Below are 101,334 nucleotides of genomic sequence, written 5' to 3' on the forward strand. Positions count from 1 at the left end.
CTGTCCTGCCTGTCCTCCTGAAGGGGCTTTGTGGAGGTGTGCTAAGGAAGGAAGGGAAGCTTTAGTTTCCTGTTTGCAGAGCCAGGAGTAGGTTTTTAACAGGAATTATGCTATACCTTTGCTATTGCTTACCTAGTGCTGCCTGGCCCTGGGCCACTTTAAACAGAAAGCCAGACCCCAGAAAAGGGAAAAGCATCACTATGGTCACTGGAAAAACTAATCTGTGACTTTCTCCATGCAGCTCAAACACTGCCCAGGCCTGGGTTTTCAGAGCTAGAGACACCTCCCCCGAGTTGGGAGGTGGAGGTTTGTTTTTGGGGTGTGGGCTTGTGTTTCCCCACAGGGGGATGTGGAGGGAAACTGCAGGGTGCCTGTGTCAGAATTTTAATTCTGCACTGGCTGCTGCATCCGCTTCCAGAGGGGAAAAATCAAAGGGCTGATGCCCCAGGGACTGAGGTGTGTGGCCAGACACTGTCCTGGGTCGTGCTGTCTGTGCAGCTCTGGCACACCTGACAGGAGGGGAAGGTGCTAAAGGATTTGGCACAGCAAATTCTGCACCACACTCGATCCCTCAAAGCACTGCTTGTTTAAAGGCATGAATGCAGTCTGGTAGTTCATGGCTAACCAGAAAATGAGGTTTAGTTAGCAAGGTATGCATTAGGACACCAGTGAGATTAAATCACTTGATTTTTAATGACAGCAATAAAATACTTCAGCCCCATGGCACAAAAGCCTCAGCAGCAGCTGGTGTTAGCCTTGGTTTCTCTCCATGGGTTTAAGACCATGCTGTCAGGGACAAAGCAACCAGCACACAACTTCATGGCAGAGCCTTATCCAGGGGGAAGAAAGGGGAAAGGAATGGAGCCCCTTTTTAGGGATGCTGGGCTCAGGAGGCAGAGCTGTGCAGGGCTCTGGCATGGACTTGCTGTATCAGACTGTTTTCAAAGCAGCTATTCTGCTTCTCAGGGTTTGCAGAAGAATTCCAATTGCCATGAGGGCCACAGAAAAGGTTTTTAGGGGCTCAGAGATATAAGAAATGAAAGGGCACAGGTCAAAAGCTGACGTTTTCAAGGGCAGATGAAGCCCTGAGGCTGTAAACAACTCAGTGTGGGACAGCTGACTGTGTACAGGTGACAATGTACAACAGCTAGTGTGAAGTGCTCTCCAGGAGATGAAAATCAGCTGGCAAAAAGAGGTATTTAACTTGTTTGCTTTCTCTTTGTTCCTCCACCTCTGCTAACCAATCCCTTGGTGTGACTTGTATGAGAAGGGCAATGGTGATGTTGTTTCTTACTCTTTCTGCACTTAGGATTTGTATTTCCAGAGCCTGCAGCAAGGGCCACTGTCCTGTCAGCATGCCAGGAGCAAAGGGGAGGTTGTGTCAAGGTCTGGCTCACTCTGCCGCCCCTTCTTGCAGAATCCATACAGGAATTAGTTTCCAGTACAGTTTCTAGCAAAGTGCTGATATAATTCAATTCAGTTCATATAAAAGCACTTACTGATGGCTACTTGTGTCCTTCTGACACTGTTGGATATTCCACGTTTGTGTGCCTGAAAAACACTTTTCCTTGGGGTCATTCCATCTTGCAATGCCTGGCTGTCACTAAAGACCCCCAGGAAGGCAAAGCCTTTACCCAGGGCTGGATGGAACACTCCAGGTGGGGTCTCAGCAGAGTGGAGGGACAGAATCCACCTTTGTGACCTCCTGGCCACACTGCCTTGGATGCAGACTCTGCACTTGGCCTTGTAGAGCTTCCCAAGGTCTCACATTTCAGGTCTGTGGATGGCATCCCTTCCCTCCAGTGTGCCTGTTGCACCACACAGCTTGGTGGTGTCAGTGCCTGTCCAAGCTGTCCCCAAGCTGTCCCCAAGCTGCCCCTGAGGGACACCCCTCATCCCTGGACAATGAGTGGTGATTGTACCCTGGCACGCTGCCATCCAGCCACTTCTTTATCCACTGGGTGATCTATCCATCAAACCCACACCTCCCCAGTTTGGACACAAGGATGTTGTGCAGGACAGTGTCCAATGCTTTGGACAGCTCCAGGTAGATGATGTCAGTCACTCTTCCTTTATCCACCAGCACTGCAATCCTGTTGTGGAGCTCCACCAAATCTTTTGGGCGTGATTTGCCCTCAGTGAAGCCACGTTTGCTGTCACCAATCACCCTCCTTATTTTCCACATGCTTTAGCATAGTTTCCAGGAGGATGTGCTCCTGGATCTTTCCAGGCACCGTGGAGGGACTGACTGCTCTGCAGCTCCTCAGGGTTTTTTCCTCAGTTTTCCTGCTTTTCCCCAGTGATTTATTCAGCCAGGCCACTTGTGCTGCAGTGTCTTGTCTTATGGATGGAGGACAGAGTGTTCACTTGTATATTCCTGCAGTGAATAAAGAAGATAAGAAAGAAAGCAGCTCATGGTTTTTTAATGTTAAAGATTTATAAAAAGATTTATAGTAGTGAGTGTAGAGCCTAGATCCAAACAAGTTCAGTAAGCAAATGCCTACTTCTACCAGTGAGGGTTTGTGCTGATGGAATGTAATTTTTCATTTATGTTTAATGATTGACCTAGAGTGGAGAGCAGGGGAGAATAAACCACTTGTTATTTCAGCCCCCTGTTTCCTTCCTGGATTATATATTTTGCATGTGGGGACACGTTGCAGGGAATTGCCCATCTGGGCTGGGTGACCTCCAAGCAGGAGGTGACTCACAACTGCTTCCGCAGGCTGTCCCCCTGTGCCACCCTCCAGTGCTCTCAGCAGCTCCTGTCCCCCTGTGCCACACTCCAGTGCCCTCAGCAGCTCCTGTCCCCCTGTGCCACACTCCTGTCCCCCTGTGCCACACTCCAGTGCCCTCAGCAGCTCCTGTCCCCCTGTGCCACACTCCTGTCCCCCTGTGCCACACTCCAGTGCCCTCAGCAGCTCCTGTCCCCCTGTGCCACACTCCTGTCCCCCTGTGCCACACTCCAGTGCCCTCAGCAGCTCCTGTCCCCCTGTGCCACACTCCTGTCCCCCTGTGCCACACTCCAGTGCCCTCAGCAGCTCCTGTCCCCCTGTGCCACACTCCAGAGCTCTCAGCAGCTCCTGTCCCCCTGTGCCACACTCCAGTGCCCTCAGCAGCTCCTGTCCCCCTGTGCCACACTCTGGTGCCCTCAGCAGCTCCTGTCCCCCTGTGCCACACTCCAGAGCTCTCAGCAGCTCCTGTCCCCCTGTGCCACACTCCAGTGCCCTCAGCAGCTCCTGTCCCCCTGTGCCACACTCTGGTGCCCTCAGCAGCTCCTGTCCCCCTGTGCCACACTCCTGTCCCCCTGTGCCCTCAGCAGGTCCTGTCCCCCTGTGCCACACTCCAGTGCCCTCAGCAGCTCCTGGGGCTCAGCCCTGCACAGGTTTAGGTGCTTTGCCACCTGAAGAGCCAGTGCAAATACACAGTGAAATGTGAAGAGGATCCTGTGTTTGGTCAGGTTCGTAGGAAACGCTTAAAATCTGGCTCATTTCTTTGACTTTGGAAGAATGTTCCACACCCTTGGATCTGTGTGTGAGAAAGTATATAGGATCATAGAATCATAGAATCACAGAATCATAGAATCACAGAATCACAGAATCACAGAATCACAGAATCACAGAATCATAGAATCACAGAATCACAGAATCACAGAATCACAGAATCACAGAATCATAGAATCACAGAATCACAGAATCACAGAATCATAGAATAGTTTGGGTTGGAAGGCACCCTGAAGGCCCAATAATTTTAATCCTCCTACCATGGGGCAGGGACACCTTCCACTAGACCAGGTTGCTCAAAAGCCCCATCCAACCTGGCCCTAAAGACTTGCAGGAATGGGGCTTCCACAGCTTCTCTGGGCAGCCTGTGGCAGTGCCTCACCACCCTCACAGTAAAGAATTTCTTCCTAACACCCAGTTTAAATCTGCCCTCTGTCAGTTCAAAGCCATTCCCCCTTGTCCTGCCCCCTTGCACAGTCTCCAGGTTTCTTGTAGGCTCCCCTCAGGTACTGAAAGGCAGCAGGTTTGCCAGAGCTGAAGCATTTTAATGTAAGTTTTAACACAGCTTGAAATCAGACCAGGGTTTGCCATGTCACACGGGATCACAAAGCATGTGCATGTTCTGGCACACGTTCAGCCTTCAGAAAATTGCATTTATAGATTGGGGGAAACAAGTTTCTTTGGGTGAGCTGACCGTCATTATAGGTTACAGCGGCCCTTCCCAGACCACTGGCTTAAACAGGAAGGGAGAGAGACGTCTGCCCTGTCTTCAGTTGGACAAACCAAAGTGCTCACAGTATTTTTCTACACAAAACCATCCCCCAAAATAGCCCCATTCCCTTGTGTTGGTTTGTATTTGCAATTATGTTTCACGAGGGGAAGAAAACTATGTTAATTGCATTTCGCAGCAGAAACATTCCTCTTGTGCTTTCCTAGAGCGCCTGCAGGGAGATTGCTGTGTCGAAATAAAAACCCAAACAAATAAACCAATAGCTGTTTTCATTGGAGAGCCCAATTTCCTCCTTGCTGCTTATTAGAGCAGGGGCTGTGCTGCCAGTGAGATTTTCTGGAGAGTAAAGAGCTGGAAAACCTGCACAAGGATTGCTCCTGCAGGGCACAAGGTGCTTTTAGGAAGTCAGAAAATCCTTTTGTAGAGAAAAGAGCAAGGAGAGTTCATTGTGTTGCATGGAGAAAGGAGTGCACAAATATTGCCACTTTTAAACAGTTTTTAACACCCGTGTGTTTCTGATCTGTTTTGTGTCAGTGGTTCAGCTGCTTTGACATCTTGCTGTCTTTCAGAGTTGATCACTGGGAGGAGAAATATTATTTCTAGGAAGCCAGGGGTGTGCAGGCAGCCTAGTGGAGCTGGGGAAGCTGCTGTTTCCTAGAAGCCACAGATAAATTTGCCATACAGTGAAGCAGACTTGTTGGGCAGTAAAAACTGGAGCAGGGTGAGGAGCCAGCCTTTCCCAGCTGTGAGCATAAGGGTGCTGGCAAAACTTCCCCAGCACTGCCATCAGGCTTATCTCTGTCAAAATTAGAATATAACCTGTGAATACCAGGGGCTGGAATAGAACTGATAATTGTGAGCCAGGCTGCTCTGTTTATACACGGCTGAATTGTGTAAATGGCCAGAAAAATCTCTCCTCTGGCTGCAAAACACAGGGGGAAATCCAAAGGCCTGTGCATAATTTAATTCTTAGAGTTACAAGTGGGTGGTGCTCATCAATGTGACTGTATGGAAATCAGCTTTAACACAGAACAACCCCAGTGCAGGACAGTGAATATTTGTTGAAATAAGGCCTTCCTCTTTCTGCCTTTACTTAAGCCTGAATCAGAAATGAGGAATGATCTCACTGGGACTTGCTGTGATCCAGCACACTCCTTTGCTGTTGATTTTTTAAGTGGGGGGGTTGGTTTAGGGAGCCTGGAGAATGTAGCTGTGTAAAATGCCCTTGCCTGCACTTTTAGGGTAGGAAGTGTCAGGGATGTGTAAAACTCCTGTGGGATGCAGCTGCATCAGTGCCCATGAAGGTGCCAGAATTCCTACAGTGCTCCCTTCAGGGACTGGGTGCACAAAAAAAGCTTTTCAGCCCTGCAGAGGGCACAGAGTTATCTGCTGACAAGCTGAGATGTGATTTCTCCAGCCCCAACCAGCAGCTGAGCTTCCTCCTTTTGCCTGATCAATCGCTGAGACCCAGTCTGTGTTTCAGCAGCAGCTATTTTGGGCACAGCAGATCAAGTTTCTCCATACAGAACGGATGTTGCTTCCCAAAATTGCCTGTCATCCTCTGTGTTCAGATTTTCCATGGGTGAGGAGAAGTCATTTGACTTCTTTGTGATAAACAAGACTCAGTGAGCAAAATAGCAGTGCTGGATTGTTATTTATTGACTGCTAATATTCTTCCTAATGCAAAGAGCTCTGATGCTCCTCAAGAGTTTGTTGTCCTGTCAGCTGCCCCTTCTTATTGTTTGCTTCAGATCTTGCTGCTTAACTCAGTTTTTAGGCTTTGCTTTCCTCTAGTTAATGTATAGGTGCAGCTTGCATCCTGCCTTGCGTCCATATGCCAACCACAGTTTGCCATTTATTCTGCCAAATTTGTAGCTACACACTCAACCAATAATCTGTCTAGGTAGCCAGTATGAATTATGTGCAAAATGTTATTTCCTAAATCTGGATGTGATTATCTCTCACTCAGCTGTGTATTTCCAAAAGAGCAGCTCCCATCCAAAGAGAGCTGTAAGCAAGGAGGGAGAGCAGGGATTTGCCAAATGTGTTTGTGCTTCTGTGCTTAATGAAAAGAAACCTTTCTACTTTTCCCTGGACACTTGTATCTGAACTACTCAGTCTATCAATTTATCCTATTTTCTCTAAAAATTATACATTTAAGAAAACATCTCCTTTGATTTGGTGATGGCAATACCTGTCAGGTATGAGTTATTATTTCATATTTCATTTTAAAAAAACCTTTCAAATCTAAAAAATTTTAGTATGCAGAACACAAGGAGAAATTGCTGGTTCTGAGTGACATTTTCTATTGACACATCTATTGTTTGCTGTGCAAGAGGTGACAACCCCAATACTAATTAGAAGTGTACTGGCATGCAGGGGATGTTCTGGCTTTCCAAGGCAGAGCCAAAAGGATTCATTGGAATCTGGAATCTCCACTGGAATGCAGTGGAGGAGATGGCTCCTGCAGAGCTCCTGCCTGGATAGGCTTTGTGGGAAAAAAGCCTTATCAAGCTCCAGGAAATCTCTCCAGGATTCAGCCGAAACGGGAGAGGCCCTGACCCCGACCTGCTGATTTTTGCTTCTCCCACAAAATCAAATCAGCTTCTTGGCTGAACAACTTCCTCCCCAAGCCCTGTCCCCAACTCTCTAATTTCTCTTCCCCAGGCCCACAGATGGGTTTTTCCTCCCACTCCACCCCGGGGCGCAGTGCCTGGGACATGTTTGCTTTCACACTGACTCACCTCTGCACCCATCCCACCTCAGACCACAGCAGCCCTGAGCTGGGAGCTGAGAAAACTGCTCCCAGCAGGAGCTGAAGAGAAATCTGATGGGTTTCTGTGGCCAAGCCTGTGTCTGAGGTCAGGTTTATTGACAGGGTCACAACGTGCAGACAGACAAGATGCCTTGTGCACAGATAACCACAGACATGCAGGGCGGGATCCTGGTTTGCACAACGCCTGGCACATCTCCAAATGCTCTGGTTTGCACTGGTCTCTTCCAGGAGGCACTCAGAAAGTGTGTGCACCTCTCCAAATGCTCTGGTTTGCACTGGTCTCTTCCAGGAGGCACTCAGAAAGTGTGTGCACCTCTCAAATGCTCTGGTTTGCACTGGCTTCATTCAGGAGGCACTCAGAAAGTGTGTTTTGTGAAAGATTTGTCTCTGGGATGGGCAGCAAGCTTCCTTGGACTCTCTGCTCCTCGTGCTGTGATCCTTGTGTGGAAACACGATGTGAGGTGAATGTGGTGAATGTGGAGTGCAAAATCCAGGCTGCTGTGTGATAGGGATCCCTGGGATGCATCATCTCCCCATCTGCCTCTTCCCTGTCCTGCTGTGCTCCTCTCTGTTTCTTGCACCAAGGGCTGGTTCTCTGTGTTTAGCCAGCAGAGCTTCATGAAGATACAACCATAGAGGTGCAGAATCTTTCCCATTGTGCCCTGCCAAAACTCCCCGTGCATGGGAGAGCAGGCACCTTGTGACTTTCCAAGTTTCACAATGCAGAGTGAGAGGATGCTGTTCTTTCCATGCTCGTTCTGCATATTCGGATTTTTCCATTTGTGCCCTTCCTCAGTAGTAGGAGGAGATTTTGCAGTAGGATCGGAAACAGGGAACTGAGCAGGGGGGGATGAGGGAAACAGCTTGTCACAAAGTTTTTGCAATGCCTGTCTGAGAAGCAATCTTCTGTAAAGCTGTTTCCTACCCTGAAATTCCCCTCAGCACTCAGACTGTGAGCCCTGAGCAGGCAATCTGATGGTTGCTGTCTTTTGAGCATAATATGGGATTTAAGCACACACACCTTGCATGCTTTCCTTCATCCTGGAGTGTTATCTCTGTTCAGGCTTCAGACTGAGCTCAGCTCCCACTGAGGTGAGAAAGTCTCATCCTCCTGTTCTCAAAAAACTGATTTTTGAGGGTTATATACACTAAGAAATGGCACATTTATGAAAACATGGTGTACACCATATATTCTTTCACTGTTTGTGAAATGTTTCACTGTCATTCTTGTTTCTATGAGTATTTCAGACTATTATTGGGTTTGTTATTTTCCAGATAAAACAAATGCAGTTCTTCTCCTGTCAATTCAGAGCTGAAGCACAGCCACAAACCCACCACTGAAAAGCTGATATTTTGCTCTTCACACTGGTAGCCGATGACATGAAAATAACCTAATGTCTCTGTGATGGTTTAATTCTTGCTGCTACACAGACTTCAGTATTAAAATACATGAATTTCAACAGGAGAAAAAAAAATCTGGAATTTTTTTTTCTAATTGGCTGTAAATTCTTTAATTGCTCCCAGTGGTACAAGGGAAAAGATACACAGCTGTGCTGCAAAATGTGTTATCAGGGTGCCCTGCTCACACAATTAAGGAGCAAATCTCTGTTGTAATTTCTTTATCAAACAGATCTGACACTCATATCTCTTCTGCATACCAAATATTCTCCTAGGCCTGGACACAAACAAACACTGTGTAGTCTTGTTAAAAGGCAGAAGGTTTTGGGTTGAATCTATCACTGCTGTATGTAAAATTTCCTCACTTTTGAACTTTTAATTAGGAAAAGGTAATGGCTTTGGGAGGTCTATTGGTTGATACACTGAGTTTCCAAAGAGTATTTTATGACAGCAATATAAGAAAGTTTTGATTTTCATCTGTCCTTCACAGAAAACTTCTTCACTGACCACATGTTTCCAACACAGCCCAGGATGGAAGGGATTGTGGTCAAAAGCTTTGTCTGACAGGACAGACAAGTAGAAAATGTCACCTACGTGCAACAAATTACAAAGCTGCTTCTGCTGTGCCACCAGCAAAGGGTTCTCTCCAGAGCTGAGGATTTTAACGTGGGAAGTGAAAATGGTGAAAGTTCCCCGCTCTCTGCCCTGCTTGTTCCTTGTCTTTGAGACAACAAGAAGCACAAATCCTGCCAAGGCAATGGATTTCTCAGCTAGACAAAATGATTTACAGAAGGAATAACCACATAATGATAGGCAGGAGACAAGTGCTAAATTTACTACAGCTCTGTATGGGCTAATCCTGCATAAAATGAAGGCATTTAGTAATAGATGTCACTTCTCATCCTGCTCCTGGACTACTGCAAAACATCCCTGTTGTTCTTTAGTTCTTACAAAATCCATATAGCTTTGACAGCATACTCAAAAACACTGTCATCTCCCAGCACAGTGGAAAAATCAGGTGTTTGCCAGAAACACCTCCCCAGGGAGGGTCACACAGAGACTCTGCTGGGAGACAAGAGCTCCAGGTCCTTGCAAAACTTTTGCCTTGAGGTGCCACAGCAAAAATTGACCTGGAATGTCTGTAACACCCTGCAGGAAGGCTCTGTTTCTAATGGCTCCATCATCAGAACTGGTAATTGCTGCTGAACTTAGTAAAACAGGTTGTTTACATGATACACATTTTCCTGGTGGTCTGATACACAGTAATACACCATTATGCAGATTGCAAGTGTTGGTTTTGGCCAGCCAGCTCTAGAGGATCTTTGAGCATAATGTTGTTTTCCAGTTCTGTGTCTCTTGATGAATGGTTTGTAGGGAAAGTAGGTTTTTCAGGCTTAAAATTTAATCCAGGGTGTGGACAGGGGAGCAGGACACAGCACATCCAGTCCCACATCCAGTGTGAGCCACTGGCATCACTCTGTCTCTGTTTTTTGTTCTGCCAGATGGAAATAGTTTTTGCCTGATGGTCAGGACTGGTGTTTGGGATCACACGTACTTGGCTACCTCAGGGCCTGGCTTGGGGTTCCTCGGAGTCAACAGCAGTGGCCTTTTGAAGCCACCCTGGTAACTTAAGTAAGGATCAGCTACCGCGTGGTGCTCAAAGCAAGACTTTGGAAGAGCAGCTGGAGTCCTGTACCTGCATCCAGAGCCTTCAGCAAACTGGTTTGCAGCAGCACTGAGCTGTGGGTACAATGGGAGATGGTAAACCTGCCTAAATCTGTGTAAGATCTCAATGCTGAAATCCTTTTTTTGGTTGACAGGTCTTTCCTGAGTTACCACATAACAATGGTCACATTTTGAAAATAAAAGCGAGTGTAGTCCTTGCTCAGGTGCATCCTTACAATCAGAACTACTAATGACATACCGTCTACCATGATTTTATCCAGTTCTTGGGATGTTAGAACCCTCTCTTAAATACACTAAGTTGAATTCCCAGCTGTTGCTGATCTCAGCTCAAAAATATGATCAGCTCAGTCTGTGTGATGATGTGAGGGGCAGATGCTGAGTTCCTCCTGATGTCTCTAAACAGAAGTGTCAGTGAGCACAGGATAACTGGTAGCAGGAGCTGGTACAAACAGATCTCTCTTGTCTGCTTGACTCAGGACACAGCAAACATCAGCTGGGTGCCACAAATGGGAAGCAAGATAAGCACCTCGAAACAGTTATAAATATTCTGCCTTTCTGAGAGGGCTGCTTGGAATGTTCTCCTGTGTTTGAATGACACCTCATTGCTCTTTTAAAGACACAACACATGGAAGAGTGGCTCAAAGCCCTCCAGCACATCCCAGCTGATGCAGGATCAGCCCAAAGCCATGGACATCCAAGAGAGGCCACAACAGATCTGTCACCCATCAGCAGGGCTGATGCACTGCTCCACAGCAGGCATGGAATTCCATCCCATGATGTTCTTTGCTTCCAAAGCCAGTCAGGGCACTCATTATGCTGGAGCTTTATCTGCTTTTTTTTTCTGAACTTGAAAAATATCTGGCATCTGGTCCCTGAAAAGGATTCTGAAACAGATTTGGTGCATGAGACAGCTGTAGCAGATGACTTGACCAAACCACCTGAGAAAGGAGCCAGAAGAGATACAAATAAATAGAAAAGGAGTGAGAATTCTTCATAATTCCTCATTAGGATGCACCAGTCTTCTTTAATTAGACCACTGGCTCTTGTACACCTTTTCAAAAAAATTTCTGGATGCAGAATGCCTACTGAGACAACTAGTACCACTAATTCTTTTTTTTTTTTACCCAGGTCAGATCAAAAAATGCAAAAGGCCATATTCTGCAACATGTTTGCAATTCCTGTTGTGCCATGTGTGCCCTGGTGAACAAATCTACTACTTCATAGAAACATTAACACCTCTTTTGTGAATTTTGTGCTCAGATTTATTTCTTCCAGCACACATTGGATATTCTTACCCCCTGCAGAACAGGGCACAAAAGATTTCTGGGAAGCTGGGCTCTGGCTTTCCAATAAAGTAGAACAGACATGCCCTGAAGCCCTCCTACACTACACCAAACACTGTGTGTTCAACAGACCCTGCTGGTTAATGATCTCGCCCATAAGTAATGTTTTAACCTTCCATTGGTTTGTGTTTGCTTCAAAAGCCACAAAGCCAAGGAGGAAGTGTAGGAGAACGTGGGCAGGACAGTGGCCAGGAGCCTCATGACCTCATCTTTTTCCGCCTCACGGGGATTGGTGGCTGTGCTTGGGACAGGGTTTAAATCCCCAGAGCTCAGAGATGTCAGGAGCAGGGGACGAGGGGAGAAAGCCAGAGCTGCTGGGAGCCAGCTGGTTGGAGCTGCTGTTGTCGTGGCTGATTCCTTCTGCACCAGAAAAGGTAATTTTTATTTTTTTCTTTTTTACCTGACATATGCCAATCCATCTGCAGCTTTTTAGCCTAGGAAACATTGAGCAGATCTTTGAAAACTGCTTCACTGGGCAGGGATGTTTGATATTTTTGTGTGGAAAAAAAGGTGTGCTTGTATAGGAGCAAGGTTGCTTTGGCCATGCCAGGTATTACACATAATCACAATTTTAAATTTGTGCGCTGATGTTGGGAGGAGGTTACTGCAAACCCTGCCACTGAATCCTGCACCAGAAACTCAGAGCTGCTGCTTGAACACAGAAAGCTTTTCTTCCTCACGTAACCACTGCCTGGCAGTGTCCTTGTTTCTCCTGGCAGGCTCAGGGGTTTGTGCTGCACGATCCTGAGTGCATGGGACAGCCACACTTCTGTGTGAAACCTGAAATTGCAACACCTCTATCAGAGTGTCCTGTCTCAGGGCCAGCCTTACTAATGCATTTTAAATGTCCCAAGCAGCTTTCTTTCCTGCTGTGGCTTACCAGTTTTGAATGACTCCTGTTCATCAGTAAATTGGTTTAAAGTCTCAGGGATGTTCCTTATTCTGGGAACTGGTCAGCAAGCACTGAAATTTACTGCAGCTCTTCTAATTTCAGCAGGAATTAGTAATTTATTAAATTAATAAAGCTGCAATGTGAGCAGCTATGAGAGCAGCTATTTCACTTAATTTCTTGTTTGGAAACACAGGTTATTTTGTTCAAACTTCTGGAGGGGGAAATGCAGGTCTGTCAATAAGAGCAGTTTACGTTCACATAAACTGACTTTACTCAGCAACTCAAGTTAATAACCCTAAAAACTAGTTTTGAAATAGCTGACAAGTGAATACAAATTGTTTGCCTTTTCCTGTCTCTTTTTTAAAACTATTGTGTTAAATGAATGAAGATAAACCAAAGCTGATACTTATAACAGTTTTTTACAGAGCTTTTTCTTTGCCGATGAAAAGCCTACAGCATTTTCGTGGTATTTTACTTTATTGTCTTACTGTTCCAAAATATTTCCTAGGTAAAATATCACAATGAAGGTGGCAGTTCTGTGTTTATGCCTTATCAGCATCACCTCTGCATGGCCTGTGAGTAAATCACAAACACCATCCCCAGCACTTGCATTATTTCCTTTGCACATCAGTGTGAAATACTGATAATGTTTTTTCTCTTTTCTCCCTTCAAGGTGATTCAATCCAGGCAGCATACAACTTCTGCCAGCTCCGAAGAAAAATATGTGAGCTCATTTTGTCTTTCTGTTCATTTTCTTTGATAAGTACTTTTTGATATTTGTTTGTTTGGTTTCCTCCAAAACACATTTTCTGGCATTTGTTCTATGATTGTAGATGCATGTAGAATTTGTCCTTACCTGGCTGTTTTGAGCCAGTTTCAAAGCAGAGAGCCACTGATGTCCACAGACTTTTTCCTGGGTCATGTGTGCTGGTTGTGGACTTTCATTAGTTCTATCTCTGGACCAGCACTGGAAATCTTTTTTCTTAATGAAAAAAATGTTAGCTGTTCATTAAAAAGAGAAAGGAACTGCAGTATGGCAAAATTACTACAACCCTTATTTGTTAGTGTGGATCAGATGACAATATTTGGTATTGGAGGAGCACCTTAATCCAATATCCTATTTTTTTTTTTAAGTGATGTAAGTGAATTGCTTTCAGTCTCGTATACAGCTCTTTAATTTGTTCCCCACTGTCAGCTGTTACCTGTATAAAATCAATTCTTGGCTCTGAGAACCAGCCACTGCATTTAGTTTAGAGTCTTCATGATGTGGGAGATAAATCACCCTCCAGAAAGGGCCTAAGAATTAGCAGAAGCAAAGATTGTTAGCTCTAACTCCAAATTCCACTCAATAAATACAAGCTGGAGGAACTGATGTGAATTTTCCCAGGTTCTGCCAGTGAGAGACACACATCTATTTTTTGGGTACAGTGATTTTCTGGGATCATGGCTTGTTCTGAGTCCCCTTCCTACTGCAATGGACACATCCCATACAGAAGGACTGAGTACTGCAGGTCCCCCATCTGCCTGAGAGCACAGGCTGGGATGCAGCAGCTTTGCCTGCTCCTTTGAGGATTAACCTTTCCATTTATTTTCTCGTGCAGGACTCCAGGGGCCATCTCTTGGGCAGATATCACGATGACCACGTGAATTCTCACTCTCAGGAGAGCCAGCAGGACACACAGAGTGACCTGGCATCATCTCAGCAGGTACAGGCACCCAGCTGGAAGAGAAAGCAGAGCATCTTTCCATGCCAAAATTTGCAAGTTATGATTAAGTGCTTAAAGAATAGCCAACACACTGCTCAGCTCCACTGTACGTGTACTAACACTGAGCTTTGTGTTGTTTTCAGACCCTTTACTCTTCAGAAGAAAGCGTGGATGCCCCAGAAGAGCTGGTGAGTGTTTTGAAGGACAACATGTCAGCTGAGTGCTGCAGGGCAGTCAGTGTGTAGCACCTCTCATTTTTCCTCACCCCAGTGTGGTTCTTGCAGTGACATCTCCCCCAAAATAAAACAAAGCTCCAGGCAGGGTGAGGTGGACTCAGTGCAATGCCTGCAGCTCCTCAGCAGTGCCTAAGCCCTGGGTGAATGTACAGACACCAGTCTGCACCTCTCACACCCGTGTTCATTTGCCTGATGTGTAATAAATGTTTTCCAGCCCTCTCCTGATGTGTCAAGCAAGAGCCATGAAGATGTGGATGATGATGATGACGATGACAATGACTCCAATGACACGGATGAATCTGAGGAGGTTGCCACCAGTTTTCCTACAGACATTCCAGTCACTGAACCCTTCCCCACTTTCCCTTTCACCCGGGGAGACAATGCTGGCAGAGGTGACAGTGTGGCCTACAGGATGAGGGCAAAAGCCGCGCTCCTGAGGGCAAAAGCCGCCCTGGTGAAGTCCATCAAACTCCACAAAGCTAACAAAAAGGTAAACAGCCCTGAGCAGGGGTGCCCATGCTCTTGGAAATGGGGACTTGGAAATGGACATGGCGTTTTATGGGAGCTGGGTTTGAAAACTGGTATGGGGAAAGCAGGCATGAGGGGAGGGCTGCATTTCTTTCTGTGGGTGCCACGGATTGGGGGGTCTCGATGGCTGCCCATGCACCAGGGCAGGAGGGTTTGCAAACTGCAGTGAAATCCGAGACCAGGAGCAAACGAGAGTTTCCCATAATGTGAAAGGTTCATGTAACTCTCTAAAACACCAGAGTGTCCCCAGGCAGAGGCTCATCATGCAGGCTTTGAGTGTCCCCTTTGAGCTCAGGAGTGACAGCGGCTCTTGTTCTGCTCTCTAACACAGCTCATCTACGATGCCACGGAGGAAGACGACAGCTTCGCGGATGCAGACAGCCAGAGCTCCGTGTCCCGGGAGGATTCTGCTTCCCGCAGCTCCCTGAGGAAGCGCTCCAGGAGCGCGGGATGGTTCGGCCGGAGCCACGGGCGGGACAGCAGGGAGAGCCAGGACAGCATTTCGAGTGTGGAAAGCAAAGAAAGCCGGGACAGCCTGCCCAGTGTGGAAAGCAAAGAGAGCCGGGACAGCCTGCCCAGCGTGGAAAGCAAAGAAAGCCGGGACAGCATCTCGAGTGTGGAAAGCAAAGAGAGCCAGGACAGCCTGCCCAGTGTGGAAAGCAAAGAAAGCCGGGACAGCCTGCCCAGTGTGGAAAGCAAAGAAAGCCGGGACAGCCAGCCCAGTGTGGAAAGCAAGGAAAGCCGGGACCGCCTGTCAGCTGAGCTCTCTGACGATATCAGCAACCAAACCCTGGAAAGTGCCGAGGATTCTCAAGATCGTCACAGCATCGAGAGTAACGAAGTCACAGTTTAAAGGGAGACAAATATAATGTTTCCCTTCTTTTTCAATCCCAGCCTAAGGGAAGTGGGGAGTAGCTTCATTTCGGGGAACTGTTTGTTAATGTAGTTCGCGTGGTGACTTTCGGGGCTCGGGGCGGTCCATGGCCCCCGGGGCTGTGCCGGCGGAGGCTGCGGGACACGGCGGGCGAGCATCGCTGCTCCCTGCGCTGCCGGGCGGTGTTCGCTGTAACGGGAATTAAATAAAACCTCGACCCCCTGTACCTGCGTTATTGTTCACTGGGGCTTGGGCCGGGTGGGGGGGAGCTTTAAAACTTCTTCGAATGATGTGAAATCGCTGTTCCCCGCAAATTTAACCTCTTCAAGAGGCCCCCGCGGACGAGCGGCACTCCGAGCACCCAGTGCCGGCCCCTGCACCGCCACGGCCGGGGCGGTCCGGGCTCGCCTCGGAGAGGGGAGGGAGGCGTGGGAGGAGGAGAAGGAGGGCGGGAAGGAGGTCCCGGCCGCCGCTCCCGCCGGGAGCCAGGGCGACTACATCTCCCTCCTTACCCCGGGCTTTCCGCCGGAGGGCGGGGAAGGGGCGGCGGCGGCAGCAGGGCCGATGGCGGGCGGCGGCGGCAGCCGGCGCGGGCGGGAGCAGCTGGAGCTGGAGCGGCTGGGCCCGGCGGCTCGGGCCGCCTCCTCCTGCCCGCCGTCGCCGCCGCTCTCCGCCTGCTCGCGGCAGGCCTGGAGCCGGGACAACCCGGGCTTCGAGCCCGAGGAGGACGCGGCGGCGGCGGCAGCGGCGGGGCCGGTGCTGGAGATGGACGTGGAGTGGGGCAGCCGAGCCGCGTCCTCGGCGGGCAGCGGCGCGGCGGGCGCGGCGGGCGGCGGGCGGCGGGCGCGGCGGGGCCCCGCGGGGCGCGGCGGGGCCGAGGGGCCGGCCCGGCTGCCGGGGCCGCCCGACGGAGCCGCGCCCCGCAGGGCGGCCTGGGCCAAGCGCCTGGCGCGGAGACTGCGAGGTGAGAGAGCCCCGGGAGCGCAGCCCGCCCCCCGAGCCGGCTCCCCACGAGCGGGGGGCGCTTCCTGCGCGCTGTGGAGTTGTTTGGTCTCTCCTCTGTAGTTGGCTGTAATCCTCCTTTTGCTCTGCCGCTGTCCTTTCCCATCCATCCTTGCCTGTGTCTTTGTGTCCCCGTCTCTTCGCGCACATCCATCTTCCCGTTCCGATCCCGGTTTTCTCCCCCGGCACACGCAGCCACACCTCGCTCCTTTCCTCTGCCTCCCGGCTCCTGCTCCTGGCTGCTCTCCCTGCAAGGCGCTCCCGCCTGGGGGAGGTTTGTGTTGGATATTAGGAGGAATTTCTTCAAGAAGAGTTGGCATTGGAATGAACTGCCCAGGGAGGTGGTGGAGTCACCGCCTCTGGAGGTGTTTAAGGAAAGACTGGATGTGGCACTCCAGTCAAGTCGACACGGTGATGTTTGGTCATGGGTTGGACGTGATGATCTCCAGAGGTCTTTTCCAGCCTTGGCTTTCTGTCCCAGTGCCAGGTCTTTGGAGAATTGGAGCAGAATCTTTGTGCTTGTCTCTTTCTCAGCATCCCCATTGTATGGAAGAGGTGGTTAGGATGGCATGGGACACTTGGAGCAATCGCTGGGAGGGTGTTTGAATCACTTTTTCTTGTGCTGTGCCTTGATGCTGCCCTTGACAGTAAGAGCTGCCTGTTGTCTGGTGACCGGGGGCAGAGCTGGAAGAAAACTGGGCACACATCAAGTGAACATTTGGGGTGTCATTCAAAGCTTACTGCATTTAACTCCCTGCTGAGCTGGCCTTGCACAGGCTGGATTTGACAGCAGCAGAGAGAATGCTGGATGGAGAGTCCTTTGGATTTAAAGTTGTGGGAGCACATTGAAGAACCCTCCTTTCTTTTCAGAGAAGCTCAAAATGTCAGCTTCAAGCTGCGAGGATTTTAAACAGAGTATTTGTTTAAGTGTCAGGCAGTCTTTAGTTATTGTTAAAGGAAGGTACAAAATACCCTTCCCAGTCACTCATTAATTGGTACTTTCATGAACTCTGCTGCGTACAGAGTGAGTATGAGCACCTGTTAGTTGCAGATTTATTTGATAAAAGTACACAGATTCTGTCTGAAAGTTGAGGAATAGTAAACGTATATAAGGAAACAAAACAGCAGCAGATGTCAAATCCAGCACTGCTTACCTCTGCTATGTTTGATGCACCTAAATCAATATTCTAATAAGGGAAAAAGGGGGATAATATATGTATATTGCAAAAATGTAACAGCTAATGAAAGCTCTAAGCTAGCTGATGGGCAAATTCATTTTTCATTTAGCACAGAGACCATTGTGTGATCCCTGGTGCTGTTTGGTTGGGTTTTTCTTTGCTGTAACTTTCTGCTCTTTGCTGACTTGACTCCTAACAAGAGTCTAATATGACAGAGCTTGAGTTTGGAAGCTTTTTGCTTCTGCTCACCACATTTCTTATTGGTGAGTAATGTGCTGACAGCCAGGAATTGGCTTTCTTGCCAGCTTTCTTGCTGGCTTTTCCAGCCTTTTCTTCCTCTCTTCCATGATGTTTTCCTGCCTGTATTGTGAGGGTTGCTAGTGCAACGTAGGCTAGAGGCTGAATTTGTTGAGTTATTATTAGTAGTGGCTCTGTAAATGTTCTTGGATTTGTGTTTTTGTCTTCAAGGATGACCTAATGGGGAGGATTTGGCGTTCAGTGTAGTCAAGTTGCAGTTTTTATCTGCACATTTTCAAACTTGGCCGTAAAGAACAGCTTTGGAAAAGCTCTCTTATTTGGGAGCTGACAGTAGGAAAAGCCCTAAGTTACTAATTAAGCCATGTGTGAACAGAGATTAATGCTAAAACTGTGTTTGCCGTGCCTGTGAAAGAGAAGTTTCCAGGCTTATGTCACAACTTAAAAATGTGGTAGCTGCAAGGCTTCAAGAAACATCTAATACTTTATTTTTTGGCTTATTTATGCAGGTAGAGGGAAGAGCTTCCTTATTCCCATCTCTGTTAGCAAACAAAGGGCTGCAGCAGGCAGTTTTGTCTTTGTCTTACAGCAGAGGTTGCAGATTGACTGAACTCAAGCTTCATTGTCAGCTTTATAATTTTTGGCTGCCCCTTATTCCTGTTCCATTTCAAATTACTGTGGTATGCTTGATGGATCCAAGATTTTTCCTAGGGAGTTTGAGGTTACTACATTTCCATCTACTGAGAATGTGAAGGATGTTTTGAAAGGTTGGCTGTTTAAAACACCTGAAAAGGATGGACGTTTACTGCAGTTCTGTAGGAGTGAATTTTTAGTTTTAAATGCTTTTTCTCTCATCAGAAACTAAGGTCAGATTGCCTTGCTTTAGGTTTAAATGAGGAGAAGCTCCATGAAGGGAACAGTCTGAGCATCAGCTGCTATTCCCTGCTTCTTTTTCTATTTTGTACTAGGCATAGGAAATAAGGATGGTGGTTGCTAAGTGCATTTTATTTCAAGATAGTTGTTACTTTTAGAGACTCCATTTAGAAGATCCTTTTCTGTCACCTATTCAGAAGAGATCACCAAAATTCAGTAACTTCTGTCCCTGTCTTTTTGGGAATGTCAAGCATTATATGAAGTGAGGAACAGCTCAGCTGATGCAGTTGCTCAAGTTGACTCCTAGAGTGGACAGCAGTTGCTCATTTAGGCTGCTGCTGATGTTTAATTGATAACTCGTTGTTGTGCAGGGAAGGAAACCATGCAGAAATGCTCACCAACATCCCTGCTGTGCCTCTTGCCTATCTGGGAGGGGAAGGTTATGATTTGGTGTTTTTAAAAATATGTTTGACTCAGGTATCCTCCTTTCATGTAGAAAATTAAGAGTGCTCCTAAAGGCTCAACACTGAATGTGCATTTTCATTCATTGAGCAATGGTTTTCATGTTTAAAGGAAAAAATACCTAAGCCCTGCACTTCCATTTCTTGAAGGATGGCTGTGTGTGTATGTCTCTGTATCCTTGTATCTGTTTTTATTCCACGTGATTCTAAGTGACAACTCTTCTGCAAATCTTCCACAGATTCTGTTAGGGTGCTGCTGAGCTGTTCCTAAATTATTCTGGTATCTCATGGATGGTTGATTCTGCCTCAGGCCCCATCCTGTCTACCAACAAAGCTCCTCTTGCTTAACTCAGATCAGTTTAAAATCCACAGAAGAACCTGCAGCAGTGACAAAGGTTAAGCCTTCAACACCCCTTGCTGTGTCACTTGTGTGTCTGTACCAGACATCTGTGCACATCATTATATTTTATGTTTTATTTTCCTTTTAAGGTCTGTGGGGGACAAGGCTCATGGAAGAGAGCAACACCAGCAGAGAGAGGTACCTGAGGAGTGTTTTACGGGAGCTGATCACCTACCTGGTTTTCCTGGTGGTCCTGTGTGTCTGTAAGTGCTGTGCCTCCAGTTCTGTGCTTGTTGTGATTCCAGAGGGGAGGTTCTTGATGTGGAAGGAGAATTAAGGGACAGGTGTCCAGGCAAATGCTTGGAATCAAATATTTCTTTTTTTCCTGTGTGTGGAGTGTTGCTTGAGACTGAAAATGCTACAACTTTCTGTGCCTTAACAAGTTAAAAATCTTTAGGCAGCATGATACTATTCTTTGTTTTTAGAGAGCATTTTCTATTGTAGTACCACACTTCAGTGTGATACTTCTGCTACACTTTTTGAAATCATTGAGCAGAAATGGCAGAGAGGAGGAGGAATTAGTCCTCTAGGACAAATAATTGAACTAAATCACCACACTTGAAGTTCGTCAGCAAAGTAGAGATGTACAGATCACAGCTGGAGATTTCTGTGTTTTGTTCCATTTCTTGTCTTGATACCATGTGAAGCATCATAACACTAAAGAACACAGAACAGAGTAACGTTCAGTTTACAATACAAAAAAGAACTTCTCGTGGAGTTAAAAAATATCTGTTTTATTTGTTTGCTAGGGAGAAAACCAACTAAATGTGTACATAAAGTTAGTGTATCCTTAGAAAGCCAGTATGTTTCAAGTCTCCAGAGTGGGCAGTTCTGCCCCAAAGGGCTGAAATGTTGGTGACACTTGAGTTGCCATTTATGATCAGTCATAATACAACAAGGTGATGTTTTAAATTTTTGTGAGAGGGAATCTCAGAGTGAAAAAGCAAAGGCAAAACCTGGTAGGCTGTCTCTGGAAGCAAGTCTGCTCTGCTTGAATGTAGCAGAATTACTAAGAAGCCCCAAATTTATATACCATTGACACAACTCTTTTGATTTTGACATTTCTGTCAAAAATGACAGCTCCAAAAAGGAGCTTCTCTTAAAGGCACTGCACATCTGTGCTGGAGGTTCATTGCCTAATCCAAGTCATTCCCAGTGCCCTGCAGTATCCTGGTTTTCTGTCATTACCTGCTCAAGCAGAGCATAGTTGTCCTGAGGTCTTAGAGCCATCTGTGCCAGTTGTCCATGGATATCGTTATTATTATTATCCTTATTATATTATAAATTGTATAATATATATATTTAGAATTATAATATATATATTATAATATATATAATTTATAATATATATATTATTATAGTTATCCTTGGATAGCACAAGCCACTAAAAAGGGACTGCCTGCCTCTCTTCAGGCTGCTGAATTTGGTGCTTTTGTTTTCCTTGAGGTTAACTTTGGTAGAAGCATTAGTAACAGAGTGAGGTGTGGGAAGGAGAAGAGAGCATTTTAAATTGATTGGTCAGTCTATCTTCACTGTTTTTTGTATTTTAATCACAGTTGATAGATAAATGCTGCTTGGTTTGGATTTTGTTTTGGAGCTTAATAGTTCCACTACAGAATCTGTACAAATACAACTTGTTTAAAAACAAATAAAGTACTTTTTTTTTCCCTTTTTTTTCTTCTTTCCCTCATTCCTTTGTCTCTCACTCCTTGCCAAATCTTCTGCAGTGACTTACGGGACAGTGAGTTCCAGTATGTACTATTACACAAGGGTCATGTCACAGCTCTTCCTGGAAACACCCGTGTCAAAAACAGAGAGAACCGACTTCAAAACCTTGTCCACAATGGATGACTTCTGGAAGGTAACCCAAACCCAAGTTTTTATATCTCTGGTTCACCAGTTTTGTCATGAACCATAAATTTAACCTGCAGGATCTAATTTTCTGTCGTGGTCAGGCTTGTGCATGAAGATCTGTGTGCACAATGCCAAAAGAATGGAACAAAGTAGGCATTTAATATGTGAAAATTTAGAGCTCAAGGCCTTTAATATGTGAAAATTTAGAGCTCAAGGCCTTTAATATGTGAAAATTTAGAACTCAAACCATGTTGGTGAGGTAGGGTAGGGCAAGTTTGTGGCATGTCTTTGGAGGTAATAGTAAAGCCTTATGTCAAAAAAATTATTATCTGCAATTCTAAGACTTGTGTGGAATGAAGATCTACAAAAACAATGCTGGCAGCATGCAAACTAAAATTCTGTCATCCTCCCCAGTTCACAGAAGGCCCTTTGCTGGATGGTCTGTACTGGGAGATGTGGTACAACAACAAAACCGTGGCAGAAAACAAAAGCTTCATTTACTACGAGAACCTGCTGCTGGGGGTGCCCCGCATTCGGCAGCTTAAAGTCAGGAATGGCTCGTGCTCCATCCCTGAGGATTTAAGGGATGAAATCAAGGATTGCTATGATGTTTATTCTGTAGCTAATGAGGATACTGCTCCTTTTGGCCTCCGGAATGGAACTGCGTACGTAGCACTCCTGTAGATAGACACTTCTTTTTCCTGTGCTTGTGACCCAGCTCTCTAATTTTATTAAATTAATTTATTGATTAAATTCTCTTTAATTTTACAGTGTTAGTCAAGAGAACTTTGTAACTTCTTCCTCAGGGGTTACATCAAAGCTTTGTAGCATAAAACTTTGTTTTATGCCTTGAATTAAAGCATATTTAAGTATCTAATACGTGTGTTTTGGTCAGGGTTTTTTTTTGGTGTGTGTTTTGTTAACTTTAAGCTGAAGGTGGAAAGACCAATGTGCTCTCTTTCACTCCTGAACTAGCTGGACCTACACCAGTGAGAAGGATTTGAATGGGAGCAGCCACTGGGGCTTGATTGCCACCTACAGTGGGGCTGGTTATTACCAAGACCTCTCGAGGACCAGGGAGGTGACAGCTCTGCAGATTGCCAGCCTGAAGAGGAACCTGTGGCTGGACAGAGGGACCAGAGCAGCCTTCATTGATTTCTCTGTCTACAATGCCAACATCAACCTCTTCTGCGTGGTCAGGTGTGAACAGAGCCACGGCAGTGGTCACTTTGCACTCTGGGGGTTGTAGGCTCGGGGTTTTCTTGTGGTGGCTTTGCTTTGGGGACATGGTTAAATGTGTGTTTTGTGCAAAGGGGACAGACATAAGTGCCAGGCCTCCCTGTCAAAGAAGTGAGGCTCCTCACGGGGTCTGTCCTGGCTTTCCTGGTGCCACAACACCGTGGGTACAATTTACAGGAGACCTCTCTAGAGAGTTGGCTTATTCAGCTAAATGGATGTAGAGCATCAGCCTTTGGTTTAGACAGCATGAAACAGGCACAGATGAAAACAAATCTTTCTCTCTCTGTTGCCTCACTGTTCCTGAAAGGCTTTGAGTTTTAGTCAAAATTTACTGTGGTCACATTCACAACTTTGTGTGGTGCCTTCTCTGAATCATATGTGGATTTCTTTCTATTATTTAGATAATTATACAAACAAACCAAAGTGTCTTTTAGTAGTGCTTTTCATCAGTTCTGGTTAAATTAAATTCTTTTTTTCTTTGCCTTTTTTTAAAATACAGGTTGCTAGTGGAGTTTCCAGCCACTGGAGGCCTGATTACATCTTGGCAGTTTCAGCCTGTGAGGCTGATTCACTACATCTCCACTTTTGATTTTTTCCTGGCAGCCTGTGAAATGTCCTTCTGTCTTTTTGTTCTGTATTACATGGTGGAAGAAGTCTTAGAAATTCGCATTCATAGACTGCACTACTTCAGAAGTCTTTGGAATTGCCTTGATGTCCTTATCATTGTGGTAAGTAACCTTTGTAATCAGCCTAAAATTGCTTTCTAAAGTGCATTTTGTGGGAGACACAAATTACTTGGTGTTCCTTTTGTGGTTTTAGGCCCATCATTAGGAGAGATACCTACAGACAATTAGGCTATTCAGTCTGGAAACAACAATTTTAGTGTTGCAATGCTGTTACATTTTGCAGGGTTGTTCTGTCTTCAGAGGTTTCAACCTGGTGCAAAGTTAGAGCATCTGTCCATGATGCTTTTTCACAGTTTTTGTTTATGCAGACTTAACTTTTATTGGAGGTGACAAACTTGCCCTCTCTTCTGCATATCTAGCAGAAACAATTGCACTGGCTTTCAAGTAAGAAAATCATCTGCTTTTATAGAAGTGATTTGCATTTCAAGGAATGGGGCTGGGATTTGAATATGTTTGCAAAGAACCACAAGGAGATTTATCATGGTATTAAATACTCACCAGCTAATACCAAGTTTGAAGAAGTGCCTCAGAACTGTAGAGTGCTAGCAGCTGTCTAGGTTAAGTGGACAGTGTTTCACATCAGTAATCTTAGTGCAGCAGAAAATATGAGCTTTGGATATAAAGCTGCATAATATAATTCTCTCTGGCCTCAGATCGAGCTGTGCTTACCAAAAGTATACAAAGCCAGAAATGCTGAAACAGTTCCAGTCCCACACTCGTTTTGTATCTTCAGGCTTGGATGAATCAAAGGTTTTGAGTCTCGAAGCCAGTGTTTGTAATCCAGGGAAATCACATTTGCATCACAGTGCTTTGGAAATGAAGGGCTGCTTGGGAGGATGTTTACATGAGCTCTGTGCTGCTTTTCTCACTTAATGGTTTGGCAGGGATGAGATGCTTTGCTGTTACAGTCAGGGAAGACAGTATTCAAATGCGAGTGTAAAATTCAGATCACACAAGAGGTCAGAATTCTGTTGTTTAAATGTAGGATTATGTACTTATGACTATATGTAGTGAAGTGTTCACTTATAGCCATGAACTGCACATTTGCAGAAGTCAAGGCAGGAAACCTCTGTGGTAAAACTGCAGCTTCTCTGTTGTTTCTTGTTCTGGCCAATGCTGCTCAGTCTGTGCTCTGGAGAAACTGTAGTACCTTTTTTGGCTATTGCTGTCTTTCTGCTCTGTGTTCTTTTTCACCTTTGTCTGTTTGAGTTGTCATATTCCCTTCCTTATATTTTTTTCTCTGTGACAGCAAGACTTCTTTAACCCTGCAGGGTGTCACTCTCATCTTGTTCTTCATCTGTGGCAAGGAAATAACTTCTAAATCTTCTTACTCCCAGACTATTTGTCTGTAGTCCAGGACTATAATGGTTTTACTGTGAAATGAAGTTCCTCATATCTTAACTTTACCTGACATAAATGTCTCAAAGAAGCTGTTATAAAACCCTAATCACCTTCTGTAAATTTGTTTCTTTTGTCCTCAGCTGTCTGTGGTAGCTATAGGAATTAGCATCTACAGGACATCAACTGTTGATATGCTCCTGAAGAAGCTGCTGGAAGATCAGAACTCATTTCCCAATTTTGAACCCTTGGCATATTGGCAAATGCAGTTCAACAACATTGCTGCAGTCACTGTGTTTTTTGTCTGGATTAAGGTAATTCCAAGACACACCCTTATTCTAATATTAGAATGTAAGCAGTATTCTGAGTTTTTTGAGACACTTGATTTGAGTTTTACTCATGTTTCTCTCAAAGTCAATTGTGGGAATGTCAGAACAGTGATAGCTTCTTGCAGATGAAAAGCAAAGTTGTAATTTGCCACAGATTTAGTCAGCTCTTGTTTAGGCCTAGAAGATGTAGTCAGTGCTTGTGTTTTGTCAGCAGATGTGTTAAGAAACGTTTTTATTATTCCTCAATTGATAAGTCAGTAATTCTTACTGGGTACTGCTTTGCCTCCAGTCATGTTCAGTAATGCATCTCCTGTAAAAGAGTGGAGAGCACTTATGTTAAGAAATTATCTTCCTGGTCTTTTGAGCTTTTTTTCTTTTCTTTTCTTTTTTTAACAGCTTTTCAAATTTGTCAACTTCAACAGAACCATGAGCCAGTTATCCACCACGATGTCTCGCTGTGTCAAAGATGTCATTGGCTTTGCCATCATGTTCTTTATTATTTTCCTAGCATATGCTCAGTTGGCCTATCTTGTCTTTGGCACCCAAATCGATGACTTCAGCACTTTCCAGGACTGCATGTAAGTACAGGTATAAAAAATGCAAGGATTTTGGAGCATTGGTGAATCAGTTGCTTTATCTGAGGCAAATCCTGTGACATCCATCTAAGTGGATAAGCTGCAGGCTCACTGCTGTTGATATAAACTGGTAGCACATTTTTATAATATTTTTTATCTCAGTGTTATTGCTGTGAGATTAAATTGTCAGAGCAGTGAGCTAAAAATGACAGGGTTGTGTGATATGATTTTTACAGCAGTTGGTTACATTTCTAGACAAAGCAATGACTCCATGTTCAGTGATTAAATGTTTGCTGAAATGTTGGATGCATGATAAGGCTGTGTTTTTGATAGTGTTCGTAGTTGCTTGACTCTGAGTCCACAAAATTTATAAGTATCTGGAATCCAGGAGAGAGAGGACTTAATATAAGATTGCTAATCAGTTTTTTCTTGGTTGATTTGGTGCAATATAAGACCTCTCTGCAGCCCATCAGTCACACTGCTAGAATAAAACAGCTTGAGAATCCTTGCACAGCTCCAGTGATATTTTCTTCAACTCCTGGATGTGTTTTGTTTTTTAAGATTTACTCAATTCCGCATCATTTTGGGAGACTTCAACTTCACAGAGGTTGAAGAAGCTAATCGAATTTTGGGACCAATTTATTTCACTACATTTGTGTTCTTTATGTTCTTCATTCTTTTGGTATGTACGCTTTGTTTATTTGGGGTGGGTCAGTGGCTGTTTCTGCATCATTTGTCCTTTGATTCCCCCTGCTGCTTTTGGGGCTTTTTCTGATAATGGTGAGTGTATGGCCCCATGAGGGGGCCTGACTGCTACATGGTCACTACACTCTTTCCTTTTTCCCCCTCATTTAAAATTGATTTGCATTCTATGTTTGTTGTCATTCTTGTGTAATGCTCCACATTGTGGTTTTGATTATGATTATTATTATTATTATTGACAATAACTTGATTCCTCAGGCATTTTTCTTGCCAGCTGTGTTTCCTGTATTAATTCACAGCTGCTACCTGTGTAAATTTGGCCTTGCAGGGTTTAGTGCCACTTCTGTGTGTGGCTGTGAACCCTCTCTGGAAAGTAATTCTCCAGTTCTGTGGGTAACCAGTGATGTTGATTAAAATTTGTTATACTGCAGCACCTCATATTTCCATATCAAGCTCTGGATTTTAGTTTCTTTTTATGCAGACACCATTTTCTTCTGGCCTTTTAAAACAAAATTCATGTAAAGGTCTGCACAAGAAGGTCATAGGTGTAGTCTTGTTGAAATTTGAAATATCAACATTTTTGTTTTTTCTTATGAACAGAACATGTTTTTGGCCATTATCAATGATACCTACTCTGAAGTCAAATCAGATATGGCACAGCAGAAGGCAGAAATGGAATTGTCTGACCTTATCAGGAAGGTAAATGTAATGTGTTGTTTGTTTGGCATCTTATTCCTCACATCTGAATTTATTTTATAAAAGACTATATAAACTGTACAAAGTAAAGCTGGCAGGAGCTGGTGACAGTACACAGCTCAGTTAAAATAAATTAATCTGAGCTGAGTGTAAATTAAATGAGTGAAAACTTCCCATCACAGTTATTTCAGTCATCTGAGACTTCTCCTTGAATGATCACACTGAACACACTGAATGAGATTGTACAGTAGCTGATTTCTGTAATCAATAAAGTTATTAGAAATGTCATTTCATGAGAAACAACAAAATTTCACTTTCTCTTTTAGGGCTACAACAAAGCCATGATCAAACTTAAGCTGAAGAAAACGACTGTTGACGACATTTCAGAAAGTCTGAGACAAGGCGGAGGAAAACTCAATTTTGATGAACTCCGGCAGGATCTCAAAGGGTGAGGGAGTTGTTACTTCTCACCTTGAATAATATCCCCAGGGACATGTGAGGTTGACTTTTTGATGTGATTTTCCTCCAGCAGAAATACACTAATGTGGGTAAAGACACACCAGAGTATTTTTCTCTGTGCTATGGCTGGTGTTGGCATCCCACACCAGAGAAAGGTTTGGAGCTCTGGGGCCCAACCTCCTTGGATTTTTGTGTTTTGGGGAACAAAACACAGAAATCTCTGAAGAAGCAGAGACTTAAGGCCTTTGAGGAAATGGTAATATTGCTGTCTGACCACTGCAGGAGTTTGTGGACAGTCAGGAGTCCAAGGCAAGGGTACAAATCAAGGACATAGAGAAGGGAGTTGTGAACAGAAATATTCAATATAGGGAAGATTGATGCTTTAATAAATGGAGGGTAAGGACTGAGGGGTTTTCATCAGTGTTGTGAATTTATAAGCAGTGCTGGGATGTCTGTGTCTTGAGAATGAAAGTCTGTCTGAAGTGAAATGTTTTCTAATACACAGAGTTCTTTCAGCATCTGAATAATGAGAAGTAAAGGAGCTGCTTTTACTCTCTTTTCAGGAAGGGGCACACAGATGCAGAGATTGAAGCAATATTTACCAAATATGATCAGGATGGGGACCAGGAATTGACAGAGCACGAGCATCAGCAGATGAGGGATGACCTGGAGAAAGAGAGGGTGAGCTCAGCATCGGGACTGTCTGCCAGTCTGCTCCCTGTGCTGCTTTTCTGAGAAATCCTCTTGTCTCCCTTCCCTTTTGCTGTCATTCCTGGCTGTCTGAGCAGAACTGTAAAAAGGCACAGGGGAGCTGATAGAGGACTGGAGCTCTTTGACCTTGACACCACCATCCCCTGTGTACAGGGGGAGCTTTTTACATCTTCTCTGGCTTGTGTTTTCACACAGGAGGATCTGGACCTGGATAGGAGCTCTCTGCCACGTCCTCTGAGCAGCCGCAGCTTCCCCCGGAGCTTGGATGACTCCGAGGAGGATGAGGATGAGGACAGTGGACACAGCTCCAGGAGGAGGGGCAGCAGCTCTAGTGGGGTTTCCTATGAAGAGTTCCAAGTGTAAGTTTATCCTTCTGAGAGGGACAAATTTGCATGTTGGGCTTTGGTTGATTTTTTTTTTTTTGTGGGTTTTCTTCTTTGGGTTATATAGTATTCTCTCCTTGATATTAATCAAATTATTAATAAAAGCAAGTGTTATGATTTTGTTAAATCATAACAAATTAGGAGTTCTTAAGTCACTCCTTTTAGTAGTTTTCAAGTAATATCTGAACTGGAAGTGCCTTAGAGAGCCTCAGAGGAGTTGGTTAGAATATAGAAAATCAGAACAAATGAAAAAAAAACCAGCAACAAAACCTTGTCCTTAAAACCTCGTCATTGAAAAGTCAGAGAAAAGGGTCATGTTACAATAATGCCAGAAAAGACTTTTCTGGTTTTTTAAGTAGTAAACCCTTGACTTTACTTTAGGTTCAGTGAGAATTTGAACGGTTGCTTTTAATAAGATTAAATTACACGTGTTTATTTTGTCCGAATATTAATTAATTACAGCAATGCTAGCTGAATAAAGAATTAGAATAAATAACTGAATAAATAACCGGAAACAACAAATTTTCACGATGATACCCTAAGAGTAGTGAAAGCAGAGTGCAAGACTGTTTTTCCCCATGTGCTTTGCCCGTTTTACTTTCCTGCTCTATTCCTTGTCCCTCCTGGATGGTAGGACTGTTTGTGGGAAGTCAGGGGCGTGCTTGGGTGACAGTGGTGTCTCATCCTTGTCTGCTGTGTGTGCTGAAATGCCAGAACAGAGCACACTGGGCATTGTCCAGGTCTCTGAAGCTCTCCCTTGTTGCCCCCAGGCTCATGAGGCGGGTGGATCGCATGGAGCATTCCATCGGCAGCATCGTCTCCAAGATCGACGCCGTGATCGTGAAGCTGGAAGCCATGGAGAGGGCCAAGCTGAAAAGGAGAGATGTGCTGGGAAGGCTTTTAGATGGAGTGACAGAGGTAAGAAATTCAAAGAAATTCACTCTCTCTGTGCTCTGGTCACAACCTGCGTGTCTTCCTTTCTGTTGGCATTTCTGCCTGGCTTGGCGGGATTGAAGGGTGGTAAAGAGGAGGTGGGTGCTTTGGGAGTGTGCCAGTGATTTCAGTTAGGTTTTAGGAAAACATGAAATTTTAAACGTGAAATTTTGGGAAACATGATTCAAGACTCAGATATGGCAACATGTCTTACAGCAGGCCTGTGTCACCATTTAAGCCTGTGGTCTGGACAGCAGTTCAGTAGTTGCTGATGCAGCTCCTCCATCCGTTGGTTTTTGTTGGGATTAATACAATATTTTTTGTGGATTAGTCTGTTAGAGTCTATGGGATCCAGCCCAGTCTGCTCTTATTTTCCTTTGTTGCTTCTGGGGCTGTGTCTGGCAGGTGAGAGTAAGTCACTGCTGTCACCAGGGTTGACAGAGGAAGACCAGACCCATCTCACCATCACTAGAGCTTTTTACAGGATCTTCTCTACTCCACAGAACAACATCTGTTTCACCAGGAGGATTTATTTGGACTGCTCCCAACACCCTGACCAACAGGGTGTCAAGGCTGTAACTCTGACTCTGTCAGGGTTTTCTAGGACTTTTGTTTGTTTGTTTGCTTGTTTGTTTCTTGTACTACTGCATTTGTATTTTTGACATTCTCTACTCCACAGAACAACATCTGTTATTCCTGGAGGATTTATTTGGACTGCTCCCGACACCCTGACCAACAGGGTGTCAAGGCTGTAACTCTGACTCTGTCAGGGTTTTCTAGGACTTTTGTTTGCTTGTTTGTTTTTTGTATTACTGCATTTGTGTTTTTAATATTCCTAGTAAAGTTATTCCTATTCCCATATTTTAACCTGAAAACCCCTAATTTCAAAATTACAATAATTTAGAGGGAGGGGTTTTTTACATTCTCCATTCCAAGGGGAGAATGGATGGATACCTGATGGATACCCATCTTTCCAAACTGAACCAAAAGGCACACCTCCATCTGTTGTCTCTCCCTGCCTTTAGGACGAGAGGCTGGGCCGGGAGAGCGAGGCGCACCGGGAGCAGATGGAGCGGCTGGTGCGGGAGGAGCTGGAGCGCTGGGAGTCGGACGACGCCGCCTCGCAGCTCAGCCACCGCCCGGGGACACCCCTGGGGCTCCACGGACAGCCCCGGCCCAGGGGCTCCCGGCCGCCCTCCTCCCAGTCCGACGGCGTGGATGGAGCAGCAGGGAATGGAGGGAGCAACATCCATGTGTAGCTCGAGCTCCGTGGGCCACCCCAAAATGGTTCAGGTTGGTACTCGAGTCCCGGTGTCGCTCCCCAGCGTGAGCGGGTTGTTCTGATCAAGCCACTGATGACATTTTCACTGGTGGGGAAAAGTAAATGTTTGGTCCATAAATCGTTTTCAAGCCATGTGTGATGCCAGCAGTGAGAGCGTCACCCTCAGCATCACAAATGTAGGAAGCTGAGTGGGTGTCATGTGGGACAAAATCTGCCAGGACAGAAATCAAATTCCATAAAAAAAATTGTTGGGAACACTTGCAAGAGGGCAGCAAGCTTCAAACAAAGTGCAGTGGCTGGCACACTGAAAGGCTTTTGATTTTCTGCTTCCTCTTGGAAAGTACAATTTTTAAAAAATTTAAAAAAAATTTTTTAAAGGAAATTTTACAATAATGTGCGGTCAGTTTGTCTTATTCGTTATAACAGCTGACAGATAAAACAGCACTTTTTCCTAAATACAGGTTTCTCATCTTTCCGAGTTATTCTTGGTACACTAATATTTTACTTAATTTAAAATAGACTTTTTTTCCTGTTTTGAGAGGTACGTTTCTTTAAGCAGAAGAAAGTGCACTTAGTTTGTACAACTGTAAATCACATAATTCTGTGGTAGAAACTGAATGCATTATAGTTAGCACTTTGGAAAAAATGTTTGGGAACTGCCTCTTCATGCCCAACTAACAATAATTTTCAGGTATGTTGCAAAGTGCCCATTTTTTAATGCTATATTTTAATGGTTTAAGTGGGATAAACATTCCAGAGGGTCTTGGATAAATACAGCTACTTTGCACAAAATACATTATTTCAAAGCACACAGAATTGAAAAACACTAAGTTTTCCTTGGGTGTGACAGGGAAAGGGGCAGAGAAGTTTCTGCAAGTTGGGAAAATCTGATGTTGTGCCGTGTGAAATTGTAATCACAACTGTGTGGTCTGTATTTACATTTAACTGAACTGCTTGTAAAATTATTAGGTACATCTCTACATAGACATCTCTGCTGAGGTGCAACACAGGATTCCTTTGGGAAGGAGTTTGTTGTATAATCATGGATTTTTAGTGTTTAATTCCCTCTGCTTTGTGTCACAGAAGGTTTATTTTTGAAAGGACGTGCCACATTGAAGTTCTGTTGGTTTCCTGCAGAGAGCACTGAGGCAGTGGTTGGAATTTTGCCTAGCAATATTTTTTCCACATGAGAAATGCTGGTTTAGGAGGGAGGCTGTCAATTGTGCTTTTTTCCTGAAGGTGGCAGCTCTGGTGCTTAAAGACTGAGAGCTGATGAAAAAGAAAGTGGAAAGCTACATCATCCAAGCAGTTGTTATTTCTTCATTCTTCTGGGAGTGCTGCTTAGGCAAAGCTTCCATGTTCCAAATATTCTTGCAATGGCATTGCTTGGATGAGCAGTGGCTCAGGAGGCTTTTCCTCTAACCAGGGAACTTGCTAAAACTAAATAGAATTCACTCCTTTCCATTTCTAATTTTATGAGAGACCATACGCACAAGAAACCTAAATAATGGGAGGTGGAAGAGGAGGAAATTCAGTGTGGGAATAGTGGCTGTGTCTTGGGAAGAGAATCCTGTAGGAGAGCAGGCTGTGGTTCTTGTGTGGGTTATTTTGTCCTGTTTTGGAAAGAAATTCATACCTTTTCACAAGAGTCCTCCTGAACTTGCCAAAACAGAGCCCAGCACAGTGGGTAGGGCATTTGTGTGGGATGAGGGCATTCAGATTAAACTCTCTCTTGCCTTTATTGAAGGGTTTTACACCTCAGAAACCTTTCTGAGGAAAGCTTTTCAGTGTTAAACTGCATTTCTGACTGTAAACAAACAGACCAAAAAGAAACACCAGCTGTCCACGTGGCCAGCTGGCGTGCAAGGACAATAGAAAATACGATACCAAAGCAATTTAAATATACAGAGCCTCGTCTTTATATTCATATCCAAAATGTGTCTTTCAAAATGTAAATTCAGTCCCTCAGTTCACCTTTCATTTGTACATATATGTTTATTATGGCCATGTTTGCATTAACAGCTGTGTTTTTGGGGTGTATTTCTGTAACGTGTCGTTACTTGATAACAAACTTCATCTTGAAGTGCAATAAATTTCCATGGGGTAGCCCTATGTGCTGGCAGTGGGCCTTGCAGTAAGTGCATTGCCACTTGACAAATGTTACAAACATTTTACTGATGCATTTTTTTCAGTTTTAGGTTATAGTATCATTTGTCATTTATTACAAAGGTGCAGTGTTTTGCGTAGTAATGTACAGTGTTTGGTCTTATTAGGAAGCTGTTAATTATGCAAGTCTTCTACAATGATCAAGAATGTGTTGATCTGTAAAACTGAGCACTTTACTTCCTAATAAACATTTTATGTAATCTACAAAGCAAACTTTTGTGTCTACACTTGGTTTATTTGTAATAGAACACGAAGAATCCTACATTTTATTTGTGTTACTTTTATTTCATAATTTACTCTCAGATTACCTAATAAAGAGAGTAGAGGATTTAAATGAACACAGAGGACTGGGCTGATCCTATTTCTTCATTGCCCAAACAATCCTTTTTAAACACTTTATTTCAGATCTGTGTTTCTGCAAATGCACAGGTCTGCTGCTGCTATTACAGGTAGCAGCTCCCACTGCTAATATCTGTCTCTTCTTTACTTGCTGTGTAATTTAAGCCCTTTTTTTTTTCCTCTATTCCCCTTTATTTTTTCCTTTGTTTCAGGAGGGAATACTACAGTATCTGGAGGGTTTGAATAGAGCTTGGAAAGCCCAGGCTCCCATAATTTTCTCTGGACAGCTGTATTAATGAAACTGTATCAATGAAAACAGAATGATTAATTCAGCACATCTCAATCTTTAATGAAATGCATACATACTGAATTTATTAAGTGTATTAAGCATTTTGTGACAGTGTGAGAGCAGATTTCCTACAGCCAGGTGTTCAGGTGTTTTGGAGCAGTGGGGTGCCAGGAAAGGAGCCAGAAGGGTTTGGGGATGTGGGGAGTGTACTGGGTTTGTGTGGCTCTCAAAAATCATTAGTAATAAAAGCAGTAAGACTGCCAAAGGACCAGTCATGATAGTTTGGATCAGCCACAGTTCTGCTGGTGACATTTTGACAAAAGTTGAGCACAGTCATTTCATTCATTTGCAAAGTCGTGGAAAGAGTTAAAGATTAGCAGAGACTCACACAGGACAAAATGCGCATTAAGGAATTATTCATAAATAAATCAATAATATTCAACTCTTACAGAGCTAGAATTTACTTCTTGTTCAGTTTTTAAGATTTCTAGTTTTGATAAAAATAATTTCCAGTAAGAAGAGATAGGCTTTGTTTTCTGGGAAGTCACATTTTCAAAATAAAAGCTTACCATTGCCAGAAATGCCTGGGTGTGCTGCTCAGGCTGCTGTTTTTCACTGTTGCCTGGAAAGTGGTGTGATGTAAACTCCGAGAAACACTCAAAGGAAAGGAATTCCTTCAGGCTAAACCTGAGCTTGCCAGATCATTCCAAAGCCTGAGGTAAGCAGACTTCTGCACTGCCATCAGCTTTTCCTGGTGCTGTCAGACTGAGCTCCCCAGTTTGAGATGCCTGTGTGCAGAAAGATGCAGCCACGAGAAATCTTGTGCAGAAAGGCAGAGCTGGCAAGCACTGGAGAAAATTTCCATTTCTCAGTGTTCCTGTGATGTCACAGCTGTGTAATAAAGGCCAGCTGTGTTTCCTGGCTTAGCTTTTTGGAACAGTTAAGTGAAGAAACAGGTTTGACAAGGGCTTTAACTGTCTTAATTGTGGTAATTTCATGCCCAGCAAGAGGAGGAGGGAGATGTGGATGGGGAGAGGAAAAGCACTTATGGTCAGGAGACTTCTCCCTTCTTTTATGGCACAGGAAGATGAAAATAAGGTCTATCTCACAGGAGAACTAATTTTTAAAAAGGAGGGAAATATTTAGGCTGAAAGAAGTTATTCATGTCTGTAAGAACCATAATCACAGATTACTTAGCAAATAGAAGTGTGTCACGTGGAAGATCCGGGGGGAGCAACTCCAGGAGTCTCTGTTGGCTGTTATTTACATTATCAGATTATATTCTCTCCTCCTGCTGTGTATCTTTTGTATAAAAAGACACAGCTGAATACAGAGTGCCTGCCCTTCCCTGGGTGCTCAAGAGGCAGCAAGTTGATGCTTGTAAAAATGGCACTTGCCAGTTAGTATGAGAAAACTATTCACTTTTTTTTTTAATTTTCCAGATTATGATGTTGTCTTTTAGAAGCCCATTTGCATAAAGTGTGCAGAAAACCTGGCACTTTAGCAAGGAACATTGAAATTTTTTAGGAAACAAAAGTTTAAATACTTGTAGTGTTTACCAGCATCCCAGAGAAAATTTGCAAATTGAAAATATTTAACTACAAATCCATATCAGGGATTATTTGAGGATGTTTGATTCACCTGGGACTGATGCTGCATCCTCAGCCCTTGACTCTGTGCCCATGGGATCAGGGGAAAAGCAAGCAGAAGGCAGGTGGCTATTTCGAAATTCTGAGGAGTGAGGGAGAAATTGCAGTGCTGTGTTCTGAAGAAGCAGGGTGACGTAAGATTTTGGCAAGGCAGCTTTCCTGAGAATGAAGCAGAGGTGACTCAAAACCTTATGAAAGCAAAGATTGTTTCTCTGGAAATAGGAAGGAAATACTTGAAACTGGAGAAGCAGAGTTTACTAATTTTAGCAGGCTAGGTTAGGCTGCCCTTGAGTCTATCCATCTGTTTTCACATGTAAAGAAATTCTTGTTTTGAGCTCTTAATCTATAACTATTTAGTCTCTGAAGACAAGAGACAGACAGACATAATTTAAAAATTTCTCTGATGTTGCTACTTTGCTTTGCTTTCTTTCTTTTCTAGTGGATATATTCATTATCATTATTGTTTGTCAGCTCCCAGTGTCCACCTGACATAAATTTTATGGTATTTTTTTTCAATCCTTCCTCTGTTCTGGAACAAGACAGAACTGCAAACCTTTTTATTGATTTATTCTCTGCTTTAATGGGATGTTACTCTATGAGCACAATTCTCAATGCCTCCTGGAAAATCCAAATTAAATAAATGTCTTTCCTCACAGGTGGTTAGGATACAGCCTACTACAAGGGTCTTGTTTTATCTACCAACACACAAGTCAAGGAAGATGATGACATTTTTTATGTAGCCCAAAGCATCCAGCCAGTTGTAGTGGCTTAATCAGTAAAATATGAAGGCCCTTGGTGAGAACCAGAGGGTCAGCAAGCACTCAGGCACGTGTGAAATCTTTGCTTGAACAAATATAATTCATAAACCCTTGAAAAATAACTCACAGCTTAATTAATTAATTACATTTATTATAATAAATTAAATTAACAGAATTGATTAAACAACTCACTATCAGTTTTGAAAATAAGGCAGTAGTTCTGAAGGTGAAATTTGTTTTCCATCCTGTTCAGCCTTCTGCCTCCTCATCAAAGCCATTCATCCTGCTCTGCCACCAGGCTCACTAACCTGCTCCACTGAAATAATTCTTTATTCCAGAACAATTGCTCCAACAATTGATATTACTGATTATTAGATACTTTTATTCACAAAGAAGAAGGTAAAAAAATAAAAGTGACTACCAGTGATTTCAGTTTTGCCAGTGCCCTTCTGCATATTAAATCTCTCAATTAATACAGGCTGCTATTAGCAGCCTTGTTAGGTCACCTTTTACTTTTTGCTTCTTCTTAATAAATAAATATAGAGCTTTTTCAGGCTCCTCTGAATTATGGCATTCCAAACCTCTATAAGTTTTAAATATTCTTCCTAGGACATGACCACTTCAACTGGGTGATGTATTAGCTGTATCTAGCCAGTTTGCTATCTGTTCTTGTCTTCATGGACATTAACTACAAGGAAAAAGCAATTACTTTCAGTTACTGGCACAGAAAATACCAAAACCTTAGTTTCTCTACTGAAAGCAATAAAATTTAAAAGTGGTATCTTATAAGATTATTTTCATAATGTCTCTATCAAGCTAATATGAGTTTAACAAGTCTTTAGAAAGTAACAGCCCTCAGCTTGTGATTTATTTTAATTGAAGTTGTTCAGACTGAGGATGAAAGGGAAAATGTTCAACTAGATTGAATACTCTAAAACCTAACTAAAAGTAAGTCTTTTAAAGTTTCCAAGAGTCCAGATTAAATCACTTGCTGTCAAATGTAAGCAAACTAAAGAGGAATTTTCATACATGAAAACACGCTTTCAGTCGAGTCAGTGATATAATCAGAATCATTAAGTTCTGTACATCTCTCTTTTTAAATGCTAAATGCAAATGACAAAAAGCTCAGGAAAACAATGGTATCAGGCAGTTCTGTCATTTTTAAGCCTGAGCAATGCATGAGCCTTAACACCATAAACTACTTGATCCTGGTACCTCCTCCCTAAGATCCTGCTGAAAGGAGCAAATGTCAGGGATAATTCAGCTCCTAAGCCCCTTGCAGTGGAAAGCAGGGATCATTTCATGACCAATTGGGAGAAGATTAATAAAAAAAAAAAAAGGCTTAGTGAGCCATGCACGCCTAAAAGAATGCTGGACAAATCCAGCCCTAATGAGGGCGGGGAGATAAAAAAGATTGTGAGAAACAAGTCAGGACCATTCACCTTGGGCTGTGAAGGAGGTTCTTGAGAGCCTAATTCTTGTCACAAGGTCAAGCTTTTACAAAGCAATTATTGAGGATCTCCATAGTATCAACATACAGGCACACACACGTACTCAAAGCCTTTTAACCTCAGGGATTCTGGACTCGTTTCCCTTCTCCTAATAATCCTTTCCCCCCCTGCTTTCACTGCTTGTAAAAGTACATGTTAGTACATGCTTGTTAAAATACATTTATTGTAGGGATGATGTGTCTCCTGGCTTGTGCAAGCAATGTAGTTGGCACGGATGGGACAGTGAAGAAGACTTGCAGTTACGCAGAGGAAATACAAATTTCAAGACAAGGATTAAGGGAACTGGCACTGTAAGTAAGAACACCTTTATTTACAAAAACAGTGCTTCTATCACTTGAGTGAGGCAAGAAAGGCTTGATGTCATCAATAAGTACATTCAAGAGCAGTAATGATTCCCAAAGAGGAAAAGGCACTGGGATGGAAGGGATTTTGTCCCTGTCTCACATCCTGTGACCACAGAAGCAGCTGAGACTCTGTTGGTGTCCTGATAAGCATCACTTTGGCCTGAATTACTTCCTGGTGAAAGTAGGTGCTAATTAAAGTATGGAACCACTATTTTTTTTCAGGTTAAGCCCCTAAATATTAAATATAGTGCTTGACAGAGCTAGAACATGAAGAAAGACTGAATAATGTCTTGAAGAAATGAACAGCTGTACACTTCTTTGTGGCAAAGAGGAGTGAGCCATGCTAGACATTACGGCAGAGTACATTAACAAAGATGGAGTCCGTGTTGTTGACTTGGGTAATAATAAAAGAAAAGTCTCTTTAAAAATAATCAAGTCAGTTACACAACCAGTTCAGCAAGCTACTGAAGAGTGGGAATTGCATCTTTCCCTCCTGTTTTAAGAGAACTTCTTCATGAAATGCAGTTTGAGGTAGGCGATGGTGAGGAAGATGAGCGTCATGCAGGCCAAAGCCAGGTGGTTCTGCCACAGGCCCCAGGAGCTCACTTCGATGCCTTGACTGTCCAGATACTCCTCTCCAGTGCATGCCCTACAAACAAAACACACACTGACAATCTTTAGCCACCTCATGAACCACTCAGCAGGACCTAGGAAGATCTCTGGAAGTTGTAGTGTGGTTGCACGTGTGTGGTAGGCCGGGCAAACGCCAGCCGTATGTCAGTGGTTCATTTATTCCATTTGTAAATTTGCTTTTCTTGTAGCTCCAGTTTCACGTAGGAAGCTGAAATGGGTTTTGTGAGGCTGTACAATTTTGTGTGTATGTATGGCTCTCACTAAATGTAGTTTGAAGAAAAGTAAGAAGCAGAATGCCAGATATTTCTAGTGTTATAAATACGGCAACAAGCAGGTGTTCCATGCAGTCAGAATATAAAAACCTCTAATTACTCAGACTGATGTTCTAGGAGTTCTAAAGTTACTGAGGGGGGATTAATTTCAGTGTACTGAAACACTTACCGTCCCATCTGTCGAAATCTACTGTCACTGCTTAAAACTGTGTTGTTACTGCTGCCACAGAAGTCCAGACCAGTCAACTCATTGATCTGTAAAGCCTTTTAAAATAAAAGAAACAATGACAACAGAAATTAGTAGGTAAAGGAGTGATACATTAACAAGATAAGATATAATGCAATTAAAATTAATTCTAAAAATGGGCTGGTATCACTAGTATATTTGCCAAATCCCCATTTTTAGCAGAGTAGAAGAGTTCTTTTTTTCTTTTAAGAAAGGAATATACACAGCCTGTACACACCAGGTAAAGCATTCACCACAACAGGCTTTACCACCTCCCTCTGGCCAGACTATTTCTGCACAGGCACAGTAAAGCAAATTTCTCTGCAAAACATCACTCTGGCTTAAATTTTCACATATTAGGAGAAGAGCTTTAGCCTGACAAGTTGGGGTTTTTTATTTGTTTGTTTTGTGTTTTTTGTTTTTGGTTTGTTTTTTTTTTTTTGATTGATGGAAAAAACAAATAGAAGATTTTTACTTTTTTGTGGGGGGATAACATTTTTCTTTACTTTGAAACCTTTCTGTCCAGCTGAAGTCCAGAGGATGTAGTAGTTGTGTCTCTCATATGAGGTGTTTACAAATTACAACAATGAGCTCCTCTAAACAGCAGTGGGTGCTGGTTGATGAGAAGCCCTTCTTGTTTCAAGATACTGCACAACACTCTGAGGCTGTTGTACTTAATTAGCTTTCCTTTTGCTCATTAGGCCATCAAGTCTGAAGATTTCTTTATCGTGATTAAAGACATTGCTTTCTAGCAAACCATTTCTGGGTTTGTCCACAGGAAATCAGAGCACTTACTGTCATTCCATATCGAGGGATGCTAAAGTATTTGAGCCAGGAGAGCCAGGACATGACACTTGTGAGATTGACCAGCAACCCAGAGAAAATCTAGAGGCAATAATTACAAAAAAAGGCACAAAAACCAAAATCAGATCACAAATTACATGCTTTTATCCTGTGTCCTTCTCTAGCTCTTGACTTTGCTTCTTAGATAAAAAGGAATGGGAAAGCATTCCTAGAGGAGAAACTCTTCCAGCAGAGGAAAAAAAAGGGAAGGATTTATATATTACCAAGCTTTGGGCCATAACCTCAGGTCCTCCCCAAACCAAGGAATGCTTTCCCCATGCCATAAACCCACTTGCTCCCTGTCTGGGGACCCCACATGGGTTCACACAAACTCTCTGCTGCTCCTCAGAGTGGGACTGCTCTAGGTTTTGCCAGTGTGCCCTGAGTCTGCACAATGTGGATTCTGGCTGTGGGTTCAGCTCTGCCCCATCTAAGGTGGCTGTCCCCTGACTGTGGCTGTGTGTTGTCCAGTCTGACATGCCCAAGGTGGGCTCTGCAGCTGAGGAGGACACCTGGGTTAGTCTCAGAGAGCAGGGAGCTGCAGGTCATGTTCCCACCCAGACACATTTGCCTTTCACAAAGTAAAGGAGAGAGAATGAAATGTAGCCCTGAGTGGCTTCCTTACTTTCCAGGCAGTGCCAGAGCCACAGAGAAGTCAGAGGAACCACTCTCCTCCTCACACCCCACCCTCCAGCCCCCCACTTCTTGTTCATCTGAAGGACAAATCAGAATATTCCACCCCACAGCATCAGGATACTCAAATCAGGATATCTCAGCCCTAACAGAACTTTTGCAGGAGTCGGCTGAACTCCACGCCAGGAGGATTTCTGGATTTCAGCATCTCTGGGATTTCCTGACCCAGCCTGGAGAACAGAACAGTGCTACTCACAATCATAAAAACAAAGACCACAGTCACGAGTAGGTTTGCTACCGAGACCACGCTCTGTCCTGCTGCAATGGCAAGAGCCATGGAAGTGGCTGTGTAGGACACCATCATGAGGGTGAACATCATTATAAAGAAGGCGTCTACTGTTGGCTTCAAACCTTAAAGATCAGAACAAGAAGGGTGTCAGAATGATCCTGCTGAAAGCTCTGCCACAGCCTGAACACTATCCTGATTTTCCTAGTGTGTCCTGCTTACAGATTACACCTTACTGCCAGCACAGGCTGTGTCACAGATTTTCCTTAGGGGAAAATCTCAGACCAGAGCCAGCAAGCTGGTGTTAATTCACACAGCATTAAGAGCTTAAAACAAAACCTTTTCTTTTAGGTGTTCTTGCAAGGAGCAGAAAAATGTCTTGTAGAAGTCATCAGAAGCCAAGGAGGCCATAGATGAGAAGGAATAAATCAAGATTTTGTAATAATGGTTACAGCTTCCTTCTAGGGACAGTGGAGATGAGACATGTCACAGATTCTCTGATGAACACTTAAATCTTTGTGTCTTTTCTGTAGAAGACAACGAGGTGTGCTAAAAGTCAGCTCAGTAGCCACTGCCATGCCAGTGTAGGGCTTTATCCTATATAAATATCCATGTATTCATACACAGCTATATGCACATGATTTATTGAGGGGGTTGGAATGACACCATACTTGCCTAGCATGAAGTAAACAATGCAGGTGAAGATGATGCTGGGCAGAGTCCTTATGGGTATTAAATCAGCCATTAGCTTTGCTATGAAGTATGCAGATGTTCTGTAGTACCCACTGATGTATTCATGTCTGGAACACAGAGACAGGTTCAGCACATTTCAAATGTAACCACTAAAATTTGATTTTCACCACCTAACAAATGAATTCTAGCTCAAACTGGAAGAAAATCTTTCATACTTAGGCTATAATGCAACTTTCCAGTAAGCCTACTCACTACAGAACTGGTGACATTTTCATATGCAAATGAACATGGGTATTTGTGCACACAATTTTTAGTAAATTTATGTGTCATGTCACTGAGACAAAGAGGGCCAAGTTTGAATAATTTTCATATTTTATGCAGCATATTATGCATAGCTTTAAAGAATCCTGTTAGATGATGATTATTGCCCTCACTAGCAAGTCACAAACTTATTAATCAATGCCAAAACTAGGTATTCAAGGGTTTTTTTCCTGCTGTTTCAATAACTTTAAACTCTGAGCCATTTGTAACCACAGGTACCTTTTGAGGGGGTTGCAGACAACTCACTAGCAGACTAACAGAGTACATTTGCAATGAGCACTGTAATTGAAATAATTTGAAAATTCTGCACTAGCTGTACTTAAATGACATTTTCAGCACGTCAGACAAACTCACAGTCTAACACAGCAGAGCCTGGTAACCTTTTTGTGTTTCACTTACATAAATATCTTCTTTTCCACAACGAAGAGTTCAATAGCTGAGACGCTGCTGAAACACTGATTGGTGGTGAGAAAGAACATTGCACCCACTCTGCAAAATACCAAAACAGTGAGCTGTTATTCAAAATGGGATGTAAACCTGGTGTTTCCACAACAGAGTACATAAATCCACCTGCAGTGCCTGAAGTTTTGACCTCCCATCTCAAAATCCATGAGAAAAGTCTTGGTTGTGAGTCTGAGTCTGTAACAAGCCTGACATAGAGGAAGTACAGTCATTATTTTGTTTTGGCATGCAATGATAGCACATTCTCTGATGCAGTCAAAGATAGATCAACTGAGGGTTTTTTGAGCGGCTGTGGTTTGGGGTTTTTCCTTAACGTAATTTCCTGACACGTTAAAGTTTCTCAGTTATTGTGAGGCTTTCATCTGCTGCCAACTGTGAGGAACCAAATAAACAGTGTGAGAAGTAGTTTCTACCTTTGCCACAAAAATTTAAGGCACTTCCTACTCAATGTAAAACTGGGCTCTTTTTAAACAAACACTGTGAAGTGTTTCAGGATTAAGAACCCAGAGGTTTCATAGTGGCAAACTCGTGTGTCAGGTCAGGTACAGACAGCTGTCAAAATGATACACAGAGCAGCAAAATTTGAAAATCTCTTACTGCTGATAAATACAAGTGTGTGAATAGAAACAGTCTGTATATTTTAATACATCATCTGTATATTTTAATTCTCTCAGTTGTGCAGGGGCCTTGCTAGAGGCACAAAACCACATCCTCACTTCCAAGCCATGCAGGCTTGGCCTTACTGATGTGAAGGGAAGCATTTGTTTAAAGAGATATTAAACTCCTTTAAAGGGAGCTTTATTAAATTTTTGAAAATCCATTGCCTAGACTGACTGACCTGTTCTGTAGTCCAGCAGAATTCTGTTCAAGTCCAAAGAAAATGGCACCTACAATGAGTCCCAGAAGAGCTGTAACAAAAAGCTAAATGGGAAAAAGAAAAGAGGGGGGAAATTATCATTCTCATTGCTTCAAAGGCTTTCCTGACTGCCAGGAAAAGGATGACAGTTTCTTTTTCTGGCCCACAGTGTGAAATTACTGGGCTCTATCACACATCATACTCATGGGATTGTTTTTAATGAGATGCTACAACAGACCTACAGATACGCTGATATTTGCAGTCTGTAACTATTTAAATATTATATATATTATTTAAATTTATATATTATAATAGGTAACAGCTGCCTCAAGGATGTCACTTAAAAGACTGAAGTGTGTGCATCACACTTTTTAAATGCTAAATGCAAATGACAAAAAGCTCAGGAAAACTGATGGTATCAGGCAGTTCTGTCATTTTTAAGCCTGAGCAATGCATGAGCCTTAACACCATAAACTACTTGATCCTGGTACCTCCTCCCTAAGATCCTGCTGAAAGGAGCAAATGTCAGGGATAATTCAGCTCCTAAGCCCCTTGCAGTGGAAAGCAGGGATCATTTCATCACCAGTTGGGAGCAGATTAATGAAAAAAAGGCTTAGTGAGCCATGCACGCCTAAAAGAATGCTGGACAAATCCAGCCCTAATGAGGGCGGGGAGATAAAAAAGATTGTGAGAAACAAGTCAGGACCATTCACCTTGGGCTGTGAAGGAGGTTCTTGAGAGCCTAATTCTTGTCACAAGGTCAAGCTTTTACAAAGCAATTATTGAGGATCTCCATAGTATCAACATACAGGCACACACACGTACTCAAAGCCTTTTAACCTCAGGGATTCTGGACTCGTTTTACTTCCACACCAGCCATTTATTCACTCATTATATAAAACATGATGAAGTTAATTTATACCCCTGGCTACAGGCCAATTTTTCTATTGGCCTCTCCCGAATTTCTGAGAACTGCAGTGGGAGTTTTGGTGGTGTTGTGGCTGCAGAGTTTGGCGCATGAATTCGGGGATTCCTGAGGATTAGTCACTCTGCAAATGCCAGCTGGTCATTCATTATTTTTGAAAGCAATGTGCAGCTCTGAAGGAGTCAACACTTTTGGTGCTGGTCCTTCAGAAAAAGCAGCACCAGCAGAGCCAGTGATTATCTTCCATGGTGGGTGTTGGATGCCACTGTTGACTTCATGACATTTTATCCAGAAGACATCATCACCCACATGAACAGTCAAATGACCAAACAGCCCACACATTATGAGACTGCAAAAATATTTTTGCACTTGGGCCAACTGCCAGCACTTCATTTTGTGGTGAAGTTGAATTAAGTATGCAAATGCAGTCTGTCAACTTTTCCTGGAAGGGGAGAGGACTTGAGGCCAAACCCCACAGTGCCAAGCCTGGACAATTAGAGTCAAATCTAAAGAATGTTCTTGAGCAAATGTGTGAAACTAGTTGGGATATAATGTGCTCCTGGCTGGGAGCAGCAGAGTGCCCTGCTGGGACAGGTCTTGCCTCCCAAAATCTTTCAGTAGTCCAAAATTAATTGGTCCAAAATTAATTACTGAACAGTCCCACATTTGGGAGCACCCAGGACCCCTTTTATCCCCAGATTCCTAGACCGTGAGCACTCTTTCTTCAGATGCTTACAGCAGTCAAAACAACAAGAGGCAAAACCAACCCAGTGACTTATCTAATAACCCAGTAGCTGAATAAATTCAACATCTACCATAAAATTATAGATACAAATAGCCTCACCTGAGCTATGGAAGCCTGAGGGTTTCCTATCATGTTTTTAAATGTGCGCTTGGACACCCATTTCAGCTGGTGGAGGAAGGAATTGGCATATGTGATTTGCCGGAACAGTGCTTTGTTTTTCTTTCTATTTCCTGAAGAAATGCTCTCTAAATGCGCTTTTGTTTCTCGGTAGTAGGCAGAGTCGGAGTATTTTTCTGCTAATTGTTCAGCCAAGGTTTTATCATATTCAGAGTATTCTTCAGTGCTCTCTGCTGAAAAGATCAAAAAACCAGAAAAATTAAGATGCACATGTAATTCCAATGATTCACTGCACTCAGTCCCATAGCAGACAGTTCAAAAGGGTCAGTGTAAATAAGACCAAACCTCTGTGTTTGTGTCTGCAACCTGTCCCCCAGGCAGCAGCCTCTCTGCTCTCTGATCAGGCAAACCCTTGTTTGCCCAGGGAGTTGCAACCTGGCAGCAACATGGCTTTTAATCAAAAAGTGATTTTTACACCCCCTTTGCCCCCAAAGGTTTCTGTAAGTGATCTGTTTCACAGATCTGATTACATAATCCTGGACCTCCCAGACTTTCAGATCCAGGTAGTGTTGCATGTGTCTACTTTGGTCATAAATAAATTTCAGCTGAATCTCCTTTTTTTCTTAACTATAGAACAGTGTGAGCTTTTCAATGACAAATATCAAGTGTGTTGTCAGATCCTGATCAGAGCATTTTTGTAAAATGATGGCTGTCCTTTGGTAAAGGTATAGTGAAACTCTGTTTGAGCACTCAGTGTATTCATTACTTTATTTGCCTTTTCACCCTTGTGAAAAGAGAGTAAGCTATTAATGAGTGGCAGCAGAAAAGTATGAGAAAGCACACCCCAAAAAATAGGTGAGAGCTGATTCATCAATTTGGGGATAATTTCTGCCTTAGCACAACTTCAGGGAAACACCAGGTGAGCAGTGGTACCCTATCTCCACCCCTTCCCACCCTGCTCAGAGGACGGAAAACAGGAATTTCCCAACAGAAAAACTGTTCCATCAGGCAAAATAGTCAAGCCACAACTGCATCAAATTATGTCCTTAACAGGAAAAATTATCCTGGTTTATCATCTCTGCTTCTGCAGGGCTTCATTGGGTTTGCCTTGAAGATGAAAGAAGCTCTTTCTGTGTGCTGAGAGTTACCAAAACCGTTTCTTGAATTCCCATTCCCACACGAGCTAGGATAACTTGACTCAGCTCTGGGTTTCATACCTGTGTTATCTTCTTCAGCCTTGTTCATTGCCACGGCAGTGGAGTCTCCATTGATGACATCCAGGAAAAAGTCGGCGGGGTTGTTGTAGGGCTCGCACTGGTAGCCTGTGGTGACAGTGACACTGTGGTGACAGTGTTACGAGCCCTGGGTGGGGTTGTGTGACTGGCCAGGGGCTGTGCTGGGCTGTCAGGAGCACAGCCACACACCCTGCCCATGGAGCAGCCTGTGCCAAAGGCATGGCAGCCTTTGGAAGGTCCCTGCTTTCCCCAGGGATGAGTGGCACTGCAAAAGTGAGGTGACACCCGGCAGTGTGCTCTTCCCAGCCCCAGCCTGGGCTTTCTCTAATTAAGATGCACCCAGGAACAGCTCACCCAAATCTACATGTGGGTCAAGAGGAGAAACACCCAGAGAAATGCTCAGCCTGTTGAAATGCTGGGCTTGCTTGGACACGCCGTGTCCAGTTCTGGCCCAGAGCTGTTGGCATTTCACTCGAGCTGGCGCAAACCAAAGGTTGGCCCTGCTGGAAGCTGTGCTCACCAATGGACTGAAAGTGGTTGAGGGCCTCCTGGGCAGGGCCGTGGTACAGCACTCTCCCTGCAGCCAGCAGTGTCAGGCTGTCAAACAGTCTGAATATGGAGTACCGGGGCTGGTGGATGGAGAAGATGATTGTCTTTCCTTGTTTTGACATCCTGAATGTGAAGAACAACAGAGATGTCAGCTTTGCAAGTTGATTCAGTGTTTAGGTAAGAGCATTTGAAAGTTCAGTTAAGTCTTGTTGAAATCTGATTAATTTGATATGCCAGAGAAGGGAGAAGACAGGCAAAAAGAAAAAGAAAATATTTAGGTCATATTTACCTAAATATGTCTGTGTGAGAGAAGAATTCTCACTTTGGAGAGAGAGAATTCGTACAGATTTTTTCCTACCCCATTCCCATCCTTGGCTCACTGGTAAATAATTACACGTCTGAATTCCCTGTTTGCTCATTCAAACTCTAATTCAAGTCTGACACCACTGAGGTGTAGCAGAGTGGAGTGCTGAGAAGGGGAAGCTGTTTCCAAGGCCATCACCTTTTCAGTAGCAGCAGGACAGCGTTAGCAGTGCTGGCATCCAGCCCCGTGGTTGGCTCATCCAAAAACAGGACGGCAGGATCCGTGATGAGCTCCATCCCAATGTTGGTCCTTTTCCGCTCTCCTCCAGACACCCCGCGAGTGAACTGGGTACCAACCTGATAAAAACCAAGAAACTTTTCTGTGGGCCTGATTTTCTGAAGCCTGAGAATTGCTGGTTTCCTAGGAGAAACTTTTCAGCAGTTTCTCCTTTCCCAAGCAACTTTGTATAAATAACTTTTCTTCTCATAACATTTCTAAGTAAACAATATTCATTTCCCATAAGAACCTCCCTCCCAAGTGTTGTTTGTGTTACCTAAGCAATGGAGAGAGAGGTGTCCATCCTATGGAACAATAATGTGCCTTTTTAGCTCAGCAGGTTATAAAAAGGCATGAGGAATGTAAATAAAGCCTTCTGACTTTCTTCTGCCCCCTGAACTGCAGTCAAGTATCTTAATTTTGTGTCCAATTGCGACACTTTTCTTGTCTGGCCCAAAGAAAACTCTTTGAGCAAACAACACATACCCACGTGGTATCTGGGGAGAGTTCTAAGGAATCCTGGCCCTACTCTCAGATGTAAATGTTATCTCACACACAGCCTTGTTCTTAAGGTTAATATTACTTGAGGTCTTGCCTTTTTCTCCAGCCTCTAGCTTTCCCTTTCCCTTTTCCCTTTTCCCTTTCCCTGGAATGTGAAACCATACAGCAGCATCAGCACAGTCTGCACAGGTCTCCATACAGAAATGTCACTAATTATTCTATTACTGAAACAGCCTGTTGAAGTTTACTTTTTTTTTTTTTTATCTGTCATGATGAGCCACTTGGTTAATTAATAAACCACTTACTATGGTTTAAGTACCACGTTTACAGGCCTTACCTTGGAATCTGCCACTTTGCTCAAACCCAGCTCCTTGATGATCTGATTCACTCTTTCTTTTTTCTCCCGTTCCTTCACTGACTTTGGCAAGCGGAGTGCTGCTGAGAACTGCAGATTTTCTCTTACAGTCAGGGTTCCCATCACCACATCATCCTTCATTTAAAAAAAAAAAAGGTAGATACTTGGTGGTTGCTCAGAAGTTTCTATTTATTCCCCTGAGAACTACATCTACCTATGTTTTGAGCTGTCTTTGCATGCTGAGGGACAGTAGCAGCAGCCAGAACATGCAGTAAGGTGCCTCTGTCATAGCAGAGTGTGGATTTCATGCACATAATTATATTTGCCTTAATTCGTAAAGCAACGCTGTATAGGAGCAACCTCCATCATGCATGATGTCAAAATTTATAAATAACAAAGTATTAAAAACAGTCCCTTGTGTATTCTTACCTTATTCAGGTTTTTTTGGAGGTGTTGAGGGAGAGACTGAAGGGACCTGAGGGGCAGCTACAGCTCAGGTCATTACCACAGTGTGTTTGCCAGTGCAGCCTCAGCCCATTACAGGTGAGAGCAGGGAGAAAAGAGGGAAGGTAAAGAGAGGCTGGGTCCTTGTGGGTTGGGGTGAAGGAGTTCCCAACTTGTTTTGTCAAAGCAGGAAGGAGGGGAGGTTTTTAGATGCCATCTCCTTGTCTCTTGCAAAGGGAATCTGTCAGTTGTGGGAAGCAGAGGTTCACATGTGGTTTGAGAGGCCACCTTTGTGTAACATGCTGACTGTAATTTTAAGGAGTTTTCTTGGATTTTTGGATCAAGGCGAGGTATTTGCAACACAGCAGCAACTTCTTACAACAGAATCCACAGTGATAAAAATTCCTTACCTGTACTACGTACCCGGAGGTACATTTAAAGTTGGCAGGCTGAGGAGCTCCATTGATCAAAATGTCACCAGAGAGCCCACGGGGATCCTTCCTGGCAGCCAAAATGTCCAGCAGCCTACAGGAAAAGTTGGTTATTTTGTCAGATGAACATGCAGGAGGCAAAGCTCTCTGAATCACAAGCCCAGCTCGTGGAACCAACAGCTACATAAAAGCTCTTTTCTAGATTTGCAATCTAGAAAACCCCCAGCAGCTTTCATGGGCTGAGCTTCTTTTTTCTTGGTTTCCTAAGGAAATGAGATCTGTGCAGGTCCATGTCCATTTTTTCAATAATTTGACTTTAACCTCAAGTTGGTTACACATTGCCAGAAAGGTGTGTAAGGAGCACCTGTCAGCAAAGTGTGAGCTAAAACTGAATTTCACCTCTCTCATCTAAACTGATTGTCTTTTTGAATTCAAGTATTTTTCAGAAAACAGTGAGATTTGCACAGACCTAAATAAAAACTCAGTCTTTCTCTGTGGTGTAATTTCTGTGGAGGGTAAAGGGGGCACTTACGAAGATTTACCGCTGCCAGTGGGTCCCAAAATTGCATTCAGTCCTGGCTTCATGATGCCACTGTAAGATAAAACAGATAAGTTTTACGAAATAGTTAGGGTGGGGTTATTTCTTTGCCTGTTTCAACTGGTAGACCAGTGTAACTTATCTGTACAACTACTTTCTGCATCTCATTAATTTTGTAATTAATGAAGCTGTCTAATCACAAGCAATAAACAAAAGTTCACAGGAACTTTTATTTCTAATTCAAAAAAACCCCTAATCATCATATAATGAAGACAGAACATAAATATGGTTAAAAACCTGCACGTGGATTTTTACCACACGGATCTCTACAAGAGAAGCACACACTTGCTTTAATCATACTCAGCTCTAAGAGTGAACTACAGAGAGAATAACAGTCCCTGTAGGCAGAATAAACTAGGGATTTGTCTGTACTTAAAATAAATTTGGTAGTTTCTCTGTATCTGACATTAAAGCCCCATGAAACTCAAAAGCCAGATGGTTAATGTCACAAATGACCCATGTGAGCCAACTGAGGTACCACAACACCTGGCTTTTGAGGAAAGCAACAAAGCTTTTCAGAGCTCATGTTTAGCAGGTGTGGAAATTCCCTGGGCAAAGAGCAGGATAGACAGAGCCACACAAAAGGGTGAATATTTATGGTAGAAATTGGAGTTAGGGAGCTGAAAGTCATGGGTGACTTGGAATGGCATATTGTATGAGGCCTTGCCACTGAGTTTACCTACTGAACTGTGAATGGGCAAGTTTTATTCACTCATTATTGAACAAAGGCCATAACGACATGACTACTTTACTGCAGTAGTGCTCACTGTTGGGGGAAAAAAAACACAAACAAAAAAACCCGCTAAAACTCCAGAAACCTTTACATCTCTTCAGAGTTAACCTAACCCTCGCTTATATTAACGTGTTGAACATTTTAAGTTAAACCCCCTCCAAAAATTAACCTTTCCCAAGGCTGCCTGAGGGAAGGAGACAACCAGGGAGGACAGGCCATGGGTATCTCAGCTGAACAGCCTGGCTCAGTGGGAGCATTGCCAGGGGGTGCAGAGCCAGCAGAGCTGGCTGGTGTGCCCTGTGCTGATAGCAGCCAGGAGGGCTGCACCCCCAGGGATGAGGGAAGGGATGTACAGGCTCAGCACAGGGGCTGAAGACAGCAAACACAAAGCAACCACACGTACAAATGATTTTTCCAAATCTTGAGGCTGAAGACAGCAAACACAAAGCAACCACACATACAAATGATTTTTCCAAATCTTGATCTGCATGTTGTGCTGAATGGTTCAGTGACACGAGCGAAGTCAACTCTCCAGACTTTAAGAAATAAAACTCACACATGCTCCAAAGAGATGTTTAAAATACGTACTTGACGTCTCTCAGAACTTCTTTCTGGGTGGTTTTTCGGAAGCACAGGAGCCCAGTCTTTGTCTTGACACGGTAGCAGATGTTGTGGAAGGTGAGCACACTGCCTGCCCTGCCAGCCAAGCCTGGCGAGGGCTGCGCTCCGCTGGGAATGCCATTTGTACCAGGCTCTGACATCTGAATGCACAGGTGTGGCTGGTCCTCTGCCATCTTTCCTCTGGAAATGGAACACAGGAAAGGGAAGATTTGATTAGGTATGAGGAGGAAAGGTGTGCCCTTTGGGCCCGGTGTTTGGAAGAGGGACACCTGGAAGAGGCCCATCCAGGAGTTTGCCTTTTGGACAGGAATGTTTGGTCCTGTGGGACCAGGAGATGGGTTCTCAGACCTGGAGATGACACAAAGATGATGAGGAGCTGGGTTTGCCAGAGACAGGGAAATAGGAGAGTTTCCCTCCACCCTGATGGTCTGCTGGGGTGGGCTGACCTTGGGGGGCCACAGTTGCCCACCCAGCCACTGAGAGGGAATATCTGCTCTGGCACCTGGGGTCTGTTTCTCCCACATTTCCTCACTCCTCTCTCTCAGCTGCTGAACATCCTCTGCCCTTTCTGTCCAGGGAGGCTCTACCAGCATCACTGACACACTCAGCTTTGCCTCAGCAGCTGGCAGTGCTGCCACAGCACAACCCCAGGGTATTTCCCACAGAATCCTCCCTCCTCCAAATACCCCCAGCAGCAGCACCTGGCCACAGGCAGCCACTGCTCAATTAATCAAAACAATTTTGCCAAGGATATAGCAACATGGAAGCTGACACAGTAATTGGGTTTGATTTCCACGTGCAAACTAGAATGTAGTTGTGGAATAATTAAAGTTATCTCCCTCATCAGCCAGGCTTCTGCCTGTGAGCCACCCTGGAGCATCCCTGGCTGTCCCCCTGCACTTTGTCCCCTTTGTTCTTCCTTAGGGGTCATCTGAGTGAAAGGTGGGGTCTGGGCTCTCTGTATAACCTGTTGACTCATCAGAGTCTAATTACTTTAATTGTCACTAGAGGAAATGTTGGCATGCAGTAGTTGGTGGGAATCACGAGGGTGGATGAGCAGCTGGGAGCTCTGGGGTGAGCAGTCCCCCACCTCAGCATAGTTGCACTGCTTACAGCAAGAAAGGAGGCAAATTATGACACAGTTTCAGACATGCTGAATGAATTTGAGAGCCATTAGTAAAAAGGAACCTTGGGAAAAAAAATAAAAAAGCCGTTTAATCTAACAGGCTCATATGGTCACATAAAAACCCAACCCCAACCTCTTATCTTGCCAGTTTGCTAAGGTTGCTTGATCACGTTTTTTTTTTTCCCTCAGCTTAATATTTCAGTATCACTGATGAAACACTATGAGCAAATGAGAAAAAAAAATGAGGTAGACTTTGACCTCATAATCAACAGAATGGTTACATTTTCCTTTGTGTCATTTGATTTTGCTGGGTTTTTTTGGTCTTTTTTTCCAAAGATCAGCACAAAAACCTAGCTCAAAACTTGCAATGAAATTTCTGAGATGCTCTTCAGGAAATAAACTTTTTGTTCTTTTAGGAATTAAAGAAATTCATTCTTCCAGACTGAGCTAGACTGGTAGACAGTAAGCAGAGAACATGAAACTGTTTTCACAAGAAAAGGATGACACTGCTTTGACATTCCTAGGAACAGACAGTCTGTCATAGCCAAATTTAATCTATCAATCAAGTCATGATGAGATTATACACATCCTTGCAAGAATGTGTGTAGAAACTATAAAACAAATCAGGCATGGGAAGAATTACATATATCCATAGCAAACAGACCCTCAATGGCTGTTTAATACAGCTGGCAGCAGGAAACTTCCAGTTCAGGAAGGCTTAATAACCCAAATTTCCAGAGAAAAACAACATTCTTTCCTATTGTCCTTTGGGAAAGCATTAACTGCTGGCAGCTGTGAGCAGAGGCTGGCTCCAGGCCTCACTGGACCTCTGGTTTGAGTTGTCACAGCCCTTCCTGGGCTTGTGTCCCTTGCAGGGACAGGGAAAAGTGCAGCAGGTGGAATGCCTGGTACATGGATTTACCTGTGTTCTGTTCCTGCCTTCAGAAAGAAAAAAAAATAAGTGTATTGGTGGAGATGTGCCATTTATCAAAGTTAAAAAAAAAAAAAAAAAAACAACAAAAAAAATCTATTTCAAATGTCACATTAATACTGAAAACAGCATTCCACACTTTCAGAGCTACTAGAATTTATTGCAGAATGAGAGCTGGGGTGGTTATTTCTGCTGTGGGAAATCCCTGTTGGCTGCTCTCTTCTGGAAGGGGCATAACCACTGCAAGGTCTCCACCACAGCAGCTCCTTGGGCTGGCAGAATGACAGGGCTCTGCACATGCTGGTCCAAACCCAGCTTCTCCCTTTGCTTTTTTGGAATACTCTTTTTACTGCGGTGTAAAAAGTTGTAGTGGGATAATCAGTTTGGTGTTTCACAAATCAATCTTCCCATTTCTGATCTAAACTCCACCAGAGGAGCAGAGGGTCCTGCTCTTTCACAGCTGATGGAATTGTCAGCTGTTTGCAAGTGCTCCTCAGAAATGGAATTGTTAAAATATTGCAGATTTTATCTGTTTAAAAATAATTCACTAAATTTAATGTGACACACAACCGTGAAACATTTTAAGTCAGAGCTTGTGCAGGTCAAAGAAACGACCACAATGAGTGTTAATCAATTTCTATGTAAATTTTAAATGAAGTTTCTCAGATTTCATTGCCAATGGCTTACAAATATTTACTTTAGGTTGGAAATGAGCAGGAGATTCTATGACAACCTGTACTGCCTGTTGTATTCAGAAGCACTTTTAAATCTCAATAAAATGTGTCATATCCTTATCATATCAGCCTTGCATCAGCAGAGTAAAAAAATTATAAACTCTCTGGAAATTTTGCAAATTTTGTTTGTTTTGCCAAGTAGTCCTGAAATATTTTTATTGCCACTGATTTCAGCATGATTTCAGCTCAGGGCTAATAGAAAATGCTTTTCTTCAGAGGTATTTGGTCTCAGAAAATTTTGTCAGGAGACAAAGTACTGGATCTAGACACTTAACCTTTTATTAATGCCAAAATGAAACTACTTTCTGTAAAACAACAGAGAAATCTCTTTGCCCACTGTTTCAATGCACATAAAATGAAGGTCTCGGTACAGTCACTTCCCAGAAGAATCTGAGACTTACAAAACACAAAGTCTCATTTTTCCTACACACACAAAAGAAATAAAACCATCAAACCACAACAACATGTGCTACAAAGTCGAGTCGATTCAAACATACTTGAACCACAACAACACCAGACCTGGAGTCTTTCAAAGAGTTTCAGTAAATGCATTTGTGTGCTTTAAGGTACACTGTTGATATAAAAAAACTAAAGAACATTTGTTCCTGCAAAGCTTTTGGCACCAGAAGGGTTTGCAGTTCAAATAGAAAAAACGCATGATACTAAAGAACAATATTATAGGAGGGGTAGTAAAATTATAAACAGCAAAATTCAGACCTGCATTTTTGAAAATCCAGGCAGTTACATAATATATTTTATCTCTATAGAGAGCAAGAATTGAAGTTACTTAAGGAGGAAGAGTTTTAGAGACAGAAGTAGCTTTCAGCATAATTTTCTACAGGAAGATGCCCCTTTTTAAAAAGAGTCATTTCCTCTTTTTCTGGATACTTGAACATGTCAGAGAAACCACAATTAAATGTGCTATTATTTCTCTTACTTTTAGTGGGTAAAAAGCTAAATCTTGCAGCATGCAAGCTGAAACAGTACCGTATGTGCATTTTGGACTTTGGAGATATATATAAATTCAGAAGTTCTAAGTATAAATTTTTCTCCCCCCTTCTTTAGCCATTTCCAGAGACAAATGGGGATGCAAAGGGGCCAGGACCACACATCCCTCTTTCTCAGGAACACGTGCAGGATATTAACACCGTTTGAGTAAATAAGGATAATGCGATTCAGGCAATCTGTAAGTTAATTAAGTTAATTGCCGGCCGATTTCCCGGGGATTTGTAACCTGCCCTCCGTGAAAAGAGCCCTGTGTGTTAACTGGGGACCGAGCAAGTTTAAGCGTGTTAACCTCAGGAGGGAACACCGAGAAGGGCAGCTCCCGCAAAACTCTCTCATTTTTCACCTCTTTACTGGTCTTAATTTACCCCTTGACGTTTCCACCCCGCCTTTTATAACGCATTGATGTCTCGCCTTCGCAATAAATCCCCTTGAAAAGCCGGGAGAAGGCAGGCGAGCGTTTTGCTGTGGAGAATATCACTCCATAGCAATGGCAGCGCAAGAAATTCGCACAGGGGAAGCAAGAACCAAATGTGCCTCGGTAAAAGGGGCTGAGGGGCTGCTCCCCGCTCACTCACCAGCAGCAGGTCCGGGTCAGCGGGGAGGGATGCGGGATGAGGGATGCAGGATGAGGAGAAGGGAGGAGAGCGGCTCTCTCGGCTCTGCCGGTGCCGCCCGGATCATCACATCCGCGGGCTCCCCGCGCTCCGTCACCCCGGGCAGTCTCCACCCTCTCCCTTTGTGCGGAGGGCAGGGCCAGGGCGAACCGCGGCTTCCCGGCTTTTCTGACTAATGATTTCTCTCCTCCGAGCTGAACAAGTCACAGCCCAGCCGGCGGTGACACACAGCGTGGCATGACAAGGCTCAGCTGGCTGTGATGTCTCTGCCCCCTCAGTGTCCTGGAAATGAGCGCGTTTTCCTTCAGTTCCAAATTCCTGCAAAAATGCAAAGGTTTTTTTCTTTCTTTCTTTTTTTCTTTCTTTCTTTTTTTCTTTCTTTCTTTTTTTCTTTCTTTCTTTTTTTCTTTCTTTCTTTTTTTCTTTCTTTCTTTTTTTCTTTCTTTCTTTTTTTCTTTCTTTCTTTTTTTCTTTCTTTCTTTTTTTCTTTCTTTCTTTTCTTTCCCGTCAGAGCAGGGTTTTCACAGGACAGTATGTGGGTGTGATATTGGTGCTGTGGAAGGAACCGAAGGTGAGGCAGCTTTTGTTATACAAAGTGGGAGCACTGGCCCCAGCTGAGGTCACTGGGCAGCATCAGCCACAGCTGTCCAGGAGCAGGATCAGCAATGCCACTTCTCCAATGTGCTCCCTGATGATGTTCTGCTTTCCAGGACACATGTAGCTTCCAAACACCCCAAAGATGAGGCTGGGCAAACTCTGGGAGATGCTGAAGGAACTCCCTCAGTTCTGTAGGCACCGTCTCATGTGAAGGCTCTGCCAGAGCTTTGACAAATGCATGAGCCCATGGAGTCACAACCTTTCTCCTTGGCAGAAGAGCACATTATGGATGGTTTCCATTTAAAATCATGATTTTTTAATCATCTCTTTTTCCTAGAAAGACTTATCATTAATTATTAAACATCAAGGCTGCCTGTAAGAGCTCTCCTGGACCAAAGACCACAGGGCCACATTTTTTAGGTAGCTGTAACCTGGGATAGGTAGGTATATCATTGTTCATGAATCAAGCTCCTGAGACCTTGTTCTTTCCTTTATCAATGATTTTATAATAATTAACTCTCCACTGTATTTATATGAGACTTAGAAGCATGCCAGCAGCTAGTGAAAATCATTGCATAGTCCCAGTGGCATTTGAGAAGGTGCACACGTGACTGAATAGATGCAGAAATGCTGTTATCTCCTTCAGGGAGTGTATCTGCAGCCAGGGCTGGAAACTTCAGCAGGCAATTTGTAATATTAGATCTGGGCTATCCCCAGGCAGCCTGGATGCAGGACTCAGAGGTGCACCAAGTGAGTTACTACACTGGGATGAGCTGTTGGCTCCCTTGAAGGCAGAGGCCCTGCAGAGAGAGCTTGGCAAGTTGGAGGGCTGGGAAATCACCAAGCACATGAACTTTAAACAAAGACAATGCTGTATTTTTCACCTGCGATGGGCAGCCCTGGCTGCGGGGACAGAGGGCAATGAGAGGCTGCAGAGCAGCGCTGTGCCAGGGGCCCTGGGGCTCCATGGACAGCTCAGGGTGAGCCAGCAGTGCCCGGGCAGCCAGGAGGGCCAGCCCTGTCCTGGGGACACCAGCACAGCACGGCCAGCTGGGCAGGGAGGGGACTGTCCCCTCTGCTCTGAGCTGGGGCGGCCTCACCTGCAGTGCTGGGGGCAGCTTTGGGTGCCACAAGGTAAAAAAGACCTGAAACCATTAGAGAGGGACCAAAGGAGGGCACGAGGATGGGGAAGGGCCTTGAGGGGAAGCCACATGAGGAGTGGCTGAGGTCACTTGGTCTGTTCAGTCTGGAGGAGAGGAAACTGGGAGGAGACCTCATTGCAGTCACAGCTTTGTTGTGAGGGGAACAGGAGAGGCAGGCCCTGATCTCTTCTCTGTGCTGACAGGACTCCAGGGAATAGCATGAAGTTGTGTCATGGGAGGTTTAGCTTGGATATTAGAGAAGAGTTTTTTCCCCCAAAGGGTGTTTGGGCACTGGCTCCCCAGGGAAGTGGTCACAGCACCAAGCCTGACAGAGGTCAGGAAGATTTTGGACAATACTCTTGGGTACATGGTGTGGTTCTTGTGACTGTCCTATGCTGGGCCAGGAGTTATACTTTATGATCCTTCTTGGGCCCCTTCCAACTCAGGATATTCTTCTATGAGTTAGGATAAAACAGAGCACTTGCACAGGAGGCAGAGAGAGGTGGCTGTTGCTCTCAGGTGCTCAGGCTTAAACCATCCAAACAACAAAAAAAGGAGAAGAAAAACTCTGGTTGTTTTGTTGCACAGATATTTGCCCTACTTTTAAGAGCCAGTATGAATTGGGTTTGTTTTTTTTTTTTAATTGTGGGCACAGGTATCCTTGTGATTGTCTCTGAATGTGTCAATTCACATTGTTCCTGTCTTCAGGCATGGAGTGAACTGAAGGAAAGTCCCAGCTGATGCTTGCATTAGAGTCTGAAACTCTGAGTGAAAGGAATTCAGCCCATCTTTCTGCAGTTTTGGGAGCTGGCCAGGAGCAATTTAACTTCACTGGGAAGTTTTTTCTCTTAGACACATGTATGGGACACATGTACAGACAGTCTGAAGGGACTGTATTGTCAACTCTGATAGCTGCTGAGATGTTTAGTGCTTGCTCCTATATAAAGATAATACAGAGCCATTCACACTGAAATCAGTAATAAAAGAAATGCATTGTAGGAACATGATTCCTCAGAGATAAGATTACAGATTTCATTAGGGTGAGAGAGTGCACACTTTGGCATCTCATCAGCTTTGCTGCTGCGGGGCTCCCAAGGGGATCAAGGTTCATGTATGGCTCAAAACCCGTGTCCTCAGGAGTGCACAACTCAGTAATTAATTCCACTCTAACAAATTCTTTTCTATCTTACTGTCTCCAAGGCCATCCCTGTCCCAGGTGCTTATTTGTCACACAAGAATGCATGACAAGTGTTCACACACTTTTCCTCATCCATCTTTGGGCAAACCGGTGGAGTATGGCAGGATTACATAATGTTAGTAACTGATTAAACGTTGAGTTCAACCTTTCACGCTTCTGCTTTGTGTTTGGTCAGATATGAGGCACACCCATAGCATCCAGTGACCTTTGGTCAGTTCACAACACATAAACCCTGAGATGTTAAACACACCTTAAGTGAGGTACCACCTTATCAGACAACCCTTCCAAGTAGCTCCAAACAGCATGTGCTGTTTGAATATTAAATCTGGCAGAAGGTCACCACCAGCTGCCCATTTATCAAAACAAAAGGTGAAATCTGTACAGCAGCCACACCATGCAAGGTGAGGTCCTGGACTGTGCCCCTTCTTTGTTTGGAGTTGAATGAGGCTCTGCACTTTCACCTCAGCACTGGGACGCAATGTCTAAAAACACAATAAAAATTTATTACAAGGAGGAGAAGAAAACTCATCTTGTATGAGTAATTGCTATTGAAAGACTCAAGGTGATGAACCTCAAGGAAGGGATGTAGACACTGAATCTAATGTTGCTCAACATGATGCTCACCAAGAATTCTCCTGAGCTGCAGACCAGGCTGGCAGTACTGTGCAGTACTTCCAGCTTGGTGTCAGACCTCTCAGGAACCATCAGGTCTGTCTCATTGGAGAAAGAACATGATGGGCCTTTCCCTTGTAAGGCTTAACATTCCCATAACAAACGACTTCAGCTGTGCCCCAGAACAGTACCAGAGAAATCACACATTTTACTTGAGTGGGAGGTTTCCTAGTATGTTTTGTCTTAAAGGTGTTTTGACTCTACCTTGCTTTTCAGGCCAAAACCTGGCTTACTTGAGAATTAACACACCTAGGAAACACCTAAGAGCTCTGTTTCCTCTCAGTGAGCACAACAGTCCCTTGAACTGCTGACACCAGATCCTTCTAACACCTTTCCATGCCTGCTGTCGTGTTTTCCTTCCCATCTCTCTGATTTCTTTGAGACAGTAAGTCCCAGGGAGGGAGCTGAAGCACCCCAATGGCAAGCACTGCCCCCTCTGTGAAATCTCCTGAACACAAACAAAGAGCAAGGACAACTTGATAGATGTTTTTACATCCATCCATGGCTGTGCTAATTTGTACCAGCGAGTGAGGTGTTTATCCCTGGAGAGGACACAGAGCACCCACGACCTCCTCACTGCTTCCATCTCACTGTTTTCTTCTCCCTGCTAAATTGCTGTCATCTTGTGGCAGAGCAGAGTGGGGGAATTGCCTGTGGACAAACAGGGCGGTGCTGAAGAGCTGTTCCCCCTTTGTGTGCTGAGCTGAGCAGCACAGAGGCAAGCGGAGCTCTGAGCATCCTTCCCTTGTGCCCTCTAGTGACTGACACTCTACTCACGGCTCATGCTGCACAGGTTCCTGTCACCATGAAATTTTCCTAGTTTTCTAAGCGTTCATATTAAAGTAGAAGTGTGCACCTTCTCACACTCTTTCATGTAAACAGCAGATCAAGTTTTATAAACATTGATATTGTTTCACATTCCTTTCTGAAACAGACAGGGTTGTCTGTCAGTCCCTTTGACCAAAGTGGCTGAGAGGTGGAAATACCACCCTCCAATCCATGGTCACCTTTCAAAAAGTATAGAATAAGAAGTAATAAACAAAGGGGGAGATTTTTCTCTGCTTCTCCATGTGTTATTTGAGCGTGGCAAAAAGTGACAGGTTCCTGGGACACAAAGCTGCTGAGGGGCCAGCCCCGTGCAGGAAATAGTCTCGAGTTTGCCCATTAGTGATAGTGTGAGAAGTGAAGCTTGGTGGTCTGGTTTAATCCCCTGTACTTCGTGCAGGCAGCACCGCCACTGCTCTGGGCAAAGCCTCACCTTTTTCTGTTCAAAGCAGTAAACCCTAAACCAATCTGAGCCAGAGCAATCCTAGTCCCAGGTTTGCCTGTTTGTCAGCATGGCAGGCCCTGGATAAACCATTGCACACCCAAGTCCCAGCACAGCATGTTACACCCAGCACCCACAAGCTGCAGGGCTCCGACCCACAGAGAAGCCACTCCCATGGGAAGGTCTCTTGACAAGGTTTATGTGGGGAAAGCAGAATGACTGGGAACCCCACAGCATCACCATCACCCCCCACTTGTGTCTTGGTGCTGGGGACAGTCCAGGCATCAACAGGGTTCAGTGCTCTTGGGCCTCTCTGAGCAGTGGGCAATGCTGTCACCAGGTCTGCACATCGGTGGTGTCCACAGAGAAGTTGTTCCCATAGCAGATTTGGCTTTTATTTTATCTTCTGCTCACTAAATTTTGTGGTCTGGCCTCATTCCAATGTGGGTGTGCAAGAAAAAGCCTCCTTGACCTGACAACCTCCTTGTGCCTCTGTCCACACAGCCTAGAAAAGCACAGCACTGATTCTGGTGCTGCAGAAAGACACACAGAGACATAAATAACACCACACAGGAGGAAGACAATGCTTTTATTGCCGCCTTTATCCTGGGAAGAGGGGATGGAGCACAGCAAAGGCAAACTCCTCACGGTGCATGTTCCAACATCCAGGGCAGCAGCAGCTCCTGCCTGCAGTGGCTCCACAGGGAGCACTGAAGATGGCAGCATCTGCAAGGGGATGGGAGAGCAGTGTCACCCTTTCCTCAGCCATTGCTGCTCCGGCAGCAATGCCTGTGTCTGAGGTGCCAGAGGAAAGGGAGAGCCCGGGAAGGCACTGGGTGCTGTGCAGCAGTGAGACAGAACCCCCAGCTCACCAGAATGTGCCCATCTCCTTCCTGCGGTTGATGTCCCTCTTCAGCTGGCAGAGGGCGCACGGGCTGCACCACCAGGTGGCGCAGAAATCTCCCAGGATGGAGCCCTGTGGGGTAGGGGACATTGCATGAATAACCCCTTCCCACACCACAGGTTCAGCCTTTCAGCCTCTCTATTTATACTGTCAACACCCCATGGCAGCTCTCACACCTGCTGCTCACATCCTGCAAGGACTGGGATGAAGCTGTGTGTGCTGGGATCACCTCCAGCTCACAGTGGAGAGGCAGGAGCATCCCTCACTCCTGCCCATGCAATTCCCAGCCTCTGCCCTTCCCCTCGGGCACCCCTTTCTCCTTCCCCGAGCCCCCAGCGCAGCACCCATCCCGTGGCTGTTCTGCTGTTGGGACCCTGGGCTGGCCACTCACTGGGATGTTGTATCTGGTGCGGTACAGGGTCCTCATGGCCACGCTGCTGCCACACAGGCAGCACTCATCCATGTCCCCGGCCACCTGGCAGCTCAGGCAGAGGTGGCAGAACGTCCCACAGAGACCTGTGGGACAGCGAGACGTGGGCTCAGCTGAGGGGTGCAAAGACGGGGAAAAGGGGGAAAAGCCAGCCGGAGCAGCGGCTCTTGACATCAGGCAAGAGCTGCTCTGCCTCCAGTGCCCACAGGAGTGAGGGTTGCAGCAGGGGGGATGCTGCAGGAGAAGCACATCAGCAGAATGAGGGGATGTACTCACACACGCCGCAGTCGGAGCAGCAGTCCAGCAGCCCTGTCTGCCACTCCCCCGACTGCTGGACAGCTGAGAACTGGGGCTGGACTGTAATCACAGTTTGAGAGGACATTGTCAGCACGGGCTCAGGTCCCTGCAGGCAGTCTGTGGTCTGGAAGGAAAATCAAAGATGCTGCTGGTGTTTCTGAATGGGCGTCTTGCTCAGGCTGCTGCTTTCAAAGAAAGAACTCCCAGGGTAATGCCACCCTCTCCACAGCTCTGCCAGCAGCTGCCACCACCTGCTGATGCAAAGCCTCCCCCGACACCAGTCTCAGAGCAAAGGCAGCAGCACATCATCCCTTGCCTATGGGAGTAAAATGCCTCTGTGAGAACACAGGTCCCTCTGCTACAGAACTGCACCGCTTCAACACCTCAAACCTGTCTTCTCATCTCCAAGTCATCTTTCATCATTATCTGTGTAAAATTATGTAACACTGTGTACAATTTTCTGCATTTTGGGATGGGTTTTGGTTTGGGTTTTCTGTTTGATTGTTTTTTGGGGAGGTTGTTTGTTTTGTTTATGATCACAGTCTCACAAAGTTAATGCTGCTCAGTTCTAGCCTCCCCAGCCTCTCAGGAGTCACCATAATCTTTGTTTTTTTCTGAGGGAATCTCAGCCAATTTGCTTCCCCCTCTCCCTTTCTTCTTCACTTGCCTTCTAAGTGTGCAGTGGGTTTTCCTTGTCTCTTTTCATCACCCTGAGCCCTGTCACCAGTTCCTATCCCTCCTCCACTAAACTGTCTGTGCCAGCACCTCATCCTCCTCTTCCTCAGTCCTGTGGGGTCACCATGGCCTATGGAGTTCCTCTCCATGCCATCCTTCCTAAGCAAGCATCCTCTGAGAGTGGGAAAGCTCCTGCTCCACAGCACCACCTCCAAAATCACCTGGCCAATGTAACAACTCCACCTGCACCTCCATCACTCCCTGCCACCCCTGCAAGGCACAGAACCAGCTTCTGCCACTCTCACTTTTGGAGCTTTAATTAAAACAAACAAAAAAAAAAAAAAACCCAAAAATTAGAGGATGCTCCCACAGGAAAAGTCCCATGCAGACACACTCCCTGCCCTGTGCCCAAGCTCTGTACAACTTTGTTAAACACTCTAAGAGGATTGTTTTCCCATCAGAGTTGTACATTTACACAAAGTTAAACAACACAAGGAACGGGGTGGAACAATTACTCTGCCCAGCACTGTGATGATGAGCACAAACATCAGAGTGGCACTGGCTGTGGCATTGTATTTGCACTGACTAATGCCAGCAGGTGGCAAAGGGAGGATGGCTCTGCTCCTGTGACTCCCCAGCATTTACAGACACATCCCAGCTGTCAGACACAGCCTTTGCTGCAGGGCCAGCCCTTGTTCCTGGCAGTCCCAGGAAGAGGAAAAAGATTGTGGAAATATGGTGTAAAAGGAAGAAAGCTGGTAAAAATCTCCACATGCTTTGCTCCTGACTTTCTGCAGCTTTCTGGACGTGCTGTCCCTATCTGAGACACCTGTGAGTGCAGCAGGGGACACTGCACCCACTGTCCCTCTCTGGATTCCTCCTGACCCTGCCTTGGCCAGCTGTCCCTGTTTGTTCATCCATGAGATCCCAGGTAATTCCAGTCCCCTCTGCAGCCAATGTAACACCTCCTGGCATGCCAGAACAGCAGCCCATCCTGGAAGCCTTGGCACACACTGATTTAAGAAGCAAGAACCAGGAGGGGCAGGGGAGGAGGCAGACCATGCATGGCAAGCCCAGCACGGGGCTCCCATCCCAGGGATGCCCAGCAGCAGGCAGGGCCACAGAGACCACAGGGAGAAGTGTGCACAGGAGCAGCAGCAGCAGCAAGAGAAATTTTAGGGGCAGGATCCCTCCAGTCAGGCTTCCTGTTCCCCTCCCCAGGCAGGAGCACACCACATCCCCACATGGGTGGAGGCTGCAGTGTGGAGCAGGCAGCAGCCTGGAGAAGCCTCTGCCACACACTCACCCCCAGAGAGACAGCCCAGGCCCAGCACAGCACAGCAAACCGTGCAATTCTGCAATTCTGTGCAATTCTACAAACAGCAATTCTACAATTCACAGCCTGCTGGCATCACCAGCCATGCTGGAGTCACTGATGGGGACAAAAGGACCCTGAGGTGCATGCAGCCACATGTCACCAACAGCCAAGGCCATAAAGCAGCATCCACTGGCACTACGTGTGCACAAATGAGCAACACAGTGCAGGAACTGCTTCCTCTCCCCACATCTGTCAGCATGTCAGCATGCAGGATGCTGTCAGCACACCCACCACACTGTGGCTAACCCTGAAGCAGTTTTCCAGGTAGAAAACCTCACCTTTGTTGCCAGCCCTTCCCCTTGCCCAGCATCACGGCTTCAGCCACCAGCAGTTTCCATACCACCAGCAGTTTCCATACCACCACCAAGGCAAGGCCATGCCATACGTACTTTCCAAGCTGTCCTTGTCCCAGCAGGCACGTGTCCTTTTCCTGGTTCTCCTACTTTATATGTGCTCTACAAGTGACCTCTGCTCCCTCTGACTCACAGCAAATGCCAGCTAAGGTGCAGCTTCCCTGCTGCGTTCCTGCTGCCTGCCCTCGCCTTTCCCCACCCAGGGCCCTGGTACAGAGGTTCCCAGAGGAGCAGTTTGCTCCCAGGCTCCTGTGCTGCTGCAAGTGCAGCACCTTTCCTTGGTCAAACCTGAGCAAGAACTGCCTGTGACTGCACTGGGTGACACAGGGGCAGCTTCTCTCAGGCTAAAAATGCACTTTTCTGCATTGCCAGTGATGATCCATAGGATCTCTGGGGTTTAAGCAGTGTGGAGTGACACCACACCCACCTTGCAGCACAGACAGTCACCACCTGCCATTCAAAAGTTTTGTGGTGAAGGTGAAGGCAGAGTGAGGACAAAAAACCAACCATATTCTCCTTAAAGAATGAAGCTGGGAGATATTTGTAGGGATCAAAAGTCCTTCAGTATTTCTTTTGAGAGTGATGGAGGGAGTGTGGGTGCAAGCTCCACCTTCTGGATGGGAATGCAGGGCTCACAGCCCAGTGCAGACAGATGTGTAATGCCATGCAGGAAGGTGACACTGTTTTGTCCCTGGAGAGGACACAGAGCACCCACCACCCAGCCAGGTTTTTATTGGGTGGGGAGGTATTTTTACTGATATCCATGCTCAGGGTCCATATCTCTTCAACATCGAGGTGAGCTGGTGCCAGGCAGCCCCAAATGCCCATGGCCTTTCTTTTCAGGAAGGTGGCACTGACCAACAGCTCTGGACACCACCTGGGCCACCACAGCAGGGACAATGCTGGGTGCCCTGCAGATGTCACTTGCCTGCAGGAAGACCCAGCTCTGCCCTGCAGCAGTAGTCTGGGAAAAAAATCCCAAATTTTGCAGCTTGGATGAGCAACGCTGACTCCTTCAATGTATTAAATATCCTTTCTAAAAGCTGATCCAATAGCAAAGTATTAGTGAAAATCTCTCTCTGCAGCAGGCACGGGGAAATCTCAGCTACACCAGGGGCTGCTGAGATGGGTGGAGCAGGAGAAGGGTGGGTGATCTCAGGTGGTGGCATACAAAAGTGACATACACAGAGGTAGGAAGACAAATTCAAAACTTTATTTCTGTAGTTAATTCAGGAAACTCAAATGCAAACAAGGCAAGCCTCACATGGTGCATTTCCCAACAGTCAGGGCAGCGGTGACTCCTGCCTGCAGCAGCTCCAAGGATGCAGCGAGGATGGCAGCATCTGCAAGAGGATGGGAGAGGAGTGTCAGGGACTCTGTGTGTGCCCCCAGTCCTTCCCCCTCCACCCTGCACAAGATCCCCAGGGACATTCTGCTTCAGGACAGGTCACTCTTGTCACCTGTCCATGGCCATTTCCCCACTGCAGCAAACTTTGGTGTCAAAGATGTTGTCAGGAGAGGTTCTGGGAAGCTGCCTGGCTGTGTGTGACAGCTGATTTATGGACCAGCACCCCCAGCTTACCAGAATATGCCAAGCTCCCTCCTGCGGTTGATGTCTCTCTTCATTTGGCAAACAGAGCACACGGGGCACCACATGGTGACACAGAAGTCAGAGCAAATGGAGCCCTGTTAGGGAGAAACTGGTTAGGGACAGAGGCTTCCCAGGAGCCACGTTCCAGCCAACAGAATGTTCATCACATTCCAGGTCAAGCACTCTTTTTTCCTCAGCAGGCTGCAGCATCCTGAGTAGAAAACACTGAAGCCCTGGGCTGGCAAGCCCCAAGCACCATGAAAAGGAAGGAAGGAGCCCTTTGTGCAGGCTGCAGATAGCTACTTATCTTTTGACTTCTGAGGTTCAGAATGGGAAGAAAAATGCACACAGGAACAGAAAATTTGGGGAAAACAAACTTAAGCCCCCCTGGTTTGCAGTTGGGATGGCAGCAACCACCTCCCCTACAGGAAGAAACAGCCTCACATATGTGCTGTCCACCTTTCTCCCAAACCTGATCACAGATCTTTATCAGTGTAACCAGCTTCCCCTATTCTTTAGTCAGCCCACGGTTATCTCAAATCTTTCCCATCTTTCAAAACTCAAAGGAGGAAGCAGCAGCTGAGGTGGATACGGATGGGAAAAAAAGGACAGAGAGGAAATCACTGCTGCCCTGTGCCCCTCAGTGTAGAGAGAGGAGCATTGGGAACACCCTGAGGGGCAGCAGGGCGAGGGGCAGGCTGGCACTGACCGGGATGTTGTATCTGGTGCGGTACAGGGTCCTCATGGCCACGCTGGTGCCACACAGGCAGCACTCATTCATGTCCCCGGCCACCTGGCACGCCAGGCAGGGGAAGCAGAACATCCCGCAGCAGCCTGAGGGGAGAAACACAGCACTGCCTGAGGCTCTGGGAGCACGGGAGCAGCCAGGGGAGCCAGGCTGCAGGGTTGGGGGGCAAGAGGAGCACATTCTGGGCACTCACAGACACCACAGTCGGAGCAGCAATCCATCAGACCCGTCTGCCACGTGCACCTGGAGACCGAGGACACGGCGCCGCCGTACTGCGGCTGGATGGTCACCACGGTGGGGACAGCCATTGCCAGGCCTCTGCTGAAAGAGAGAGGAAACTGCACACTCAGTGGCAGAGCTGTGGTGGGTCTGAAGCTCCAACCAAACTGGTGGTTGCCACCCTTCAGCAGGCTGGCTTTTGCCCAGCTCCCTGGCTGCTGCTGGAGGTGATAGAGCATAACCATGTCTTGCCTGCATTTCTATCTTTTTTAAGTTTTCTGCCTTGATAAAATCTGCTGTTTTATCTAGCCTTCCAAAGTTCCAAAGTTTTCTGCCTTGATAAAATCTGCTGTTTTATCCAGCATCAGGTCACTGATGTTCCCCTCTCCACCCCATAAAGGCTTTGCTAGTGCTTAGGCACAGCTCACTGCCTTGTGCTGAGCTGGGCTGGGCAGTGAAGCCAGGCTCAAGGGAGTGACTTGGGCACTCCGGCTGTTGTGTTTGGTGTGTTTTACACAGGATGGCTCTGGCATGGGCACAGAACACGTGGGAGGAACCTGTGGACTCATTTCCTCATAGCAAAGGCAGGCTACACAGAGAGAGATTCTATAGAAACTTGTATCTCTGGTTCCTTGGCTCAGAGAGCCAGAAAGGCAGAATATCCGTGTCTGAAGCCTGATACTCTCTCCTTGCCTTGCTGTGGTTAAGCAAGTAAGTAAACCTTGAAAACCAGTAAGCCTCAGGTATAAAATGATAATAATGATGATGATGATAACAGTGAGACTAGCAACAAGAACAATTTCTATCTAATTCTAATTCCCTAGCCAAGTAAAAAGGCACAACACATTTCTAGGTAAAAATTCTAAGAAACCTTGGGCTTGGGTGAGGTTCTCTGAGATAAGCTGCCTGCTCATATCTGTTGAGGTTTTTTTCTATAAACTGGGTTGGTTTTTTTTATTTCTTAGAAAAATCAATTCGACGCAGGCAGACCCACCCTGCTGGATGGGTGGGCTCCTCCCCCTTCTCCTCCCCCTGTTGCTTCTGAGCACAAAAGCCAGAATAGAAACTGAAATGAAAGAGTGATACTGGGGAGGGGGAGCACCCTCTTTCTCCATCCTTTGGAATAACACGTGCTTCTCCAGAAATCCCACTCCTGGCTGCAGCTGGAGGTGGCATCAGGTGAGTGTCCAAAGGGAAGAGGAACCCCTGTGCCTACCCACAGCTTCCCTCTACTGCCCACAGCAGTGCCACCGACACGTGGTGAATCTTTTACAAAGGCACAGTGTCCTTTACATGAGTTTTATTCACCTATTTTCTCCTCTCCTAGCTGCAAACAATAAGAGTTTGAAGCATAGCTGCACTTGCCATCGACAGCACACCTCACTGAAGGGACAAATAAGCACAAAGGGAGAGCAGGTATCAAAAGCCATCAATATCTGAGCTTCTGGTAGGGCAGCCCGGTTTAAACAGAGAGTTAAACACCAGTCAGATTCCTTCAACACATTTATACAATTCTGTTGGCATCAAAAAGCAGCAAGCAAAGGTAAATTCTCCGTAATCCAGCTTTTGTACACAGCTTTTTAAAAGCCCCTCCATTTCCCCAAGCAGGATTTGCCAGATAGTTTGATTTATATTTTGTGCTAAGCAGGAAAAAAGAAAAAAATTCCTTACTTTGATACTATTATCCCACTCTTCCCAGGCTAACAAGTTACCAAAATTTCCATGCTTTTAGAGAACTAACCTGGTGAGCAGCCTTGGTCAGTGCAGGCTTCCTCTCCAGCTGGGACCCTGCACAAAGAGGCTCTGGCAAAGATGAAACTAAACTTACTCCCTTGGATGTTTCCGATTGGTAGCCAGCAGTAAAAAAACGTACAATGGGTGGGAGGTAACATGAAGGGGGAAGTTAGGAGTTGTGCCCTGTCCTTACAACCACAGATCATGCAGAAAACACTCTTTTTCTTTTTTTTTTTTTTTTCTTTTTTTTCCTTTTCCCAGGATTAGTTATTTAAAAAAAAAAGTTTGCATGTTTATTGTCTTATTCCCCTTAACTTTGCCCACATGTTGTTGCTGTCTGGGGGAGAGCAGCTCTGAATGATGTACTTTCATCAGGACAGACATTTAGGTTTTCATTTCTTAGAAAATACACCCCACATGGAGGCTTTCCAAAAAATTAGGCTGACTCCCTAAGTGCCATGCCCTGAGCTACAAGCCATGTAAAATTAACCTAGCACTTACCATACACTCACATAAATTTCCCTTTATGAGATACTAATATTTACAGCTTCTGCACTAACATATATGTAATGTATGTAACCCAAATATGTAACCATGTGCAAATCATGATGGTTTTGGATGCACTTCCACATTTTCTGGAGAATCTGTGGCACCAGGACAGCAGTTTTTTGTTTTCCAGCAGGATGCACACAGCGTGCAGAGGTCCCAGATAGGATCTGGGTGGCTGCTTCCTCAGGAGCAAGCCAAGTTCAGTGCATCCCGTGGGAAGTGCTGATGGTGAGATTCCCTTCTCTCTCACTCTCATGAAGAAAGAGAAAGGAGAATTTCAGGCTAAACTTCAAACTGGCAGCTTTGTCAACAGGCTGGGATTTAGGGTGCTTTAAGTGAAGCCTTTTAGCAGTAGTGCTGCTGAGAAAACAGGGAGCCATGCCTTGAAATGCTTCCCTGGGCTTCCAGCAGGTCCAAAGTTCAATTGTGTCTGCCCCTGCTTTACAACGGGGCTGCCTGGCTGGATCATCCACAGTTGGTGGTTTTTGTAAGAACATTGCAATAGGCTGTGGAAACGGAGGTTTGCAAAAGTTATAAATCAGCAGATTCTCCCTAGAGAAGATGCCTGACATCCGACAGGCTGGCTCATAGCCTGGGAGTCTGCTGAGGGGAGGAGGGAAACAGGAGGCTGAAATGCAGTCAGGTTTTTATGTGGTAAGAAGAAAAACTCGAGAGACCTCAGAGTATCTCCTAATACCTAAAGGGATCTACAAGAGAGGGACTTTTCACAAGGGCATGTAGTGACAGGGCAAGGGGAAATTGCTTTGGACTGAAGGAGGACAGGTTTAGGTTATATTACAAAGAAATTTGTCATTATTAGGGTGGTGAGGCACTGGCACAGGCTGCCCAGAGAAGCTGTGGATGCCTCATCCCTGGAAGAGTTCAAGGCCAGGCTGGATGGAGCTTTGAGTACCATGGTCTAGTAGAAAGCATCCCTGCCCACAGCATGGGGTTTGAAAATAGATAATCTTTTAAAGTCCCTTCCAAACCGAGCCACTTGATGATTATTTCCAAGAAGACAATGGAAAAATTCCGCTGAAATCAATACTCACCCATTTAACATACACTACAGCAAATGCAATACTGATGAAGATTCAGGAGCACAGATTAAAAAAAAAAATCTCCCTTAACACCTTTTTGCTTTCTCTGCAAAGAACAAAGTACGGATTATGCAGTCTACCACTGTATTTTGTAGAGCAGTTACAACCAGAAAACCATTTATTCCACTTTGAGCCACTCACACGTAAATGTTCACGCCTGTTCTCTGTACCACGTAAAACAAGTCCAAACTGCAGCTTCAAACTTGACCACAAATGAGCAAAGCCAGCTTCCCCAGCACGCTGCCTCGTGGTATTCACACATACTGAGGTGTCTCAAGAGGTGAGAGGTGTTTTCATTCACAGAGGGTCCATAAATCTCCTTGCTGTGCAGCTCAGGGGAGCTGCCTGGCACAGGAGGGTGCCTGGGGGTTCTCTCCAAAGCTCTGGTTCCACCAGCTCTTTCCAGAGACAGACTAACAGTCTCAGGGTTCTGTTTCAGATGTGGAGAAAGGCTTCTGAATCAGAAACTTCACCTTTTTTCTAGGTGTCTCCACAGCTTCGGTGGAAGAGCTCGTTACCCACAAACTCTGCTTCCTCCCCACAGCTTGAAATGGCTCGGGCAAAAAGGAACTCCCTGCAACTGTAAAAGCTGCAGGAGAATGGAGTTGAGTAAGTGCAAGGGGAATATTTCACAACCCTTACAAATATAGCTGAGGGTCAGGTGCACATCTCAGTGAAACTGAAGCCACTGCAGTTGGTACGAGCAGAGAGCTGCTCCCATGTCTGCACATCCCTCATCTCCCAAGGACGCTGCACACAGTGGAGAGGGGCTGCTTGGGAGGCTGATCAGACAGAAAATGATGCTGTGCCTGGGGATGTGCAGTGCTGGGCAAGGGGCCTGAACCCCCTGAGCCACAGGCACCCAAACATAAGGTCCAGCACAAAGTGGAGAGCTCAGGGCCAAGGGTGCCACCAGCTTCACAGCAGCTCTTAGCCACAGCTGGTCAGACCTAACAGAAGCAGCAGAAGTGGTTTTAAATTCCTCTACAGCAGCATGCTGGTGCTGGCAATGGTTTGTCACAAGATTTTTCACACATCTTGTGTGAGAAGGATATCACACATCTGGCTGAGCCTGTGGCTCGCTACCTTTTTGTGCTTTCAGTGGTGCCACTCTTTCTCCAGCTCACTCACATTTACAGGATAATGTCCTCTAGGAATCAAGATTTATCTCAGGAGCTCACAAGGTAAAGAACAACTAAAGTAAAAATTAAGAAATCAACCCTCTTTTAACAAACAGACCAGTCCAACTAATACATTTTGTAATCTGCTGCTTCATTAACTGCCTAACTCAAAAAATTCACTGAGTTGCATCTGCACAGAAGCAGAACTACCAGAGGGCGTGGATCCTCCCATCCCAAGGAACTGGCAGAAGGACATCCAACACATTTTGCAACAGTATGAAAAAATGTGTGAAAAGGGTTTTTTGAAATGTATTGATGTTATTCAGCAGGATAGTGCTAATTAAAAAGGGCCTTTACTACTTAATAATAATGAGGTATTTTAAGACAGATGGGAGAAGGTATTGAGAGAGTTGAACCAGGAGAGACGATGTGCAAGAGGGGGAAGCTGTATGGCTCCACACCTACTGCATGTACATGACCACAGGTCCCCTTCAGAGGAGAGCTTTGCTTTTCCATGGCAGTCTCATGACCCAACATGCTCACCCTGATGGAAGGGTAGATTATAACCTCTGATGGAAGCTCCCCATGTGTTTAACCATAAAATAAATACATCAGCACTGAACAGTTCAAGTTCTTGAAGGCAATTTTTTGCCTCCTGCTTCCCGTTTTGCCACTGATTCCTCAAGCAAAGCCTGAAGGCAGCAGATACAACACTCGCTGCCTTTGAACCTGCCCCATGTGCAAGGTTTCCCTGTGTGCACGTCCCAGATCTCAGAGGATCTCAGAGGATCCCTGGATCTCAGAGGATCTCAGAGGATCCCTGGCAGCACAGCAGCTCACGGCTGGGCTGAGAGACACGGGAAGGAGTGAGAGAACACTTCCCCCATCCTGGCCAGCACATGAGAAAAAACCCACGAGAAAAAACCCACCAGTAGTGATCCAGCAGAGCACGTTCATCAGGTAAAGTACACAACAACAGAGGAAACTCTGTAGGTGCCACAGTCCTGCCTGGGGCTGAGCAACCAAATGTTTGTCACTTGTCACCTGGGAGAGGAGGGACACCAGACCTTCAGCCTGTCCTTTACCCAGCCAAGAGCAACCCCAGCCCCAGCCCCTGTGCGTTCACAGCCTTGGCTTTCTGCCCTGAGTTCTCCTCCCAAGGAGGAGGCAGCAGGAAACTCCCACCTCTCATCTAATGAATGCAGTCAAAGGGACACTTCACTGTGATCTGCCAAATCCTTCTTTTACTGCCTTGCTGCACCCACGGTGTGGTGGCACGCACGCGGAACTGCGGGGAAAAAAGGGATCATGCCAACTTTAAGCAAGTAAATTCAAAGTGCCTTCCAGCTTAAATGCTTAAAGTACAACAGTAATGCATGTTGTGGTGTACATGAAGTCTGTGCTTTCCTCCATTTTCCTCTCAAGTACTTTTATTTCCATTTATACATATTCCCTGAGAAAGTGATTAATAGCATGACATTTTGGGGAAAATAAGTTCTGACAAAGCTGGAAATCTGTTTGACAAATATTTGGCTGTGCTGCAGCATGAGAGGCAACACAAAAAGCACACAGGTTTTTTTACTAAGCAGCCACCTAGGAGTGTTGAAGTTTCTCCCCAAGGCAGTCCCCTGGTGTTATGTATGGGCTGCTGTTTGTTGAGCATTGGACATGATAACCTAAAGATAAAATTATTTACCTTTAATAAGTTGTACAACTTACTTTTTATTAGGTATATTTGTTTATTTTATTTTGTATTAGGTGTATTTCCTTTTTACTGTACCTCTCACAGACAAGAAGCTCTGAAAGTTGGAGGAACTGTGTTTTGCAGGTGTAAGAACTCAGGGGTGGTTTTGGATTTCATTTTGCATTAGGATGGGAACTTCCACCTCAGAAATTATAGTTGTATTGTTAGAAGCATTGAACTTGGCATGAACACTGCTCTTTTGTTGTTGGTTTTGTTTCGGTTTCTTTTAAGTGTACTAGACCTCTTTCTGCTTTGTTCAGACAAAATCAGTTCTGTACAACTGGAAGTAGTGTTTTCTGGTGTTTTTTCTAAACATCATCATCCAGGAAAAGAAAAATGCTGTAAACAATAAAGTTTTTTGCTATTTTCTTTGTAATTCTGGTACTGCATCTAGCACACTGCGTTAAAATTTGGTCTGACCTTTTGCCTCCATCACAAAATGCAGGGAAGTGTTGCAGGAAAATCAAAATCACCTCTTCAGTATACCAGGAGCCTTCAGGTAATACCTACACTTCTCATTATGCAAGGCTGGCTAAGATGCACATTTTTTCTTGGCAGCTTTCTTTTGAAGCTCAAACTGAGCCTCTCTCCTGCTGTTTGCACTGTGAAGTGTTTAGAAATCGATAAATAGGTTTTGCCCAAGTGGATATAGAGAAGGAGTGCCTTTTTTTTCCAGGTCATGTCACCAGTGGCTGGCGAGATGCCCGACCTACTGCCCTGGTGTTGCCAGGCTGGCTGGCACGGGCACTCCTGCACAGCACAGCTCCTGCAGCAGGGACTGGGGAACAGAGGGAGGGAAAACCCTGACCCCTCCCATTAACATCGTATTTACCAAGAAATCCTACAAACAAAACCCCGGCAGAGTTTGCCTTGGCTGAGCCTCCTCTGAGGAGCTGAGAAAGGGGAGTGTGAGAGCTCCTGTGTGCCATGTACAAAGCAGGATTCTGAGCAAAGATGCAGCCCCACCCTGCAGGCTTCCAATTCCCTTTATCCCTGCAGGAGCAGCACCCTCACTTGTACAGGGTAATCCTGGACAAAGAGCTGCTGTTGCTTTGATACACCCTTGTACAAAGTTCAGCACACAGGGCTGGTGTTGGTAGAGAGCTTTCTGTTTCACTGAGCAACAGTTTGCCATTGTTAGGAGCATTTGGCCTTCCTGCTGCAGGAAAAAAAGCATTTGTTATCTCAGCATCCTGTGGAGGAATACTTGGGAAAGGAGGTGGAGGAGAAAGGCACGGTTTGATAGTGGAGAAGGAACTTCCAGAGGACGTTGTTTAGTTCTGCAAAACTGATAAAAAGCTGATGCTTAGAGACAGGAGTATTTGAAAGCTTTTTTAGAAACTGTATTCAATTACAGCACAGAGTGTCTTAGTGAAGATTTGGAATAAAATGCCTTGGGAATGAAGAGAGGAGATGCACATATATCTGCCAGCAGATCAAAACAGGAAGGTTTTAGCCAGGAAGCAGCTTGGCTTTTATCTCTTTTGCACTTTAAAAATTATTTATTTCCCTGTATTAATCATAAATTATTCAGGAATTTAATATCCCAAGTATTACAGCCTGGAGCCCAAATCTTTCTGTTTTCCAGGCAATTAACCTAAAAATACAGCTCTTATCTGTGTAAGATGAAATTAGGATGAATTTGGAAAAGTCCCACAGAAAATATGAAATGATTTTTAAGTTCTGGACCCCAAATCTGAGCTACCTAAAGACACTTCAGTATGTTAGAAACAGATTGATAACTTTTGCCACCACCTCACTAAAGTAACACTACTAGTCCTGAGAAACTGATCCATAGTTGTTATTTTACAAGACTTTTTAATTACTAGTAAATGGCTAATAAACAAAGTTCAACTTCAAGTTGGATGCATCAAATTCTCCCTCTACAAAATGCAGCTAAGTCACATAACTCATCAGAAGCTTCTTGTTTTTCATTATTAAACTGCTTTTCTTCAACTTAATACTTTCTCCACCCCAGAAATAGAAATCCTATTTAAGAACAACTTCTGTGTAAGGGTGATTTAGTTAGCCTGTACTTGCTATTTTTACTGCTTCTAGGCATCCCCCTAGAAACAAGTTTTTCCTGTAAGACTACAAATAAAACCGGTAGGCAGAAGTCAAAACAAGCAGAATTAAAAATAAGTTTAAAAAAAGTCAACAGTTTGCATGACAAATTTGTAGCCCAGGGTCAACCTCTGCTCACACACACTTGGCAACAGCTCTGGGCTGCTCTGTTTTTGTTTTCAGTCCTTAGTCTGGGTTCAAATGACTCCTGACAAACAAGCTCAGCTCATTCTGTGCAGGCAACCTTGCAGAAGCCTGTTCTTTTCACATGGAAAGCACCTGCTGCAGCAATCACAGCAAGAGCAGAAAATCTTAAACGCTTCTCTATTATGGTGGACTCCTTATTGTGGAACTCCCACACTCAAGAGTCCTGACTGCTCCCAGATATCCCAGGACAAAAACAGTTATTGCAACTCTTCCATGCAGCAAGCTCCAACTCAAACTGAAAATAACCTCTGTAAAAAACCAGACCATCAAACATGTACAGCTAGATTTTATTTACATCCAAAAATTATTTTGCATTTTTACCCATGCTGTCACTAAGAGAACCTGCTTCATAAAAAATGTTGGGTTCACAATCTCCAGAGCTTGACAGAAGTTTGCTTCTCCTACACAGGACCAGCAGAGCAGCTTCACTTTTTTGGAGCTTCTATGCAGATTGAAGTTCTTCCCAGATAACCAAAACTTCCATTGCAGAATTATCTCAATTACATGATTTCAGAAACAAGAATGTTTCCACCAGCTTCTATAAATAAACAATATAAAGCAGCTACATTTATATTAAAAGTGTTTTCCTTCTTACAATACTTACACTTCAGTTAGAGTAAAATATCAGTATACTGATTTCAACTATCTGTTCTCTGAAGGCTCTTCTACATTTTTTAAGTCCTTTTGTTTCCACAGATTTCCAAGCACAATCCCTATGAAGAGCAGAATTCCTACAGTACGATTTGAAGCAAATTTTTTCCAACAGTCTTCAGGCTTGTCGATGTCCAAAGTGTAAATCTGCAAAAGCACAGTATAACATTAGAGGATTATTATTCTACAGACTCATAAATATCTGACACATCACAAAACGATCTGCAACTTCAAAAAATTATTCTTAAGCTCTAAAGTCTACCCTTATCTCCACAAGAAACAAGAATACTCTGTGCTTAAAAATTTCTTTTTGGATAACTGGCATTTGTATTTGGCAGATTTTTTTCAACATACAGCAGAAAAGTCAAGGATCTCATATGAACATGATTCCCAGACCATCTCAATGGAAGATGATATAAACAGCCCAGTTACTGGTGTGTCTGGTTTGATGTTTAAAAGTGCAAAAATATCTGGGCACGTAAATAATTCCCTTTGAGATTTTCCTCAGTAGGTTGCCACTAATTCTTCAATGTAACTTCAAATAAAAATGAGCCCCTCTACAACGTGCACTTTTCCATTTCTGCTGCAAGGTGTTCATGTTTCAGTAGAGAAAAGGCACTGGAGAGGCAGCAGTGAGCCAGGAAAGCACAGGGAAGGCACAACTGCCTTGTCACACAGGGCTGGTTTTAGTCCAGCTGCGCTTAGCCAAGCTCATGCAATTTCTTTCCAGCAAGAACCAGGACACCTGCAATAGCAGCCAGAAGCAAGGCTTGGCTTACCCAGCATGGCAGCTCTCTGCTGGGAGTCAGAAATAAAAGAAAAAAAACCCCAAAAAAATAAAAAACCAAAGCCAAAAAAACCCCCAAAACCCCCCAAAAAACCAAAACCAAAAAACAGAAAACAAAAACAAAAAAAACAAAACAAAACAAAAAACCCACAAAAAACCCAAAAAACAAACAAACAAACCCCTCCAAAAAACCACAAAAAACCCCAACCCATAAGGTATAGCATGAACTGATGGAGGTTGAAAACCTCTCTGACTTCTTAGGAAGAAATTCCAGATGGAAAAAGTCTAAACAAACCCATCAAACCTGGTGTGCCAGGTGAGCCCCCACGGCAGCCACAGCTGAGTAATATGGGAAGGTCTGGTTGCAATTCAGCCCTGCCACGCACAAACCCATGAGCATGGCCAGGCTGAAGCCACTGAGCCACTGCTTGGTGTCCTCCTTGAACTGCAGCGCCGTCGACTTCACGCCGATCATGATGTCGTCCCTCTTATCCTGCAGTGAAAGGATGAATTACCATATGAAATATGAAAATCCATAACCCGATGGCACTTGTAAGAAAAATAAACAGGGGGGACTTGCTTAAATTCCCAATGCTTCTTACTAGGAATTCAATTTAAGGGCAGTTAAATTGATGTCCCCACATAAAATTGATAAAATTGATAAAATTAATTTATGTCCCCACATAAAAATTTAAAGGTTTGTCTTAGAGCTGCTTTAGCAGCCAAGAGTTAATATCATTGTCAAAGTTATTTACACAATGCAAAAGCATAACAGAGAGCACAAAGGGCATTGTACTTCCATCTTTCCACCTGATTTGTAAAACCTTGGCAAACAGCAATAAAACATCGAAGGGCTGGGACTTCTCTGGTGTTGCTTCAGCTCAGCTGAGGGTGAAGAACTGCAGGAAGTTAGTTCTGCTGTTCAACAACAGATTTATAAAAGAAACACAAACCTGTGTGTTTAAACACAGGTATTTGGAATGCCTCACTGCCCTACCTGATGTGCATAAATGGTGTCGTACACCAGTGTCCACATGACTCCAGCAAAGTACAAGGGCAAGCACACAGACCACTCACACGACCCTCTGATGGCTGACCAGCCAAGAAGGGCTCCCCAATTAAATGTAAGTCCTAAAAACATTAAGAGAATAAAAAAGAGGAAGTTACAACAATGCCAGGAGCAATTAAATATTATTTATTTGAGAGTGTATCATATCAGTGGCTTTTTGTACAACACTAACATCTTTACTTCTCTACTACTTGTTTTCAGGCAGGTAACAAATATAAATAATTTGACATTAAATACTCTGGACATGCAAGGAAAAGCACATATGACACACATTTTTCCCTAATTTGAATTTGACTTCATTAGTATAGAACATTTGCACAGAACTACTCCAGAATACACAAACAACAGGTGTGAAGATAAAATGCTCAGATGTCAGAGTAAGAAAAGATGTCAGCATAACTGGTTCCAGAACAGTATACAGCAGCCAACTATGGTACTTTTAGGCTGAAAATGACAATTTTGGTTAAAAAAAAACCCCTGAAGACAGCTGGAATGTGAGAGCCAATATACACAGGTATGTTTTAGTAGCTTAACCTAAAACACAACAACCATCAGTATCTGTTCAGGAGTTATTTTAGAAGTGAAGATTGAAATGCTGTATTTATTATTATTATTAAATACAGACAAATCTGTATTTAAGAAGGGTTTTGAAATAACCACGAAACTATAGCTCAGTCTCAAATGACAAATATTTATTTTCTCCCTACTCTTCTTCCTCATATCACTCCAGCAAAACAAGGAACTGATTTCTAACCAAAAAAAAAAAACCCCAAAGCCACACATCAACTCTGATGCCTGTGAGAAATTAAGAAGCTCATGGCACAACAAATCTTTGTCTGTAAGGTGTTTCTATTTTGATGTAAAGTTATAAAAAGTCAGATTGCTAAAGCTCAAGTACTAATTCATAAAACACTCCAAAAAATACAGCTGAAATTAAAAAAAATAGAAAAAAAAAAATCTCCATCTCACCCAAAACCAGCTGTGGCCAGTATGTTATTCTCTTCATCAGAGGGTAGGTGATCACAAGGGATAAAGAGGCTGCTCCCAGAATGATACTGTAGAAAGTACCAAGAGGATTATTGTTTGCCAGGCTAAAGATCTAGAGCAGCACTGAAAGAGCTGTACACAGCACTGACCTAATTATTTTCCCTTCAATTACAATTCCATGATTAATAACCTCCTCCCTCTGACCCCAACACCTTTTCCACTCAAAATCTCTGTGCTTAACTCAGCACCCAGAACCAGACTTTAAAAAGCAAAAGGTTTTTGGTTTTTAAACTCATACATCACCTGTAGTAATTCAGGCACAGAAGCACACAGAGCGCCAGGCTGAGCTGTCCTCCCAGAAAAACCAAGGACTGGAAAGTGGAAATATCTCCAGCTGCCAGAGGTCTGCTTGCTGTTCTTGCAACCTAAAAAACAGAAATAATATTACCACCAGGTGCATCTGCAACTGATGGGCATTTTACAATGTCTGTTTCCTATTTTCTGAAGAGAAATGAAAGGGCCCTAATTCTGTTGTTTACTTTTGTTTCTCTCTAATGGCATTTTCACAATCCAGTCCCATTGATGTAGAGTTAATAGCTGTGAAAAGACAATTAATTTAATCCCAGCTGGGACACAGCAGACTTTAGAAACTCTCTCTAGAACAAGAAATAATACAAGATAAACTGAAGAATGAAACAAGTATCAGAAAAAAGTTATAACAAATGAATGGTGAGTTACTTGCCAAAGGTGACCAATGCCAAAAAAACCCCAAATGACTGAATTTCACCTAAACATGAGGAAGAACTTCTTTACATGAGGGTGGCAGAGCACTGGAACAGGCTGCCCATGGAGGTTGTGGAGTCTCCCTCTCTGGAGATATTCCAAACCCCACCTGGACATGTTTCTGTGTCACCTGCTCCAGGTGACCCTGCCTTGGCAGGGGTTTGGACTGGATGAACTCCAGAGGTGCCTTTCAACCCTAACAATTCCATGAAATTGTGCATGTTGATGAAAATGGTGTCAAGTCTATTGAAAGAGGTTCGAAATCCAACTTTTTACAGAATGTTATGTACACATAAAGTATCTTGCCTACGCTTGAATAATGTGAATTTAAATAAACTCTTTTAGCTTGTTCTCCCCCCTGCCATCAGGTTATTTTAACACCAAACACTGCTTTTGGAGTTTAAACATGCATTTAACATGCCTGTGACCAATTCCACTGCACAGTGCAACCAAACATGGGATGTTTCACTTAAAGAAAACACGTCCCAAATAATCAGTAACACAAAATCTAAACCCCACACCACTCTGCCCAGCCAAAATCCTGCTGCTGGCCTGGCCTTTATGGCACTTATGTTGAAGGCAGCCTTTTAAGATACCCCAGAAAAAGCTGTGAAGGCAATTTTTAAAACTTGCCATCTGATCACAGCACATAACACATAAATATAATCATTATATTGAAATTCCCTCTTATCACACCCTCACATCAAACCTGTTTAGCATATGGAGTTGTTAACACCTTCCAAACCCTAAACCATCCAAAGCTGCCATAAACCTCATTCCCTGCCTTCCCAAGAGCACAAATACAAGTGCCAGACTAAGAACTTCACATCCCAGATTAGCTCAATATTCTGTGTCTTGCAGGGTCAAAACCCAAGCCCCAAAACCACAGGAGCAATTACAGGAACAAAAAACAGGAGGAACAAACAGTGACGCATCACCAGGATGTTCCTCTCCAAGCCTGCACCTGTGCATATTTCAAAATCTTTTGCTTATTTCCCCCTTCTGAACAAATGGGAGATGATAAAGAAAAAACACAACATAATAGATGGGGATTGGCTCAGGGTTGGGCATGATACTCTGAACAGCCAAAATTAACAAAACAAGGAAACACTGCTCCTAAAATTAAGGGCAAAAAATCATTATTGGAACGATTGTAACTAGCAAGTGTTGCAAAAAAGTGTTAATTGGTTTGTTCTGTCATGCAAAACAAGGGTGAGAAATAAACTTTGTCAAGAACTGCCTACAGATGACAACAGCATGTATTTTATCTTACACATCTTTATCTTTTACACATGTATTTTATCTCACATCTTTAGATGTGATTATTCTAGAAGACTTATTACAGTCCTGGACAGAGAAATGTTATATGGAACAAAATACTTTCTACTATTTTTTGAGCAAATAAGACTAATTGTGTGCATCTCAGACAGAAACATGGAGGAATTCCTGAACCTGGAGTCTGCACTCAGCAAGGAATCACTGGTGATGTTCATGTACTTCAGTGCCTTCAGGATCCTTGGTGCTTGGCTGAGAAAAAACAGCATTTGTTAAGTGGAATATTGTTGCCATGAATTTTCCTGGTTTGCTGAGCGTTCATATTAAAGGAGAAATGTGCAGTTTCTCACGCTGGTGAATTGTAAACACAGGACCATGTTTTGTAAATATTGGCAATGTTATGAATTCTTTCTCCAAGAGAAGGGGAGGTTGAATGAGCCTCCTGGACCAATGTGACAGGAGAGGTGGCGATACCCTTCTCCAATCCATGGTCACCTTGACACAGATATATAATGGAAAAATAAACTAAGGGCAGGGCTTCTGCCCTGCTGCTGTTGTTGCACCCAGATCTGTGTCCCCAGTCTGTTTTTCCTGGTTAGGCCTCCACGGTGATAGAATATCTCCCTGGAGATATTGCAAACCCACTTGGATGTGTTCCTGGGTAACCTGCTCTAGGTGAGCTGGCATTGGCAAGGGGTTTGAACTAGATCATCTCCCAAGGTCCCTTCCAACCCTAAAATTCTGTTGATTCTGTGATGATGGAGATGAGTGGGCATGTGCTTGGTGCACTGAATCACAGAAGGGCTTGGGTTGGAAGGCGACCTTAAAGATCATCTCATTCCAATCCTTGTGCTGAGGGCAGGGACACTTTTCCCTAGCCCAGGTTACTCGCAGCCCCATCCAGCTTGGCTTTGAATACTTCCAGGGATGGGCTACCTACAACTTCTCTGGGCAACCTGCTCCAATGCCTCAGCATCCTCAGAGCAAAGAACTTCTTCCTGACACCTAACCTGAACCTCTCTTCCAGTCTGAAGCCGGGTCCTTGCCCTGTGGCCGCACGCTGCCCCACGGTTCTCTACCTGTCTGTCATAGTCGCGGTCCCACATGTCATTGATGGTGCAGCCGGCCCCCCGCATGAGCACGGCTCCCACGCCGAACAGCGACAGCATGCGCCAGTCCGGGAGGCAGCCGGGCGCGGCCGCCAGCCCGATGCTCCATGTGCACGGCAGGTACAGCAGCCACGTCCCTGCGGGGAGACAAAACCCGCGGCCGGGCTCAGCGGGGACCGGGCGGCCGCGGCGGGCACGGAGCCCCGGCCCTCCCCGCCGCGCTCACCGGCGGGCTGGTGCAGCCGCATGAGCCGCAGGTAGGGCTGCAGCGGGGCCGGCGCGGCGCGCACCAGCTCGGCCGCCGAGAAGCTGCGCGGCCCCAGGGGCGCGGCGGGGCGGCGGAGAGGCGGCGGGGCGGCGGCGAGGGCCGGGCGGGCGGCGCGGAGCCCCGCGGTGCCCCGCAGGCCCGCGGTGCCCCGGCACAGCCGCGCCAGCAGCGCCGCCGCCATCTTAGCACCGCCCCGCTGGCCGCGGTCAGGCGGCGCCGCGCATGCGCCGCGCCCTCAGGCGCTGAGGCGGGCCGGGGTGTGCTCGGGGAAAGCCTCGTTCCCCACACTTAACGTGATCGTTCTTAACACATGGATCATCTTCAGACCTTCACTCACTGTAGATAATTTAAAAAAATAATCAGATTTTCCATGTGGCCTTTGTATCTTTTCTGCTGGCTCACTCAGTTGTCTCACCACCTGTGTGAGGGACTGAAATGCTGAGGGTTAATGACTCCGGCAATCAGCGAGTTGCAAAAGCAGCAGCGGGCGCTTGGCTGAGGCCACATTTGCACTCCCCGAGCCGCAGGGGAGGAGGAGAGAGCTTGGGGTGTGTGTTATGAAACCTCAGAGCTGCATAAAAACAGCCCAGGTGGTCACAACAAACCCACCTTCGCTTAGCAACAAGGGGAGGTAACTGGCCATTCCCACCTGAACCAGACTGTGTATTAACCCATTGAACTTCATAATTCAGTTATGATGGATCAAGGCTGCGATTATCACACATGGAAATTCAATGCATCTTTCAAGTCTTGTTGCTAGGTCCACAGGTAGTGTTATCTGTGGCCAAAAATTCACAGCACCAGAAGTTTATGTCCAAAAAGAAGCGAGAGAAGTCCTCTAACTTTATTTGAATAAAGGGAGAGGCCATGGGGCATTTCCCTGGTGTCTCTCAAGTTGTTGGAGGACATAGCTTCCTTTTAATCCTGTTTTTCCCGGCTGCATGACCCTCTTCCTTTCCCCATTGCCTGAGGTACTTGAGAGGTACAGGCTGCCCAAATCATCTTAATAACTATCCCCTTCTAATATGCACGACACTCCCCGCCTTTCTTTCTTTGTATCTCTAAGCCCAGGAATTTAACACGGCCTTGGATGAGCAAGTCTGTGTCAATTAGTAACATTCCTCTGAAATTTATGGTCACTCCTGTTGCTTCTTTCACCTATCAGTATCTAGATTTTCCTACAAGCAGACTCACTGTTTGTTTGTGAAGTCACATTCTTCTCATTCCTTTCATATCCTTCCTCTCCACTGTCTTGTCCTTTCTCTTTCTTTTCCTTACATATTTTCTTAAATGTTATCTTTATACTTTTTTGTTGTTGTGTTTCTGTAGATAATAACGGAAACAGCTGCATGCCTCCTTTCCACTCTTCTAAACCAAACCCACTGTATATAAACACCCGTCATTCAAATGTCATTTCACTCTTATCCACCCCAAGGGACCCACTAAGAAGAACCTCAGTTACCTTCAGGGTGGTAACACCAATTTATGAGTTATTGCACAAACAGAGAGCAGAGGACAGAGCCATAAAACCTTTGCTTAGCATGCCATGTTTCAGTGTCAAAATGCCCCCAGATCTGCTGCTGAAAGATTCTTTGGGGAGTTCATTGTCCCTGTAGAGTATAATTTTTTTTGCATTACACACTTCCTTCAGCTTGAACGACTCACACACTGGTAGAAAACAATGGAAATCATTTTGAACTTTAATTTCCTGAGATACCGACTAGCAGGGGGAAGTGAAATATAAATTTAATGGAGAAGTGGCTTTAATGTTTTGCCATTTATTGTTTTAATCAGCAGTACTCCACAATCAGCAGTAAAACGATTTGCACAGGAAAGAGTTGCTCAATTCTGATGAAGAGTAACTAATAATCTAGGCTCCATTTCACATTGATAAGGTCATTGTGGGCTTTATTCAGTCACAGATGAGTACCTGAGGTGTGTTTGAATAGTGAGTCCTGGCAATGAATCCCCACAGCCTCTCTGCCTGCCATGTCCAGAACATAGGTGCCCTGACTGTCAGCAGGTGGATGCTCCTCTACAGACACTGCTTTGGGGTTTTTTTATGTGTGATGTGGTTAGGAAACCCTGGATTATCTGCAGAAAATTTTGACGGAGCTTGTGGAAGTAGAGCAGAAAAGTAAACTCACACAAAGTAAACTTCTACAGTTACTGCCACTGTATTTATATTTGTAATAAAGTGGCCTGGCCCTTCAGTGAAAGGTAAATTAGGAGATAATTCATTTCAGACTAATAAAGCCCAGGTGTCTTGTTTAGCTCAAATCTGAGTTGATGGTCAAAATGTCCCTGACTCCAAGGAGGCCATCAGTTTCCTTATTTTCACATACACCAAATGATCCCCTGTACCAAAGTGTGATGCATCTTACACCACCTTCCAGGAACTGATTAACAGCGGACCCAGTGTGAGTAATCTGACCTCCAGAGTCAAAAGAGCAAAAGTTAATTACAATGAGTGGGAGATATGATTCTCCCTGTTCTCAAATAAGTGTACACGCACATATTCAATCCCCCAAGGTTTACAGCATTCACAGAGGAATAAAAGCCCCAGAGATAAGAGTGGGGCAGGCATTGCTCCTGTGAGGGTGATGTTCATCTCTGCATCAGACCACAGCTTCCTTGGAGCGCTGGGATCCAGCATCTTTCCCGTTCCTGCACTTACATCCCTCTTGCTCTGTTTGCAGAGAGCCAACAGTAGCTATTATCTTGATGTGCAATGCTTTATAAATGTTTCTGAGCTAAATCAAACCTCCCTGCCCCACCATGAGGAGCAGGGTTCAAAGGAGACACGGTTGGCAGCAGCTGTCATTTGCATGTGCAAACATCCCCGGGCCCCTCCTGGCAGTTCTGTGTGCCAGCCACCAGCACATGTGTGGGGACTGAGTCACACTGGGTGGAGGGCTCCCAAACTGGTGGGCAAACACAATCGAAAGACAATACCTACGAAAGACAATACCTACGTAGGACTTCTTTCGTTTTTGTGTACTTGGGTACTCTTGTTGATAACAAAAAAAAAAAAAAAACAAAACCAAAAACCCACGGGAAGTTAATGACGAAAAGAAAAGTAGGGAGTGTCCTGGTATCAGCATGTCAAAAAGGAGTCTGTAAGAAAAAGGTTGCCAAAACTTGGTATAAATTACTTTAATTAAAGTCTTCAAATACAAAACTCACAAGCATTGGAATAAACAATTTTTTTAGAAAAGTTTTAAAAAGAAGCTACCAGGGCAAATAATAACTTTGATGTTTTAGTTGCAACTTTAATAATAATAATTATAATAAATTAATAAATTAATAATAATGTATTATTAACTTTCTGTAAGACTTTCCATCTTAGACTCCCTTTACTTCTCTTATGGAACTTGGGCAATGTAAACAAACTCAGCCTTCCTCATTTCTGATCTATGTTATCTCCTGATAAAAAACCCTTCACAGAATGCATCTGCTCTGTGGATGCACACACTTCTTTGACACACTGAACTCAAGTATAACCTTTTTAGTGTGCAGGTTTTCATCACAGCTAAAAAAATACATCAGTTTTGAAAGTTCTCTCATTAAAAAGGGTTCCCTGCCCTGCGTTAAACCCCTTGTAGCTGGTAGCATCTTTTTAAACCTTAAAAAGGGAAGTACAGTGGTGTGGGGTTGTTGTTCCCTGCTGTGGTCATAAATAAACGTCATAAGGCATTGAGAGTGGTGTGCGTTACATACCTTCAAGAAAAGTAAATGCAAATAAATAAGTGTAGGAGGCCACAGCTACAGTCCAAGGCTTTTTGTTGGCCTGGAGACCAGCAGCCTGTGTGCCACAGGGAGCTATTGCTGGCACAGCCAGCTGCAGCAGGGTGTGCATGGGGAAGGCACAGCTGGGGAGAAAAGCCACCACCAACACCAATTTCTGTCCAAAATCGCTGTTTTGCCAGTAGGAAGGATGTCACCTGGCTGGGCAGTTCTGTCCCCAGGATGCTCTAAGGCCACTGGTGTCTCTCTGGTGGTTGAGGGGTGAGTGTTTTCCTCAGCCTCTTTCCTACCCCATTTCCCCGAGGACAGAAGAGACCTGAGTGCATTAGGGAGTGTAAAGCAGAGAGAGCTTTATCAGTGCATAGGTTCAGGGAAGTCCTTTCAGCTGAGCTGCCTGCAGGGTGGTGCAGGTTGAGGAGTCCTGAGCACTCACTGTGCAGGCCCCTGAGCACAGAGGGTTATTGCCAGGGCCTGCTGGGCTCCTCTCCTTTCCTTGCAGGGATGAAGTGTGTGATGGCAGGGGTAGACCACCCTACAAGAACAGCCCACATCTCCAGCATCAACAACTTGCCTTAGGAAAGCACAGAGCCACAGCTCCATCTTGTGACTGAACTCTCCTAGCTTGAGAAAAATGTGTGTCGTTTCCCCAAATCTGATAGAGGATCTGGTTCTCTGCAAGGCCTTTGCCCCTGCAAGCACTCTGACCTCGGTTTGCTTTGCGTGTCCACACTTTCCACCCTAAGATACCCTCAGCAACCACAACCCCCTCAGGCTTCCCCACACGGTGCGAAATCACAGCTGTACAGCTCAAATATAAACTCTGCTCATCCTTTCTGAAGGCAAGCTTTTGAAGAAACTGCTTTAGGAGCTGCACTTGCAGGAATGAGGGGGATAGGGGAGATTGCAGTGCCTGGGCTGGCAGAGCCCCAAGCAGTGTGAGAAGCTCCCTGCATGGTGTGGAGAAGGGTTCCATGCTCAAGCACAGTGACAGGCTGGATCAAGAGCAAAACCAGCCCCTGCCTGGCCTTATTCTACCTGGATAATTCTCCTGGGATCTTTCATGTACCTGTTATTCAGCGGGACCTGATGTCTTTCCCAGCTCAGCGTTGTACTAGTGCTGCAAAATGTGCACCCCTTACCAGAATTAAATCCTGTGGTAGAAATATGAATTTCTAGGATTAGAATTCCCTGGTAGCCAAATTCTTTACATTTATCCTGAGTGTGTGTGCTGCCCACTTAAATGCAAGCGATAGCTTTGGCGTTTTTGATAACGTAAAAGCCGTAGGAGAAGGCTGGAAGGCCGAGCAGGCTGCCGGGGCCAAGGGGCTTTTCTGTAAGCTCTGGCAGTGTTTCATCATCCAGCATCCGCAGCACACGGCCGTTCAGCTCAATAGACCTGGAGAGGGACAGAGAGACTCCTTGGGCAGCTGTGCTCTGTTTGCCATCGAGCACAATCTGCTCTGGGCCTGAGAGTAAACAACACCTCAGCCCAAAGCCAAACTAAACTTCCCTTCAGTGTGTGTGTACACACACGGACACAGACATCTGCAGCACTCCCGCTGCAAGGACCCTTCAGAGTGGTAGCACAGGCACATTAAAAAGTACATTTCTGTCTCTTCCAGTGAGGTAAACACCTAAATAGGCTTTGAAAAGTACAAATTTCAATTGCTTTTTCTCCTGAAAATGTTAATATTCTTTTATGCCTGCAGAGCAGATCCTTCCCCTGTGGATGCACTAACGATGACAACAAAAAGACCCCCACCAACATACAAAGCCTGAACACGCTGCTGTAAATCAGGAGCCAGCAGCTGGGAAAGCAATATACCTGTGCTTGAGAAAAAACAAGCAAAACAAAGCAAAACAGGACTTTAGCAGCTGGGGCAAAACACTGAACCCTGCTAGGATAAACTTCCAAATTATCTTGAAGTAAACGTCCTTATAACTTAGCAAACTTTCAGCAGCCTGAGTTTAGGAGACCTGATTTAACAAAAGTCAGATCTTACTGCATAAACCCCAAGTGACTGAATGGTAACCTCTTCTTTCCCCTTGCAAATAGAATAAGGTGAGGTTTTTAAGACCATCTAAGCCTGCTCACAGTCTTTGCCACAGGGACTGGAGGAATTGCAACTCACCTGGAAAGAATATTCTCTTTGCCATGAGGCAGTAAGAGGTACTGATCCACGTGCTTGCTCGATAGGTGAGCCGGTAGCTCCAAATGTTGGGTGACATTGTAGAGGTTTAAGGCAAACAGCGTCACATCCCCTTCTCTGTACTTGGGGCTGCAAGGCAAGAGAAGGTGATGGTGGGGATCAGAATAATGTGTGACCTTGCACTGTCCCAAATGGTGTTTGTTGGCCTGCGGGCTCACTTTTTGGGATATTTTGCCCTTTCTGGAGGCTTACTTGAGGCTGTTGGTGCAGTGGAGGTAGACACGGAGCTTCCTCTTGTCGGCTCCTGCCAGGCCGACCTGCAGCACCTTGGCACCCACCAGCTTCTTGTAGAGCAGCGAGAGCCAGTAGTCCTGGGAGGCACAAAAACACATGGAAGCATTCTTGTACAGTGCTTAATCTCAGCTTCATTTTGAAGCTTGTTTCTAAGGGTTTTCCCCCGTGGCTTTTTGCTTGACCAAGCTTTTCACCACATTTACTTAAATTCACACAAACACCCTAGCTAAAGGGGAAGCCCTGCCTGTGAGCAGCTGTGTTTACAAGGCACTTTAGAGTCATTTTCCCCTTCAGACGGAACTCTCAGAGCTCTGTCAGGGAGAGATTGTTTGCATTTTGGAAAGGCCCTTCTGCAGGGTACAGAGAACCTCTGAATGCAGAGGTGTGAGCTGCCCTTCCTGCAAGAAAGCTTGTACCTAAGGCACAGGTGCAACACCAGGGAGGAACTTCTAAATTTTAACCCCTTTCATTAGCATTGTACTTTTGAACAGGTCTCAGGGTTGATTTCTGAACCTGAGTCACAAGGGCATCCTCTCACACCCCAGGATGATGCCTCAGAGCAGGAGGATGCCCAGTGCAGACTCATTTTTTCCATGTCTTTCCAGGCTTTCAAAGACCTCTTCTCAGGTCATCTGTTTGTCTTTGAGGTTTTCTTAGGAGAAAAACTGTTGTGTTTCTCTTCTGACTCACCGCATGCCCAGAAAATTACTTTTCCTATCCGCCTTCATGCTCAATCCCTCTGCAAGGAAGTGCAGCCTTCTGCCACTGCTGTGCTTCCTTATTTCTGTGTTAACTACAGCTGATGCACCTGGGTTTGGATTTCCCTGCCTCTGAAGCATTATTTGCCTGGTTAGTGTCTGTATTGCCTGTAGGTGAGGAACAAGGCACACAGTTTCAATCCACATTAAACCTATTTTAAATGAGGGAATGAAAAGCCCAAGTCCACAAGCCTGATGATGCATAGGAAGCAGCTGAGCAAGTAGGATGGAAAATCCCTTTATGCTGGGTTTTCTTTCAGGCTGTCTCTATGACCAACTGAGAAAATCACAATTTGGAAGCAGAAAAATGAGAGGAAAGCTAAAAAGGAAGATGTTGTCCTCTCACCCCAATCTGAGTGCTAGTAGTGCAAAGAAATGTGCCGTGTGTACAAGAATAGTGTATAGTTCATATAATGAAGTTTCATCACAGCAAAATGTTATTCAAACTGTAAATCAAACTATACTAAATATATATTTCAATCTAATTATCCTTCAGCCACCACTGTAGGATGAATATGCTCACGACCTATAATGCTTGAATCTTGAGTTCGTGTTGGCCTGGTTTTCACTTGGAATATAATTTATTTTAATATCTCTTTTCACTTCTGTTTATAAACTACTCATTACTCAGCTGAGGAGTACTCAAACCAAAACAGGCCATCCAGAAAAGCCTTGTGAGCCCCAGGAGCTCCTGTGTACAAACCAGAGCGTGGTGTCCCACAAATCAGTTTCTGCTCTACTGAAGACTGACTGCACCCCTGCATCTGGGGTAAACACCTTGTGTGCATACATATAAATGTAATAACACATTAATCTGTAGTGGAACATGAGATAACTTTAACAAGGATACCTGTGACCATCCAAACAAAAAAAAACATTGTTCAAATGGCTGGCTAGTCCCTCCACACCCAGTGTTGTCTGTGCAGAGGTGCATCCAGGGCGTGTTCTTTACATACCGGCAAAGGCTCCAAGTTGGCATCCACCAGGTGGTAGGTCCCTGCCCCGAAGAAAACCTGTCTCATCACCACATCAATCCCCTGCCTGGCTGAGAGCCCCAGTTTGTCCAACCACCTGCCAAAAAATGAGGCAAATGTCACGCAGATGAAAGTGCTGAACTCAACTGTACCGTGTTCCCCCTCTCCAACCAGCTCGGGAAGCAGGAAAACAAAAATTAGTGCATGATGCTGACTTCCTTAAAAGCACACAACTAATTTCAAGTCTTGCATCAATTACATTTAAAAATCATTTCAGACAACTTCTTGAAGTTGGTGGGAACAGTTGCTCCATTCCCCTGTTTGTAGATGGTGGAAACAAGGAGTGGCAGCAGATTCTTCTGAATTGCAAAGGGTCTGAAGGCTGAGAGAAATCATCACACCAACAACAAGGTTGCCTGTCATTATCAGACTTTGACTTGCTGGCCCACCAGGCCCTGGTAAAGAGTCATCATGTCTTATAGGATGGAAAAAAACCACCCACACTCCCCAGGAAGCCTGAGGAAGCCACGTTTTTCCTGTGGGGTAGCCCCATTCAGCTGGCAAGAGATGTAATTTCCCCACATCAGGGACACAGTACTCACATAAAGCCAGCAACATAAGTGTTAGACAGTCTGGGGGCTCCTCCTCCGTAGGCAGAGCTCGTCTCTCCCAGCCACACCTTCTTGTCTGGCACAGTCTGATCAACAATCTGGCCAGTGTGGAAGGGATTAGGGAAGAAGAGAAAGAGAATACAGTTAATTTTTTGGCTACTGAAATAAGCAAAGTGTTGTGCTTTAGCCAAAGGCTTACTTAGGATGTTTACATTTAAGGGATAATGCTCCGAGATGGGATGTCACAGAAATTTGGATCAAAAGGACTAGAGGTAGAGTTACATCCCCCCTGAAAATAAACAAACTTGCTACCCATGTAAAACAGGGCAAACATCACTAAAATCCAGGTCCCATTATTCTTCTTGTGCTGAGCAGTGCTGTATTCTAAGTTATAATGCTCTCAGGATCTCAAAATATTAAAAAATTGCATGGGAGGGATGGGATATCCATAAATTACATCCCTGATTAATTACTGTATAAATAAATGAGAATGTTGTAGGTGTGTGATGCACCTGGCACCACGTTTGCTGCATGGCAAACTGTTTGAACTCATTTATTGTTAGTATCATTAATTTTAATTAGATATTTTTTAATATACAATGTCAGCAGAACTCAAGCTTTGAGTATCCCTGTTTATTGCTATAATTTGGATTTTCTTCTAACCCCCTGAAAACTGAACATGGGAATGACTGAACAGGACAAGGCACCTCCAGGACTTCATATATGGCTGTGGCAAAGGTATCCAGCACTTCAGGGCTCAAGAAATCCCCCCTTGTTGCACTCCGTCCATTCACATAGTAACTGAAAATGGGGGAAAAAAACATAGCCAAAATTAGGAGAAAATACCACCAGTGGTACCAAATACCACTGAAAATATTCAGTTGATTGGTACATTTATCCACAGCAAGATTTTTCTGTCCAGAGCTTTTTAATTTTTTGTTTTCCAAATGTGTAGGTCTGTCAATTATAAACAATTATAATTTCAGATATAATTACCTCAATGGATGCAGGCTATCACAAAAATTTCCACCAGCAGAAGTAATAGGTTTATTTGCATCTACTCATTTAGAATAAGGAAAGCATTAACAAGAGCCACCTTCTGTAAATCTCTTGTTGAGGAGTCTGACACTCCCATGTGATTATTTGCTTTACTCTGTCAAGTTATATATTAAAAATATTCTGATATTTTTGGACATCTGCTGGAATATTTTGGCCACTTGAAGCGAGCTGGGATGTGGGCATCCCTGTGGCGTGAAGGTTGCCCTCACCATGAGCAGAAGAGCTTTTAAGTCTGGTTTATCCAAATAAATTGGGATGTTTGTGGGTTTTGCATCTCATCCTGCTATCACTCAGTCCTACCAAAAGCAGCCTAAAGCCTTCCAGCCACAAGAGGAAGCTAAAACCTGATAATCCTAAATTAGTAAAGAAAAGCCCAGGAAGGGGAAAGGACATGTTTCATGTCTTTCTAGCAGCTCAAAATACATAGATAACTGATGTATGTGTACATCATATATACATATATATACATCATATATATACATATATTAAAAAAATAAGTATGTACATCTTTTCCCACTGCTGCATGTCAATGTCCTGCTTTTGACTTTGGAAAGAAAACTGCCTTCATGTGGAAATGACTTTCAAACATGTGGAGTTCATGGCCCTGGGGCCAGTTTACCCCACTGCTCCCGTGAGCACTTTAAACCTACAAATCAGAGTCACAGCACAGGAGCAAAGGGCCCAGTGCCAGAGCTGTTTGTGGGATGTGAGGGTGTTACCCACACAGAACCTGAAATGACTCAGAGAACAAACTCAAGGGAGCAGCAGGAGCTGCTGGCACTTCTCCAGGGACAAAGATCAGCCAGACCTGCAGGGCTTTTCCTTTATATCAACTAGACATAAATAGAGCAAACAAAATTATCATCTTGCCCATGTTGCATTGCCTGCTGCTGTGCTTACGTGACAACCCCTCAGCACTGCTTTGGGTCTCTGTGCCAAGAGAGTTGAGGGGACCCCCTCAACTCAAAGGGAGCCCCCTTTGGAGGCTTCAGCATTTCTGTAATGTGCTCCCTCAATTCATCTCTGAATAGAGAAATTTGTGGAGAGGCCCCCGAGAAACTGTCAAAAGGGGCATTTCACCCCCTCTTTTCTGTGGAGATTGATAATTCTGTCCAAATTGACATTTTTTAAAGAAAACGAGGCAGTAATCAGAGTGACAGTGGTATCCAATGGTACTTACTGGTGCCATGTGACAGAGTCAATCACCTTCCCTCCCGATTTCAGGAAGCTGCAACCAGAGGGAACGGTGGAGAGCAGGGGATTAGCAGTACCAGTGATGGGTCACAGCCCTTCCACCAGTGCAAGGCCATGCACAGCCCTCCCCTCTCCCCACAGCTGGAGCACTGATGGTGAATGCTTGGGGCCAGGCTTTTGAGGAGGCTTTAGGCAGCCTGGCTGCCTCAGCAGGTTGCTGGGAGGATGAATTGACCTTTGAGCAACCCTAGAGCCAGTGCCAGTGAGCCTGGAGCTCACTGGAAAAACGTGTGGACCACGGATGTGCTGCCAGGTTGAGTATTCAGGCCTTCAACTCAAGCATGCAAGATTTTAGTTGTCATCAATCAAAAAAAAAATTGTTCAACCCCTGCCTTGAAGCCTTTTCATGCCTGCTGCATCTAGGGGCAGACAAGCCACAATCCTCCACACCTCCCCACCCCAGGGAGCACTGCTGGAAGCCCTCACACCCCTACCTTCTCAGCAGTCTCTGCGTGTGCTTTCGGGGCTGCCCGACGTCGGGGCCGTAGAGCTTGGCATGCTGGTAGAGGGCATAGTTATTCAGCAGTTGGCGTAAGTGAATAAAATCTTGCCCCAGCTGGAAGCCATCAATGTGGATGCTAGATTTTTTCCTGAAGCTGTTGGGCTCTGTGGAAGAGAGATGCACATCAACAACACCTCACTCTTATTTCTGGGGCACAAAATGGGGCAGCTCCATCCACATGGGAAGCATCAGTCCCCTAAGGCTTCGCCTGATCTGGCATGGTGTGGGTGAGATATTTGAAGGTGAGCATGAAACCAAAAGCTCTGGGGATACAGCGTGCTGCTCTCCAGCACTTTGTCCCACCCATAGGTGACATCTTGCACCTTGTGGGGCATCGTTCACCTCATCTCAAAGCCCTGGTAGGAGCAGCAAAATCATCTCAATTTGCTCATTCATTGTGTCCTCTTGTAAAATCCCTCTGCAAATTAAGACCTTAACGTCTCTTAATAAAACATCACCTTGCCCTTATGTGCCATCATCCAAAACATCCAAAGTTTGCAGCCCATACCCTCTGGTGGCATTTTCTAGGGGACAGCTGGCCTGGCCAACAAGCACTTACCATTCCCGAGCTCCCAGGAGATGTTGTACCTCTGGGAAGCACAGTAGTCCAGCAGCGCCTGGGCATTTGAGCTGTCCCACTGCAAGCCCCCTTTCCTCAGCAAGGCATTGAGTCCAAAGATCAGGTGAAACCCTGAGCAGTTTGCAAAGCTGTAGAGAATATCCAGAGTATTTTCTGCACAGAGGAGAAAGGAGGGATGTTTATCTCAAGGTTAGAGTGTGCTAGTTGAGCTCTGGCCAAGCAACAATCTTTACTGCCTGTATTTATTTAGCCTGATGCTGCAGATGTGCCAAGCTCTCCCAGCCAGACAGAAGAGGTCAGGCCTCACCACACAACATCTTGCAAGCTTTGAGAACCTCCCAACCCCTGCAGCTGAATAGGTGGCAAAGAGTAGAAAAAGAGTTCTCTGAATATTTTTCTAAGAGGGTGAAATGTTCCTTTTTCAGTGGTTTCAGCTCCAGTGGGGCAGAGAATTGCATCCCCCTGTTTAAGTCTTACTTGTAATGGTGGTGTTTTTGTGCTTTTTCCAGTTCTGTTCAGCAAGAAGCAGCTTCTCCTGGCTGGGCCATTGGGCCAGCAGCACGTTGCCAACAGCAGCAAATGCAGGCCTGGAGCCACAAGCCTCTGTAGGGCAGAAGAAAGTCGATAGGAATTAACTCCTCACCTCCACAGCCAGCAAAGCCTTGTTCCAGTGAGCTGACAAAGCGTAGGCTTTGAGGAGCAGATAAACCCCCCTGGCATGCAGTGGTGTGGCAGGGATCAGGACCCACCCTGCTGGGGGCAGGAGCAGGGCAATGCTTCCTGCACTGCCCATCTCGTGCAGGGGAAAGTGCTGACTTCCCCACACAGGAGCCATAAGACTTTTCCTTCAAACTCATGTTTTTTCTTAGCATGCAAAGCAGGAACAAGCCATAGCCAGAGAGGAAGGCACGAGCCAGAGTCACAGGAAGTGGCTACTTAGGAAAGTGCTGTGAGGGGAAAAGTACCACTTGTCTTCAAAACTGAGCATCGTGGGTCATACAGTAATGAAGGATTGCACAATTCTGCTATGTTCCACAGGAATATACAGGATTTTTTTCATCTGAAACACCTCTTGAAGAGTTTTACACTTTGAACTTGCACTTTTGCCAAGGTCAAAGATAAAATACCAAGCTCAAGCAGTTGACAGGGGTCCAGCAGGTTTGCACTTGCCCTGTCAAAGCAGCAGGAGGGCAAGGCTGCACCCCCAGCCCAGGTCTCTGGCTTTGGGAGAGAGATTGAACACTCTATTCTCCTCAGATAATTTCTTCCATCTGTTCCATAATTTTCATAATGAAGCCACAGCTTCTGAGCTGAACTTGATACCTCCCAGACAATGGGGGAGCTCCCAAGAATGCTGCAGGGAGCAGAGGGCAGCAAAGGGAGAGTCTCAGCAGATGCCAGGAAGGATACAAATTCCCCTACATCCTTTCTCCCTTTCCCACAGCTGGCACAGCTCTTCCCACAAACCATTCCAAAAGTCCAGAGATCTCCTTTCCCTGGATGATAGCAACACTGACCCTGTGGAGGGCCCCCAGTGCTGCTGCTGTGCCCTTGCAGCATCCTCATCCTGCATCAAAGACCCTCCAAACCCAGCATGGTTTCAAGCCTAACACATTGATGCCCACTTTACCTTGCTGTGCCTGAAGTTCCCAGACGATTTTTTCTTCTGAAGTTGAATCCTTGTTGGGATCAAAGATAAGAAAATCTGTCTCAGTGCCACCAAACCTCAGAAAACCTGGGGACAGGGCCGTTGCCAGGGTACGCAGTTTGGAGTTGCTGAGAAGGGAATGCCGAGAAACAGAAAATCACTATATTTATGCAGACTGTGTAGAGGGTAAACATGGCAAGCACTTTGAGGGACATGCTGCAGTAGGTGACCTGGGGCAACCCAGTAGCCTCAGAGAATTCCTGATGGCTTGCTGGGATCTGCATCCCACCCTCTGCACTGTGCAAGAGGGACACTGATGGCCAAGTGGGCCAGGAGAGGGTCTCATGGGCAACAAGGGGAGAGCATGCCTGAGGGAACGTGGTCAGGGGCAGGGACCCAAATCCTGTGGGCAAAGTAAGACAAAACTTTAAAACACTATTGGTTTTTGGTCCTAAACATCCTCCTCACCAAGATTTTTTGGTTTTGTTTACGCAACACCAACATAAATGTCCTTTGAGAAGTTGGGCGCAAAACTGAGTTACATCATCAGCCCCAGCTTCCATCTACAGCAGCCAAAGCAATTCCCTTTGTACCCAAGGGAGATTAAGAGTCCCTACTGGGAGAGGTCTTAACTTTATCAAAGCAGGTGTACAAGAACCATAACTCTGTGACTTGCTCACATCCCATGCAGAATGTGCAGCACTGACAGCCAGCCTTCTCTGGGGGAAACCACAAGGCATGGGAGGGCTCTGGGCATGTTTGGCACTATCTGCTCCGTGGTGACAAACAGCTGATTAGAGGCCACCAAGTACTTCCCTCTTCCTCGTGGTGGCAGGGCTGGCCTCAGACTGAGCCTGGTGTGCAGCTGGGGCTGGATGTTGGAGACCTGAGCACTTTTGTCACCTTTGTCACCACCTCAATAAGGAGGAAAACGTGCAAGTGGTGGCAAAGCAGGACTGGAGGATCCACACGTTTTTTGAACGCTTTCATGGATGGTGATCCCACCATCTGCTTCCCTGTGCAGCCTGTTCCAATGCAGTGAAGAATTTTTTCTTAATATCCAATCTAAAGCCCCCCTGGTACAACTTGAGGCCGTTTCCTCTTGTCCAGCCACTTGTTAGCTGGAAAAGACTGACCCACACGTCACTACAGCCTCTGTCCGATACTTGCAGAGAGAGATAAGGACACTGAAGCCTCCATTTCTCGAGGACAAATAACCGCAATTCCCTCCGTTTCCTTCTCTTTTTTTTTTCTGCTGGCAAAGCAGCTCCTCTCGCAGGCTTCTCCCCGAGCTGGCTTCTCCCTGCATCCACCCAGGCCAGCCGCTCCTTCCCCAGCACAAGCGGCACCTGCGGGAAGCGCCGCCTTCTGCCCCGGGAGGACGAAATTATGAACCCCGAAGCAGAGGGGATCCAGCAGCCTCTCCCCGACCCCAGTTCCATGCCCGGGGGACTCCCCGTCCCCCCCAGCTCTCTCCGCAGCGCGTTTGCAGGGATGGCTCACCCCACCAAGCCCCATTCTCCTTAGCCCAACAGGGCGAAACGCGGCTCACCTGAGCAGGGCGACATAGCGCGGGTCCCGGGCCAGGCTGGCATCCAGCGTGAGGGAGAGGAAAGCCGGGCTCACCTCCCCTCGGGGGCTGCCCCGGAGCCCCAGCCGCAGCACCGCGGCCCGCTGCCCCTCGGCCAGCGCCGGCAGCGGCAGCAGGAGAGGCAGCAGGAGAGGCAGCAGGAGAGGCAGCAGGAGAGGCGGCAGGAGAGGCAGCAGCGGCAGCAGCATCCTCCGCTCCCGGCCCGCCGCGCCGCTGCTGCCGGCACCACCCCCGCGGAGGGCGGGCCCGGGGCTGCAGCGCTCCGCTCCCCGCCGGGAAGAGCCGCGCTGGCGTGAGCAGCACCTTCCCCACCCTCTGGAAGGGCTCCGGCAGCATCTCCGAGCCTCAAGTCAGCGGCAAGGCACCCGAAACCCGGCGTTACCCAAGGGCCCCAAGCATTGCAAAATGAACCTGTGTTTCCGGCTGGTTCCTTTCCTGCTCACACCTTGGCAGCCTTGCGGCCGCCTCCTCCAGCATCCCGCCCTGCCCTGGACATTTCCGTGTACAACCAGAGGGCTGGGAAATGGCTACAGACTGAACGCTGCCCCTCCAGGGCTGGGGTGTCCCCAGGGCACCCCGTCTGTAGCCTCCACTGCGGGAAACTGAGTCCCAGCAGCACACAGCCTGAACACAGGCTGAAACCTGATTGTTGCAACAGCCCATACTGTTAGAACAAGAATATGTCCTGATTGCAGAGGCATGAAAATTGGAATTAATGTGACAAAAAAGATTCAGGCAGGCTCTGGGTCTGCCCCCCAGGTGCTCCCTGCAGAGTCTGTACCAAACTTGCCTTCTTTGGCAGCAGCTAGCCTTGGTGGGAAGCTGTCAGGGAATAAATAGCAAGCTGTAGGCATGAAACAGGTATGCCTCAGTGTCATGGAATGGCTGGGGTTGTTCCAAACCCTACACCATGGGCAGGGATGCCTCCCACCAGACCAGCTTGCTCAGAGCCCCATCCAGCCTGGCCTTGAGCACTTGTAGGAGTGAGATGTCTACAGCTTCTCTGGGCAGCCTGTGCCAGTGCCTCACAGTAAAGAATTTCTTCCTGATATTGAGTCTAAACCAACCCTCCTTCAGCTTAAGGCCATTCATCTCTTGTCCTACCACTCCATGCCCTTGTAAAAAGTCCTTCTCCAGCTCTCTTGTCATCCCTTCAGGTACTACAAGGTGCTCTAAGGTCACATTTCTCCTCTCCAGGCTGAACAACCCCAGCTTTCTCAGCCTCTCTTCAAAGGAGGGTTGTTCCAGCCCTCTGATCACCTCTGTGGCCTCCTAACAGGTCCCCATTCCTCTTGTTTTGGGGGGCCCAGGGCTGGATGCAGTACAGATGGAGTCTGGAGTAGAGGGGGACAGTCACCTCCCTCGACCTGCCCATTCTCCCTTTGATGCAGCCCAGAATACGATTTACTTCCTGGACTGCAAGAATGTTTCTAACTTTCTATGCACACTGGAATTTTTAAACAACTACATTGAACACTACCATTACATTTCCCACCTCCAGCAGTTCATCCTGAAGCATCCACCTTTCTTAGCACGTTTGTTTTGAAAACAGCAGTCTGCTGGAACAGGCTGCCAATCTGTTACTTTATTTGGGTGCAGCACTTCTCACAAAGTTGGGGCATTAATCTGTGGCTCAAGTGCTCGCCTGCCTGGCCCTTCCTGTTCCTGCTTGCTCTACATTTTTTGATTATTAAGTAACTCTCCACCGGAACTGGGAGAACTTGACCAAATTAACTCTGTTTTTGATAAGCACATGCACGGCCCTGCCGAAAAGGAAACATCAGTGACACTTCTGACTGTCTCAGGATCTTAGTCAGGGTAATGCTGCCCAATTTGGGGGTGCAGAACCAATTATATTCCCCACCCAGGAAGGGCTGGGGTGACTATCTGCCAGAGGAGTAACTCATGTATCAGCAGGTGACTGGAGCACCAAACAAAGCACTCAGCCCCATGGGCAGACTAAGGATATAAGAATGTATTTCAGAGTGTGAAAAATCATTGCTGCAAACCTAGCTAAGGTTGTTACTACAGGTGCAAGGAAAGTTGGGAGCTGTCAGGCAAGACACAGCCTGTGCACAATTTTTTTCTGTTGGAATTCCTTATTTCTGCCTTCATTTCCTCCGTGTTCCTCTTTGAGAAGAGGCACTTTGGGTCACTTGCCACTCACTGTGCTGCATTTCTCACAGCAAAGGCACAAGGTGTGTGTTTCAAATGGTCAAGGCTGTGTTTTGGGATCAGCTGCTGTGTACAGATGTGTGTACATAAAGTCTGGCACTTGTTGTGATTTTAGCAGCCTGTGAAACCTTGTAGCTGGAAAACAATGCCTCCCAACATTAGCTTAAGAGCTTGAGGTACTAAATGAGAAGTGGCAGCTTTTGCCTGGACATTATTTTATACACATTTTAAAATATTGCAGAGTTGGGGAGCTCAGTACAGATGTATTTGGACTTATGGAAATTAGCACAGAATTTGTGGTGCCCTGTCAGCTACAAGGGGAGCATTTAAGAACTAGGACTTAAGAACTTAAAAACTGGAGTGTTACTTGAAGCCAGCTCCAAACAAGCATCCCATCCCTCTTCCTCCCTCCACACAAAGCCTAGCCCCTGCCTTGTGACATTCAAATGCTTTGGTCTTGCAGCTCCTGTCAGACAATTCTGCTTCTCCCAGGAATGCCATTAAACACCCTGTGATGACTAGATTTTTATAACTAGAAAGAACTAAAAATAAAACCTTCCAGGAGTTTCAACTGTCTAACAGCAGCAGCACCATGCTGCTGACAGGGGCACCTCTGCTGTTCCTGGCCAAGCACCAAGGACTGATAAATTTATACCTATATATATATTTATGACACTGCTTTACCTTGTGTATATTAACAGGATTCAGAAGGGAAGAGCTGCCTGTGCAAAAGGCAAACAATTCTCGTAACACAGATGTTTGGGCAGATGAGTTGACCTGTGTCAGAATACTGCTCGGTTTCATTATAAGAAGCCTCAGAAAGATGAAACTAAGCTGATGCCAAGAAATCATGGAAACTGTGAAAACAGGTTCCCATCAGAATGGTTTTGTGAGTTATCCTTCCTCCCTGCCCCAAGCCTGCAGCCAGAGCTTGTCCTGACACAGCACACAGCTCTCAGTACTCCCTGCTGGTTTGATTTCTGAGCTCAGCTGGTTAGGGGAGTCTGAGATGGCACACAGTGTTTTATTCAGAGATGGAAATGACACCTTGGATCTAGATTTTAGCAGTTCTCTTTGATATGCACACAGAGATGAAGCTTCAAAAGGAAGGAGAAAGTGAGAGCTAGGCAGGACTAACTCACATGGAAACACTTTCCAGAACACAGGAACACAATAGGTCTCATTCACACAATGAAAATTAACAGCTAAACATTGCCTGGCTCTCTTACCAGTCCTTCCAGGGAGACAGTTTTCAGTAATTTATGCACAGGGGTTCCTGAAAGCATGGAATCATGACTCAGGGGAAGGAAGGCAATCACACAAACACAAGAACTGGTCTATGTGGGCAAGTTGGAGTGAATAGAAATTAAGAAATATGCAGTGAGGTTTTAGGTCAGAACATTCCTCTGCACCTGAACAGAGCTGCACACTGATCCAATTTACTGCAGTCATGAAGACATTGGCAGGAACATCCAACAGAGGATATTTTCATGACCTACTTAGCTTTGAAGCATCTGCC

The 101,334-nt window shown here is 45.2% G+C and overlaps 7 protein-coding genes across 11 annotated transcripts; 2 read left to right on the forward strand and 5 right to left on the reverse strand.

Moving 5' to 3' along the window:
- Positions 1 to 11,468: 11,468 nt before the first annotated feature.
- SPP1 (secreted phosphoprotein 1) lies at positions 11,469 to 15,995 on the forward strand. Its single transcript, XM_063415471.1, has 7 exons — positions 11,469 to 11,807; positions 12,834 to 12,900; positions 12,999 to 13,049; positions 13,927 to 14,031; positions 14,175 to 14,219; positions 14,482 to 14,757; positions 15,127 to 15,995. The coding sequence occupies exons 2-7, from the start codon at positions 12,847 to 12,849 to the stop codon at positions 15,646 to 15,648; spliced, it is 1,053 nt and encodes a 350-aa protein (XP_063271541.1). The 5' UTR covers positions 11,469 to 11,807; positions 12,834 to 12,846; the 3' UTR covers positions 15,649 to 15,995.
- A 115-nt stretch (positions 15,996 to 16,110) lies between these two features.
- Positions 16,111 to 33,448, forward strand: PKD2 (polycystin 2, transient receptor potential cation channel). The gene is made up of 15 exons (XM_063415467.1): positions 16,111 to 16,633; positions 19,928 to 20,041; positions 21,566 to 21,699; positions 22,107 to 22,357; positions 22,668 to 22,892; positions 23,431 to 23,659; positions 25,099 to 25,269; positions 25,681 to 25,862; positions 26,421 to 26,541; positions 27,162 to 27,260; positions 27,584 to 27,705; positions 28,280 to 28,397; positions 28,623 to 28,786; positions 29,581 to 29,728; positions 30,769 to 33,448. Exons 1-15 carry the CDS (start codon positions 16,234 to 16,236, stop codon positions 31,000 to 31,002), a joined length of 2,712 nt encoding a protein of 903 aa, XP_063271537.1. The 5' UTR covers positions 16,111 to 16,233; the 3' UTR covers positions 31,003 to 33,448.
- A 4,578-nt stretch (positions 33,449 to 38,026) lies between these two features.
- ABCG2 (ATP binding cassette subfamily G member 2 (JR blood group)) lies at positions 38,027 to 55,936 on the reverse strand. Of its 2 annotated transcripts, none has more exons than XM_063415470.1 (16): positions 55,515 to 55,936; positions 51,108 to 51,320; positions 49,721 to 49,780; positions 49,168 to 49,282; positions 48,296 to 48,448; positions 47,380 to 47,537; positions 46,849 to 47,000; positions 46,311 to 46,415; positions 45,076 to 45,323; positions 43,289 to 43,371; positions 42,388 to 42,477; positions 41,650 to 41,774; positions 40,945 to 41,099; positions 40,008 to 40,097; positions 39,156 to 39,250; positions 38,027 to 38,730 (listed from the first exon to the last, which is right to left on the reverse strand). In XM_063415470.1, exons 2-16 carry the CDS (start codon positions 51,311 to 51,313, stop codon positions 38,580 to 38,582), a joined length of 1,986 nt encoding a protein of 661 aa, XP_063271540.1. In that variant the 5' UTR covers positions 51,314 to 51,320; positions 55,515 to 55,936; the 3' UTR covers positions 38,027 to 38,579. The 2 variants fall into 2 exon arrangements, with proteins under 2 accessions (XP_063271540.1, XP_063271539.1); XM_063415469.1 differs by having other exon boundaries at positions 45,076 to 45,326; positions 55,515 to 55,933.
- A 5,072-nt stretch (positions 55,937 to 61,008) lies between these two features.
- LOC134559973 (placenta-specific gene 8 protein-like) lies at positions 61,009 to 64,635 on the reverse strand. 2 transcript variants are annotated; one of them, XM_063415354.1, is made up of 5 exons: positions 64,503 to 64,635; positions 62,040 to 62,184; positions 61,725 to 61,849; positions 61,302 to 61,405; positions 61,009 to 61,155 (listed from the first exon to the last, which is right to left on the reverse strand). In XM_063415354.1, coding segments are annotated over exons 2-5 (336 nt in total). In that variant the 5' UTR covers positions 62,146 to 62,184; positions 64,503 to 64,635; the 3' UTR covers positions 61,009 to 61,154. The 2 variants fall into 2 exon arrangements, with proteins under 2 accessions (XP_063271424.1, XP_063271423.1); XM_063415353.1 differs by lacking the exon at positions 61,009 to 61,155 and having other exon boundaries at positions 61,298 to 61,405.
- A 1,022-nt stretch (positions 64,636 to 65,657) lies between these two features.
- On the reverse strand, positions 65,658 to 68,919 carry LOC134559941 (placenta-specific gene 8 protein-like). 3 transcript variants are annotated; one of them, XM_063415298.1, is made up of 5 exons: positions 68,766 to 68,919; positions 66,999 to 67,126; positions 66,767 to 66,891; positions 66,049 to 66,152; positions 65,658 to 65,809 (listed from the first exon to the last, which is right to left on the reverse strand). In XM_063415298.1, coding segments are annotated over exons 2-5 (345 nt in total). In that variant the 5' UTR covers positions 67,114 to 67,126; positions 68,766 to 68,919; the 3' UTR covers positions 65,658 to 65,808. The 3 variants fall into 3 exon arrangements, with proteins under 3 accessions (XP_063271368.1, XP_063271366.1, XP_063271367.1); XM_063415296.1 differs by lacking the exon at positions 65,658 to 65,809 and having other exon boundaries at positions 66,045 to 66,152; XM_063415297.1 differs by lacking the exon at positions 65,658 to 65,809 and having other exon boundaries at positions 66,045 to 66,152; positions 66,999 to 67,123; positions 68,766 to 68,907.
- A 6,893-nt stretch (positions 68,920 to 75,812) lies between these two features.
- Positions 75,813 to 82,686, reverse strand: COQ2 (coenzyme Q2, polyprenyltransferase). The gene is made up of 7 exons (XM_063415261.1): positions 82,431 to 82,686; positions 82,175 to 82,341; positions 79,341 to 79,462; positions 79,020 to 79,105; positions 77,979 to 78,112; positions 77,286 to 77,474; positions 75,813 to 76,341 (listed from the first exon to the last, which is right to left on the reverse strand). Exons 1-7 carry the CDS (start codon positions 82,651 to 82,653, stop codon positions 76,186 to 76,188), a joined length of 1,077 nt encoding a protein of 358 aa, XP_063271331.1. The 5' UTR covers positions 82,654 to 82,686; the 3' UTR covers positions 75,813 to 76,185.
- A 2,905-nt stretch (positions 82,687 to 85,591) lies between these two features.
- On the reverse strand, positions 85,592 to 98,024 carry HPSE (heparanase). Its single transcript, XM_063415235.1, has 12 exons — positions 97,602 to 98,024; positions 96,032 to 96,177; positions 94,879 to 95,004; positions 94,381 to 94,554; positions 93,754 to 93,925; positions 93,246 to 93,293; positions 91,714 to 91,807; positions 90,998 to 91,104; positions 90,378 to 90,492; positions 88,622 to 88,740; positions 88,352 to 88,498; positions 85,592 to 87,615 (listed from the first exon to the last, which is right to left on the reverse strand). The coding sequence occupies exons 1-12, from the start codon at positions 97,826 to 97,828 to the stop codon at positions 87,456 to 87,458; spliced, it is 1,635 nt and encodes a 544-aa protein (XP_063271305.1). The 5' UTR covers positions 97,829 to 98,024; the 3' UTR covers positions 85,592 to 87,455.
- Between the last annotated feature and the right edge of the window lie 3,310 nt (positions 98,025 to 101,334).

Source organism: Prinia subflava, chromosome 18, assembly GCF_021018805.1.
Source record: "Prinia subflava isolate CZ2003 ecotype Zambia chromosome 18, Cam_Psub_1.2, whole genome shotgun sequence".
Taxonomy (NCBI): Eukaryota; Metazoa; Chordata; class Aves; order Passeriformes; family Cisticolidae; genus Prinia; species Prinia subflava.

Coding starts and splice junctions, on each gene's coding strand:
- SPP1 (XM_063415471.1), top strand. CDS start 12,847: ATGAAGGTGGCAGTTCTGTGTTTATGCCTTATCAGCATCACCTCTGCA. Junction 13,050..13,926: donor CCAGCTCCGAAGAAAAATAT/GTGAGCTCATTT, acceptor TTTCTCGTGCAG/GACTCCAGGGGCCATCTCTT. Junction 14,220..14,481: donor TGGATGCCCCAGAAGAGCTG/GTGAGTGTTTTG, acceptor AATGTTTTCCAG/CCCTCTCCTGATGTGTCAAG.
- PKD2 (XM_063415467.1), top strand. CDS start 16,234: ATGGCGGGCGGCGGCGGCAGCCGGCGCGGGCGGGAGCAGCTGGAGCTG. Junction 27,706..28,279: donor CTCCGGCAGGATCTCAAAGG/GTGAGGGAGTTG, acceptor CTCTCTTTTCAG/GAAGGGGCACACAGATGCAG. Junction 29,729..30,768: donor TTTTAGATGGAGTGACAGAG/GTAAGAAATTCA, acceptor CCCTGCCTTTAG/GACGAGAGGCTGGGCCGGGA.
- ABCG2 (XM_063415469.1), bottom strand. CDS start 51,313: ATGGCAGAGGACCAGCCACACCTGTGCATTCAGATGTCAGAGCCTGGT. Junction 41,100..41,649: donor CATTGTTTACTTCATGCTAG/GCAAGTATGGTG, acceptor CTGATCTTTAAG/GTTTGAAGCCAACAGTAGAC. Junction 40,098..40,944: donor TGGTCTTTGTTTTTATGATT/GTGAGTAGCACT, acceptor TATTGCCTCTAG/ATTTTCTCTGGGTTGCTGGT.
- LOC134559973 (XM_063415353.1), bottom strand. CDS start 62,145: ATGTCCTCTCAAACTGTGATTACAGTCCAGCCCCAGTTCTCAGCTGTC. Junction 61,850..62,039: donor CTGCTCCGACTGCGGCGTGT/GTGAGTACATCC, acceptor GCTGTCCCACAG/GTCTCTGTGGGACGTTCTGC. Junction 61,406..61,724: donor GCACCAGATACAACATCCCA/GTGAGTGGCCAG, acceptor CCTACCCCACAG/GGCTCCATCCTGGGAGATTT.
- LOC134559941 (XM_063415296.1), bottom strand. CDS start 67,113: ATGGCTGTCCCCACCGTGGTGACCATCCAGCCGCAGTACGGCGGCGCC. Junction 66,892..66,998: donor CTGCTCCGACTGTGGTGTCT/GTGAGTGCCCAG, acceptor TTCTCCCCTCAG/GCTGCTGCGGGATGTTCTGC. Junction 66,153..66,766: donor GCACCAGATACAACATCCCG/GTCAGTGCCAGC, acceptor TCTCCCTAACAG/GGCTCCATTTGCTCTGACTT.
- COQ2 (XM_063415261.1), bottom strand. CDS start 82,653: ATGGCGGCGGCGCTGCTGGCGCGGCTGTGCCGGGGCACCGCGGGCCTG. Junction 82,342..82,430: donor GCGGCTGCACCAGCCCGCCG/GTGAGCGCGGCG, acceptor GTCTCCCCGCAG/GGACGTGGCTGCTGTACCTG. Junction 79,463..82,174: donor ACCGCGACTATGACAGACAG/GTAGAGAACCGT, acceptor TCTGTTTTTTAG/GTTGCAAGAACAGCAAGCAG.
- HPSE (XM_063415235.1), bottom strand. CDS start 97,828: ATGCTGCTGCCGCTGCTGCCTCTCCTGCCGCCTCTCCTGCTGCCTCTC. Junction 96,178..97,601: donor CGCTATGTCGCCCTGCTCAG/GTGAGCCGCGTT, acceptor TTCCCTTCTCAG/CAACTCCAAACTGCGTACCC. Junction 90,493..90,997: donor ACTTATGTTGCTGGCTTTAT/GTGAGTACTGTG, acceptor ATTTTTTGGCAG/GTGGTTGGACAAACTGGGGC.